This window comes from Hemitrygon akajei, unplaced genomic scaffold, assembly GCF_048418815.1.
Source record: "Hemitrygon akajei unplaced genomic scaffold, sHemAka1.3 Scf000136, whole genome shotgun sequence".
NCBI lineage: Eukaryota > Metazoa > Chordata > Chondrichthyes > Myliobatiformes > Dasyatidae > Hemitrygon > Hemitrygon akajei.
In genome coordinates, this window is record NW_027332022.1 from 659,600 (window position 1) to 803,778 (window position 144,179).

The following is a 144,179-nucleotide window of genomic DNA, read 5'->3' on the forward strand; positions in this document are numbered from 1 at the left end:
CATTTTTTAGTTAAAGTTAGGATTGTTTAAAATAAATTCGTTGTCTGTGATATATCGCGGCATGCGATGACGTCACACCCGGTTTCGCCGCGTATTGTGGGAAAATACCGGTTCGGAGACACGGGAAGGAGGGGGCTCACATGTGTAGGATCAGCGCAAGAAAAGTTGTCTTCTACGCATTAGAAACATAGTGAAGCAACGCCGTAATTTCATGAGATAATAGATATCTTGAATTAAAATGTTAACGCTGATCCTGTTAAAAAGTAATGACGGTTGATAAGGTTTATGTTTTCGTTAGCTAAAGAATTGCGGATAGTTTGTGTTGAAGTGTATTTAAAGCAGTCAATGGCGTAAGTAGATTCTGACTGTATGCTGCATTTTAATGTAATGTAGTTGTAGTTTACCTTTGCAAGTATTTACGATGTAAATGTGGTATCAAGAAGGAAACACATACTGTACAAATCTTGTATTGTTTTATCAACAGTTTTCACCATACGTTAATGCGGAAGAGTGAACAGTAAACGGTTAATCTTACTGCGATCCTGTTTTCATTTTACCTCGGTGTTTAGTTCAGCGTTCTCTTACACCTGAGCGAGAACACTACAATGAGGCATTATATAGTTAAGCCATTTTTCCCAGTATGAATCAAATTGTTCCAGCTTATGATTAACAGATGCTGTTCTCTTCTCCATTTTGTAAATGTCCATTGTAATTTCCATCCATGCATTTAAAGTTGGGCTCTCCTGTGATAACCATTTCCTAGCAAGAGTCTTTTTAACCAGTCACCAACATTATATTCATTAAATATTTATCTCTTTTCAACCATTCTTCCGCTATGTACAGAAAATATATGGTCTTACTCTCTAAGGGTATTTCACATTTAAAGATGTCTTGTAGGGCATCGTGTATCCCCCTTCAATAGTCTTTGATAACGGGGCAGTGCCAAAAAATATGATAATGATTTGCATTTTGATTTTCACAATTTCTCCAGCAAACAGGGAGGTAGATAGATAGATAGATAGATAGATAGATAGATAGATAGATAGATAGATAGATAGATAGATAGATACTTTATTCATCCCCATGGGGAAATTCAACTTTTTTTCCAATGTCCCATACACTTGCTGTTACTATCATAATGGTATTTCTGAGATGGTGTAATAAAATATCGTATCAAGTTTTTCCATCCGAACTCCCTCCATTTCTGTGAACTGGTACACTTCCATTGATACCTCCATATTGTTGTCCATTCTTCCTCAGATGTAATTATCCCTCCTTCCTTCTCCCATTTTGTTTTAACGTATGAAGTCAAATGTGTTTTGAGATTTAACAACCCCTTATACATGCTTGAAATGATTCTACTACCATTATCTGAATTATATGCTTTTCTAAAGAGTTCAATCAAGCATGGTTACATTTTTAAGCGTCTTATTAACATATTGTCGCATCTGTAAATACCGATAAAAATCTTGTTTTTCTAATGTATTTCTCATTAAGCATTTCAAAACTGAACAGTGTTCCTTCTTTCATTATGTTGCAAAGAACTGTTATTCCTTTAGCTGTCCAGTCCTTAAATCTAGCATTCAGTTTATTCGGTGTAAAATCCAAGTTATAGGCACACCAGTTAAGAATTGCAATATCTCCCTCTAGATTATATTCTTTTATAGCAGTTTTCCATATTTTAAGAGTCAATTTCACCCATGGGTTATCAATAGTATTTACGTACCTTTGCAGGTTGTTATCAACCAAAATTGCTTGTATGGGGACGGGAAGTACCCGCTCCTCCATGATTTTCCTCTGAGCGTCAGATGATGGGTTGCACCAACATATCACGGCTCTCAACTGTGCTGCAAAATAATAACCTCTAAGAGAAGGCAAGCCCCATCCCCCCTTTTCCTATGCTAATTGCAAAGTTTTGAGACGAGCTCTAGGCCGTTTACCCTGCCAAATATACCTTCATAGCGTCTTGTTCCATTCATTGAATTGATTTTGATTAATCTCTTTTTGTAGGGTCTGAAAGAGATATAACAGTCTGGGCAGTATATTCATTTTAATAGACTCAATCCTTGAACTGAGACTAAGAAAAAGAATCAGGCTGCATCTTGCCACATCTTCCTTATTTTTCTTTTTTATATAAAGGCTGATAGTTACATTGTGATCATTTTGCCAAATCATTTGGCATAATGATGCCCAAATATTTGAAAGACTTTGTGTGCCATGCCCAGGGGTATCGAATTTTACTTTCTCTTGGTGGGCTATAGCAATATGAAGGTAATTGGGTTTTATCTATGTTGATCTAACCCAGATAAATCGGCTCGAGAAGCAGTTTTAAGACACGTCCCGTAGAATGACCACGTGTTGATTTGCAGGTTTATTTTGTTGGATATTCGCATCCATCCCCTGGAGGACTGAAATATATCCTCGAGATAGTGGATGCGGTCATCAAGTGGAGAGAGGCTTCCACAACTAGACAATGAAAAGTGTTGACGTCACAGCCAAGATTTACCCGTCTTTACCCGTTGGGCATTGCCAAGGACTCTAGAATCAGATCACGGTCCCCGCTACACTGTACAGGTGATACAATATCTAATGAAACTGTTTGGGGGTAAAATAGAGGTTCCATATCCCCTATCGACCACAATGCAGTGCGATTGTTGAACGGATGAACTGGACTTTAACAACAATGTTGTCCAAAATGACTAAACGGCTCATGGGTCACTGTCTTACTCTATGTTCTTATGATAGTGTTCACCACAAAAGCATTCTCTCCTGCATTTATACGTTTTAAGTTGACAATTGGGAGAAAAAAAATGAAAGTGTTCGTATTCTTTCTTGGCTAGATTTACACAGGCCGAGTATGATGGCACTGAAAAGGACGAATGCAAGCAGCAATTAATTGATCCTATTAAGGAGGCCCATTATGATGCCGCCCATAGTACGTGACGTAAGAAACGGCAGAGCGAAGCTTGTTTCGAGGTTCGAGCAAAACCGCGGGCGTTTAAAATAGGACTGAAGGTTATGATGTCACTACATCAGCCGAGACCCTTTACACCTTCCAGATTTGTCGGCACAGAGTCAGTCCATCAGTATATCGAATTCAGAATGCTCCAAGCAAGTTGGGTTGGTATCATATCAATAAACTCAAACCTTTAGAGATAGTCATTGTCCTCTAGTAGCTTGAGTTCCAGAAAATATATTGCCAATGGGGTGCCCTGGACCGAGATAAGATGATCCTCTTAGATTTATGTTTCGACGATGACGTGGATGAAGGAGCAGTTGCTTCTTCAATGAGTTGGGGAACCACTTCCCGTTTGTACCCTGAGGATGAGGATAGGTCACATCTTTGCACTCGCCCGATTCAAAGTGGATAGAGGCTTTCCCAGATAGATAATGAAAACCGCTGACGTTTCAGCCAGGATTTTGTTTTTGAAAGAGTTTTTACCCGTTGGCGATTGACAAGCACTTTAGAATCAGTCATGGTCGCCGCTGCACCGCACATGTGATACAAAATGTAATGAAACTGTTTGGGATAAAACACAGTTGGTATCTCATATCGACCACAATACAGTGCAATTGCTAAATGGATGAGCACAACTTTAATGACAATGTTAGTTAGAATGAAAGGGTTAGAATCCTTGTTTAGGCTAGATTTATCATCAGCCGAGTGTGGTGGCATTGGGTAGAACAAATGCAAGCAGCAATTAATTGACTCTATTCAGGAGGCCCATTCTGCTGCCACCTATAACAGGAGACGGAAGAAACAGAAGAGCAAAGCTTATTTCGAGGTGCGAACAAAACCGCGGGTGTTGGAAATAGGACAGAAGGTTATCATGTTTCTAAATCAGCCAAGCCACTTTACAGCTTCGCGATTTGTAGGGACATATGATATCGCTGACAGAACCGGTAGATCAGTATATCGAATTCAGACTGCAACAAATAAGTTGGGTTGGTATCATGTTAACGACCTCAAACCCCTTGGAGATAGTCAAAGTCCTCTCGTAGCTGCGTTCCAGAAAACCTATTGCCAATGGGATGCTCTGGACCGAGATGAGTGATCCTCTTAGATTTATGTTTCAGGCAATCGACGGTGATGGGGATGAAGGAGCAGTTGCCCCCTCAGTGACTTGGGCACCTACTTCCAGTTTGCTCCCGTAGGATGAGGATAGGTCACATCTTTGCACTCGCCCGAGCTAAGGTGGAGTCAATGGAAGAGAGAAACAGATGGGAGAACGTGTTTGTTGTGTGGTCTTCTGGAAATAACGTGGGGGATAATTGATATGATATGAACGGATTTTAACAAGGCGTTAAGGTTAGTCATGGTAGGACCATCCATAACGTCAGAAGGTTTCGTATCCATGGAAAATTAGCTGCTAGATTCAGAAATGACGCCCACAGAAGGCAGAGGATAGTTGTAGATGGAGCGTTTTCTCTCTGGATGTTGGTGACAGGTGTCCTGAAGAGATCTGTCTGAGACCCAGGGTTTTTTTTGTGTTTTTATGTGGAAGGATGGTTTATTGTATTTCCAGTGATGTGAAAGTTGGTGGGATTATGGATAGTATAGAAGTTTGTCAGAGTTTACAACAGGACGGTGACAGGACGCAGAGCAGCGCTGAGAAGTTACAGATGGAGTTCAACCCGGAAGGTTACGGAGTGATCCATTTTGGGAGGACGAATTTGAAGGGAGAGGTGATATTTTCTTGAGTCAATCGAGGGCCACACATTAGTACGAGTTCAGCAATGGAAACGGAGTGATGAGACTCTCTCCAATAAGTCGAGGGCCGCTCATTGCTACGAGTATCACAACCGCCACGGAGCGGTGCACTGCAGAAGGAAGTGTGATTGACAGGTGAGCTTGAACACATCCGCTGTTCTGCACACACTCATAGTGATTCTCGAAAGGCAATATACCTGACAGTAAATCAGGAGGAAAAAATACAACTTCGTGGAAAATGACAGAACGGCCTGAAAACCTGCGGATTGTCCATAGATTTTACTTACTGTGTTTACTGAAACAGAGAATGGATGGAAAATTTGCGGTAGAATAGTGGCAGATTTGAGAATATCTCTTTAAGGTTAAATAGACTGCATGGCACGTCACGGGTGTGGGGTGGTCAGGCCATTCACTGGCAGAGGTCAGGTTCCTGCCAAACGGCCCATGTGAGCGCTGGAAAACATTGTTCTCAAATCTGTCCGCAGCCCTCGCTAATTTCCCGAGGACATGTTCCCGTTTTGCTCACAGATCTCTGGAATATCGCTGTGGATCTTTACAGTGTTTGCAGGAATACGTGCAGTGTATTTTATTTTATATCAGCTGTAACTGTGATTTCCAACACACAAACAGACCGAAATGACTGGAACGAACGAAAGAAAAGAACAAACGAATGTTCCCCTTTAATAAGGAAGTGTTGTTCATTTCACCCGCCAGAACAAACTTTCACTCAATTTCAGAAGCGAATGTGCACGGTCAAATATTACAAAATAAATCAACTTCAAGATGAATGCCTGTTTTAAAGCAATAATAATATAAAAAATGCCATTTAAATAGCTGAAGCCAGGTATCATGCAAAATAACATGGAAAAAGGCACATTCTATTTTGTTTTACAGTAATGGACTCTATTGAGGAGTCAAATTCATGACACCGGGACAGAGTGAGTATAAATAGTTTAAGATAAGTGTTTGTGCAGTTGGTTGTCACTAATGTCCCTGACGTATTAGCTACGCTAATTGCCTCAGTGGAATTGCTCTCATCTCAATAAAAGTCTGTTAACCGATCACCAGTCCATCTGAGCAGCTGAAACGCTCCGTACAACTGAACGCTGCTTCTGACGGAATATGGGATATCCGGCGATTTACTACATTGCGGCCATTTTCTATCCCACACTTGTAGCGGTTGGTGTCCCCGGTAAGATGCCGGAGCTGGTTACATTATGTATGGTGCCGTCGTTACTCTGCTGCGGTATCCGCACTGTTACTGAGCACAGATGCTACCCTCGGCTGAAAATGGAGGACTCAGGCATCTGATGGTTTTATTTCTATTTTCCATACTTTGATCGCAGCGTTTTCTTCTTTTCTCAATTAAGTTGGTCCCGATATTGTCACTGTTTCATAATTTCACCTCATTAGGCTTTCGGAAGTGATGCTGGTCACTGCTTTTCTAGGTCCGTGTCTCTATCAGTGCAGACACTTCGACTTATAACAACGTGACAGCTTATTTAAATGACGGTCCAGTCTATTTTCGACACGTAGGTCTGTTCTTGAAATGATAATTTGTGCTTTGTATCTTTTGATTCCACTTTGTCACGGCTGCAAACAATCCCTTCAGTTCTTTCACGACTAGTAATGGAAATGGTTTGCTAATAGGAGTGATCGAGTGCCCACCGGTACGTGAGTCCAGAAACTCGGATGCCTTGTTCAAAACTGTTGGAAGGTCGCCAATCCACTGACACTTACATCCGTCATTGTCCTCCAGCCGGAGTGCAGCGACGGAGACCGCACACACTGGATTTCCTCTTTCCACTTCCAAATAGACCATACCCTGCATAGCATCGGTAGAATGGGGGCATTCAGGGAGCTGACCATCTTTCTATTTTGTTTCCAAATTTCTTGCAGTTAACTTAATGGCGATTGTGATCCTCTCTCGGGGAAAATGCGGACTCTCCAAATGCATCACCCGTTACCTGGTTGGAATGGCAACAGCGGATCTGCTGGTTGTCATTGTTGCTGCTTTAGTGGAACAGACCAACAATATCTACATTTATTCCAGATCCCTGCTCATCACTCCTGTATGCGCTATGACACTTGTATTTCGGGTCGTGACGCAGGACTGTTCTGTTTGGTTCACGGTCAGTTTTACCTTCGATCGTTTCATCGCCATATGCTGCCGAAAGCTGCGGGAGCGATACTGCACCGAGAGAACAGCAACGGTGGTTATCGTGACGGTGGTTATAGTGGGCTGCGGGAGAGGTGTCCCGTTTTACTTTGCCCTTGAACCTTACGTCATCATTGACAACACGCCGTGGCGGTGCGCTGCCACATATGAATACATCACTTCACCCGTGTGGAGAGGGTACCAATTACTGAACAGTATTTTAACACCATTGCTACCAATCGGCTTAATCCTGGTGTTTAACGGGTTAACCGTAAGGCATATTGTTGTAGCAAATAGAGTCCGCAGAAAGCTTCGGTACAGCAGCGACAATCACAAAGATGCCGAGGTGGAAAAACGCAGAAAATCGATGATTTTGCTGTTTTCTATATCAGCTAATTTCATATTATTTTGGATGCCCTATGTAGCCCATTCCCTGAAATGGCAAATGCAAAACTATTATTACCAGGACAGATATTTGAGTTCCCCGGTATACATCCTACAACAATTTGGGTTCATGTTACAAATTCTCAGCATGTGCACCAATACTTGTATCTATACACTGACACAGAGGAAATTCAGAGAAGAGCTGAGGAATGGAATGAAGTATGTGTTGACATTAAATGGCCATCTGTGCAGATAACGCCCGTGTCCAATTGCAATTCTGCGGAGTTTTCAAATAAAGCCGATTTGCAATGAACAGGTTTGGCAAATATGTCATAAATTCGAACAATCATATGCCTGGCCATCCTGAAATTGTAAAATTGGCAGAAGATTGCTGACTTCATACAGTTCGGGTAGGTAGCAATACAAACGCTCAAAGTTGCGGGCGTGATTATTACACTGGTTGAAGTATGTTCCAAACTATCACAGACACTCGACTGTCAAAAGGGCAGGGATGCCTTCAGAACTTTCCGGAATTTAGCTGTTTCAAAATGGAGAGGGTCGGGTAACAGAGTTTAAAGGGGGCGCAATAGGAAACCAGGGATAGCATCGCAGCTGCAGAAAGGGAGGACAACGTGGAGCGTTTGCTTATTAATAGATAGCGCGACTAACACACAAACATGAAGCTGATCACTCCGTTTGGAGTATTCTATACAGCCGTCCACCAGATCAACCAAATAAGTGCTCCGGGAACGGTGTAGATCCGATCGGGAAGCCGATATTTGACATCGGCCAGTTATTGGCACGGATAACTGAAACATCCAGAATATTCTCTGGCACCTCCTCAGGGTAAAAGGTCTTGGCATGGCATAATTTCTCAGTCGTGTCGAGGAAGGATTCATCTGAATATATGAAGACAGGCGGACTGGCGAACAGTCCATACCGGATCTAATATTAGAAAAGGAAACGGGTCAGGTGACGGATCTCTCGGTGGGACAGCATTTCAGAACGACAGGGCAGATCTGCCCTCGATTTACCTTGCACATGGATAGGACCAGGGAGCATGGAATGTGCTTAATTGGGGGTTTGCGGTGTACGGTGCTACCTGTCAGGAACATGGGAACGTACATTAGGAAATGATGTACTCTGGGAAACGTGCAACAGATATGTGGAGATTGTTTAGGGAGCACTGACATGGGGTTCAGTTAGGGTTTGTCTCATTGACACAGGGCAAGGATGATAGCATAAAGTAACCCTAGGTGGCAATAAAGTTGGAACAACTCGTCAAGAGGAAGAAAGAAAGGTACTTAAGGTTTCGGGAAAAAAGGATCTGGCAGGGTTATGGAAGGTCACAATGCACACAGAAGAGAATTTAGTAATGGATTTAGAACATTTAGAAGGGGCTTTGAGAAAACCTTGGCGAGTTGCACTGTGAAGAACAGGAGGAGACTGGAGACAGTTTGGGCAGATCAGAGGCAAAAGAGGAAAACTTGTGTCTGGAGTCCAAGCTCCTCAATGAATACATTAATGAATGTGAACACAGCGTCAAAAGGCAGATATGCCAGAACATGCCGACGCTGAGAAAGAGGATGCGCTGGAAACTTGGAAAACATTATGATAGATGATTCCCCGGTGCCGTAATGGATATAGTTCAGCTGATTTGGGAAGGGAAACGAAGATATTGCTGATATTCCGGACAGGATATTTGTGTTTTCCTTGACCACGGTAGAAGAACTGGAAGATTAGAAGGTGGCAAATGTTATGCAAATCGCTACAATGCATTCATATCTTCAAAATATTTCAGAAAGTGACATGCTCTTATTTGTTCAATGGTTAACAAACATCTGTAATTGCAATCGTAAACAATTTAATGAAGCCTTTCGACTCCAAGACAAAGAGGTGCAGAAGGTAACGGATCATCCACGAGTTAATATACAACACAATTAAAACATGACGTCTCCAAACCTCCAACGACTTCCAGGATTACTGACCTCCAATGTCTGACCAAGGATAGGATTCGGATTAAATGACCCTTTGTTGTATAGTATCGAGGCTAATCATCCCTTTTACCTATTAGCACCTCTGTAGCAACAGATCTGTTCACCGTACTGAGACCACTGTCACATCCACCTCCAACCCGGAACTACAGTCTTCATTTGTTTTCTGTATTCTTTCAAACGTATTTACATCTTTCCTGCAGGTAGATGAGCCCAACAGCACACAATATTCCAAATTAGACAGCAATGATGTCTTAAACAACATCAACATAGCATCCTCACTCCTGTACTCAGTACATTGGCCTATGAAGTCAAATGAAGTCAAAAGCTTCTTTTTTTTTTACGACCCGGACCGTGGCCATCCACAACTTCCAAAGCAAAAGGCCTCAACACGCATTCTAAAGAACTTAGGAGAGTGAGATGTAGAGAGCTGAAGCTAGCATACATCAGCACTTCATAGAATTTCGGAAAGATATGCAGCGTTCGAATTTCGCATCAGTTCCGGGAAATCACTCTCATCCGTGTACTTCTCCAATCATCTCCTAAACGTTGACATCGTTATCTCAATTACCATTTGTGTTGTCAGCACTGTCTACACTCTGACCACCCTCTGGGTGAAGAAGTTTCCCCTCATGTTTCCCTTAAACTTTTCACATTTCACACTTCACCCAATATCTCCAGTTGTATTCTCGCCCAACATCAGTGGAGAAAGCCCGCTTGCATTTACGCTCTTCTATACGCCTCATAATGTTGTCTACCTCTGTCAAATCTCCCCTCAGTCTTCTACCCGCTCGGAAATAAAGGTCTGACAGATGTAATATTTCCTTTTAATTCGAAACATTCAGTCCCGGCAATAGCCGTGTTACTTCTTTTCCTGCATTCTTTCAATCTTATTTGCATCTTTCCTGCAGGTGGTTGAGACCAACCGCACACAATATTCCAAATTAAGCCCCAATAAAGGCTTAAACAACAGCAACGTAACATCCCAACTCCTGTACTCCGTACTTTGGTCTAGGAAGGCCAGTGTGCGGGAAGTTTGCGACCTTGTCTAACTGTGCCGCAAATTTCATTGAATTATGGACCTGCATTCCCAGATTCGTTTGTTCTATCGTACTCCTCAGTGCCCTATTTCTCTTTGTGTCAGACCAACCCTGGCTTGCCCTCCCAAAGGGCAACATCTGGCAGTTGTGTGTGTTAAATTCGATCTGACAGTTTTCAAACATTTTCCCTGATGGTCCAGATCCCGACTCATACTCTGGTACTCTGTCCGCTGTCGACTACACCCGTAATGTTCTTGTCATCGGCAAACTTGCTGATCCAGTTGATGACATGATTATCCTGATCGTTGATATAGATTACAAATAACAACGGACACAGCAAGGATCCCAATTTACTTCCTCATTGTGAAAGCCAAGCGACTGACCCATCCCAACCACGTGATCCCTTTTCTGGTCCCATGCTCCGATACTCTTCCTCGCTGTCAGCTACACAGGTAATGCTGCTGTCATCGGCAGTTTGCTGATCCAGTTAACGACATCATTATCCAGATCATTGATATAGATGACAAACAACGATGACAGCAACGATCCGTGCGGCACTCCACTCGTCACAGGTCCCCAAACAAAGAGACAACCATTTATTACCACACTCTAGTTTCCCGAATGTAGCCAGTGGCGAAGACAATTTAATAGTTCATCATGAAAGCCAAGCGACTGAACCTTCTCGAGCATCCTCCCCTACGGAAGCTTGAGAAATTCCTTGCTGAAGTCCCTGCAGACGGCATCCGCTGCCTTGCCGTCAACACCATTCCTGGTAACTACCTCGTAAAGCTTTGTACGCTTGATTAGACATGACCTACTACGCACTGGCCCATCCTGACAATCGCTAATGATCCTGGTTGTACAGATACTTCCCTTCATACGCCATGACCAGCGTAGATTTAACACCGAGGACAATTCCTCATTACGTAGAACTTGACGAGTCCCTTCCAGGCAAAACTATCATTATCATCCTGTGGCTGTCACAGATATTTATGGCCTATTGTTAAATGATCCTACAATATTATCACGTGCATTGAGAGTAGTCTGGAAACGAAGGTGTAGTTACTTTAAATAAATAATCGACTTAATTTAAATTGTGAGATGCGGTACAGTAGATAGAGCACAGAACATAGAATATTACAGTACAGTACAACCCTTCGTCTCACGAGGTTCTGACAGACTTTCAACTAATTCAAACTAACACATCCCCGCTGCAAGTGAATCAGAATTAGAAACAAATTTAATATCACAGGCATACGTCTTGAAATTTATTAACTTTACGGTAGCTGTACAATTAATCTCCCTCCTGATGGTAACACTGTGTAGAGGGCGTGTCCTGTTGGTGGGCAACTTTAATGATGGACGCCACTGTTACAAAAATCATCCCTCTAATAATGATAAGTGATGTACAGGAAATCTGCATTTATCAGCAAGTAAATGTTATTATTTCAACTATAAAACGCGAAGGTTCAGACGCCATCTTCACTCCACGACATTCCATGAGCAGTCAATGAACAGAAAAGACATTACCCGGGAACGGATTCGAGGCTGGCCAGAGAGAGGGACTCGGGAGAAAGAGACCGGGACAGAGACTGGTGAGGTAGCGAGAGAAAGAGGAGGGCAGGGAAAGACCCTGGGGAGGGAGGCCGGGGAGGTCGAGGTATCTGGTGTGGAGAGAGATCAGGGTTTCGAGAGTGACATTAGATGGGGAGTGAGATCGGTGTCGGGAGTTTGGTGTCGGTAGAAAGCGGGAGGGGAATAGCCGGAATAGAGAAACGCGACGGAGAGGGGGACGGAGCAGAGACCGGAGGGCGATAGAGTGACTGGATGAGAAACAGACTGGCGGAGTGAAAGTCCAGAGGAGGGCGAAGAGTTGGGGTAGGGAGAGAGAGGGAGAGAGAGAGAGAGAGAGAGAGAGAGAGAGAGAGAGAGAGAGAGAGAGAGAGAGAGAGAGAGAGAGAGAGAGAGAGAGAGAGAGAGAGAGAGAGAGAGAGAGAGAGAGAGAGAGAGAGAGAGAGAGAGAGAGAGAGAGAGAGAGAGAGAGAGAGAGAGAGAGAGAGAGAGAGAAGTGTGAGTCAGAGAATACTGTCCATAAATACACTGAGCGATTTTGACTTTCCTACCTGCGGGGCATTCTGGGATTACAACGCTTACATTCAACTTAAGGTAAAATTGGATAGGTATATGGACAGGAAAGGAGTGGAGGGTTATGGGCTGAGTGCGGGTAGGTGGGACTAGGTAAGATTAAGAGTTCGGCACGGACTAGGAGGGCCGGAATGGCCTGTTTCCGTGCTGTGATTGTTATATGGTTATATGGTTATTCGACAGTCCCTCTGAAACAAGCAACCCGTGCTATCTCTCTGACCTCTCCCACCCCGCCTGTTGGACCCGACTCCTTCCCACACCGTATCCGCGATCTCACTTTCTTCAACCGGTCTTCGCGATATTCATCCTCCCTCCCCGTATCTGTGACCACAAAACACTGCTGTTGTAACGAAAGCGCAGTGTGGTATGATGAAACTCTCATACAGAGTCATGTTAGTAACGGAACACTCTGGGCAATTTCTAGCGTTGGAGGCAGGAATCGAACCCACCCGAGAAGAAAAATACGGTGACTCGAAAGCCGGCGCGGAGACAGCGCCTAGTACGCGCAAGAGGTCCAATCGACAATGGCTGTTCAACTCCGTTTTGCTTCAGGATTTAAATTTTGTTAATTTCATTAAAGAACCGATTGTATTTTTCTTTTCAACTAACTCAACGGAAGGAATTTCCGGTGGAACATTATGGGATACCTTTAAACTGTATAGCCGTGGGCAATTTTTTTTTCATACTCTGCAGGAAGAAAGCAGAGGGTAGTAGTGGAAGGAAAGTATTCTGCCTGGAGGTCGGTGACTAGTGGAGTGCCGCAAGGATCTGTCTTGGGATTTCTGCTGTTCGTGATTTTTATAAATGACCTGGATGTAAAAGTGGAAGGATGGGTGAGTAAGTTTGCAGATAACACGAAGATTGCAGGAGTTGTGGGTGGAGCTGTAGGTTATCAAAGGTTACAGGATGCAGAATTGGTTGAAAAGCGGCAGATGGAGATCAATCCGGGGAAGTGTGAGGTGATGTATTTTGGAAGGACAAACCAGAAGGCTGAGTGCAGGGTTATTGGTCGGTTACTTAAAAGTGTGGATGAACAGAGGGACTTTGGGGTTGAAATCCATATATTCCTCAATGTCGCTGCACAGGTTGATAGGATAGATAAGAAGGCCTATGGGATAATAGGGGGATTGAGTTCAAAAGTAGTGAGGACATGTTGCAAATCTACAAACCTCTGGCGAGAGCACACTTGCAGTATTGTGTTCAGTTCTGGTCTCATCATTATAGGAATGATGTGGAAGCTATGGAGACAGTACAGAGAAGATTTCCCAGGACGTTGTCTGGATTTGAAATCAAGCCTTATGAGACAAGGTTAGCAGAGCTGGGACTTTTCACTTTGGTGCGTAGAAGAATGAGAGGAGTCTTGCTAGAGATCTACAAGACTATGAGAGGTATAGATCAGATGGATAGTCAGTACCTGTTCCCCAGGGCACGAATAGCAAACACCAGAGGTCATAGGTACAAGGTTAAGGGAGGGAAGCTTAGTGGAGACATCAGGGGTAAGTTTATTACACAGAGGTTTGTGAGTGCCTGGAATGACTTGCCAGGGATGTTGGCGAAGGCTAAAACATTAGGGGTATTTAAGAGCCCCTTGGACAGGCACATGGATGAAAGAAATATAGAAGGTTACGGGGTAGTGTGTGTTTAGTACATTTTTAAAGGAATATATGGGCCGGCACAACATCGAGGGCTGAAGGGCTTGTACTGTGCTGTAGTATTCGAGTGTCTAGTGTCTAGAAGTCCCACTCATAGCAGATAATTCAAAGGGTAATTTATTATCAAAGCATGTATCCATATACAACTCTGATTTTTTTCTCCACCAGACAGCCATGAAAAAAAAGAAAGAACATGAACGCCGTTCAGAGAGAAACATAAAATCCCCCACACACACACACACACACATAAACATAAATAGAATGGCAAGCCGATCGTCAACCTCAAAAAACTCCTCTCCCCGCACAAAACGCAACAAGAACATCAACATCCCCTCTCCCCCAAACTAAAACCTAACGCCGCACAAATGTGGAGGAGTTGGTGTCACTAGTGTAGAGGAGGCTGCATCGAATTAGGCGACCACAGGGGGATTCGCAACTGAATTGTTGCCTCATCTGGAAGGATGTTTGGACAATGGAGAGATTTCAGCCATCCGGCTCTTTCACTGTGACATCCCGAACACCAAACTAAATCCATCCAACCAAGTCTGGGCGAGGTTTTATGACGAATAAACTTAATTCCTTTCTGCGCTCAGCTGTCCAAAAGATTCACTGACTTTTAGAGGACGGGATATCTATGATGCACATGTTAAGGTTGTTGAGTTTACCAGGACACAAAGACTGCGGGGACGAGAGGTTTTCTGTTGACTTATACACTGTGTGTGGACCCCGCTGCCAATTCTGGTGTTGTGACCCGAATCACCCCGCTGCCAATTCTGGTGTTGTGACCCGAATCGAGACAAACACCACGCTGCCCACTCCACCAACAACACGGCACAGCCGGACACATAACAGGGGACTTTACATCCCACAACACTGGAATCAGTGATGAAATCCGTGATTAATGTCGTTGTCCCACTGAAATCATAAGAATGGTCCATTCAGGTGTTTTTAAAAATGAGCTCTCTCCCACAAGTGGCGTCACCCACACACTGCCGTCAACAGAGAATTCTAGAGCTGAGCTATCCCATTGGTGCGAAGTGATGTCAATCACTGGTTACACACAATAGAGGATGGAGAGCATCCAAGAGGGCAGTAACCCCGCTCCCTCAGCGAGCACCCCGTCAAAGCCGAGCCAACCCCATAGGAAATGACCCTCTTTTTGATTTATTTCCATTTCCCTCCGAGGGAATTTTCAGCGCTTGTGAAGTGTCTCCTGCGGCCGGAGTCTGATGTATCGCTGAGAGTTTGGAGGAAACCGCTCGGCCCATCGGCTTGAATCAGCTCCCGGGGGAGTTAGGGATCCCGGCAGAAGATGTAGGGGAGGGGGATTTTATTGAAAGGATACCGGTAGTGTGAGGAGGAGCAAACACGATATTTGTCCCGGTGGGTATAGGAGGGGTTCAGCTGTGGAAATGTCTGAGACCATGGTGGTGGTGAGCTGGGGAACAGACACCGAAAGACTGTTGACCTCCAAGTCGGGCCAATGGTCTGGGAAAAGTGGGGATAGGAGTGGTGTTGGGGGGCAATGATGGACTGGCCCGGGATCTTATTGAATGACAGTACAGGCTGGAAGTGCCGACTGGCTTGCTCCTGTTCCTGTTGTCTCTGTGCTTAAGGAGATGGAATAACCAAATCCTTCCTGGGTCTGCAAGATGTTTCAGTGTGTGTTGTAAGGACCGGTGGTTTTTCCCAAACTGTATCAGCAATCTGACCGATGGACCAAATCCAACATTTCTAAGTCTGTTGTAGAACGAAAGTATATTTATATACTGATAATGACACAAATGTATATTAAGATATTGTTAAGGACATAAAACTTATATCTCTACATTGTTAATGAGATTTCTAAGTCTGTTATTGATACATAATATATAATATATATATATATTATTGATACATAATATATATATATTATATCATTGCATACAACCTGTATTTAAAAAACATAAAACACATTTCGATATTGTTAATGCCAGAGAATCGTATTATTTGTGTTCCGTGTGTTAACTGAATGTACTTGCCTGTCATGCTGCCGCAAGTCAGTGTTTCTTTGTCCCGGTACCTTCCCGTACTTGTGCACTTGGTTATGAATTCCACAGGACCCCACAAAATTCAGTGAGATTTGATTATCATCTTCTCATCTGAGTGGGAGAAATGTAAAGAGACAGTACACTGTTAAATACAAGAACCTGAACAGTGTTGATGAGCAGAGGGATCCTGGAGTCCAAGTTCACTGCTGCCTGAGAGAGACTACTCAGATCGACAGAGTGGTTAAGAACGCAAATGGCATGCTTACCTTTACAATCAAGGCGTTGATTTCAAATATCAGGAAGTTATGTTAAAGATCGAGTTAGGCCACATCTGGAGTATTTCACACAGTTCTTGTAGCCTCAATCTGGGAAGAATGTCGAGGCTTTGGAGCGAGTGCAGACGAGCTTTACCAGGGAATTTCCTGGATTACAAGGCATGCATAATTTCAAAGGACATATGGAAAAGTTTACTTTGGTTCGTTCTAGTTTTTTCACTTTAGGATCATTTATATCATAGTATGCACTGTAAATTCAGTCTATTTCTGTAGGACCATCAGTGATTGTCCTTGATGTGTTCTTCCACCAAGTTCTATCTGCTCATTCCGTGCCATATTGTTCATTTTATACCTGTATCTTATCAATAATTATTTATCAGCAATCTTTCTCCTACTCTCACCACATTGCGAAGTATTCTGCCTCACTGAGTTAATTCCACGCTCAGTGTTTGTTACCTAGAACTAGAAGAAGATTTATTGAATGCAGCATGAGGTAGGGTAAAGGCAGCCATTTCAAATTTTAGTTTCAACGGTATGAATTGGCAGCTGTGCTAATTGTATATAAAGACACTTTACAGGGCAATGTCAGGGTATCAGTCTGTCACCTGAAGTTTAATTGAAGTTGGATAACGCAACAAGACAATGGTCCGAAAGACAAAGGTAAATAAATAAGACAATAATTTCAAAAGAAAATTTCGAGTTTTGGAATGGCCGAGCCAAAGCCCTAACGTTAATCCCATAGGAATGTTGCGGAATGGCCTGAAGCAGCAGTTCAGGCAAGGAATCCCACCAACATCCCAGAGCTGAAGAGTGTTGACTGTGTGTTCTGAATGAAAAGAAAACTAATGATGATCCCATTTCCATTCTGGTTCCATCTGCTCATTCCCCACACATCTTCGTTAAACTCTGTCCAGCCCGTAATCCACCATCCCAATGATATGCATCAACCATCTTGTTTAACCTCTGTCCAGTCTGTGTCCCACCATCTCAATGATATATATCAACCATCTTGTTCAACCTCTGTCCAGTCTGTATCCCACCACCTCAATGATATATATTAACCATCTTGTTCAACCCATGTCCAACCTGTATCCAACCACCTCAATATGTATCAACCATCTTGTTCAACCTCTGTCCAGCCTGTATCGCACCACCTCAGTGATATATATCAATCATTTTGTTCAACCTCTGTCCAGTCTGTATGCCCTCACTTCAATGATAGATATATATATCAAACTTCTTATCAATTTCTGATCAGTTTTTATCGCATCAATAATTACAATTTTAAGTTCAACGTTACAAAATGGCAAAGTGTTAATCTTGACAGCATTTAAAGTGAGTCTGTTATTGCATTTTTTTGTCGTTTTTGGAGAGCCACTTTCTCTGTTGCCAGGGCAACCGCCCATGTGACTTGCAGGGAGTGGTGCACATTTTTATCGCTCTCTGGTCACGGTCCCTCAATGAGAGACATGGGCCTCGGGAGCAGATGTAACAGACTGATAGTGGGGTGGGGAGGATTTTGTGAGCAGTGAATGTATCGACTGTATTAACTCTGTGTTGGAATGAAGACGAAACTAATGAATGTGGGCATTACATTTCTGCAACTTTGTTCAGGCCGTCACAAATATCCTGTAATCAGTCAATAAATGTGCATAATTTAAAGTGAAAGGAGAAAAAGCTGGAAACGTTCAGCAGATCGGGCAGCAACTTGGACAGTCTCAGTTCAGATACTGGGTCTTCCACAGTTTCTCTTTCGACAAATCTAATCTGATGAAACGAGTTTCCAGCACTATTATTTCAATTTTATATTAAAAACATTTTATTCCTGTTAGCCTGCAGGAAATGTGATGACCAGTTGTGCTGGGCAAGACCTGATTTAACAAAAAAATCGTGATAAATTGAATACGGTTTAGTTGCAGGGGACAATGTGAAACGTATCCCCGGTATCTGGTGACTCACGCCCAGGTTTTCCAGCCTGATCATTGGTCCAGTCAGATGACCATCAGGTTCCCATCCTGCCATAAGTTGACGCAGTGTTAGTTTTTGAAATCTGATTGGCCGAAACTCTGCATCATATTACCGGTAGCAACGAGTCCTTGGAGAGTTGCTGTTTGGACTGTAATCATTGAAACTACTACTGTCGCCTCATTGTGAATTATTTTGCCTGACTATCGGTGTTTATTAACTAGAAATAGCAGAGGATTTATTAACTGCAGCCTGAGGTAAGGTAAAGGCAAACATTACAATTTTAGTTTCAACGTTATAAAATAGCTGTGTGTTAATTTTATATCAAGTCATTTTACGGGAGAATGTCAGGGTAGCACTCTGTCAACTGAAGTTTAATTGAAGTTGGATAACGCAACAAGACAATGATCCAGAAGACAAGAGTAAATAATAGAATAATTACAAAAGAAAATTAGAATGGCCGAGTCAAAGTCCTAACGTTAATCCCATAGGAAAGTTGCGGAATGGGCTGAAGCAGCAGTTCCGTCGAGGAATCCTACCTCGAAGCAGCAGTTCCGTCGAAGCAGTTTTGTAAGGCGGAATGACATAAAATTCTTCCAGGCCGATGTGCAGGAAGATCAGCAGTTAACGGAAGCATTTGCTTGAAGTTATTGCTGTACGGAGGATTGGGGGCGCGGCGGGGGGGGGGGGGGGTCTTCACACCAATTATTGAAAGCCAAGGCTCACAGACTTATTTTGAACAAGTACATGCAATATTGAATGATGTTAATATTGTCATAACGAGACTCACAGCGTTTTAAATTGACTCTGTTGTTTACATTTTCGGTCACTTTTGGAGAGCCGCTTTCTGCATTGCCAGGATAACAGCCCATGTGACCGGTACGGAGTGGTAAACATTTTTATCGCGCTGTCGTCACCGTTGCTCAGTGAGAGTTAGTAGCGTCAGGAGCAGATGTAACAGACTGATAAAGGGGTGGGGATGATGCTGTGAGCATTGACTGTGTGTACTGAATAATTCCTGTGTTGGAATGAAGAGAAAACTAATGATGATCCCTTTTCCCATCTGGTTCCATCTGCTCATTCCCCGCGCATCTTGTTTAACCTCTCTCAGACCTGTAACCCATCACCTCAATGATATATATCAACCATCTTGTTCAACCTCTGTCCAGTCTGTATCCCACCACCTCAATGATATATATAAACCATCTTGTTCAACCTCTGTCCATTCTGTATCCCACCACCTCAGTGATATATATCAACCATCTTGTTCAACCTCTGTCCATTCTGTATCCCACCACCTCAGTGATATATATCAACCATCTTGTTCAGCCCCTGTCCATTCTGTAACCCACCACCTCAATGACAGTCTGTATCGCATCAATAATTACAATTTTATTTTCAACATTACAAAATGGTGAAGTGTTAATCTTGGCAACATTTAAAGTGAGTCTGTTATTTCATTTAATTTTTGTCATTTTTGGAGAGCCACTTTCTCTGTTGCCAGGGTAACAGCCCATGTGACTTGCAGGGTGTGGTGCTCATTTTTATCGCTCTCTGGTCACGGTCCCTCAATGAGAGACAGCGGCCTCGGGAGCAGATGTAACAGACTGATAGTGGGGTGGGGAGGATGTTATGAGCATTGACTTTATCGACGGATTTATCCCTGTGTTGGAATGAAGACAAAACTAATGAATGTGGGCATTGCATTTGTGCAACTTTGTTCAGGCCGTCGCAAAGATCTTGTAATCAGTCAATAGTTGTGCATCATTTAAAGTAAAAAGAGAAAATGCTGAGACCGTTCAGCAGATCGGGAAGTAACTTGGACAATCCCAATTCAGATACTGGCTCTTCCACAGTTTCTCTTTCCACACGTCCTATCTGATGAAACAAGTTTCCAGCAATACTATTTCAATTTTGTATCACAAGCATTTTATTCCTGTTAGCCTACACAATTGTGCTGGACAAGACCTCACTTAACAATAAGATAACGATAAATTGTGTTCAGTTTAGCTGCAGGAGACAATGTGAAACGTATCGCTTGTATCTGGTGACTCACGCCCAGGTTTTCCAGCCCGATCATTGGTCCAGTCAGATGATCATCAGCTTCCCGTTCTGCCATAGGTTGATTGAGTGTTAGTTTCTGAACTCTGATTGGCCGAAACACTGCATCATTTTATCGGTAGCAAGGAGTCCTAGAGTTGCGGTTTTGGCTGTAATCCTTAGTACTTATACAGATAGGACACGATGTTCCTCCTTCCAAATGAATCAGAAGTCTCGAGCATCCGGACATTGGTTGTGGGTATATCCCTGAATACACCACTTGCTGTGAGATGTGTGGACGATGTGCGAGGCTTCTGGCGTCGGTAAGGGACAGGTTCAGCTGTGTGACCCTGTGAGGATGGGTCATGGGATATCATAGTTTTAGATCAAGTAAAATGGACCCGGGGGTCAACTTGCCCAGGTTTATGAGGTGTTGAGCGAGTATTTCTGGTCTGTGGGTTCATTGTTCAAACCGTGTAAACAAACTACAACTTTTCGCACTAAATTGTTCTGGTGTCAATTAGCCTGTTGTTCCTGGGAATCTGTTCAGTTCAGTTGTTGCTAACAAGGTCCACATGAATAATCTCAAGAATAATCGGCTTTATGTATGAGGAGCATTTGATGGTTCTGGAACTGTGCTCAATGGAGTTCAGAGGAGCGGTGGGGGTGATGGGGGGATGTATGTTTAAGTAAACCTACCGAATGCTGAAAAGCCTGGATACAGTGGACATGGAGAGGATGTTTCCATTAGACAGGGAGTCTATGATCTGAGAGCACCGTCTCAGAATAAAGACGCCTACTTTTAAAATTATGATGACAGACAGGCAGACAGACATACTTTATTGATCCAGAGGGAAACTGGGTTTCGTTACAGCCGCACTAACCAAGAATAGAGTAGAAATACAGCAAAATAAAACCAGAAATAATTAAATAATAATAAGTAACTTATGCCAGGGGAAATAAGTCCAGGACCAGCCTATTGGCTCAGAGTGTCTGACACTCCGAGGGAGGAGTTGCAAAGTTTGATAGACACAGGCAGGAATGACTTCCTATGACGCTCAGTGTTACATCTCGGTGGAACGAGTCTCTGGCTGAATGTACTCCTGTACCTAACCAATACATTATGGAGTGGATGGGAGACATTGTCCAAGATGGTATGCAACTTGGACAGCATCCTCTTTTCAGACACCACCATCAGAGAGTCCCCACAACATCACTGGCCTTACGAATGAGTTTGTTAATTCTGTTAATGTCTGCTACCCTCAACCTGCTGTCCCAGCACACAACAGCAAATATGATAACACTGGCCACCACAGACTCGGAGAGCATCCTCAACATCGTCCGGCTGATGTTAAAGGACCTCAGACACCTCAGGAAGTAGAGACGGCTCTGACCCTTCTTGTAGACAGCCTCAGTGTTCTTTGACCCGTTCAGTTTATTGTCAATTCGTATCCCCAGGTACTTGTAATCCTCCACCATGTCCACACTGACCCTTTGAAGTGTGGGGGAGAGGGGTGAATGAAAGATATGTTTGTTGCTAGTATCCCGTTCGAGATGGCGAATGTTACGGAGAATTGTATGCTGGACGCAGAACCTGGTGGTGTGGTAGATGAGGACCAGAGGAAACCTCTCCCTTGTGGGGCCGCGGGTGGATGGGCTGAGGGCAGACGGAAGATGGGCGTAAGAAATGCGGATTAGGGCAGCATTGCTGGGGAAGAAAGGAAGAAGGAGGACATCTCATTAGTTATGGAATGAAAAGCCTCATCCTGAGAGCAGATGCGGCGGAGACAGAGGAACTGAGAGAAGGGATGGAATAGGTATAGTGCAGGTAGCTGTGAGAATCAATGGGTTTATACAAGATGTCAGTGGATATACGGCCTCCTGAGATGAAGAAAGATAGTTCGAGAAAAGGGTTCGACGAGTCAGTAAATGGACTAAGTAAACTTGACAGCAGGTGCAGGAAGAAGCACCAATGCATTCGGCAGTGTTGTGGCAGAGGAGTTGGGAAGCGAGACCGGTGCAGGCTTGGAACAAGGATTGTTCCACATTCCCGGCAGTGGGTAGGGGGTTAGGTCGAAGGTACATTGTGCTTATTGTAAATGTTATTGTGTAAAGGAGTGACATGACTTCACTTCTTTGGGCTTAGTTGAGATTGTACCTGTAATAAGGTGTAAAATCCCGCTCCCTATACTAACACGGGTTATACAGACCAAAGAACAAACTGCCGGAGGAACTCACTGGGTCGGGCAGCATCTGTGGAGGGAAATGGACCGTCAACATTTCGGGCCGAGACCTTCCCTCTGGACTGAGAGTGGACGGGAATTAGTCAGAGAAAAGAGGTGAGGGGTGGGTATAAGGGTGGGCTGGGGAGGGAGAGGTTGATCATGGTGTGGGGGAGGCCGTGGGGTAGAAGTGGCGACAGGGGTTGGGAACTGAGTGTTGGGGGCAGAACAGAGCTGTAAATGATGGTGCCAAGATGTGGCCACCCTCGCGGTGGACGGTCAGCTCGTTAACTTCCGGCTGGGAGCTCTCACCTCATGGTATGAATATCGATTTCTCAATTTGGTGATCAACATTTCCAATTTCCACACTTACCCTATTCCCCAGTCTGACCTTTTACTGCTTCTCACCTGCCCACTACTTCTTTGTGGAACCCCTCTTACTTATCTTCAGTCCAAAACGAGGGTCTTGGCCCGGAATGTCCACTGTTTGCACATTTCTATGAATGCTATCTGACCTGATGCCTGCCTCCTGCATGTTGAGAGAATTATTTTCATAGAGGATTAACAAAGAGGTTAGGGAGTGTTTGCAACAGAGAGTGCGATAAAAATTCAGCAGACTAATTCCGAGGCTGCTGGAATTCTTATATGAAGAGCGATCAAATTCGAAAACTCTTCCATTTGGGGAATCGAGGACTGACAAGTGAACACACTGAAATACCCAACATCCTTAACGAGTGAACTGAGGATCCGAGTCTCTGAGACAGGTGACGACTGTTCGAGACTGAGATGAGGAAATGTCTCCACTCCGAGGGCGGTAAATGTAAATCCCCAGCACAGAGGGCGGTGAAGACTCAGTGACCGTCTTTACATAAAACAGAGGCCGGCGGATGTGTGGAGACCGAAGGGATCGAGGAAATGAAGATCGGGCAGAAACTTGCGGCTGAGATGGGAGAGCAGCCGCCATTTGTTGATGGTTAGAGGGGCTGAATGGCCCCTCCTGGTGTTTCTGACTTGATGTTTCAGTGATCCTGTAAAGTAAGGCCGGAGGATTGTGAATAGAAATTAGTGTTTATAAACATAGACTGATTTACATCAAACCTGCACAGTTCCGTTCTGTGTATAAATTCTATGTCAGACCGGCATGGGGACTGAGCTCTTGACTCTCTGACCAAGGAGAGCAGAAAGGGGAAGTGTACAGAGCAAAGCGTTGAAATGTAGCTGCTGTCAATATGAAATACTGTGGAAAATACAGCATGTGGGTCGGGCAGTATGTGAGGGGCGAGCAGCGGAGTCACCGGTTCAGGAAGGAGAACCTCCACAAGTCACCTGATCCCGTTTCCCGCTCCCATTTTACCACAGATCTGCAGCATCTGCGGGGTTTTGTTCCCCCGTGTATGTGTTGATTCATTTTCCGTCCGTTCAGACAAGCCAGTGAGATCCAGATCTGTCACGTTCACTCACTGAAGGCTGTTTTTTTTTTCTTGACTCTACTCCACTGTTACGACCTGCAAAGCGTAGCCAATGTTTCCCAATGTACCATCGTATTTCTGAGAGAATTAAGCTTTTTCCAATCACCTGGGCTTCGGAAAAATTTGTAAACTTCCTGTTAAGCCTCCCTCTAGAAGTCCATGAAGGGGAGACTTGTTTCTCTGATCTGCTCAGCTGTGTCACAGTTCTCTGCTGTCTTCAGTCCGGCATGTATCTCATCAGCTCAGTGGTATACATATTTCAGCAACGGTTCTTACAACAGTTGTCTTCATTGTGAAGTATTTTCTTCCGCCTTGTACCTCATTGAGTTTTCCAGGAATTGTTTTTTGTTGGCTAGAACTACCAGAGGTTTAACTGAATCAACACGAGGCGGGGTAAATAGAGCCATTACAATTTCAGTTTTTCTGTTACAAAATGGCTGCTGTGTTAATCTTTGTCACAATGTCACTCATAGCGGATGATGTTGAGTTTGTTATTTCCTTTCTCAGTTATCTTTTGGCGAGTTACTTCCTCCGTTTCCTCGGTAACAACTGGCCAGAACTGCAGCAGGAGTTGCAAAACTTTATCGCTCATTGGTCACTGCCTCTCAGCATCCTGTCAGTGGCCTCGGGAGCAAATGCAACAGAGTGACAGTGGGAGGAAAGGAGGCTGTGAGCATTGACTGTGTGGAATGTGTTACACCAGGGTCAGAGTGGACTGAGAACTAACATATTTAATGGTTGTGGCGATGACATTTTCATCACACGGCCGAACACTTTGGGGTGACACAAACATTTCTACAATCAGATAATATCTGTGTGTTAAATAGAGAGGAAATACTATTGTAGGAAACTTAAAGCAAGAAGAAGAAAATGCAGGAAACGCCCAGCAGGTCGACAGCACCTTGAACAGCCCAATTGTGAAACTGGGTCTTCCACTATTTCTACTTTTACAGATGTAGCTGAGTTCGCAGCATTTTCTGTTGCATAATTTGACATTATGAACATTTTGTTCCTGCTACACTGTGGGAAACATGGCAGTCAACAGTGCAGGGCAAGATCCCACACAGCGATGACATAGGGATCAAATGTGCTCGGTTTAGCTGCTGGGGACAGGCTGAAGTGTATCCGCATCCTCTATACAGACGGGGGAACCAGCCTGAGCACCGGCCCGGGGCAGAGGGGCATTAGGTTCCAGTTCCACCTCAGTGTGTGAATCGGAAATGTCAGGAACACCACGGCAAATCGCCGGCACCAGACATCGCAGGGTTGTGTGTTATTATATTGGGACGGAGTCTTTGAGAAAATGGAATGGGCTGTTTGGGGCTTCCGTCCACTTGGTAACTACACAGCTGTTTATTGGAAACTTCTCAGTCTTCAGTGAAGCTGAGGATCCGGGCGATTGGACATTGGTTGTGCGGATATCACCGACTACAACACGTTTTATCTGTCAAGCGGGCTCGATGACAGGAAGTAGAGAGTGATGACTGAAGATTGATTTAGTGAATGGAGGTTTGTGACGAGTGGGATGTGAGTGTTAGCACTGAGACCTCTGTAATTCATTAGTCGGGACATTAACTTGAATATGAATGTGCATGGCATGGTCAGCAAGTTTGATATAAAATTCGGAAGTATGCTTGATATTACAACAGGATACAATGAATTTTAAAGAGATCTTGATCAGTTACAGAGTTGGGATGTGGAATGCCAATTGTTTTTCAAATTGGACGAGTGACTGATCGTGCATGATGGACAGTCAGACAATGGTGGGACTGAAATAGTGAATGGTGGGACACCGAGTGTGTGGAACAGAGAAACCGAGGAGTACAAGTGTACGTTTTCCTGAAAGTGGCCGTGCAAGTGTAAAGTTTAGCAAAGAAGGCTTTAACTATGCTGGCATTCATCAGTTGTGGCATTGAGTTTTGGGTTATGGGCATTATATTGTAGTTACATAAATTACTGGTGAGGCTATTACATGCCTATTCATAGGAAGAGGTTTGGCCAAGCTGGATCTTTATTCCGCTGAGCACAGGAGAATGAGGTGGTATTGTAGAAGTTTATAAAATCAGGAAGGTACATAGATAATGTGGTTGGTCGTGGTATATTCCCTAGGATTCAAGATCCAAGTTATTTAATGTCATTCCAGTACACAAGTGAAAAGGAGAATAAAATACTCTGGATCTGATGCAGAAACAAAAAAAACACAGAAAGATAAAGAGCACAATTATAAAAACACACAATACATGTGATAGCTTTAAACATTGACCGTATGTCCATGAAATGATATTAGGAAGAGGAGTGACTGGACATATGGTGACTGACAGGAAATTTTTAAAAAGTGGTGATGGGGGTATGGAGGGGTGAGTTAGTGGGTGGAAGCGTTGCTTTCCCTTACTGTTTGAGAAATTAACTATTTTTGAGTCTACTGGTCCTGGAGGTGATGCCACGTAGCCTTTCCTGATGGGAGTGGGTCAAAGAGTCCATGCACAAGTCTGGGTGGGAACCTTCATGCTGTTGCCGGCCTCTTTCCCTCATGCACTACACATAGTCCATTCTTTCCAGTCGAGATGTTGGGGAGCGAGCATTGTGGAATGTGTTCTGAGACCATGAGGGGTTGTATGCGATGTGCACGCCCAGGAGTTTGAAACTGCTTCCGGTTTCCACAGCTGCTGATGTAAAGACGCGTGTGAGTGGTGCAAGTTCTCCTGAAGTTGATAACTATCTCCTTTGTCTCGTTGACGTTGAAGAAGAGGCTAGCTCGTAGTCACTTGCTTCTGAATGTATAGATTTGAAGTCACACGAGTGAAGTGTTGACGATGGCCGTGAAGTCATCAGTGAGCTGGTGTCCACACTGACGGAGTATTTGGCCTGGGTTGTTTTCTGGCCCGGCTGCCTCACAGGGGTTGAATCTCTGCAGAGTCCTCTCGTCTGCTGTTGTTACATTGTGTGGCTGTTCTCCTCGGAGAGGGTAGCTTTCGTGACTTGCTCGAGTTGCGGGCCTCGAAGCATTGTTTAGAGCGCCCGGGAGGGGGACGTGACTGATGCAGTCAGCGCTATTTTTCCCAACGTAGTCTGTAATGCCGTTGATGCCCACTCACATATACCAAGGATTGTTCCCCAGGGTTGGGGAGTCCGAAGCCAAAGGCCACAGATACAATGGAGCGGAGAGACCAGAGACTCCGGAGAGGTCATCTCAATACACAGAGCGAGTGAGTATCTGCGCAGTGTTTGCATCGTTGGTTCTCTGCCTCTGGTTCAGTATTCTCACCATGTTTGGAAATTCCCACTCACTTTCAGCTGTCTGTGACTCAAGTTGTTGGAGACCTGAAATCAAGTCAGAAAATGTTTGAAGCCATACCGACACAGCGAGTTGCAACTGAAAGATTAACTTTGTTTCTCTTCACAGATATTCCTTATCTATTGACTGTTTCTTGCATTTGCATTTATTTTTAGAACATTACGTTGGAATGATTTAAGTCTCCTGGGAAATGGGCTTGTATAGGACACACAATGTAATTCATTCTCTTACAGAAACCGGGCTTTCAGACAATCTGGTCTGTGTCATTCTCTGCTCAGTCCCATCCACGTGCACCCAGACCACAGCCCTCAATACCTCCTTTATCCATGTACCCATAGAAAGTGCTCTTAAATTTTGCAATTGAACCTGAATCTGCATTCTTGCCAGCCGCTGAGTGAAGTAGTTCCTCCTTAGATTCCCCTTAAATATTTCACTTTTTGCCCTAAACACATGACCTCACCCAAACTGAGTGGCAAAAGCTTACATGAATTCACCCTATTTATACCATCGTAGTTTGTATACCTCTAGCAGGGGTATCCTTTGTAAGCCTCTGGCAGGGTTTCGCAGTCTGGGGGCCACGGACACCACGGTTAATGGTAGGTCTGTGGCATAAAAAAAGTTTGGGAACCTCTGCTAGCATCACAATCTCTTGTGCTTCACGGAATCAATTTCTAACTTGTTCAATCTACCCCTGTAACTCGGTTCCTTAAACGCCAGCAACATCCATGACTTCCAGGGCTCCTGCAGTCTCTCTGTACTAGACTGCCAAGAGCTATTTAGTGTAAGCTGGTCCATCTCTGAGACATCCGTGCCCTTTCCTGATCTCTCCATCTCTAGAGACAGGTTGTTAACCAACATCCTTTATAAACTTACTGATTCCCATGATAATCTCGACTCTACCTCTTCCCAGCCTATCACTTGTAAAATGCTCTACCCTTTTCTCAGTTTCATTGCTCCCCCTGCATCTGCTCCTTGGATGCGGCTGTTCTCCCTCCGCTATTGATGCTGTCCTCACTCACATTTACCATACTTCCGTGCTCACCCCATCTTCCTACCACCGTAATAGTGATATAGTTCCTCTTGTCCTTACCTACCACCCCTTCAGCCTCTGCAACTTCCACCATCTCCAAAGAGATCTTACAGCTAAACATATTTTTATCTTCCTCGCCCACCCCACCCTCTTCTTCAACAGGGATCACTCCCTCCATAATTCCCTTGTTCATTCATCCCTCCTCACTAAACTCCCTCCAGCCACTTATCCCTGCAAGCGGCCTAAGTGCTACAACTACCGGTACACCTCCTCCCTCATCTCCATTCAGACACAAAACAGTCCTTCCAGGTGAGGGAACACTTCACCTGCGAATCTGCTGGTGTCATCTATTTTGTCGTGTGCTCCCGATGCGGCCTTGTTTACATTGGTGAGACCAGCCATAAATCAGGAGACCATTTTGTCGAGCATCTCTGTATCATTTGCCACAAGGGAGACTTTGCAGCGGCCAAACATTTTAATTCTGATTCCCATTCCGACGTCTCGATCAATGGCCTCCTCTTGTGCCAAGATGAGACCGTCCTCAGGGTGGAGGAGCAACACCTTATATTCCATCTGGCTACCCTCCAACCTGATTGTATGAATATTGAATTCTCCTTCCAGTAAACAAATCCCACCCCTCCCCACCCCATTCTGAACTTTCATTTCTCCCTGGGTCCCCTCATTCCCTTTGTCCTATTGACAACGCTCTGATTCTTTCCTCTCCAGCCCTTGGACAGACCATCACTTGACTTCACCTATCACCTTCCAGCTCCCCACTTTATCCCCACCCCCGACCTTTGTATTCAGATCACTTCCCCCTCCTCCTTAGGAATGAAAAAGGCTCGTGGTCCAAAATGTGGACAGTTTACTCTTTTCCAAAGTCACTGCCTGCTGCGCTGAATTCCTCCAGAATTTTGTGTGCGTTGCTCTGGATTTCCAGCGTTTGCAAGCTTTCTCGTGTTTAAGTGTGGCAATTACTGTAACAATTATTTGTGCTTTGTTGCGATTGTACCTGGAATATGGTGTAAAATCCCGCTCCCCATACTAACACGGGTTATACAGATCAAAGAACAAACTGCCGGCGTAACTCATTGGGTCGGGCAGCATCTGTGGAGGGAAATGGACCGTCAACATTTCGGGCCGAGACCCTCCCTCTGGACTGAGAGTGGACGGGAAATAGTCAGAGAAAAGAATTGAGGAGTGGGGATGGAGCAAGAGCTGGGGAGTGAGAGGTGGATCCTGGTGAAGGGGGAGGTGGGAAGGTGGAAATAGTGACAGGCGTGGGAGGTGAGTAATTGGGACAACACGGGGCTGCAGAAATGGAATTAAATTCTATGGAGGATTATCTAACAAGTAAGAGAGAGTTTGTTTTAGAGATTCACCAGACTGATTCCTGGAGGACGATGAAGATCAGTGATCGTCTTCACATAAAACAGAGTCCGGCAGATGTGTGGAGACCGAAGGGATCGAGGATATGAGGATCGGGTATAAACATGTGGCTGAGATGGGAGAGCAGCCGCCATCTTGTTGATGGTTTGAGAAGCTGAATGGCCTCCTCCTGCTGTTTCTCACTTGATGTTTCAGTGTTCCTGTCCATTGAGGCTCCGGAGGAATGTGAATAGAAATTAGTGCTTATAAACGTAAAAGTGATTTCAATGAAACCTGCACAATTCTTCTTCGGGTGGGAATTCAGTGTCGGACCGGGATGAGAATTGATCCAGTAACTCTGAGAACCGGGTAATGGAGCGATGGGGACGGGGAAGATGCAGAGGGAGAGATTAAAAATGTAGCTGGACTAAATATGAAATAATATGTAAAATGCGGCAGGTAGGTCGGGCCGTGTGTGAGGAGCGAGGAGCAGAGTCAGCGGTTCAGGTGGGAAACCCTCCACCCGTCACGTGATCCGGGTTCTCACTCCCATTTCAAACGCAGATCTGCAGCATCTGAGGTTTTCGCTTCCGAGGCCCCGCGCCTGCTCTCACAGTCTCCGGATGGGCGGGGTTTTCTTTCCGTTCTCTGTAGAACTGGGTCGTCGGCGTGGAGCCGGTGGACCGATCGCTTTCTGTGGGAACAATTGATCAAGTTCTCATCGGTGAGTATTGATAACAGGTCACTAGGGGTGAACGCGACCGACATTTTCCCATCGGTGAGTACTGAAGCCGATCCCGGGCAAGAGAAGCACCTGATGATGTGCAGGGAGTCCCGTTAACATCCTTGAACCGGTGGTCTCGACCCGCTTCCTGGATACAACCTGTCGTGGTCGGTCCGGGTTATGGGACCTTCACACGGAACCGCCTGAGATGAGCCGCCGCTCAGCCCCTGGTGTTTGATCCCAGGAGCGGGATGAGATGGTGATGCCGAGACTGAACCCATCCATTAAGATGTACCTGGTGAACTTTACCTCCATCACCCGGCCCGGTATCGGATCTAAACTTCACCTGGATCGACGCCTGGGGTCGTTGATTGTTTTAAATATTTCCAGCACACTGGAAGCGGCCGTTCGGCCCGTTGTGTTCTTGCAGACTCGAGGGTTAAACAGAGTAATCGCACCCTCGGGACACTGCTCCACCTGCATGAGTAGTTTAATCTTTACCCGTTCAGACAGGACAGTGAGATCCAGATCTCTCACGTCCTCTCGGAGGACTGGGAAGTTTATTTCCATCTTCTTTCCATTACTACGACTTGCCGAAATGCTGAAAGTGTTTCCCGATATCTGGCCCTATTAATGCGAGAATTAAGTCTTGTTCATTTATCTGGGTTTCTCTGAATTGTGCACACTCCCTCCAGAATTTCCAAAGGAGCAACCCAGGCTGTCTAATATTTCCACACGATTGAAATGGGGAATCTTTATTTTGTTTTCCACGTACAGAGGTTGAGTGAAAATCGTGTCTCCGGTATTCTCCACAGAGATCAATACATTGCAGCAGTACATTGAGGTAAAACAAATCATTCTGGTTACAGAGAAAGTGCAGTGCAGGTAGATATGTGGTGCAAGGTCACATCGATTTAGACTGTGAGGTCAGGAGTCCACTCATCACGCTGTTCGCTTCTAACAGCAGAATCGACACCGTCCTTGAGCCCGGTGGCATGTTTCTGTTTTATTTTATCTTCACCCCTGTGGGAGGGTGAGAAGTGAGAATGTTTAGGATTGTGGGGAGCTTTCATTATGTTGGCTGTTTTACTGAGGCAGTGGGAAGAATAGACAGAGTCCATGGAGGGGAGGTTGGTTTCTATTACGTACTCAGCTCTATCACTGTTCTCCACTATTTCATTCAATTAAAGGAAGAGCAGTAGCTATATGAAGATGTGAAGTATCGGGATGGGATACTTTCTGCGGGGAATTGATAAAGCGTATCGAGTAGAAAATGACATATACCAAAATTCTTATTGTTTGTTCTGGTTTTGTTATATTGGAATCTGTTATCTACTCGTGCGTACTATTATTTCAGGGTCTGTGTATTGCAGGAGGAACATCAGAGATTGCCCTTGATCCCATTCTCCCATCTGGCTCCATCTGCTCATCCCCTGCCGATCTGGTTCAACCTCTGTCCAGCCTCTGTCCCACCACCTGAATGATATATATCAACCATCTTGTTCAACCTCTGCCCCGCCTGTATCCCACCACCTCAATGATATATATCAACCATCTTGTTCAACCTCTGCCCAGACTGTTCCCATTGGTGCAATGATATATTTCAGCAATCTCTCTTTCAAACATTGTCTTCATTGTGAAGTTTTGCCTTGCATCTTTTCCGGAATTGTTTTTTTGACAGTTAGGACTACCAGAGGTTTAATTGAACACAGCACGTGGCAGGGTAAAAGCAGCCATTTCAATTTTAGATTCACCGTTACAAAATGGCTACAGTGTTAACCTTTGCCATAATGGAACCCATAGCATGTGATGTTGAGTTTGTTATTTCATTTCTTGTTTATTTTCGGTGAGCCACTTCCTCTGTTTCCAGGGTAACGGCCCGTCAGAGCTGCAGCAAGTGTTGCAGTTTTTATCGCTCTGTGGTCACCGCCTCTCAGTGTAGAGACAGTGGCCTCGGGAGCAAATGTAACAGAGTGATAGCGGGAGGAAAGGATGCTGTGAGCATTGACTGTATGGGATGTATTACACCAGGGTCAGAATGAGCTGAGAACTAGCAAACTTGTTGAGGTGGGATGGTATTTACAGTTTAGGGTGGCAATCAGTTTACTATCTGTGCATTAAGATGAAGAGGGAGAAATACTACAGTTGCAGGAAATTTAAAGTGAAGAGCAGAAAAAACTGGAAGCGCTTAGCAGATCGGCAGCATCTTGGACAGTGTCAGTTCTGGAACTGGGTCTTCCACCATTTGTCCTTTCAGAGATGTAGTCTGATGTACTGAGTTCCCAGCATTTTCTACTTTATAATTTTACATTCTGTTCCTGCTACACTGCAGGAAACATGGCAGCCAGCTGTGCTGGGCAGGATCACACACAGCAGGAAGATTGTGATCAAATGTGCTCGGTTTGGCTGCTGGGGTCAGGCTGAAGTGTATCCGCATCCTCTATACAGACCGGGGAACCAGCCTGAGCACCGGCTCCGGTAGAGGCTCATTAGGTTCCAATTCTAACTCAGTTTGTGAATCGGAAATGGCAGGAACTCCACGGCAAATTGCCGGCACCAAAGCGTCTTTGTATGGGTGATGATATTGGGCCGGTGACTCTGAGAATATGGAACTGGAAGTATACGGGCTTCAGTCCAGGTTGGTAATTCGACAGCTGGGATCGGAATTTTCTCAGTCTGCAGTGAAGCTGAAATCCCGGGATGTTGGACATTGGTTATGGGGAAATCACCGTCAACACTGTCCAATAGGATATCATATCTGTCAAGTATTTAGGGGGTTATTTTCGAGGTAACTAGGGAGTTAGGTAAAGTTGGGCAGTGATGTTGTTCATCTGAACTTTGTTAAAGTCTGTATCAATATCCCGCATGGCTGCTGATCGGGAAGGTTCGGTCACGTGGGAGTCACTGGGAGCTGGCGAGGTGGATTCACACCGGGCTCCAGAACAAGAAGCAGAGGGAGATGATCGAAAATGGTTTTAGCGAATGGAGACCTGTGACGGGTGGGATGTGTGTGTCAGTGTTGAGACCTCTGTAATTTCACTATTCATGCCATTGATTTGTATATGAATGTACATGGCACGGTGAGCAAGTTTGAATTGAATTAAATTGAATTGATTTCTTAAATCCTTCACATTCATGTGGAGTAAAAATCTTTACGTTACGTCTCGGTCAAAATGTGCAATGCGCAATGAAAGTAATTTATAATAATTTATAATATATTGAACAGTCCATATAATATAGAGTACACTCAATTGAGCGTGAGTTAACTAGTCTGATGGCCTGGTGGAAGAAGCTGTCCCGGAGCCTGTTGGTCCTGGCTTTTATGCTGCGGTACCGTTTCCCGGATGGTACCAGCTGGAATGGATTGTGGTTGGGGTGACTCTGGTCCCCAATGATCCTTCGGGCCCTTTTTACACACCTGTCACGGTAAATGTCCTGAATCATGGGAAGTTCACAACTACAGATACGCCGGGCTGTCCGCACCACTCTCTGCAGAGTCCTGCGATTGAAGGAAGTAAAGTTCCCATACCAGATAGTGATGCAGCCAGTCAGGATGCTCTCAATTGTACCCCTGTAGAAAGTTCTTAGGATTTGGGGGCCGATACCGAACTTCCTCAACCGTCTGAGGTGAAAGACGTGTTTTTGTGCCATTTTCACCGCACAGCTGTTGTGAACAGACCACGTGAGATCCTCGGTGATGTGGATGCAGAGGAACTTAAAGCTGTTCACCCTCTCAACCCCAGATCCATTGATGTCAATAGGGATTAGCCCGTCTCCATTCCTCCTGTAATCCACAACCAGCTCCTTTGTTTTTGCGACATTGAGAGGAAGGTTGTTACTTTGCAATCACTGTGTCAGAGAGATGACCTCTTCCCTGTAGGCCACCTCATTATTGCTTGAGAGGAGGCCAATCTATGTAGTGTCGTCGACAAACTTAAATAGCAGATTCGAGCTGTGGGTGGCGACATAGTCATGTGCATACAGGGAGACTGAATCCGGGAGACTGGCTTATAAGGCAACAGGTGACAATGAATTTCAAAGACATCTTGGTCAGTTATGGAGATGGGCTGAGTAATGCCAAATGGTTTTCAACTTGGACAAGTGAGCGATGGTGCATTTTGGACAGTCAAACTAGGTGGGGCTGGTCTAGTGAATGGGAGGGCACCGAGTGTTGTGGAACAGAGCGACCTGGGAGTACAAGAGTACAGTCACTGAAAGTGGATGGGCAAGTATAGAGGGTGGAAAAGAAGGCTTTAATCATGGTGGCCGTCATCAGATAGGGCATTGAGTTCTGGATTATGGGCATTATATTGTTGGTGTGGCTACACAGAGTATTCTGTACAGTTGTGTTGACCCTGCTGTAGGAAAGATACTATCAAGTTGGATCGGGTGCAGACGAGATTGCTGAAGATGTTGCCTGGACTAGAGGGCTGAGTCATAGGAAGAGGTTGGCCGAGCTGGATTTTTACTCCAGAGGAGAATGAGGATGACATTGTAGGAGTTGATGAAATCAAGTGGGAGCATACATAATGTGGTTGGTCGTGGTATTATCCCCAGGGTTCAAGATTCAAGATTGTTTAGAAGTGTAAAGGAGAACAAAATAATTGTTATTCTGGATCCAAAGCAAGTCCTTGTAAATCTCCTCTGTGCTCCCTCTATAGCAGCCATATCGTTTCCTGTAGTGAGGTGACCAGTACTGAACACAGTACTCCCATGTGGGGTCTAATCAAGGTCTTGTATAGCTGTAACATTATCTCACGCTCTTGAACTCAATTCCATGGCTGATAAATGTCAACACACCATATGCTTTCTGAACAACACTGTGAACGTGGGCAGCAGCTTTGAGTGTTCTATCGACACTAACCCCAAGATCTCACTGATCCTCCAGATTGACAAGGGTATTACCATTAATATTATATTATCTTGAAATTTGACCGAAATGAACCGCTTCACACTTATCAGTATTGAACTCGAACTGCCACTTCTCTGCCCAGTTCTGCATCCTATCGATTTTGCACTGTAACATCTGACAACCCTGCAGACGATCCACAACATTCCCAACTTTTGTGTCTTCAGCAAACTTACTAACCCATCCTTCAACTTCCTCATCTGGGTCATTTGTAAAAATCACAAAGAGAAGGGGTCCCAGAACAGACCCAAAGGAACACTATCGGTCATCATCATCCATGCAGAATACGAAATATCGACAACCGCCCTTTGCCTTCTGTGGGCATGCCAATTCTGGATCCACAAAGCAAGGTCTCCTTGTATCCCATCCCTCATTATTTTCTGAATGAACTTTCCATGGGGAACCGTAGCTAACCTCTTACTGAAATCCATATACAGTACTTCCACTGCTCTACCTTCATCAATGTGTTTTGTTACATCCTCAAAGAATCAATTCAATCAGGTTCATAAGGCGTGACCTGCCTTCAGCAAAGCCATGCTGACTATCCCTAATCAGATTATGTCTCTTCAAATGCTTACTGGTCTATAATTTCCTCAGTTATCTACTCTCTTTCTTAAACAAGGGAACAACATTTGCAAACTTCCAATCCTCTGGTACTTCTCCCCACCTAATTGATGATGTAAAGATCATCGTCAGGGGATTAGCAATCTCCTCCCTCGATTCATACAGTAGCATGGGGTATATCTCGTTCAGTCCCGGCAACTTATCTAACTTAAAACCTCTCAAAAGATCCAGTGCATGCTCTTTCTTAAAGTCCATACATTCATGTGTATCAGTCTGCTGTAAGTCATCCCCACAATTGCCAAGGTCCTTTTCACTGGTGAAAACTGAAGCAAAATACTCAGCATCTCAGAATATTCAAATGATCAGCAGGTTGAGAAACATCTGTTGACAATGTAGCGGTGAAATGTAACCAAGTTAATTTGCCATTGCTGGCGACCCCCCCACAGGTTTGTTCTACTTGCACGACGTGCCCTCAAATCCAATAATGATTGTTACAAATGTCAGTGATAAGTATTCGATCCTTTATTGGCAAACAGTAATCATACAATCTTGAAGCGATGAAACTGATCTGTACCCAAGTTTAAGTTCAGCGTATCTGAGTGGATAATAACAAAATATATGACATCCGTCAGTCCCCAGCTGTGTAGTGTACTCGGCTTCCGTTAGTCTCGATAGACATGGATTTGCACCTTGGAAAGTTTCCAGGGCGCAAGCCTGGGCAAGGTATTTTTCTTATGGAAGATCGGCAGTAGCCCGAGCTGCAAGTCTCCCCTCTTCACGCCACCAATGTTGTCTGAAGGAAGGGCATTAGGGCTGTGTACTGCATGGAACAAAGCACAAATATATAACTGACTCCCTTTGCGTGTACCACACCCCCACTGATGCAACTAGTTACCATAAAAAACATCATAAATACACAACGCAGGATGCAATGCTGATAGAGAACAGATACATGGCTCCTACACACAGGCTCAGCTCTGATACAGGGTCTTCTACCCGAAATATTAACATACTCTCTGTCTTGTTGAATAACTCCAGCATCTTATTTTATTTATGTTAATGATTTTTCCCAACTTGTTGTTTTGGATGTATGGCATGTCGACATTGTGTTTAACAAGGTGTCATATAACTAACTATCTGATAATAGCCAGGTGATAGGCTCAAAGAAATCTTAACCGAGTTTTGATGCTAATAATGGTCTTAAAGTCCTACCGGAAAAACTATAGTGGTTCAGGACAAGATGTCACGATGCTATAGGTGATATTGCATTGTTCAGGATGTCAGAGTGTCTCTCTATAGACTCAAATCATATATTGCCGTAGGTGTCAAGGCCAGGCAATGATAACCTGAAAGGGGACGGTGAGAATCAGGTGTGACTGAGAAATCTGTATAATCCAGTGACGAGAGGAATAGAAGTCTCATCATCAGCAGAAATGATTCAGCCCACACTGCTGTAACACTTGTCCATTACTCACCACAGCGCCACCAGTGGTAGGAGGACCAAAGCAGTGGGCGCTGACTGCTCAATCTGCCTCGGCATTCTGTAGACGCAACATTCTTGGTCCAGGACACAAGATTGGTTCCTAAAAGGGAATTGCCTGCAATACAGAGAGTAGATACCCTGGAGAATTCTGGTCCAGTGCACAATCCATGGAGAGATCGGAAATGGACATTGTGTGACTGTGGGTGGATGGGCACAGGTGGATCAGGCCATGTCAAGGCTTCAGTGGATCGGCCCAAGATGTTTGGAAGTGTTTGCCTCCATTTAAAAACAAAACAGTATTCTCCTTTAATTAATGTCTGACCCTCCTGTTGTTGTTTTGTTTTGTTACAGAACAGTAAAAACTGATCACACCTGTCCCCAAAATGGGTCAAGGTTCGAGCAGTGGAGGAGCTCCAATGACGTCAACATCGGGAAAGGACACGGGTATGTTGGCGAATTATTTAAATTTATAAATACGCTGCGGATTCTGCGTCTGTGTTTAATTGAATATAGGCAATTCACAAAGTATTTTTGAAAACTGAGCAGAGAGATGAGAGAGAGAGAGTTGACATCTCTGGGGGAAACAGTCACACGTGGAAGGAGTACAATTACCGTCTGCTCCTGCTCCTCTAACAGATTGTGATGCACATTAAAATAGCGAGTTACTCCGGAAGACAAGACATTCTGCAGATGCTGCAAGTTCTGCGCAACACAAAGACACACAACAGATTGGCAGAACTCAGCAGATCAGGCAGCATCCATGGAGAGGAATAAACAGTCGACGTTTCAGATCAGGACAACAAGGAATAGAAAGTAATGTGGAAATATCTGGAATTTCTGTCCCCTCATTTCCAGTCCGATGAAGGGCCTTGGTCCGAAACGTTGATTGTTTATTCTCCTCCATAGATGCTGCCTGACCTGCTGAGCACCTCCAGCATTTTGTGAGAAACACCAGAGATTTGCTGAGGAAAGTGTTGACCAGGCAGGCTGACAGTAACGCAGAGCCAAGCGGTGGTGATGGGCAGTACCAGGAGAGTGATGGTGATGGCTACTATATTCTCAGCAATAAGCAGAGTCCTTTCCAAAACAGAGAGGTATATTCCCAGGGACAAAGCAGCCTTCAACAGATGGAGGTATACCCCTCCTACACCCCCGGCACCCCCAACCTTCAGTCCAAGCCCGTTCCTTCACACTCAACCCCACCCCATATATATATATTTCGGTCTGTGTTTGGGGATCTTTAGGTTCCAGAGAGAAAGTTACTGTCCAATATGGGTCAGTAATTTATTTCATTTTCACTGTTTTGCTTCACAGGTCCGAGCTCAGCGATCACCGCGCTCTTGGCAAGCTGGAATGATTTCCAGCTGCTGCAGTTAACAGACTTTTACCGGGACAGGCTGGAGCAGGCGATGGAAGGAGGGGTGCACGGAGTGAGCCTGGCGTTAACGGCCGAGTATCAGTTCAGCGGAGAGGAACATCGGGTGAGTGGGAGGGAGAATGGGTTTGAATTTTCACACATCACAGGACTGATGGGTGTCGGGACTCTCACTCATCGGATAATAAAGCATGAAAACAAATCAGAAATAAATATATATAATTCTTAAAACTGTGAATCTGAAGGAATGATTGAAAGAGGTGTAAACACTCCAATGGCGGCTCAATGCTCAGAGCGAGGGGAGCAGGTAACTATTGTATGAGGTTGCAATAAAGAAGTTTAAATGGAAATATGGTCGGAATTTTCATTTTGAAAAGACCGTGCAGCATGACGGCAGGATGTCAGTGAGAACCGGGGCATCATCAGTGGATGCCACAGGAGCTCGAGTGTGTTCTGTTCTGGATGGAGATGATTCCGTTAATATCTGTAATTGCAAACAGTGTGGATCGGGGAATACTGCCATGTTGAAATGTGTAATCACTGAATAAACCTCCACTGGAAAAGGCAAAGGAAAGGCATCAGGTGTCAGCCGGTAATCCACTGTCATGTTGGACACTGGCGGACTGAGGAGATGAATCACATTATCTTTTCTGCAACTTCTCCGAGACTGCTCACTCTGTTATAAAAACCCTCCTGACTGCACGAAGTGTCAGGAATAAGGCGGATGAGCTTGAAGCCCAGGTGCGAATGGGTAACTATGATGTTGTTGGGATAACGGAGACATGGCTACAGGGAGATCAGACCTGGGAAATGAATGTACAAGGGTATACGTGCTATCGTAGGGACAGAAATGTGGGCAGAGGGGGTGGGGTGGCCCTGTTGGTGAAAATGAGATTCAGTCCTTTGCAAGGGGGGGACATAGGGTCAGGAGAAGTAGAGTCTGTGTGGATAGAACTGAGGGACAGTAAGGGCAAATGGACCGAAATGGGTGTTGTCTACAGGCCACCAAACAGTAGCATGGATATTGGGTGCAAATTGAACAGGGAGTTAACATTGGCATGTGGCAAAGGTAATGTCGCTGTAGTTATGGGGGATTTCAACATGCAGGTGAACTGGGAGAATCAGGTTAGTGCTGGACCACAGGATAGGGAGTTTGTAGAGTGCCTACGGGATGCGTTCTTGGAACAGCTTGTACGGGAGTCGACCAGGGACAAGACTATTCTGGATTAGTGAGGTAGTGATCACAATATGATAAGCTTTTATCTGCAATTTGAGAAGGATAAGGGCAGCTCAGAGGTGTCAGTGTTGCAGATGAACAGGGGAAACTATGGAGCCATGAGGGAGGAGCTGGCCAAAGTTGACTGGACGGATAGCCTAGCAGAAAAGACAGTGGAACAGCAATGGCAGGTATTCTTGGGAATAATGCACAAGGTGCAAAATCAGTTCATCCCCCAGAGAAGGAAGGATTCAAAGAGGGGAAAGGGGACTCAGTGGTTGACAAAGGAAGTCAGAGACTGCATAGCATTAAAAAAAAAGGAAATATGACAGAGCTAAGGTGAGTGGGAGGACAGATGATTGGGAAGTTTTTAAGGAACAACAGAACTTAACTAAAAAAGACAATACGGGGAGAAAAATGAGGTACGAATGCAAGCTAGCCAGGAATATAAAGGAAGATAGCAAAAGCTTTCTTAGGTATGTGAAGAGAAAGAAGATAGTTAAGAACAATGTTGGGCCCTTGAAGAATGAATTCGGTGAAATTGTTATGGGAAACAGAGAAATGGCAGAAGAATTTAATGACTACTTTAGATCTGTTTTCACTAAGGAAGACACAAGCAATCTCCCAGATGTAGATAGTTAGATACTTTATTCATCCCCATGGGGAAATTCAACATTTTTTCCAATGTCCCATACACTTGTTGTAGCAAAACTAATTACATACAATACTTAACTCAGTAAAAATATGATATGCATCAAAATCACTCTCTCAAAAAGCATTAATAATAGCTTTTAAAAAGTTCTTAAGTAGTTTACTTAAATACATTAAATACAATCAACCCCGGCACTTTAACATATCTTACTCCTGGCAGTTGAATTGTAAAGCCTAATGGCATTGGGGAGTATTGACCTCTTCATCCTGTCTGAGGAGCATTGCATCGATAGCAACCTGTCGCTGAAACTGCTTCTCTGTCTCTGGATGGTGCTATGTAGAGGATGTTCAGGGTTTTCCATAATTGACTGTAGCCTACTCAGCGCCCTTCGCTCAGCTACCGATGTTAAACTCTCCAGTACTTTGCCCACGACAGATCCCGCCTTCCTTACCAGCTTATTAAGACGTGAGGCGTCCCTCTTCTTAATGCTGCCTCCCCAACACGCCACCACAAAGAAGAGGGCGCTCTCCACAACTGACCTATAGAACATCTTCAGCATCTCACTACAGACATTGAATGACGCCAACCTTCTAAGGAAGTACAGTCGACTCTGTGCCTTCCTGCACAAGGCATCTGTGTTGGCAGTCCAGTCTAGCTTCTCGTCTAACTGTACTCTCAGATACTTGTAGGTCTTAACCTGCTCCACACATTCTCCATTAATGATCACTGGCTCCATATGAGGCCTAGATCTCCTAAAGTCCACCACCATCTCCTATCATGTATGGATAGGCCAAGGACATAGGGTAACAGAGGAAATGAAACAGATTGACATTCGGAAGGAAACAGTAATGTGAAGACTGATGGGACTGAAGGCTGACAAATCCCCAGGTCCAGATGGTCTGCACCCTAGGGTACTAAAGGAGGTGGCCCTGGAAATTGCGGATGCATTGGTAATCATTTTCCAATGTTCCTTAGATTCAGGATCAGTTCCTGAGGATTGGAGAATGGATAATGTTATCCCATTTTTTAAGAAAGGAGGGAGGGAGAAAACAGAGAACTATCGACCTGTCAGCTTGACATCGGTGGTGGGAAAGATGCTAGAGTCCATTATTAAGGATGAAATAGTGGCATATCTAGATAGCAGTGATAGGATTGGGCCGAGCCAGCATGGATTTACCAAGCTTAAATCATGCTTGACTAATCTGTTGGAGTTTTTCGAGGATGTAACCAGGAAGTTAGACGGGGGAGATCCAGTGGATGTAATGCACCTCGATTTTCAGAAGGCATTTGTTAAGGTTCCACATAGAAGATTGGTGGGTAAAGCCAAAGCTCAGGGCATCGGGGGGAAGGCATTGACATGGATAGAAAACTGGTTGGCAGATAGAAAGCAAAGGGTAGCGGTGAATGGATGTTTCTCGGAATGGCAGGTGGTGACTAGTGGGGTGCCACACGGCTTGGTATTGGGACCACAGCTGTTTACCATTTACGTTAACGATTTGGATGAAGGCATAGAAAATAACATCAGCAAATTTGCTGATGATACTAAGCTGGGTGGCAGTGTGACATGTGATGAGGATGTTAGGAGAATTCAGGGTGACTTGGATAGGCTGGGTGAGTGGACAAATACTTGGGAGATGGTGTTTAATGTGAATAAGTGTGAGGTTATCCACTTTGGGAGTAAGAACAGGAAGGCAGATTATTATCTGAACGGTGTAGAGTTGGGTAAGGGAGTAATACAAAGAGATCTCGGAGTCCTTGTTCATCAGTCACTGAAGGTGAATGTGCAAGTGCAGCCTGCAGTGAAGAAGGCTAATGGAATGTTGGCCTTTATTACAAAGGGAATTGAGTACAAGAGCAAGGAAATCCTCTTGCATTTGTACAGAGCCCTGGTGAGACCACACCTGGAGTATTGTGTACAGTTTTGGTCTCCAGGGTTAAGGAAGGACATCCTGGCTGTAGAGGAAGTGCAGCGTAGATTCACGAGTTTAATTCCTGGGATGTCTGGACTGTCTTACGCAGAGAGGTTAGAGAGACTGGGCTTGAACACGCTGGAATTAAAGAGATTGAGAGGGGATCTGATTGAAACATATAAGATTATTAAGGGATTGGACAAGATAGAGGCAGGAAATATGTTCCAGATGCTAGGAGAGTCCAGTACCAGAGTGATGCACCATCACTAACTCACTCCGAGACGTAAGAAACGAGGTATCGGCTTTTATTGACTGGAAGAATGAACAACACTACATCCTGGAGAATGAGGCCGGGCATCAGGCTTCAATCGCCTTTATACAGGAGTCTGTGGGAGGAGCCACAGAAGCAGTCAGCAGGGGTCTGTGGGAGGAGCAACAGGAGCAGTCCAGACAGGTATATGTAGTTCACCACACAGAGGGCATGGTTTGAGAATAAGGGGTAGGTCATTTAGGACAGAGTTAAGGAAAAGCTTCTTCTCCCAGAGAGTTGTGGGGGTCTGGAATGCACTGCCTCGGAAGGTAGTGGAGGCCAATTCTCTGGATGCTTTCAAGAAGGAGCTAGATAGGTATCTTATGGATAGGTGAATCAAGGGATATGGGGACAAGGCAGGAACCGGGTATTGATAGGAATTGATCAGCCATGATCTCAAAATGGCGGTGCTGGCTCGAAGGGCCGAATGGTCTACTTCTGCACCTATTGTCTATTGTCTATTGTCTATTGACTTGTTTCTTCATCTGTGACCGCTATTTTCTGATTTTGTTTTACACGGTCAAATCCGGTGAGGGATTATTTATGGATTCAGAGCCACGTCAATGAAGCGGTCACAGACCAGCCAGGATCTCATTGACTGGTGGACCAGGTTCACGGTGAATGTCCCGCCGTGTACTCTGCCCTCAGAATGTACAGTCCATGTCCAGACAGGATCAGCACCCGTCTGGGTGACTGCTCAGTGTGATCCCGTTACAGAGCACATCATTTACTTCTCATTCTCTGTGTGAATCTGTCAGTCCCCAAAATGTTCACTGTTACTCTTCACAGAAAATCTCTGATCTCGCTGATAAGGGAGAGCGGGCGGACAGTTCTAAACTCCTCCTGAGCCTGGTGATGGAGAAAGGCTCCCGCGCACGGAGGGTGATGTGGGAAACCTTTGTGAACGTGCGGGATGGCGTCCCAAAGTTGGACAAACTACTAAATGAAATTCAGGAACATGGTGAGTTAATATCAGAGATTAATCTAATTTAGGATTCAAGCTCTACATATTTAATAATTTCATGCATTTCAATTCCCCAAATTGTTTTATTCCGAACAGGTTGTGTTCCGGTTCGTCGACCCGTACTGGAGATTCCCAGTGAGCTGAAAGGTAAGTGAAGAACCGCTGTTTCCACCAGAGGTTGATATTGTGTTGGTTCATCTCGTTGTTGAGCCAGGGGGATTTGACGAGGTAAATGTAGGCAACATGACAGAGTGAGACGCATGGAAAACGTTTGCGGAAGTTTGGTTTTCATAGGACAAGGAGGGTAGATCAATGTCCTCGACCTGATGGACTGCACCCTCCGTTCCTGAAGGAAGTAGCTGGAGATATTGTGGAGTCATTAAAGATGATCTTTCAAGAATCGATATATTCTGACATTGTACCGGATGACTGTAAAATTGCAAATGTTGCTCCACTATTTAAGAAGGGTGGGAGGCAGAAAAAAGGAAACAATAGACCTGTGATTGGGAAATTGTTGGAAAACATTATTGGGGATGAGATTACGGAGCACCTGGAGACAATTGGCAAGAAAGGCCAAAGCCAGCATGGTTTCCTGAAAGGAAAATGCTGCCTGATGAACCTACTGCAATTCCTCGGGGAAATTACAAGTAGGTTAGACAAAGGAGATGCAGTAGAAGTGGTGTACTTGGATTTTCAGAAGGCCTGTGACAAGCTGCCGCACATGAAGCTGTTTAGGAAGACGAGCCCATGCTGCACAAATCACTCTCTCACCTAGATGGGGTCAGTTGTGGTGTGAGGATTACATTCCTTGACTTCTCTAGTGCTTTTAACACCATCCAGCCCAAGATCTTAAGGCACGAACTAACGGAGATGGGAGTAGACTCTCACATGGTGGATTGGATAGTGGACTACTTGACAGATAGACCTCAGTATGTGCGGTTGGGAGACTGTAGGTCTGACACGGTGGTCAGCAGCACAGGAGCGCCGCAGGGAACCGTACTCTCTCCGGTCCTGTTCACCCTGTACACATCAGACTTCCAATATAACTCGGAGTCCTGCCATGTGCAGAAGTTTGCTGATACGGCCATAGTGGGGTGTGTCAGGAATGGACAGGAGGAGGAGTATAGGAAACTGATACAGGACTTTGTGATATGGTGCAACTCAAACTACCTGCGTCTCAATATCACCAAGACCAAGGAGATGGTGGTGGACTTTAGGAGATCTAGGCCTCATATGCAGCCAGTGATCATTAATGGAGAATGTGTGGAGCAGGTTAAGACCTACAAGTATCTGGGAGTACAGTTAGACGAGAAGCTAGACTGGACTGCCAACACAGATGCCTTGTGCAGGAAGGCACAGAGTCGACTATACTTCCTTAGAAGGTTGGCGTCATTCAATGTCTGTAGAGAGATGCTGAAGATGTTCTATAGGTCAGTTGTGGAGAGCGCCCTCTTCTTTGTGGTGGCGTGTTGGGGAGGAAGCATTAAGAAGACGGACACCTCACGTCTTAATAAGCTGGTGAGGAAGGCGGGCTCTGTCGTGGGCAAAGTACTAGAGAGTTTAACATCGGTAGCTGAGCGAAGGGCCCTGAGTAGGCTACGGTCAATTATGGAAAACCCTGAACATCCTCTACATAGCACCATCCAGAGACAGAGAAGCAGTTTCAGCGACAGGTTACTATCGATGCAATGCTCCTCAGACAGGATGAAGAGGTCAATACTCCCCAATGCCATTAGGCTTTACAATTCAACCGCCAGGACTTAATAACTTTTTTTAATAGCTATTATTAATGCTTTTTGAGTTAGTGATTTAGATGCATATCATATTTCTACTGAGTTAAGTATTGTATGTAATTAGTTTTTGCTACAACAAGTGTATGGGACATTGGAAAAAAGGTTGAATTTCCCCATGGGGATGAATAAAGTATCTATCTATCTATCTATCTATCTATCTATCTATCTATCTATCTATCTATCTATCTATCTATCTATCTATCTATCTATCTATCTATCTATCTATCTACTGGCTGGCTGCCCGTTCCCAGTGGAGTTCCACAGGGGTCAGTGTAGGGACTGTTGTTTCTTACGATGTATGTCTATGATTTGGACTACGGTATTCATGGATTTGTGGCTAAATTTGCCGATGATACAAAGATAGGTGGAGGAGCGTGTACTGCCGAGAAAACAGAGAGCCTGCAGAGAGACTTAGATAGTTCAGAGGAATGGGTAAAGACGTGGCAAATGAAATACAAAGTTGGAAACTGTATGGTCCTGCATTTTGATGGAAGAAATAAATGTCAGATTGTTGTTTAGATGGGGAGAGAATTCAAAATTCAGAGATGCAAATGGACTTGTGCAAGATACCTTAAAGGTTAACCTCCAAGTTGAGTCGGTTGTGAAGAAGACGAATGCAATATTTGCATTTATTTCTTGAGGTATAGAATATAAGAGCTGGGATGTGATGTTGAGGCTCTTAATGCACCAGTGAGATCACACTTGTATTGAGTATTGAGTATTGAGTATTGAGTGCAGTTTCAGGCTCCTTATTTTAGATAGATAGATAGATAGATAGATACTTTATTCATCCCCATGGGGAAATTCAACATTTTTTCCAATGTCCCATACACTTATTGTAGCAAAACTAATTACATACAATACTTAACTCAGTAAAATTATGATATGCATCTAAAATCACTCTCTCAAAAAGCATTAATAATAGTTTTCAAAAAGTTCTTAAGTAGTTTACTTAAATACATTGAGTCCTAACCCCGGCACTTTAGCATATCTTACTCCTGGCGGTTGAATTGTAAAGCCGAATGGCATTGGGGAGTATTGATCTCTTCATCCTGTCTGAGGAGCATTGCATCGATAGCAACCTGTCGCTGAAACTGCTTCTCTGTCTCTGGATGGTGCTATGTAGAGGATGTTCAGGATTTTCCATAATTGACCGTAGCCTACTCAGCGCCCTTCGCTCAGCTACCGATGTTATACTCTCCAGTACTTTGCCCACGACAGAGCCCGCCTTCCTTACCAGCTTATTAAGACGTGAGGCGTCCCTCTTCTTAATGCTGCCTCCCCAACACGCCACCACAAAGAAGAGGGCGCTCTCCACAACTGACCTATAGAAAATCTTCAGCGTCTCACTACAAACATTGAATGACGCCAACCTTCTAAGGAAGTACAGTCGACTCTGTGCCTTCCTGCACAAGGCATCTGTGTTGGCAGTCCAGTCTAGCTTCTCGTCTAACTGTACTCCCAGATACTTGTAGGTCTTAACCTGCTCCACATATTCTCCATTAATGATCACTGGCTCCATGTGAGGCCTAGATCTCCTAAAGTCCACCACCATCTCCTTGGTCTTGGTGATATTGAGACGCAGGTAGTTTGAGTTGCACCATATCACAAAGTCCTGTATCAGTTTCCTATACTTCTCCTCCTGTCCATTCCTGACACACCCCACTATGGCCGTGTCATCAGCGAACTTCTGCACATGGCAGGACTCCGAGTTATATTGGAAGTCTGATGTGTACAGGGTGAACAGGACCGGAGAGAGCACGGTCCCCTGCGGCGCTCCTGTGCTGCTGACCACCGTGTCAGACCTACAGTCTCCCAACCGCACATATTGAGGTCTATCTGTCAAGTAGTCCACTATCCAATCCACCATGTGAGAGTCTACTCCCATCTCCGTTAGTTTGTGCCTTAAGATCTTGGGCTGGATGGTGTTAAAGGCACTAGAGAAGTCCAGGAATGTAATCCTCACAGCACCACTGATCTCATCCAGGTGAGAGAGGGATTTGTGCAGCAAATACGTGATAGCATCCTCCACTCCCACCTTCTCCTTATACACAAACTGAAGAGGATCCCGGGCGTGCCTGGTTTGTGGCCTCAGATTCTGTATTATCAGCCGCTCCATGGTCTTCATCACGTGCGACGTCAAGGCAACAGGTCTGAAGTCATTCAACTCCTTTGGTTGTGGTTTCTTCGGTACCGGGACAATACAGGATGTTTTCCACTGTCTGGGTACTCTTCTCTGCTCTAGGCTCATGTTGAAGATGCGCTTTAGTGGTTCTCCCAGCTCAGTCGCACAGGCCCTCAGCAATCGTGGGGATACTCCATCCGGTCCAGCCGCCTTGCTGGTACAGATCTTCCTCAGTTGACCTTCCACCTGTGCAGCCGTAATCCTGGGCGTGGGCAAGGTCTCCTGTGAGTGGCTATATTCCTGTGAGGGAATTAAGAGGGAGGACGAGTAGAAAGACAAGCCTGGTGTGGAGTTCTGCGGTGAGGATGAGATTGTGCTGTCGAACCTATTGAAGAAGTTGTTCAGCTGGTTCGCTTTCTCCGCATCTCCACTTATGTTTGCCCCCCGCTTTGCACCGCATCCGGTGATGATCTTCATCCCATCCCACACCTCCTTCATGCTTTTTTTCTGCAGCTTTTGTTCTAGCTTCCTCCTATACTGCTCCTTTGCCCCACTTATCTGTACTCTGAGTTCCTTCTGAACTCTTTTAAGCTACAACCGATCAGCATCTTTAAAGGCCCTCTTCTTCTGATTTAGGAGGCCTTTGATGTGACTAGTGATCCAGGGCTTATTATTATTGGGATAGCAGCGAACAGTTCTAACAGGAACAACGACATCCACACAAAAGTTAATATAGTCCGTTGTGCATTCAGTGACCTCCCCAACGCCCCTACAAAGCCCCCCTTGCAGTTCATCCCAGTTAGTAGTACCGAAGCAGTCTCTCAGGGCCTGTTCAGCTTCAGGAGTCCACTTTCTAAAAGAGCGTGTGGTAGTGGGATGCCTCATCACAATTGATTTATATCTGGGCTGTAACAAAACCAGGTTGTGATCAGCTTTCCCCAATGCAGGCAGCGGGGATGCACTTATGCATCCTCTACGTTTGCATACAGTAGGACAATAGTCCTATTACCCCTGGTGTAACAATCCACATACTGGGAGAAAGCAGGTAGTGTCATGTCCAAAGTTACATGGTTGAAGTCCCCTGTAATTAACACCAGTGCCTCAGGGTGCTGTGTCTGAAGCCTAGCAACAGCGGAGTTGATGACGTCACACGCTACCGTTTCGTCGGCACGCGGCGGGACATACACATTCACCACAATGACGTTTGCGAATTCTCGCGGCAGATAATATGGCCTCATACTCACGGTGAACAGCTCAATATCTCTTTCACAAACGGAGATCAGGATATATTGATATTGGAGACGGTTCACAGAAGATTCACGATGATGATGCCAGGAATGAAAGGGTTACCTTATGAGGAGCGTCTGGCAGCTCTTGGGCTGTATTCCCTGGAGTTCAGGAGAATGAGGGGAGATCATATGCAGAACTCCAGTGCTCCCTGAAGATTTGCCGTGCATTTCCCTGAGAACATTTGCTCTCAATTTATGCTGTCAAGTTCCTACCTAATAGTACATAATCATATTTCCCCCTACCCCAATTAAATGTTTTCCAAATTGTCTGTTTCTATCCCTCTCCAGCGCTCTGGTGAAGGAGTTAGAGTTGTGGTCACTACATCGAAAATGCCCTTCCACCGAGAGATCTGACACCTGAGCGGGTTCATTTCCCGTTACCAGGTCAAGTACAGACTCTCCTGTATTTGGCTTATTTACATATTCTAACAGGAAACATTCCTGAACAAGCCTAACAAACTCCACCCCATCTAAACCTTTTGTGCTAAGGAGATGACAATCAATATTGGGAAAATTAAAATCTCTCATTGCAGCATCCATATTATTACTGCACCGTTCCAGAATCTGCCTACCTTTGTGCTTCCCGATATCCCTGTCACAATTGAAATAGTAGGTTTATTGGGACAGTAGAGTTATTGCCCCTTTCCTGTTTCTGACTTCCATCCATACTGACTCCGTAGACCAGCCCTCCATGACAAAAGCCTATCACTTCAACTCTATCTATTGACCTCATAATTTTAAATACCTGTATCAAGTCGCCCCTGAATGTTCTGCGCTCCAAAGAATAAAGACCTAACGTTCAACATTTCTCTGTAACTTAGGTGCTGAAACCCAGGTACTCTCTGTATTTTGTTGATATCTTTCCTATAATTTGGTGACCAGAACTGTACACAATATTCCAAATTTGGCCTTACCAATGCCTTGTACAGTTTTAACATTACATCCCAGCTCCTACACTCAATGTTCTGATTTATAAAGGCCAGCATACCAAAAGCTTTCTTCACCACCCTATCCACATGAGATTCCACCTTCAGAGAACTATGCACCATTATTCCTAGATCACTCTGTTCTACTGCATTCTTCAATGCCCTACCATTTACCATGCATGTCCTATTTTGATTAGTCCTACCAAAATGTAGAACCTCATAATTATCATCATTAAGCTCCAACTGCCATCGTTCTGCTCACTCTTCTAACTGGCCTAAATCTCTCTGCAAGCTTTGAAAACCGACTTCATTATCCACAACGACACCTATCTTAGCATCTTCTGCATACTACTAATCCAATTTACCACCCCACCATCCAGATCATTAATGTATATGACAAACAACATTGGACCCAGTACAGATCCCTGAGGCACACCACTAGTCACCGGCCTCCAGGCCTCCAACATGACAAACTGTTATCCACCACTACTCTCTGGCATCTCCCATCCAACCACTGTTGAATCCATTATACTACTTCAATATTAATACCTAACGATTGAACCTTCCTAACTAACCTTCCATGTGGAACCTTGTCAAAGGCCTCACTGAAGTCCATAGAGACAACATCCACTGATTTACCCCCGTCAACTTTCCTATTAACATCTTCAAAATATTCAATATTTGTCAAACATGACCTTCCACGCACAAATCCATGTTGACTGTTCCAAATCAAACCCTGTCTATCCAGATAATTATATATACCATCTCTAAGAATACGTTCCATTAATTTACCCACTACTGACTTCAAACCTACAGGCCTACAATTGCTAGGTTTACTCTTAGAACCTTTTTAAACAATGGAACAACATGAGCAATACGCCAATCTTCCGGTACCATCTACGTTTCTAATGACATTTGAAATATTTCTGTCAGAGCCCCTGCTATTTCTACACCAACTTCCCTCAAGGTCCTGTCAGGATATGGCGATTTATCCACTTTTATGTTCCTTAAAAGCGTCAGTACTTTCTCCTCTTTAATCATCATAGTTTCCATAACTTTCCTACTTGTTTCCCTTACCTTACACAATTCAATATCATAGAACCATAGAACATTACAACACAGTACAGGCCCTTCTGCCCTCTATGTTGCACCGACCCATATAATCCTTAAAAAACGTACTAAACCCACACTACCCCATAACCCTCCATTTTTCTTTCATCCATGTGCCTGTCCAAGAGGCTCTTAAATACCCCCAATGTTTTAGCCTCCACCACCATTCCTGGCAAGTCATTCCAGGCACTCACAACCCTCTGTGTAAAAAACTTACCCCTGATGTCTCCCCTGAACTTCCCTCACTTAATTTTGTACATACGCCCTCTGGTGTTTACTATTGGTGCCCTGGGAAAAAAGGTTCTGACTAGCTACCCTATCTATGCCTCTCATAATCTTGTAGACCTCTATCAAGTCCCCTCTCATTCTTCTAAGCTCCAAAGAGAAAAGTCCCAGCTCTGCTAACCTTGCTTCATATGTCTTGTTCTCCAAACCAGGCAACATCCTGGTAAATCTCCACTGCACCCTCTCCATAGCTTCCATATTCTTTCTGTAATGAGGTGAACTGAATTGAACAAAATACTCTAAGTGTGGACTCACCAGAGATTTGAAGAGTTGCATCATGACCTCTCTACTCTTGAACTCAATCCCCCTGTTCATGAAGCCTAGCATCCCATAGGCCTTCATAACTACCCTATCAACCTGTGCAGCGACCTTGAGGGATGTACCGATTTGAACCCCAAGGTCCCTTTGTTCATCCACACTCTTAAGTAACTGACCATTAATCCTGTACTCAGTCTTCTGGTTTGTCCTTCCAATATGCATCACCTCACATTTGTCCGGATTGAACTCCATCTGCCATTTTTCTGCTCAACTCTGCAGACGGTCTATATCCTCTTGTAACCTTCGACAACCTACAGCTCCATCGACAACTCCTCCAATCTTCGTGTCATCGGAAAACTTATTCACACATCCTTCCACCTCTGCGTCCAGGTCATTTATAAAAATCACAAATAGCGGGGTCCCAGGACAGATCCCGGCGGCACTCCACTAGTCACCGACCTCCAGGCAGAATACTTTCCTTCCACAACGACCCGCTGCTTTCTTCCTTTAAGCCAAATTTTTTATCCAGAGAGCCAAGTTTGCACTTATCCCATGCCTCATGACTTTCTGGATGAGTCTCTCGTGAGGGACCTTGTCAAGTGCTTTGCTAAAGTCCATGTAGACCACATCCACTGCCCCACCCTCATCAGTTTATTTTGTTACCTCTTCAAAAACCTCAATCAGGCTTGTGAGGCACGATCTTCCCTTCACAAAGCCATGTTGACTATCCATGGGTAGACTGTACTTCTCCAAATGCACTTAAATACTATCCTTAAAAATCTTTTCCAGTAATTTGCAGAGCACCGACGTAAGATTCACCGGTCTATAGTTCCCAGGTTTCTCCCTATTACCTTTTTTAAACAGGGGAACTACATTTGCCATTCTCCAGGCCTCCGACACTTCCCCTGTAGCCAAAGGATTCAAGGATTGTATCTAATGCTCCAGCGATCTCTTCTCTCAATTCCCACAACAACCTGGTGTGTATCATATCTGGCCTTGGGGTTTTTAAGAAGATTCACACTTCTTATTCCGTAATCACATTGTCTAGCACGCAGGCCTGCTCTATTTCGACTTCACCCTGATCAAGATCCTTTTCACTTGTGAATACTGAAGCAAAGTATTCATTTATGACGTCCCCAACCTCCTCCGCCTCCAGGCACATGTTGCCCTCTTTATCCTTTAGCAGTCCCACCTTCATTCTCGTCATCCTCCTGTTCTTCACATACGCAAAGAATGCCTTGAGGTTCTCCTTAATCCTACATGCGCAAGCCTTCTCATGCCCTCTTCGAGCTCTCCTAAGTCCTTTCTTTAGCTCCTTCCTGACTACCCTATATTTCTCATGAGGCCCTCCTACTTCCTGCTTCTTATATCTAACATATGCTTCTTTTTTTCTCTCTCTTGACGATTTGCCTCACGTGCTTCGTCAGCCTTTTCCTGCCATTTTTCCTTACCTCAGTGGGACAAACCTATCATGAGCGCAGCTCATGTGATCCCTAAACTTCTCCCACATTACTTCTGTGCTTTCCCCTTTGAACATCTGTTTCCAATTTACTCTCACTAGTCCCTGCCTCATCCCCTCAAAATTAGCCCTTTCCCAGTTAAGCACTTTACCATTTTGTCTGATGTTATCTCCTTCCATAGCTATGTTGAAGCTACGTTGGGCGTTGTGGTCACTCTCAACAAAATGCTCCTTCACCAAGAGGTCTGTCACCTGACCAGGTTCATTACCCAGAACTAGATTCAGTATAGCCTCTCCTCTCATCGGCCGGTCCACATACTGTCTCAGGAATCCTTCTTGAACAGGCCTGACAAATTCAGCCCCATCTATTCCACTTACACTCAGGAGGTGCTAGTCAATATGAGAGAAGTTGAAATCACCCATAACTACTACCCTGTCTTTTGTGCACCATTCTAAGATCTGCCTACTTATCGGCTCCTCGCTATCCTAAGGGCTATTTGGGGGCTATAGACTACTCCCAGCACAGTGATTGATCCCTTCCTAATTCTGACCTCCACCCAGACCGACTCAGTGGACACTCCCTCTGCAGCATCCTCCCTTTCTATAGCCGTGATACTACCTCTGATCAGCAAAGCTACCACCCCCCCCCCCCTTTCTACATTCCATTCTATTCCATTTAAAACACCTGAACCCTGGAACCTGCATCATCCAAACCTGCCATTCCTCCAACCAAGTAACCCTAATGTCCACAGCATCGTAGTTCCATGCTCTAAGTTCATCCTGATTGTTCCTAACCCTCCTAGCATTGAAATAGACACATTGCAACCCTTTTAACTGGCTACAATTGTTTCGTCCCCTGCCTGTCCTTCCTCATCAACTCAGAACTCTTAGCATCATGCCCTTGTCCTTCTATTTAATCCCTGCACTCACATTCTGATTCCCACCCCCCCGCCAAACTAGTTTAAACCCTCCCCAACAACTCTATCAAACCTTCCGGCCAGGATATTGGTCCCCCCGAGACTCAAGTGCAACCCGTCCTTTTTCTACCGGTCACACCCGCCCCAAAAGAGGTCCCAATGATCCAAAAATCTGAATCCCTGCCTCCTGCTCCAATCCCTCAGCCACGCATTTATCCTCCACCTCATCCTAATCTTATTCTCACTGTCACGTGGAACAGGCGGTAATCCCGAGATTACTACCTCTGAGGTCCTGCTTTTCAACTTCCTTCCTAACGCCCTGTAGTCTTCTTTCAGGACCTCTTCCCTTTTCCTACCTATGTCATTGGAAACAATATGTACCACGACCTCTGGCTGTTCTCCCTCCCACTGCAGGATATCTTGGACACCATCACAAACATCCCGGACCCTGGAAGGCAAACTACCATCTGAATTTCTTTCCTGCGTCCACAGAATTGCCTGTCTGACCCCAACCCCCCCCCCCCCCGACTACAGTCCCCTATCACTACTGCCTTCCTCTTCCTTTCCCTACCCTTCTGAGCCACAGGGCCAGACTTTCTGACAGAGGCACGGTCACTGTCGCTTCCCCCAGGTAGGCTGTCCCCCCCAATAGTACTCAAACAGGACTGCTTATTGTCCTGCAAGGGGTACAGCCACAGGTGTACTCTTTAGAATCTGACTCTTCCCCTTCCCTCTCCTGACTGTGACCCATTTCTCTGTCCCCCGTGGCCCCGGTGCGACCACCTGCCTGTAACTCCTCTCTATCACCTCCTCGCTCTCCCTGACCAGACGAAGGTCATCGAGCTGAATCTCCAGTGCTCTAACATGGTTCCTTTGGAGTTGCGTCTCGATGTACCGGGTGCAGATGTCCTTCTCCTTAGTGAATACCAAAGAAAAATAATTGTTCAAAATCGCCCCCATCTCTTTTGGCTCCACACATAGCTGTCCACTCTGATTTTCTAAGGGACCAATTTTATCCCTCAGTATCGTTTTGCTATTAATGCAACTGTAGAAACCCTTTGGATTTATTTTCACCTTACTTGCCAAAATAATCTCGTATCTTCTTTTAGCTTTTCTAACTTCTTCCTTAAGGTTCTTTTTACATTCTTTATATTCCTCGAGCACCTCATTTACTCCATGCTGCCTATATTTATTGTAGATATCTCTCTTTACCCGAACCAAGTTTCCAATATCCCTTGAAAACCATGGTTCTCTCAAATTTTTAACCTTTCCTTTCAACCTAAGAGGAACATAAAGATTCTGTACTCTCAAAATTTCACACTTAAATGACCACCATTTCATCATTACATCCTTCCCATAAAACACATTTTCCCAATCCACTCCTTCTAAATCATTTTGCATCTCCTCAAAGTTAGCCTTTCTCCAATCAAAAATCTCAACCCTGGGTCCAGTTCTATCCTTCTCCATAATTATATTGAAACCAATGACATTGTGATCCCTGGGCCGGAAGTGCCCCCCAACACATACCTCGGTCACCTGACCTATTTCATTCCGTAACAGGAGATATACAACTGCTCTTCTCTGGTTGGTATCTCCATGTATTGCTGCAAAAAGCTATCCTGCACACATTTTACAAACTCCAAACCATCCACCCCTTTTACCGTATGGGCTTCCCAAGTAATGTGTGGAAAATTAAAATTTCGCACAATCACAACCCTGTGCTTACTACAAATATCTGCTATCTCCTTACAAATTTGCTCCTCCAATGCTCACTAACCATTAGGTCTATAATACACCCCTATAAGTGTTACTACACCTTTCCCATTCCTTAATTCCACCCAAATAGTCTCCCAGGACGAGCCCTCTAATCTATCCTGCCAGAGTATCTCTGTAATATTTTCTCTGTCAAGCAATGCAACACCTCCCCCTCTTGTCCCTCCGATACTATCACACCTGAAGCAACAAAATCCAGGAATATTTAATTGCCAATCACACCCCTCCAGCAGCCATGTTTCACTGATAGCTACAACATCATATTTCCAGGTATCAATAGATGCTCTAAACTCATTCAACTTTCTTACAATGCTCCTAGCATTAAAATAAAAACATTTAAGAAATTCTCCACCTCTTACTCTCCGTTTAGCACTAAAAGTGCAAACAACTTCATTATCTTCTTTTTCTTCCTTCTCCCATACATCTGTTCCTGTACTCTGGTCCCCTCCCCCCTTGTATCTAGTTTAAATCCACTGGAGCCTCTCTAGCAAACCTACCTGCAAGAATATTTGTCCCCCTCCAGTTCAGATGTAAACCGTCCCGCCGGAACACGTCCCACCTTCCCTGGAAAACTGCCGAATTATCTATAAATCTGAAGCCCTCCCTCCTGCACGATGTCTTCAGCCACGTGTTGATCTGCACTATCTTACTATCTCTAAACCCACCTGCACGTGGCACTGATAGCAATCCTGAGATTGCTATCCTGGAGGTCTTGTCCTTTAACTTGGCACCTAGCTCCCTAAACTCACCTTTCAGGATAGCAGGATACCTCCTCACTCTTTCTACCCTCGTTATTCGAACCTACATGGACCACGACATCCGGCTGCTCACCCTCCCTCTTGAGAATACTGAGAACTCGATCAGAGATATTGCGGACCCTGACAGGATCCTGACAGACTGTGAGACCCCACACACCCCTGACAGGATCCTGACACACTGTGAGACCCCACACACCCCTGACAGGATTCTGACACACTGTCAGACTCCACACACCCCTGACAGGATCCTGACACACTGTGAGACCCCACACACCCCTGACAGGATCCTGACACACTGTGAGACTCCACACACGCCTGACAGGGTCCTGACAGACTGTGAGACACCACACACCCCTGACAGGGTACTGACACACTGTGAGACCCAACACACCTGACAGGATCCTGACACATTGTGAGACCCCACCCACCGCTGACAGGGTCCTGACAGACTGCGAGACCCCACACACTCCTGACAGGGTCCTGACACACTGTGAGACCCCACACACACCTGACAGGACCCTGTCACATTGCGAGACTCCACACACACCTGACAGGATCCTGTCACACTGTGAGACTCCACACACCCCTGACAGGATCCTGACACACTGAGAGACACCACAAACCCCTGACAGGGTCCTGACACACTGTGAGACCCCACACACCCCTGAGAGGATCCTGTCACACTGTGAGACTCCACACACCCCTGACAGGGTCCTGACACACTGTGAGATTCCACACACCCCTGACAGGGTCCTGACACACTGTGAGACCTCACACACCCCTGACAGGGTCCTGACACACTGTGAGACCTCACACACACCTGACAGGGTCCTGTCACACTGTGAGACACCACACACTCATGACAGGATCCTGTCACACTGTGAGACCCCACACACCCCTGACAGGATCCTGTCACACTGTGAGACCCCACACACCCCTGACAGGATGCTGTCACACTGTGAGACTCCACACTCCCCTGACAGGATCCTGTCACACTGTGAGACTCCACAAAACCCTGACAGGGTCCTGTCACACTGTGAGACCCCACACACCTTTGACAGGGTCCTGACACACTGTGAGACCCCACACACCCCTGACAGGGTCCAGACCCACTGTGAGACCCCACACACCCTTCACAGGTTCCTGACAGACTGTGAGACCCCACACACCCCTGACAGGATCCTGACACACTGTGAGACACCACACACCCCTGATAGGCTGCTGACACACTGTGAGACCCCACACACCCTTCACAGGTTCCTGACACACTGTGAGACCCCACACACACATGACAGGGATCTGACACATTGTGAGACCCCACACACACACGACAGGTTCCTGACACACTGTGAGACCTACACACCCCTGATAGAGTCCTGACACACTGTGAGACCATGCACACCCCTGACAGGGTCCTGACACACTGTCAGACCCCACACACCCCTGACAGGGTCCTGACACACTGTGAGACCTACACACCACTGATAGAGTCCTGAAACACTGTGAGACCCCACACACTCCTGACAGGGTCCTGACACATTGTGAGACCCCACACACCACTGACAGGATCCTGACACACACTGAGATCCCATAAAACCCTGGCAGGGTCGTGATACACTGTGAGACCCCACACACAATCGTGGCAGGGTCCTGACACAGTATGAGACCCCACATACCACTGACAGGGTCCTGTCACACTGTGAGACCCCACACACCGCTGACAGGATCCTGTCACACTGTGAGACACCACACACCCCTGACAGGATCCTGTCACACTGTGAGACTCCACACTCCCCTGACAGGATCCTGTCACACTGTGAGACTCCACAAAACCCTGACAGGGTCCTGTCACACTGTGAGACCCCACACACCCTTCACAGGGTCCTGACACACTGTGAGACCCCACACACACATGACAGGGATCTGACACATTGTGAGACCCCACACACACACGACAGGTTCCTGACACACTGTGAGACCTACACACCCCTGATAGAGTCCTGACACACTGTGAGACCATGCACACCTCTGACAGGGTCCTGACACACTGTCAGACCCCACAGACCCCTGACAGGGTCCTGACACACTGTGAGACCTAAACACCACTGATAGAGTCCTGATACACTGTGAGACCCCACACACTCCTGACAGGGTCCTGACACATTGTGAGACCCCACACACCACTGACAGGATCCTGACACACACTGAGATCCCATAAAACCCTGGCAGGGTCGTGATACACTGTGAGACCCCACACACAACCGTGGCAGGGTCCTGACACAGTATGAGACCCCACATACCACTGACAGGGTCCTGACACACTGTGAGACCCCACACACCCCTGACAGGGTCCAGACCCACTGTGAGACCCCACACACCCTTCACAGGTTCCTGACAGACTGTGAGACCCCACACACCCCTGACAGGATCCTGACACACTGTGAGACACCACACACCCCTGATAGGCTGCTGACACACTGTGAGACCCCACACACCCTTCACAGGTTCCTGACACACTGTGAGACCCCACACACACATGACAGGGATCTGACACATTGTGAGACCCCACACACACACGACAGGTTCCTGACACACTGTGAGACCTACACACCCCTGATAGAGTCCTGACACACTGTGAGACCATGCACACCCCTGACAGGGTCCTGACACACTGTCAGACCCCACACACCCCTGACAGGGTCCTGACACACTGTGAGACCTACACACCACTGATAGAGTCCTGAAACACTGTGAGACCCCACACACTCCTGACAGGGTCCTGACACATTGTGAGACCCCACACACCACTGACAGGATCCTGACACACACTGAGATCCCATAAAACCCTGGCAGGGTCGTGATACACTGTGAGACCCCACACACAATCGTGGCAGGGTCCTGACACAGTATGAGACCCCACATACCACTGACAGGGTCCTGTCACACTGTGAGACCCCACACACCGCTGACAGGATCCTGTCACACTGTGAGACACAACACACCCCTGACAGGATCCTGTCACACTGTGAGACTCCACACTCCCCTGACAGGATCCTGTCACACTGTGAGACTCCACAAAACCCTGACAGGGTCCTGTCACACTGTGAGACCCCACACACCCTTCACAGGGTCCTGACACACTGTGAGACCCCACACACACATGACAGGGATCTGACACATTGTGAGACCCCACACACACACGACAGGTTCCTGACACACTGTGAGACCTACACACCCCTGATAGAGTCCTGACACACTGTGAGACCATGCACACCTCTGACAGGGTCCTGACACACTGTCAGACCCCACAGACCCCTGACAGGGTCCTGACACACTGTGAGACCTACACACCACTGATAGAGTCCTGATACACTGTGAGACCCCACACACTCCTGACAGGGTCCTGACACATTGTGAGACCCCACACACCACTGACAGGATCCTGACACACACTGAGATCCCATAAAACCCTGGCAGGGTCGTGATACACTGTGAGACCCCACACACAACCGTGGCAGGGTCCTGACACAGTATGAGACCCCACATACCACTGACAGGGTCCTGACACACTGTGAGACCCCACACACCACTGGAATGTACCTGACATTTGTGTGACCCCACACCCCGCTGACAGGGTCTTGACACACTGAGAGACCCCACACACCCCTGACAACGTCCTGACACACTGTGAGACCCCACACACCCCTGACAGGGTCCTGACACACTGTGAGACACCACACACCACTGGCATGTACCTGACATTTGTGTGACCCCACAGCCCGCTGAAAGGGTCTTGACACACTGAGAGACTCCACACACCCCTTACAACGTCCTGACACACTGTGAGACCCCACACACCCCTGACGGGGTCCTGACACACAGTGAGACACCACACACGCCTGACAGGGTCCTGACACACTGTGAGACACCACACACACAACTGAGCGGGTCCTGACACAGTGCAAGATCCCACACACTCCTGACAATGTCCTGACACACTGTGAGAGCTACACACCACTGATAGAGTCCTGACACACTGTGAGACCCCACACACTCCTGACAGGGTCCTGACACACTGTGAGACCCCACACACCCCTGACAGGATCCTGTCACACTGTGAGACCCCACACAATGTGAGACCACACACACCCCTGACAGGATCCTGTCACACTGTGAGACTCCACACAACCCTGACAGGGTCCTGTCACACTGTGAGACCCCACACACCCCTGACAGGATCCTGTCACACTGTGAGACCCCACACAACCCTGACAGGATGCGGTCACACTGTGAGACCCCACACACGCCTGACAGTGTGCTGTCACACTGTGAGACTCCACACACCCCTGACAGGGTCCTGTCACACTGTGGGACTCCACACACCCCTGACAGGATCCTGACACGCTCTGAGACTCCACATACCCCTGACAGGATCCTGACACACTGTGAGACACCACAAACGCCTGACGGGGTCCTGACACACTGTGAGACCCCACACACACCCCTGACAGGGTCCTGACACACTGTGAGACCCCACACATCCCTGACAGGGTCCTGACACACTGTGAGACACCACACACCCCTGACAGGGTCCTGACACACTGTGAGACCACACACACCCCTGACAGGATCTTGTCACACTGTGAGACCCCACACACCCCTGACAGGATCCTGACACACTGTGAGACCCCACACACACCTGACAGGGTCCTGACACACTGTGAGACCCCACACACCCCTGACAGGGTCCTGACACACTGTGAGACCCCACACACCCCTGACAGGGACCTGACACACAGTGAGACCCCACACACCGCTGACAGGGTCCTGACACACTGTCAGACCACACACACCCCTGACAGGGTCCTGACACACTGTGAGACTCCACACACCCCTGACAGGGTCATGACACACTGTGAGACCTACATACCACTGATAGAGTCCTGACACACACTGAGATCCCATAAAACCCTGGCAGGGTCGTGATACACTGTGAGACCCCACACACCCGTTGCAGGGTCCTGACACACTGTGAGACCCCACACACCCCTGACAACGTCCTGACACACTGTGAGACCCCACACACCCCTGACAGGGTCCTGACACACTGTGAGATCCCACACACCACTGGCATGTACCTGACATTTGTGTGACCCCACACCCCGATGACAGGGTCTTGACACACTGAGAGACTCCACACACCCCTGACATCGTCCTGACACACTGTGAGACCCCACACACCCCTGACACGGTCCTGACACACTGTGAGACCCCACACACCCGTGACAGGGTCCTGAAACACTGTGAGACCCCACACACCCCTGACAGGGTCCTGATACACTGTGAGATCCCACACACCACTGGCATGTACCTGACATTTGTGTGACCCCACACCCCGCTGACAGGGTCCTGACACACTGAGAGACTCCACACACCCCTTACAACGTCCTGACACACTGTGAGACCCCACACACCCCTGACGGGGTCCTGACACACAGTGAGACACCACACACGCCTGACAGGATCCTGACACACACTGAGATCCCATAAAACCCTGGCAGGGTCCTGTCACACTGTGAGACCCCACACAACCCTGACAGGGTCCTGTCACACTGTGAGACCCCACACACCCCTGACAGAATCCTGTCACACTCTGAGACCACACACAACCCTGACAGGATCCGGTCACACTGTGAGACCCCACACAACCCTGACAGGGTCCTGTCACACTGTGAGACACCACACACGCCTGACAGGGTCCTGACACACTGTGAGAAACCACACACGCCTGACAGTGTGCTGTCACACTGTGAGACTCCACACACCCCTGACATGGTCCTGACACACTGTGAGACAACACACAAGCCTGACAGTGTGCTGACGCACAGTGAGACCGCACGCACCCCTGACAGGATCCTGTCACACTGTGAGACCCCACACAATGTGAGACCACACACACCCCTGACAGGATCTTGTCACACTGTGAGACCCCACACAATGTGAGACCACACACACCCCTGACAGGGTCCTGACACACTGTGAGACTCCACACACCCCTGACAGGGTCCTGACACACTGTGAGACCCCACACACCCCTGGCAGGGTCCTGACACACTGTGAGACATACACACCACTGATAGAGTCCTGACACACACTGAGATCCCATACAACCCTTGCAGGGTCGTGATACACTGTGAGACCCCACACACACCCGTGGCAGGGTCCTGACACAGTATGAGACCCCACACACCCCTGACAGGGTCCTGACACACTGTGAGACCCCACACACACCCGTGGCAGGGTCCTGACACAGTATGAGACCCCACACACCCCTGACAGGGTCCTGACACACTGTGAGACCCCACACACACCCGTGGCAGGGTCCTGACACAGTATGAGACCCCACACACCCCTGACAGGGTCCTGACACACTGTGAGACCCCACACACCCCTGACAACGTCCTGACACACTGTGAGACCCCACACACCCCTGACAGGGTCCTGACACACTGTGAGATCCCACACACCACTGGCATGTACCTGACATTTGTGTGACCCCACACCCCGCTGACAGGGTCTTGACACACTGAGAGACTCCACACACCCCTGACAACGTCCTGACACACTGTGAGACCCCACACACCCCAGACAGGGTCCTGACACACTGTGAGATCCCACACACCACTGGCATGTACCTGACATTTGTGTGACCCAACACCCCGCTGACAGGGTCTTGACACACTGAGAGACTCCACAAACCCCTTACAACGTCCTGACACACTGTGAGACCCCACACACCCCTGACGGGGTCCTGACACACAGTGAGACACCACACATGCCTGACAGGGTCCTGACACACTGTGAGACCCCACACACCCCTGACAGGATCCTGACACACTGTGAGACCCCACACAACCCTGACAGGGTCCTGTCACACTGTGAGACTCCACACACCCCTGACAGGATCCTGACACACTGTGAGACACCACACACGCCTGACAGGGTCCTGACACACTGTGAGAAACCACACACGCCAGACAGTGTGCTGCCACACTGTGAGACTCCACACACCCCTGACAGGGTCCTGACACACTGTGAGACACCACACAAGCCTGACAGTGTGCTGACGCACAGTGAGACCGCACGCACCCCTGACAGGATCCTGTCACACTGTGAGACCCCACACAATGTGAGACCACACACACCCCTGACAGGATCTTGTCACACTGTGAGACCCCACACAATGTGAGACCACACACACCCCTGACAGGATCCTGACACACTGTGAGACCCCACACACCCCTGACAGGGTCCTGACACACTGTGAGACCCCACACACCCCTGACAGGGACCTGACACACAGTGAGACCCAACACACCCCTGACAGGGTCCTGACACACTGTCAGACCACACACGTCCCTGACCGGGTCCTGACACACTGTGAGACCCCACACACCCCTGACAGGGTCCTGACACACTGTGAGACCCCACACACCCCTGACAGCGTCCTGACACACTGTGAGACCCCACACACCCCTGACAGCATCCTGACACACTGTGAGACGCCACAAACCCCTGACAGGATCCTGTCACACTGTGAGACCCCACACACCCCTGACAGGATCCTGACACACTGTGAGACCCTGCACACCCCTGACTGGGTCCTGTCACACTATGAGACCTTGCACACCCCGAATAGAGTCCTGACACAGCGTGAAACACCACACACCCCTGACAGGGTCCTGATACACTGTGAGACCACACACACGCCAGACAGGGTCCAGACACACTGTGAGACCTACACACCACTGATAGAGTCCTGACACACTGTGAGACCCCACACACTCCTGACAAGGTCCTGACACACTGTGAGACCCCACACACCCCTGACAGGATCCTGACACACACTGAGATCACATAAAACCCTGGCAGGGTCGTGATACACTGTGAGACCCCACACACACCCGTGGCAGGGTCCTGACACAGTATGAGACCCCACACACCCCTGACAGGGTCCTGAAACACTGTGAGACCCCACACACCCCTGACAGGGTCCTGACACACTGTGAGACCCAACACACCACTGGCATGTATCTGTCATTTGTGTGACCCCACACCCCACTGACAGGGTCTTGACACACTGAGAGACTCCACACACCACTGACAACGTCCTGACAGACTGTGAGACCCCACACACGCCTGACAGTGTGCTGACACACTGTGAGACCACACGCACCCCTGACAGGATCCTGGCACACTGTGAGACCCCACACAATGTGAGACCCCACACACCCCTGACAGGGTCCTGACACACTGTGAGACCCCACACACCACTGACAACGTCCTGACACACTGTGAGACACCACACACCCCTGACAGGGTCCTGAGACACTGTGAGATTTACATACCACTGACAGGTTCCTGACACACTGTGAGACCCCACACACCCCTGACAGGTTCCTGACACACTGTGAGACACCACACACCGCTGACAGGATCCTGACGCACTGTGAGACCCCACACATCGCTGACAGGGTCCTGACACACTGTGAGACCCCACACACCCCTGAAAGGATCCTGTCACACTGTGAGACCCCACACAATGTGAGACCACAGACACCCCTGACAGGGTCCTGACACACTGTGAGACCCCACACACCGCTGACAGGGTCCTAACAGACTGCGAGACCCCACACACTCCTGACAGGGTCCTGACACACTGTGTGACCCCACACACCCCTGACAGGACCCTGTCACACTGCGAGAACACACACACCCCTGACAGGATCTTGTCACACTGTGAGACCCCACACAATGTGAGACCACACACACCCCTGACAGGATCCTGTCACACTGTGAGACCCCACACACCCCTGACAGGGTCCTGACACACTGTGAGACCCCACACACCCCTGTCAGGGTCCTGACACACTGTGAGACCCCACACACCCCTGACAGGGACCTGACACACAGTGAGACCCCACACACCGCTGACAGGATCCTGACACACTGTCAGACCACACACACCCCTGACAGGGTCCTGACACACTGTCAGACTCCACACACCCCTGACAGGGTCCTGACACACTGTCAGACCCCACACACCCCTGACAGGGTCCTGACACACTGTGAGACCTACACACCACTGATAGAGTCCTGACACACACTGAGATCCCATAAAACCCTGGCAGGGTCCTGATACACTGTGAGACCCCACACACCCGTGGCAGGGTCCTGACACAGTATGAGACCCCACACACCCCTGACAGGGTCCTGACACACTGTGAGACCCCACACACCCCTGACAACGTCCTGACACACTGTGAGACCCCACACACCCCTGACAGGGTCCTGACACACTGTGAGATCCCACACACCACTGGCATGTACCTGACATTTGTGTGACCCCACACCCCGCTGACAGGGTCTTGACAAACTGAGAGACTCCACACACCCCTTACAACGTCCTGACACACTGTGAGACCCCACACACCCCTGACGGGGTCCTGACACACAGTGAGACACCACACACGCCTGACAGGGTCCTGACACACTGTGAGACACCACACACACAACTGAGCGGGTCCTGACACAGTGCAAGACCCCACACACTCCTGACAGGGTCCTGACACACTGTGAGACCCCACACACCCCTGACAGGATCCTGACACACACTGAGATCCCATAAAACCCTGGCAGGGTCCTGACACACTGTGAGACCCCACACACCCCTGACAGAATCCTGTCACACTCTGAGACCCCACACAACCCTGACAGGATCCGGTCACACTGTGAGACCCCACACAACCCTGACAGGGTCCTGTCACACTGTGAGACACCACACACCCCTGACAGGATCCTGACACACTGTGAGACACCACACACGCCTGACAGGGTCCTGACACACTGTGAGAAACCACACACGCCTGACAGTGTGCTGTCACACTGTGAGACTCCACACACCCCTGACAGGATCCTGACACACTGTGAGACCCCACACACACATGACAGGGTCCTGACACCCTGTGAGACCCCACACAAGCCTGACAGTGTGCTGACGCACAGTGAGACCGCACGCACCCCTGACAGGATCCTGTCACACTGTGAGACCCCACACAATGTGAGACCACACATACCCCTGACAGGATCTTGTCACACTGTGAGACCCCACACAATGTGAGACCACACACACCCCTGACAGGATCCTGTCACACTGCGAGACCCCACACACCCCTGACAGGGTCCTGACACACTGTGAGACCCCACACACCCCTGACAGGGTCCTGACACACTGTGAGACCCCACACACCCCTGACAGGGACCTGACACACAGTGAGACCCAACACACCGATGACAGGGTCCTGACACACTGTCAGACCACACACACCCCTGACAGGGTCCTGACACACTGTCAGACCACACACGTCCCTGACAGGGTCCTGACACACTGTGAGACCCCACACACCCCTGACAGGGTCCTGACACACTGTGAGTCCCCACACAACCCTGACAGGGTCCTGCCACACTGTGAGACCCCACACACCCCTGACAGCGTCCTGACACACTGTGAGACCCCACAAACCCCTGACAGGATCCTGTCACACTGTGAGACCCCACACACCCCTGACAGGGTCCTGATACACTGTGAGACCACACACACGCCTGACAGGGTCCAGACACACTGTGAGACCTACACACCACTGATAGAGTCCTGACACACTGTGAGACCCCACACACTCCTGACAGGGTCCTGACACACTGTGAGACCCCACACAACTCTGACAGGATCCTGACACACTGTGAGACCCCACACACCCCTGACAGGGTCCTGACACACTGTGAGACCCAACACACCACTGGCATGTATCTGACATTTGTGTGACCCCACACCCCGCTGACAGGGTCTTGACACACTGAGAGACTCCACACACCACTGACAACGTCCTGACAGACTGTGAGACCCCACACACGCCTGACAGTGTGCTGACACACTGTGAGACCACACGCACCCCTGACAGGATCCTGGCACACTGTGAGACCCCACACACCCCTGACAGGGTCCTGACACACTGTGAGACCCCACACACCACTGACAACGTCCTGACACACTGTGAGACACCACACACCCCTGACAGGGTCCTGAGACACTGTGAGATTTACACACCACTGACAGGTTCCTGACACACTGTGAGACCCCACACACTACTGACAGGGTCCTGACACACTGTGAGACCCCACACACCCCTGACAGGATCCTGACACACTGTGAGACACCACACACCGCTGACAGGATCCTGACACACTGTGGGACCCCACACATCCCTGACAGGGTCCTGACACACTGTGAGACACCACACACCCCTGACAGGATCCTGACACACTGTGAGACCCCACACACCCCTGACAGGGTCCTGACACACTGTGAGACCCCACACAATGTGAGACCACAGACACCCCTGACAGGGTCCTGACACACTGTGAGACCCCACACACCCCTGACAACGTCCTGACACACTGTGAGACCCCACACACCCCTGAAAGGGTCCTGACACACTGTGAGATCCTACACACCACTGGCATGTACCTGACATTTGTGTGACCCCACACCCCGCTGACAGGGTCTTGACACACTGAGAGACTCCACACACCCCTGACAACGTCCTGACACACTGTGAGACCCCACACACCCCTGACAGGGTCCTGACACACTGTGAGATCCCACACACCACTGGCATGTACCTGACATTTCTGTGACCCCACACCCCGCTGACAGGGTCTTGACACACTGAGAGACTCCACACACCCCTTACAACGTCCTGACACACTGTAAGACCCCACACACCCCTGACGGGGTCCTGACACACTGTGAGACCCCACACATCCCTGACAGGGTCCTGACACACAGTGAGACACCACACACACCTGACAGGGTCCTGACACACTGTGAGACACCACACACACAACTGAGCGGGTCCTGACACAGTGCAAGACCCCACACACTCCTGACAGGGTCCTGACACACTGTGAGCCCCACACACCCCTGACAGGGTCCTGACACACTGTGAGACACCACACACCCCTGACAGGATCCTGTCACACTGTGAGACCCCACACAATGTGAGACCACAGACACCCCTGACAGGGTCCTGACACACTGTGAGACCCCACACACCGCTGACAGGGTCCTGACAGACTGCGAGACCCCACACACTCCTGACAGGGTCCTGACACACTGTGAGACCCCACACACCCCTGACAGGACCTTGTCACACTGCGAGACTCCACGGGTCTCACAGTGTATCACGATCCTGCCAGGGTTATATGGGATCACAGTGTGTGTGAGACCACACACACCCCTGACAGGATCCTGACACACTGTGAGACCCCACACACCCCTGACAGGATCCTGACACACACTGAGATCCCATAAAACCCTGGCAGGGTCGTGATACACTGTGAGACCCCACGCACACCCGTGGCAGGGTCCTGACACAGTATGGGACCCCAAACACCCCTGACAGGGTCCTGAAACACTGTGAGACCCCACACACCCCTGACAGGGTCATGACACACTGTGAGACCCAACACACCACTGGCATGTACCTGACATTTGTGTGACCCCACACCCCGCTGACAGGGTCTTGACACACTGAGAGACTCCACACACCACTGACAACGTCCTGACAGACTGTGAGACCCCACACACGCCTGACAGTGTGCTGACACACTGTGAGACGACACGCACCCCTGACAGGATCCTGGCACACTGTGAGACCCCACACAATGTGAGACCCCACACACCCCTGACAGGGTCCTGACACACTGTGAGACCCCACACATCACTGACAACGTCCTGACACACTGTGAGACACCACACACCCCTGACAGGGTCCTAAGACACTGTGAGATTTACACACCACTGACAGGTTCCTGACACACTGTGAGACCCCACACACTACTGACAGGGTCCTTACACACTGTGAGACCCCACACACCCCTGACAGGATCCTGACACCCTGTGAGACCCCACACACCCCTGACAGGATCCTGACACACTGTGAGACACCACACATCCCTGACAGGGTCCTGACACACTGTGAGACACCACACACCCCTGACAGGATCCTGTCACACTGTGAGACCCCACACAATGTGAGACCACAGACACCCCTGACAGGGTCCTGACACACTGTGAGACCCCACACACCCCTGACAGGGTCCTGACACACTGTGAGACCCCACAAACCGCTGACAGGGTCCTGACACACTGTGAGACCCCACAAACCGCTGACAGGGTCCTGACAGACTGCGAGACCCCACACACTCCTGACAGGGTCCTGACACACTGTGAGACCCCACACACCCCTGACAGGACCTTGTCACACTGCGAGACTCCACGGGTCTCACAGTGTATCACGATCCTGCCAGAGTTTTATGGGATCTCAGTGTGTGTGAGACCACACACACCCCTGACAGGATCCTGTCACAATGTGAGACCCCACACACCCGTGGCAGGGTCCTGACACAGTATGAGACCCCACACACCCCTGACAGGGTCCTGACACACAGTGAGACCCCACACACCGCTGACATGGTCCTGACACACTGTGAGACCCCACACACCCCTGACAGGGTCCTGACACACTGTGAGACCCCACACACCCCTGACAGGGTCCTGTCACACTGTGAGACTCCACACACCCCTGACAGGGTCCTGACACACTGTGAGACACCAGAAACGCCTGACAGTGTGCTGTCACACTGTGAGACTCCACACACCCCTGACAGGGTCTTGACACACTGAGAGACTCCACGCACCACTGACAACGTCCTGACACACTGTGAGACCCCACACACCCCTGACAGGGTCCTGACACACTGTGAGACACCACACACGCCTGACAGTGTGCTGACACACTGTGAGACCACACGCACCCCTGACAGGATCCTGTCACACAGTGAGACCCCACACAATGTGAGACCCCACACACCCCTGACAGGGTCGTGACACACTGTGAGACCCCACACACCGCTGACAAGTTCCTGTCACACTGTGAGACCCCACACACCCCTGACAGGATCCTGTCACACTGTGAGACCCCACACACCCCTGACAGGATCCTGTCAGACTGTGAGACTCCACACACCCCTGACAGGGTCCTGATACACTGTGAGACCCCACACACTCCTGACAGGGTCCTGACACACTGTGAGTCCCCGCACACCCCTGACAGGGTCCTGACAGCCTGTGAGACCCCACACACAGAGGACAGGGTGATGACACACTGCGAGACCCCACACACAGAGGACAGGGTCCTGACAGACTGTGAGACTCCACACACCGCTGACAGGATCCTGTCACACTGTGGGACTCCACACACCGCTGACAGGGTCCTGACACACTGTGAGACCCCACACAATGTGAGACCACACACACCCCTCACAGGATCCTGTCACACTGTGAGACCCCACACAACCCTGACAGGGTCCTGTCACACTGTGAGACTCCACACACCGCTGACAGGGTCCTGACACACTGTGAGACCCCACACAATGTGAGACCACACACACCCCTGACAGGATCTTGTCACTCTCTGAGACCCCACACAATGTGAGACCACAAACACCCCTGATAGGATCCTGTCACACTGTGAGACCCCACACAACCCTGACAGGGTCCTGACACACTCTGAGACTCCACACACCTATGACAGGATCCTGACACAATGTGAGACCTACACACCACTGAGAGAGTCCTGACACACTGTGAGACCCCACGCACTCCTGACAGGGTCCTGACACACTGTGAGACCCCACACACCCTTGACAGGATCCTGACACACACTGAGATCCCATAAAACCCTGGCAGGATCGTGATAAACTGTGAGACCCCACACACACCCGTGGCAGGGTCCTGACACAGTATGAGACCCCACACACCCCTGACAGGGTCCTGACACACAGTGAGACCCCACACACCACTGACAGGGTCCTGACACACTGTGAGACCCCACACACCCCTGACAGGGTCCTGACACACTGTGAGACCACACACACCCCTGACAGGGTCCTGACACACTGTGAGACCCCACACACCGCTGACAGGGTCCTGACACACGGTGAGACCTTGCACACCCCGAATAGAGTCCTGACACACTGCGACACCCCACACACAGAGGACAGGGTCCTGACACACTGTGAGACTCCACACACCCCTGACAGGATCCTGTCACACTGTGAGACTCCACACACCGCAGACAGGATCCTGTCACACTGTGAGACCCCACACACCCCTGACAGGATGCTGTCACACTGTCAGACTCCACACTCCCCTGACAGGATCCTGTCACATTGTGAGACTCCACACACCGCTGAAAGGATCCTGTCACACTGTGAGACCCCACACACCCCTGACAGGATGCTGTCACACTGTGAGACTCCACACTCCCCTGACAGGATCCTGACACACTGTGATACCCCACACACGCCTGACAGGGTCCTGACACACTGTGAGACACCACACACCCCTGACAGGGTGATGACACACTGTGAGACACCACACACCCCTGATAGGGTGCTGACACACTGTGAGAATCCACATACCCCTGACAGGATCCTGTCACACTGTGAGACCCCACACACCCTTCACAGGTTCCTGACACATTGTGAGACCCCACACACACACGACAGGGTCCTGATACACTGTGAGACCTACACACCACTGATAGAGTCCTGACACACTGTGAGACCCCACACACCCCTGACAGGGTCCTGACACACTGTGAGACCTACACACCACTGATAGTGTCCTGAAACACTGTGAGACCCCACACACGCCTGACAGGGTCCTGACACATTGTGAGACCCCATAAAACCCTGGCAGGGTCGCGATACACTGTGAGACCCCACACACACCCGTGGCAGGGTACTGACACAGTATGAGACCCCACACACCCCTGACAGGGTGCTGACACACTGTGAGACCCCACACACCACTGGCATGTACCTGACATTTGTGTGACCACACACCCCGCTGACAAGGTCTTGACACACTGAGAGACTCCACACACCACTGACAACGTCCTGACACACTGTGAGACCCCACACACCCCTGACAGGGTCCTGACACACAGTGAGACCCCACACACCCCTGACAGGATCCTGGCACACACTGAGATCCCATAAAACCCTGGCAGGGTCGTGATACATTGTGAGACAGCACACACACCCGTGGCAGGGTCCTGACACAGTATGAGACCCCACACACCCCTGACAGGGTCCTGACACACAGTGAGACCCCACACACCCCTGACAGGATCCTGGCACACACTGAGATCCCATAAAACCCTGGCAGGGTCGTGATACATTGTGAGACAGCACACACACCCGTGGCAGGGTCCTGACACAGTATGAGACCCCACACACCCCTGACAGGGTCCTGACACACTGTGAGACACCACACACCCCTGACAGTGTGCTGACACACTGTGCGACCACAGGCACCACTGACAGGATCCTGTCACACTGTGAGACCCCACACACCCCGACAGGGTCCTGACACACTGTGAGACCCCACACACCACTGACAACGTCCTGACACACTGTGAGACCCCACACACCCCTGACAGGGTCCTGACACACTGTGAGACACCACACACGCCTGACAGTGTGCTGACACACTGTGAGACCCCACACAACCCTGACAGGGTCCTGACACACTGTGAGACCCCACACACCACTGACAACGTCCTGACACACTGTGAGACCCCACACACCCCGACAGGGTCCTGACACACTGTGAGACCCCACACACCACTGACAACGTCCTGACACACTGTGAGACCCCACACACCCCTGACAGGGTCCTGACACACTGTGAGACACCACACAACCCTGACAGGATCCTGTCACACTGTGAGACTCCACACACCCCTGACAGGATCCTGTCACACTGTGAGACTCCACACACCACTGACAACGTCCTGACACACTGTGAGACCCCACACACCCCAGACAGGGTCCTGACACACTGTGAGACCCCACACACGCCTGACAGGGTCCTGACACACTGTGAGACACCACACACCCCTGATAGGGTGCTGACACACTGTGAGACTCCACATACCCCTGACAGGATCCTGTCACACTGTGAGACCCCACACACTCCTGACAGGGTCCTGACACACTGTGAGACCCCACACACGCCTGACAGGGTCCTGACACACTGTGAGACACCACACACCCCTGATAGGGTGCTGACACACTGTGAGACTCCACATACCCCTGACAGGTTCCTGTCACACTGTGAGACCCCACACACCACTGGCAACATCCTGACACACTGTGAGACCCCACACACTCCTGACAGTGTCCTGACACACTGTGAGACCCCACACACGCCTGACAGAGTCCTGACTCACTGTGAGACACCACACACCCCTGATAGGGTGCTGACACACTCTGAGACTCCACACACCCCTGACAGGATCCTGTCACACTGTGAGACTCCACACACCTATGACAGGATCCTGACACAATGTGAGACCTACACACCACTGAGAGAGTCCTGACACACTGAGACCCCACACACTCCAGACAGGGTCCTGACACACTGTGAGACCCCACACACCCCTGACAGGATCCTGACACACACTGAGATCCCATAAAACCCTGGCAGGGTCGTGATACACTGTGAGACCCCACACACACCCGTGGCAGGGTCCTCACACAGTATTAGACCCCACACACCACTGACAACGTCCTGACACACTGTGAGACCCCACACACCCCTGACAGGGTCCTGACACACTGTGAGACACCACGCACGCCTGACAGTGTGCTGACACACTGTGAGACCACACGCACCCCTGACAGGATCCTGTCACACTGTGAGACCCCACACAATGTGAGACCCCACACACCGCTGACAGGGTCCTGACACACTGTGAGATCCCACACACCCCTGACAGGGTCCTGACACACTGTGAGACCCCACACACCCCTGACAGGGTCCTGACACACTGTGAGACCACACACACCCCTGACAGGATCCTGTCACACTGTGAGACCCCACACAATGTGAGACTACACACACCCCTCACAGGATCCTGTCACACCGTGTGACCCCACACAACCCTGACAGGGTCCTGTCACACTGTGAGACTCCACACACCGCTGACAGGGTCCTGACACACTGTGAGACCCCACACAATGTGAGACCACACACACCCCTGACAGGATCTTGTCACTCTGTGAGACCCCACACAAAGTGAGACCACAAACACCCCTGATAGTATCCTGTCACACTGTGAGACCCCACACAACCCTGACAGGGTCCTGACACACTCTGAGACTCCACACACCTATGACAGGATCCTGACACAATGTGAGACCTACACACCACTGAGAGAGTCCTGACACACTGAGACCCCACACACTCCAGACAGGGTCCTGACACACTGTGAGACCCCACACACCCCTGACAGGATCCTGACACACACTGACATCCCATAAAACCCTGGCAGGGTCGTGATACACTGTGAGACCCGACACACACCCGTGGCAGGGTCCTGACACAGTATTAGACCCCACACACCCCTGACAGGGTCCTGACACACAGTGAGACCCCACACACCACTGACAGGGTCCTGACGCACTGTGAGACCCCACACACCCCTGACAGGATCCTGACACACACTGAGATCCCATAAAACCCCGGCAGGGTCGTGATACACTGTGAGACCCGACACACACCCGTGGCAGGGTCCTGACACAGTATTAGACCCCACACACCCCTGACAGGGTCCTGACACACAGTGAGACCCCACACACCACTGACAGGGTCCTGACGCACTGTGAGACCCCACACACCCCTGACAGGGTCCTGACACACTGTGAGACCACACACACCCCTGACAGGGTCCTGACACACAGTGAGACCCCACACACCGCTGACAGGGTCCTGACACACTGTGAGACCCCACACACCCCTGACAGGGTCCTGACACACTGTGAGACCCCACACACGCCTGACAGGGTCCTGACACAGTGTGAGACACCACACACCCCTGATAGGGTGCTGACACACTGTGAGACTCCACATACCCCTGACAGGATCCTGTCACACTGTGAGACCCCACACACTCCTGACAGGGTCTTGACACACTGTGAGACCCCACACACGCCTGACAGGGTCCTGACACAGTGTGAGACACCACACACCCCTGATAGGGTGCTGACACACTGTGAGACTCCACATACCCCTGACAGGATCCTGACACAATGTGAGACCTACACACCACTGAGAGAGTCCTGACACACTGAGACCCCACACACTCCAGACAGGGTCCTGACACACTGTGAGACCCCACACACCCCTGACAGGATCCTGACACACACTGAGATCCCATAAAACCCTGGCAGGGTCGTGATACACTGTGAGACCCCACACACACCCGTGGCAGGGTCCTGACACAGTATTAGACCCAACACACCCCTGACAGGGTCCTGACACACAGTGAGACCCCACACACCACTGACAGGGTCCTGACGCACTGTGAGACCCCACACACCCCTGACAGGGTCCTGACACACTGTGAGACCACACACACCCCTGACAGGGTCCTGACACACAGTGAGACCCCACACACCGCTGACAGGGTCCTGACACACTGTGAGACCCCACACACCCCTGACAGGGTCCTGACAGCCTGTGAGTCCCCACACACAGAGGACAGGGTGATGACACACTGCGACACCCCACACACAGAGGACAGGGTCCTGACACACTGTGAGAGACCACACAACCCTGATAGGGTGCTGACACACTGTGAGAATCCACATACCCCTGACAGGATCCTGTCACACTGTGAGACCCCACACACCCTTCACAGGTTCCTGACACATTGGGAGACCCCACACACACACACGACAGGGTCCTGATACACTGTGAGACCTACACACCACTGATAGTGTCCTGACACACTGTGAGACCCAACACACCACTAGCATGTACCTGACATTTGTGTGACACCACACCCCGCTGACAGGGTCCTGATACACTGTGAGACACCACACACCCCTGATAGGGTGCTTACACACTGTGAGAATCCACATACCCCTGACAGGATCCTGTCACACTGTGAGACCCCACACACCCTTCACAGGTTCCGGATACACTGAGAGACTCCACACATCACTGACAACGTCCTGACACACTGTGAGACCCCACACACCCCTGACAGGGTCCTGACACACTGTGAGACACAACACACGCCTGACAGTGTGCTGACACACTGTGAGACCACACACACCCCTGACAGGATCCTGTCACACTGTGAGACCCCACACAATGTGAGACCACACACACCCCTGACAGGATCCTGTCACACTGTGAGACCCCACACAACCCTGACAGGGTCCTGTCACACTGTGAGACTCCACGCACGCCTGACAGGGTCCTGACACACTGTGAGACACCACACATGCCTGACAGGGTCCTGACACACTGTGAGACACCAGAAACGCCTGACAGTGTGCTGTCACACTGTAAGACTCCACACACCCCTGACAGGGTCTTGACACACTGAGAGACTCCACGCAACACTGACAACGTCCTGACACACTGTGAGACCCCACACACCCCTGACAGGGTCCTGACACACTGTGAGACACCACACACGCCTGACAGTGTGCTGACACACTGTGAGACCACACGCACCCCTGACAGGATCCTGTCACACAGTGAGACACCACACAATGTGAGACCCCACACACCCCTGACAGGGTCTTGACACACTGTGAGACCCCACACACCGCTGACAAGTTCCTGTCACACTGTGAGACCCCACACACCACTGACAGGATCCTGCCACACTGTGAGACCCCACACACCCCTGACAGGATCCTGTCAGACTGTGAGACTCCACACACCCCTGACAGGGTCCTGACACACTGTGAGACCCCACACACTCCTGACAGGGTCCTGACACACTGTGAGTCCCCACACACCCCTGACAGGGTCCTGACAGCCTGTGAGACCCCACACACAGAGGACAGGGTGATGACACACTGCGAGACCCCACACACAGAGGACAGGGTCCTGACACACTGTGAGACTCCACACACCGCTGACAGGATCCTGTCACACTGTGAGAGTCCACACACCGCTGACAGGGTCCTGACACACTGTGAGACCCCACACAATGTGAGACCACACACACCCCTCACAGGATCCTGTCACACTGTGAGACCCCACACAACCCTGACAGGGTCCTGTCACACTGTGAGACTCCACACACCGCTGACAGGGTCCTGACACACTGTGAGACCCCACACAATGTGAGACCACACACACCCCTGACAGGATCTTGTCACTCTGTGAGACCCCACACAATGTGAGACCACAAACACCGCTGATAGGATCCTGTCACACTGTGAGACCCCACACAACCCTGACAGGGTCCTGACACACTCTGAGACTCCACACACCTATGACAGGATCCTGACACAATGTGAGACCTACACACCACTGAGAGAGTCCTGACACACTGTGAGACCCCACACACTCCTGACAGGGTCCTGACACACTGTGAGACCCCACACACCCCTGACAGGATCCTGACACACACTGAGATCCCATAAAACCCTGGCAGGGTCGTGATACATTGTGAGACAGCACACACACCCGTGGCAGGGTCCTGACACACTGTGAGACCCAACACACCACTGACAGGGTCCTGACACACAGTGAGACCCCACACACCACTGACAGGGTCCTGACACACTGTGAGACCCCACACACACCTGACAGGGTCCTGACACACTGTGAGACCCCACACACCCCTGACAGGGTCCTGCCACACTGTGAGACCACACACACCCCTGACAGGGTCTTGACACACTGTGAGACCCCACACACCGCTGACAAGTTCCTGTCACACTGTGAGACCCCACACACCCCTGACAGGATCCTGTCACACTGTGAGACCCCACACACCCCTGACAGGGTCCTGACACACGGTGAGACCTTGCACACCCCAAATAGAGTCCTGACACACTGTGAGACCCCACACACCCCTGACAGGGTCCTGACAGCCTGTGAGACCCCACACACAGAGGACAGGGTGATGACACACTGCGACACCCCACACACAGAGGACAGGGTCCTGACAAACTGTGAGACTCCACACACCGCTGACAGGATCCTGTCACACTGTCAGACTCCACACTCCCCGGACAGGGTCCTGACACACTGTGAGACTCCACACACCGCTGACAGGATCCTGTCACACTGTGAGACCCCACACACCCCTGACAGGATGCTGTCACACTGTCAGACTCCACACTCCCCTGACAGGATCCTGTCACATTGTGAGACTCCACACACCGCTGACAGGATCCTGTCACACTGTGAGACCCCACACACCCCTGACAGGATGCTGTCACACTGTGAGACTCCACACTCCCCTGACAGGATCCTGTCACACTGTGAGACTCCACAAACCCCTGACAGGGTCCTGACACACTGTGATACCCCACACACGCCTGACAGGGTCCTGACACACTGTGAGACACCACACACCCCTGATAGGGTGCTGACACACTGTGAGAATCCACATACCCCTGACAGGATCCTGTCACACTGTTTAACCCCACACACCCTTCACAGGTTCCTGACACATTGTGAGACCCCTCACACACACGACAGGGTCCTGATACACTGTGAGACCTACACACCACTGATAGAGTCCTGACACACTGTGAGACCCCACACACCCCTGACAGGGTCCTGACACACTGTGAGACCTACACACCACTGATAGAGTCCTGAAACACTGTGAGACCCCACACACTCCTGACAGGGTCCTGACACATTGTGAGACCCCACACACCACTGACAGGATCCTGACACACACTGAGATCCCATAAAACCCTGGCAGGGTCGTGATACACTGTGAGACCCCACACACACACGTGGCAGGGTCCTGACACAGTATGAGACCCCACACACCCCTGACAGGGTGCTGACACACTGTGAGACCCCACACACCACGGGAATGTACCTGACATTTGTGTGACCACACACCCTGCTGACAAGGTCTTGACACACTGAGAGACTCCACACACCACTGACAACGTCCTGACACACTGTGAGACCCCACACACCCCTGACAGGATCCTGTCACACTGTGAGACTCCACACACCCCTGACAGGATCCTGACACACTGTGAGACCCCGCACACCCCTGACAGGGTCCTGACACACTGTGAGACCTACACACCACTGATAGAGTCCTGAAACACTGTGAGACCCCACACACTCCTGACAGGGTCCTGACACATTGTGAGACCCCACACACCACTGACAGGATCCTGACACACACTGAGATCCCATAAAACCCTGGCAGGGTCGTGATACACTGTGAGACCCCACACACACCCGTGGCAGGGTCCTGACACAGTATGAGACCCCACACACCCCTGACAGGGTGCTGACACACTGTGAGACCCCACACACCACGGGAATGTACCTGACATTTGTGTGACCACACACCCCGCTGACAAGGTCTTGACACACTGAGAGACTCCACACACCACTGACAACGTCCTGACACACTGTGAGACCCCACACACCCCTGACAGGGTCCTGACACACAGTGAGGCACCACACACGCCTGACAGGTTCCTGACACACAGTGTGATCCCACACACCCCTGACAGGGTCCTGACACACAGTGAGACGCCACACACCGCTGACAGTGTCCTGACACACTGTGAGACCCCACACACCCCTGACAGGGTCCTGACACACTGTGAGACCCCACACACGCCTGACAGGGTCCTGACACAGTGTGAGACACCACACACCCCTGATAGGGTGCTGACACACTGTGAGACTCCACATACCCCTGACAGGATCCTGTCACACTGTGAGACCCCACACACACCTGACAGGGTCCTGACACACTGTGAGACCCCACACACGCCTGACAGGGTCCTGACACACAGTGAGACCCCACACACCACTGACAGGGTCCTGACGCACTGTGAGACCCCACACACCCCTGACAGGGTCCTGACACACTGTGAGACCACACACACCCCTGACAGGGTCCTGACACACAGTGAGACCCCACACACCGCTGACAGGGTCCTGACACACTGTGAGACCCCACACACCCCTGACAGGGTCCTGACACACTGTGAGACCCCACACACGCCTGACAGGGTCCTGACACAGTGTGAGACACCACACACCCCTGATAGGGTGCTGACACACTGTGAGACTCCACATACCCCTGACAGGATCCTGTCACACTGTGAGACCCCTCACACTCCTGACAGGGTCCTGACACACTGTGAGACCCCACACACGCCTGACAGGGTCCTGACACAGTGTGAGACACCACACACGCCTGATAGGGTGCTGACACACTGTGAGACTCCACATACCCCTGACAGGATCCTGACACAATGTGAGACCTACACACCACTGAGAGAGTCCTGACACACTGAGACCCCACACACTCCAGACAGGGTCCTGACACACTGTGAGACCCCACACACCCCTGACAGGATCCTGACACACACTGAGATCCCATAAAACCCTGGCAGGGTCGTGATAAACTGTGAGACCCCACACACCCCTGACAGGGTCCTGACACACTGTGAGACCACACACACCCCTGACAGGGTCCTGACACACAGTGAGACCCCACACACCGCTGACAGGGTCCTGACACACTGTGAGACCCCACACACCCCTGACAGGGTCCTGACAGCCTGTGAGTCCCCACACACCCCTGACAGGGTCCTGACAGCCTGTGAGTCCCCACACACAGAGGACAGGGTGATGACACACTGCGACACCCCACACACAGAGGACAGGGTCCTGACACACTGTGAGACTCCACACACCGCTGACAGGATCCTGTCACACTGTCAGACTCCACACTCCCCTGACAGGATCCTGTCACATTGTGAGACTCCACACACCGCTGACAGGATCCTGTCACAATGTGAGACCCCACACACAGAGGACAGGGTCCTGACACACTGTGAGACCCCACACACCCCTGACAGGATGCTGTCACACTGTCAGACTCCACACTCCCCTGACAGGATCCTGTCACATTGTGAGACTCCACACACCGCTGACAGGATCCTGTCACACTGTGAGACCCCACACACCCCTGACAGGATGCTGTCACACTGTGAGACTCCACACTCCCCTGACAGGATCCTGTCACACTGTGAGACTCCACAAACCCCTGACAGGGTCCTGACAAACTGTGATACCCCACACACGCCTGACAGGGTCCTGACACACTGTGAGAGACCACACAACCCTGATAGGGTGCTGACACACTGTGAGAATCCACATACCCCTGACAGGATCCTGTCACACTGTGAGACCCCACACACCCTTCACAGGTTCCTGACACATTGGGAGACCCCACACACACACACGACAGGGTCCTGATACACTGTGAGACCTACACACCACTGATAGAGTCCTGACACACTGTGAGACCCAACACACCACTAGCATGTACCTGACATTTGTGTGACCCCACACCCCGCTGACAGGGTCCTGATACACTGTGAGACACCACACACCCCTGATAGGGTGCTTACACACTGTGAGAATCCACATACCCCTGACAGGATCCTGTCACACTGTGAGACCCCACACACCCTTCACAGGTTCCTGATACACTGAGAGACTCCACACATCACTGACAACGTCCTGACACACTGTGAGACCCCACACACCCCTGACAGGGTCCTGACACACTGTGAGACACAACACACGCCTGACAGGGTCCTGACACAGTGTGAGACACCACACACCCCTGATAGGGTGCTGACACACTGTGAGACTCCACATACCCCTGACAGGATCCTGACACAATGTGAGACCTACACACCACTGAGAGAGTCCTGACACACTGAGACCCCACACACTCCAGACAGGGTCCTGACACACTGTGAGACCCCACACACCCCTGACAGGATCCTGACACACACTGAGATCCCATAAAACCCTGGCAGGGTCGTGATACACTGTGAGACCCCACACACACCCGTGGCAGGGTCCTGACACAGTATTAGACCCCACACACCCCTGACAGGTTCCTGACACACAGTGAGACCCCACACACCACTGACAGGGTCCTGACGCACTGTGAGACCCCACACACCCCTGACAGGGTCCTGACACACTGTGAGACCACACACACCCCTGACAGGGTCCTGACACACAGTGAGACCCCACACACCGCTGACAGGGTCCTGACACACTGTGAGACCCCACACACCCCTGACAGGGTCCTGACAGCCTGTGAGTCCCCACACACAGAGGACAGGGTGATGACACACTGCGACACCCCACACACAGAGGACAGGGTCCTGACACACTGTGAGACTCCACACACCGCTGACAGGATCCTGTCACACTGTCAGACTCCACACTCCCCTGACAGGATCCTGTCACATTGTGAGACTCCACACACCGCTGACAGGATCCTGTCACACTGTGAGACCCCACACACCCCTGACAGGATGCTGTCACACTGTGAGACTCCACACTCCCCTGACAGGATCCTGTCACACTGTGAGACTCCACAAACCCCTGACAGGGTCCTGACACACTGTGATAACCCACACACGCCTGACAGGGTCCTGACACACTGTGAGAGACCACACAACCCTGATAGGGTGCTGACACACTGTGAGAATCCACATACCCCTGACAGGATCCTGTCACACTGTGAGACCCCACACACCCTTCACAGGTTCCTGACACATTGGGAGACCCCACACACACACACGACAGGGTCCTGATACACTGTGAGACCTACACACCACTGATAGAGTCCTGACACACTGTGAGACCCAACACACCACTAGCATGTACCTGACATTTGTGTGACACCACACCCCGCTGACAGGGTCCTGACACAGTGTGAGACACCACACACCCCTGATAGGGTGCTTACACACTGTGAGAATCCACATACCCCTGACAGGATCCTGACACACTGTGAGACCCCACACACCCTTCACAGGTTCCTGATACACTGAGAGACTCCACACATCACTGACAACGTCCTGACACACTGTGAGACCCCACACACCCCTGACAGGGTCCTGATACACTGTGAGACACAACACACGCCTGACAGTGTGCTGACACACTGTGAGACCACACACACCCCTGACAGGATCCTGTCACACTGTGAGACCCCACACAACCCTGACAGGGTCCTGTCACACTGTGAGACTCCACGCACGCCTGACAGGGTCCTGACACACTGTGAGACACCACACATGCCTGACAGGGTCCTGACACACTGTGAGACACCAGAAACGCCTGACAGTGTGCTGTCACACTGTAAGACTCCACACACCCCTGACAGGGTCTTGACACACTGAGAGACTCCACGCAACACTGACAACGTCCTGACACACTGTGAGACCCCACACACCCCTGACAGGGTCCTGACACACTGTGAGACACCACACACGCCTGACAGTGTGCTGACACACTGTGAGACCACACGCACCCCTGACAGGATCCTGTCACACAGTGAGACCCCACACAATCTGAGACCCCACACACCCCTGACAGGGTCTTGACACACTGTGAGACCCCACACACCGCTGACAAGTTCCTGTCACACTGTGAGACCCCACACACCCCTGACAGGATCCTGCCACACTGTGAGACCCCACACACCCCTGACAGGATCCTGTCAGACTGTGAGACTCCACACACCCCTGACAGGGTCCTGACACACTGTGAGACCCCACACACTCCTGACAGGGTCCTGACACACTGTGAGTCCCCACACACACCTGACAGGGTCCTGACAGCCTGTGAGACCCCACACACAGAGGACAGGGTGATGACACACTGCGAGACACCACACACAGAGGACAGGGTCCTGACACACTGTGAGACTCCACACACCGCTGACAGGATCCTGTCACACTGTGAGACTCCACACACCGCTGACAGGGTCCTGACACACTGTGAGACCCCACACAATGTGAGACCACACACACCCCTCACAGGATCCTGTCACACTGTGAGACCCCACACAACCCTGACAGGGTCCTGTCACACTGTGAGACTCCACACACCGCTGACAGGGTCCTGACACACTGTGAGACCCCACACAATGTGAGACCACACACACCCCTGACAGGATCTTGTCACTCTCTGAGACCCCACACAATGTGAGACCACAAACACCCCTGATAGGATCCTGTCACACTGTGAGACCCCACACAACCCTGACAGGGTCCTGACACACTCTGAGACTCCACACACCTATGACAGGATCCTGACACAATGTGAGACCTACACACCACTGAGAGAGTCCTGACACACTGTGAGACCCCACACACTCCTGACAGGGTCCTGACACACTGTGAGACCCCACACACCCCTGACAGGATCCTGACACACACTGAGATCACATAAAACCCTGGCAGGGTCGTGATACATTGTGAGACAGCACACACACCCGTGGCAGGGTCCTGACACACTGTGAGACCCAACACACCACTGACAGGGTCCTGACACACAGTGAGACCCCACACACCACTGACAGGGTCCTGACACACTGTGAGACCCCACACACACCTGACAGGGTCCTGACACACTGTGAGACCCCACACACCCCTGACAGGGTCCTGCCACACTGTGAGACCACACACACCCCTGACAGGGTCTTGACACACTGTGAGACCCCACACACCGCTGACAAGTTCCTGTCACACTGTGAGACCCCACACACCCCTGACAGGATCCTGTCACACTGTGAGACCCCACACACCCCTGACAGGGTCCTGACACACGGTGAGACCTTGCACACCCCAAATAGAGTCCTGACACACTGTGAGACCCCACACACCCCTGACAGGGTCCTGACAGCCTGTGAGACCCCACACACAGAGTACAGGGTGATGACACACTGCGACACCCCACACACAGAGGACAGGGTCCTGACACACTGTGAGACTCCACACACCGCTGACAGGATCCTGTCACACTGTCAGACCCCACACACCCCTGACAGGATGCTGTCACACTGTCAGACTCCACACTCCCCTGACAGGATCCTGTCACATTGTGAGACTCCACACACCGCTGACAGGATCCTGTCACACTGTGAGACCCCACACACCCCTGACAGGATGCTGTCACACTGTGAGACTCCACACTCCCCTGACAGGATCCTGTCACACTGTGAGACTCCACAAACCCCTGACAGGGTCCTGACACACTGTGATACCCCACACACGCCTGACAGGGTCCTGACACACTGTGAGACACCACACACCCCTGATAGGGTGCTGACACACTGTGAGAATCCACATACCCCTGACAGGATCCTGTCACACTGTTTGACCCCACACACCCTTCACAGGTTCCTGACACATTGTGAGACCCCACACACACACGACAGGGTCCTGATACACTGTGAGACCTACACACCACTGATAGAGTCCTGACACACTGTGAGACCCCACACACCCCTGACAGGGTCCTGACACACTGTGAGACCTACACACCACTGATAGAGTCCTGAAACACTGTGAGACCCCACACACTCCTGACAGGGTCCTGACACATTGTGAGACCCCACACACCACTGACAGGATCCTGACACACACTGAGATCCCATAAAACCCTGGCAGGGTCGTGATACACTGTGAGACCCCACACACACCCGTGGCAGGGTCCTGACACAGTATGAGACCCCACACACCCCTGACAGGGTGCTGACACACTGTGAGACCCCACACACCACGGGAATGTACCTGACATTTGTGTGACCACACACCCCGCTGACAAGGTCTTGACACACTGAGAGACTCCACACACCACTGACAACGTCCTGACACACTGTGAGACCCCACACACCCCTGACAGGATCCTGTCACACTGTGAGACTCCACACACCCCTGACAGGATCCTGACACACTGTGAGACCCCACACACCCCTGACAGGGTCCTGACACACTGTGAGACCTACACACCACTGATAGAGTCCTGAAACACTGTGAGACCCCACACACTCCTGACAGGGTCCTGACACATTGTGAGACCCCACACACCACTGACAGGATCCTGACACACACTGAGATCCCATAAAACCCTGGCAGGGTCGTGATACACTGTGAGACCCCACACACACCCGTGGCAGGGTCCTGACACAGTATGAGACCCCACACACCCCTGACAGGGTGCTGACACACTGTGAGACCCCACACACCACGGGAATGTACCTGACATTTGTGTGACCACACACCCCGCTGACAAGGTCTTGACACACTGAGAGACTCCACACACCACTGACAACGTCCTGACACACTGTGAGACCCCACACACCCCTGACAGGGTCCTGACACACAGTGAGGCACCACACACGCCTGACAGGGTCCTGACACACAGTGTGATCCCACACACCCCTGACAGGATCCTGACACACTGTGAGACCCCACACACCCCTGACAGGGTCCTGACACACTGTGAGACACCACACACGCCTGACAGTGTGCTGACACACTGTGCGAGCACAGGCACCCCTGACAGGATCCTGTCACACTGTGAGACCCCACACACCCCTGACAGGGTCCTGACACACTGTGAGACCCCACACACCACTGACAACGTCCTGACACACTGTGAGACCCCACACACCCCTGACAGGGTCCTGACACACTGTGGGACCCCACACACGCCTGACAGTGTGCTGACACACTGTGAGACACCACACAACCCTGACAGGATCCTGTCACACTGTGAGACTCCACACACCCCTGACAGGATCCTGTCACACTGTGAGACTCCACACACCACTGACAACGTCCTGACACACTGTGAGACCCCACACACCCCTGACAGGGTCCTGACACACTGTGAGACCCCACACACCCCTGACAGGGTCCTGTCACACTGTGAGACGCCACACACGCCTGACAGGGTCCTGACACACTGTGAGACCCCACACACCCCTGACAGAGTCCTGACACACTGTGAGACTCCACATACCCCTGACAGGATCCTGTCACACTGTGAGACCCCACAGACTCCTGACAGGGTCCTGACACACTGTGAGACCCCACACACGCCTGACAGGGTCCTGACACACTGTGAGACACCACACACCCCTGATAGGGTGCTGACACACTGTGAGACTCCACACACCCCTGACAGGATCCTGTCACACTGTGAGACCCCACACACCCCTGACAGGGTTCTGACACACTGTGAGACCCCACACACGCCTGACAGGGTCCTGACACACTGTGAGACACCACACACCCCTGACAGGGTCCTGACACACTGTGAGACCACACACACCCCTGACAGGATCCTGTCACATTGTGAGACTCCACACACCACTGACAACGTCCTGACACACTGTGAGACCCCACACACTCCTGACAGGGTCCTGACACACTGTGAGACCCCACACACGCCTGACAGGGTCCTGACACACTGTGAGACACCACACACCCCTGATAGGCTGCTGACACACTGTGAGACCCCACACACCCTTCACAGGTTCCTGACACACTGTGAGACCCCACACACACATGACAGGGATCTGACACATTGTGAGACCCCACACACACACGACAGGTTCCTGATACACTGTGAGACCTACACACCCCTGACAGGGTCCTGACACACTGTCAGACTCCACACACACTGACAGGGTCCTGACACACTGTGAGACGCCACACACTCCTGACAGGGTCCTGACACACTGTGAGACCCCACACACCCCTGACAGGATCCTGACACACACTGAGATCCCATAAAACCCTGGCAGGGTCGTGATACACTGTGAGACCCCACGCACACCCGTGGCAGGGTCCTGACACAGTATGAGACCCCACACACCCCTGACAGGGTCCTGACACACTGTGAGCCAACACACCACTGGCAGGTACCTGACATTTGTGTGACCCCACACCCCGCTGACAGGGTCTTGACACACTGAGAGACTCCACACACCACTGACAACGTCCTGACACACTGTGAGACCCCACACACCCCTGACAAGGTCCTGACACACTGTGAGACACCACACACGCCTGACAGTGTGCTGACACACTGTGAGACTCCACACACCCCTGACAGGATCCTGACACACTGTGAGACCCCACACACCCCTGACAGGGTCCTGACACCCTGTGAGACCTACACACCCCTGACAGGGTCCTGACACACTGTGAAACCCCACACCCCGCTGACATGGTCTTGACACACTGTGAGAGCCCAGACACCCCTGACAGGATCCTGACACATTGTGAGACCCCACACACCCCTGACAGGGTCTGACACACTGTGAGACCCCACACACCCCTGACAGAGTCCTGACACACTGTGAGCCCCCACACACCCCTGACAGTGTCCTGACACACAGTGAGACCCCACACACCCCAAAGAGGGTCCTGACACATTGTGAGACCTGAGACACCCATGAGAGGCTCCTGACACGCTTTGAAACCCAACACACCCCTGACAGGGTCCTGACGTCCGTGAGACCCGGCACACCGCTAACAGGATCCCGACACACTGAGATACCACACATCGCTGACAGGGTCCTGACACACTGTGAGAGCTCTCACACCTGACAGTGTCCTGACACACTGTGAGGCCCCACACAACCCCTGACAGGGTCCTGACACACTGTGAGATCCCACACACCCCTGACAGGGTCCTGACACACTGTGAGGCCCCACACAACCCCTGACAGGGTCCTGACACACTGTGAGGCCCCACACACCCCTGACAGCGTCCTGACACACAGTGAGACCCCACACACCCCAAAGAGGGTCCTGACACATTGTGAGACCTGAGACACCCATGAGAGGCTCCCGACATGCTTTGAAACCCAGCACACCCCTGACAGGGTCCTGACACACTGTGAGGCCCCACACAACCCTGATAGGGTCCTGACCCATTGTGAGACCCCACACACCCCTGGCAGGGTTGTGACACACTCTGAGACCCGACACACCCCCGTGGCAGGGTCCTGACAAACTATTAGACCCCACACAACCCTGGCAGGGTCCAGATAAACTCTGAGATCCCACCCAACACTGACAGGGTCCTGATAAAGTGTGAGACACCACACTCTCCTGACAGGTTCCTGACACACTATAAGACCCCACACACCTCTGCCAGGTTCCTGACAGATTGTGAGATGCCACACAGCCTTGAGGGCGTCCTAACACACATACTGAATGAACACCAAACCCTCCTAAGAGGATCCTAACAAACATTGAGACCCCACACGCTTCTGACAGGTTCCTGACACACTGTGAGACCCCACACATACCTGATAGGGTCCTGACACACTGCGAGACACCACACCCGCCTGACAGGGTCCTGACACACTGTGAGACGCCACACACCCCTGACAGGGTCCTGATACACTGTGAGACACCACACACCCCTGACAGGGTCCTGACACACTGTGAGACCCCACACACTCCTGACAGGGACCTGACACACTGTGAGACCCCACACACCCCTGACAGTGTCCTGACACACTGCGAGACACCACACACGCCTGACAGGGTCCTGACACACTGTGAGACGCCACACACCCGTGGCAGGTTCAAGACACACTGTAAGAAACCACACTACCCTGACTGGATCCTGACACAGTGTGAGACCCCACACACCCCTGACAGGGTTCAAAGACACTTTGAGATGTCACACACCCCAACCAGCCACCCACTTTGCACGTGCTGATGTGCAAAGTTACTTGTTCGTATTTTGAATCAGTGACGGTGGGTGGGAAGGGGAGCTGTGATTCCCCGACCTGTTACTTTGACAGAATGCCCACTACCTTCTTCTCTATCTCCATATGCCACATCAACACTGGGGATGAAAAGTTTCTTCCTCTGGAAAAAAATGACAGCTGTGACGGTAGTGGGAGATTGTCCGGTACAGGACAGTCGGGGGTCAGTAAACTACCAGGGAAATACTCACCTTCACAGCACAATTAATGTGGAAATGTGATAATCTGGTCTTATCTGGACCAGGCCTCTCTGTCCAGTCAGGGGTCTGTTAATTGAATTTACTTTACTGTACGAACATCCATTGATGAATCCAATCAATACAATAGATTTGAGCTAACTCTTGTGTGCTTAAATACTGAGTTCTGAGTTGAGGCATCTAACAGTTTGTCCACTGTCTGTTCCCATGGAAGATGTTCAACAGAAACACAAGGAGACTCTGCAGGCACAGACTGAAACACTGAGAGTGAACACAATCCTGATGAGGGAGAAGGTGAAGGTTTTCCAGCTGGTTGATCGATACGCTGAGCTCACGGTCATTTCTACTGTTCGAGATTGGACACTGGTGGAACATGAACTGCTGGCAAGAGGCAGAGACCACGAGGAGTGGAGAGAGAAACTTCTCCGTGGACTCCTGGAAAAACTCCAGACGGATCAGTTGTTCCAGAGCAGCTTTTCGCGAAGTAAATCCAAATCTGGGAGTTCGGCAGCAGTGGCCGGAGTCCCGGGGATCGGGAAAACAACAATGGTACAAAAGATTGTTTATGACTGGGCCACGGGGAAAATATACCAACAGTTCCAGTTTGTCTTCAGTTTCAAATTCCGTGATTTAAACAGTATTAACTGTCGAATAAACCTGAGGGAACTGATTCTGGATCAGTATCCCTACTTTGGGAATATCCTGAGAGAGGTCTGGAAGAACCCAGAGGGATTGCTGTTTATATTCGATGGTTTGGATGAATTCAATGACAAAATTGATTTTGCTGACAGTCGGAGAGATACAGAACCCAAGCACCAGTGCCCAGATCCTGAGTGGTGGTGTGAGGTGTCTGACATTGTGTACAGTTTAATCCAGGGCAAGCTGCTCCCAGGGTGTTCAGTGCTGGTGACCACCCGTCCCACTGCGTTACATTTATTAGAAAAGGCTGACATCAGTGTCTGGGCTGAAATCCTGGGATTTGTTGGTGAAGAACGGAAGGAATATTTCATGAGGTATTTTAAAGATCAGACGGTGGCGGAAGCTGTTTTCAAACATGTGAAGGAGAACGAGATCCTTTACACCATGAGCTACAACCCCTCCTACTGCTGGATCCTCGCTCTGACACTGGGCCCCTTCTTCACACAAAGAGTCAGGGACCCGCAGCGAGTTCCCAAGACCATCACCCAACTGTACTCCTACTATATTTACAACATCCTGAAAAACCACGGCCGTGAGATTGAGAACCCCCGTGATGTGTTACTCAGGGTTGGTCAGATGGCCTTCAGAGGAGTGTCCGATAAGAAGATTGTGTTTACAGATGGAGATTTGATCAAGTACAATCTGCAGCCTTCCCAGTTCCTGTCAGGGTTCCTGATGGAGCTTTTGGAGAGAGAGGATTCTGCCCGGAGCGTGGTGTACACATTCCCACACCTCACCATCCAAGAGTTTGTAGCTGCAGTCGCACAATTCCTGAATCCACATCCCGGGGATATCCTGATATTCCTCACTGAAGCCCACAACATAACAGATGGGCGATTTGAGGTATTTGTCCGTTTTGTTGCTGGTCTCTCCAACCCAATGACAGCTCGGGGCCTGGAGGAGTTTCTGGGTCCATTTCCTCTTGAAACGACCTGCCGGGTGATTGACTGGGTGAAGGAGGAGGTTAAACGCCAGAGTGGAAACACGGGGAGTGAAGCTGGTAAAAGGAGCCTCCTGAACACATTGCACTATCTGTTTGAGTCTCAGAATCGTGGACTGGCTCAGGCCTCACTGGGATCTGTGAAAACACTTTCATTCAGTGGAATGACACTGACCCCGATTGACTGCGCGGTCCTGTCTCATGTCATCGGACTCTGTGATACAATAAAACACCTCGACTTGGAGAACTGCCTCATTCAGTGTGAAGGAATCCAACGGCTGGGACCCGGGCTGCACAAGTGCCAGGAGTTGAGGTAACTTGATTTATCTCTCACTTTGAACTGTGAAACTGTCTCATTGTGTTGTTTCAATGTTTGGGTTAAACTGTAGTAAATCAGATTGTGAAGAATTGTGACAAATGCCCAGGGGATCGGTCAGTAATTCCCCAAGGACGGGAGGGTTCTGTGGTTTCTTGTGAAGCGATGTTGGAGACTTCATCAGATCAGTGAACAACGGCCATTGGTTTAATGACAGTAAATCACAGGAATGGCCGTGTTTCTCGCTGCCTGTGACACGTCCATTGACAATGTTCCTTCTCACTGTTACTGACACCCAGACCGACACTGACTGCAGCAGGTGGGTCAGAGATTCACACCCCCTTCCTGGTGAGGGACAAGAGACCGTCAGCAGACTGTCCCAGTGAGAGGGAGAGAAATACCGTTGTCAGATTGTCCTCACCTGCCCTTCCCCGTGTGTGACTATCACCATCAGTCCGCCTGTGTGACTGTGCTCACTACCAGATATGCAGAGAGAGAGGGCGCATCTCCTCTGGGCCTCTGTTCAGACCCAACACACACGTACAGAAATTTTCTGCATCCTCTCGTCTTGTAGGATTATCGTTTACCCTTGGAATCCTCCTGTAGGACCTCTCATCCCAATCCCCCTTCCATTCTTTGGGATCTCGTCCCCATCCCCATTCCGCCAGTGGGCTCTCTATTACCCTTTCCTCATTCTCCTGTGGGATGTTTTCCCCACCCCCCTTCCTCCTGTGGGATCTCTCTTCCCAATCCCGCTTTCTCCTGGGGGATCTCCCTTCTCCATGCCCTTTCCTCCTGTGGGATCTCTCCTCCCCATCTCCTTTCCTCCTGTGCGATCTCTTCCCCATCCACCTTCTGTCGTATCTTTCTTCCCCATCCCCCTTCTTCCTGCATGATCTCTCTTCCCCATTCCCTTCCTCCTGTGGGATCTCTCTTCCCCACCCCCATCATCCTGTGGGATCTCTCTTCCCCACCCCCATCATCCTGTGGGATCTCTCTTCCCAATCCCGCTTCCTCCTGTGGGTTCTCCCTTCCCAATCCCCTCCTTCCTCTGGGATCCCCTCCCCATCCCCTTTCCTCAGTGGTATCCTTTCCCATCCCCCTTCCTCCTGTGGGAACTCTCTTCCCCATCTCCCTTCCTCCTGTGGGATCTCAATTGCCCATCCCCTTTCCTCCTGTGGGATCTCTTCCCCATCCCCCTTCCTCCTGTGGGATCTCTCTTCCCCATTACCCTTCCTCCTGTGAGATCTTTCTTCCCAATCCCACATCCTCCTGTGTGACCTCTCTTCCTCCTGTGGGATCTCACCCATCATCTTCTTCCTGTGGGATACCCTCCCCACCCCCTTTCCTCCAGTGGTATCTCTTCCCATCCCCTTCCCTCTGTGAGTTCTCTCTTCCCCATCCCACTTTCTCCATTGGGATCTCTCTTCCCATCCCTCTTCCTCCTGTGGGATCTCTCTTCCACATCCCCCATCCTCCTGTGGGATCTCTCTTCCACATCCCCCATCCTCCTGTGGGATCTTTCTTCCTCTTCCCCATGCCCCTTCCTCTGTGGGAGCTCTCTTCACTTCCCCTTTCCGCCTGAGTGAACTCTCCTCCCCATCCCCCTTCATAGAATCATAAAATCATAAAACACCAGCGCACAGAAAACAAGCCATTCGGCCCTTCTGCTCTGTGCCGAAACTTTATTCCGCTTGTCCCATTGACCTGCACCCGGTCCATAACCTTCCAGACCGCCCCCATCCATGTATCTATCCAATTTATTCGTAAAGCTTAAGAGTGAGTCCGCATTTTCTACATCAGATGGCAGCTCGTTCCACACTCTCACCACTCTCTCAGTGAAGAATTTCCCCCTAAACCTTTCCCCTTTCACTCTGAAGCCAAGTCCTCTTGTAATTTATCTCTCCTAATCTATGTGGAAAGAGCCTATTCGCAATTACCCTGTCTATACCCCTCAGAGTTTTGTAAACTTCCATCAAATCTCCCCTCATTCTTCTGCGCTCCAAGGAATAAAGTCCTAACCTGTTCAACCTTTCCTTGTAGCTCAACTCCTGAAGACCAGGCATCATCCTAGTAAATCTTCTCTGCACTTTTTCAATCCCACTGATATCCTTCCTATAGTTCAGTGACCAGAACTGCACACAATACTCCAAATTTGGCCTCTCCAATGCCTTATACAACCTCATCATAATATTCCAACTCCTATACTCAGTACTTTGATTTATGAATGCCAGGATGCCAAAAGCCTTCTTTACAACCCTGTCTACCTGTAACGCCACTTTCAGGGACTTGTGTATCTGAACCCCCAGATCCTTTTGTTCCTCCGCACTTCTCAGTGCCCTACCATTTACTGTGTATGTCCTACCTTGATCAGTCGTTCCAAAATGCAACACCTCACACTTGTCTGCATTAAAGTGGTGACTAGTGGTGTGCCTCAGGGATCTGTACTGGGTCCAATGTTGTTTGTCGTATACATTAATGGTCTGGATGATGGAATGGTAAATTGGATTAGTAAGTGTGCAGATACTACTAAGATAGGTGGTGGTGTTGTGAATAATGAAGTTTTCAAAGTTTGTTGTTCAAAGATTTAGGCCAGTTAGAAGAGTGGGCTGAACGATGGCAGATGGAGTTTAATGCTGATAAGTGTAAGCTGCTACATTTTGGTAGGAATAATTCAAATAGGACATACATGGTAAATGATAGGGCATTGAGGAATGCAGTAGAACAGAGTGATCTCGGAATAATGGTGCATAGTTCCCTGAAGGTGGAATCTCATGTGGATAGGGTGGTGAAGAAAGCTTTTGGTATGCTGGCTTTATAATTCAGAGCATTGAGTATAGGAGTTAGGATGTAATGTTAAAATTGTACAAGGCATTGGTGAGGCCAAATTTAGAGTATTGTGTACAGTTCTGGTCACCGAATTATAGGAAAGATGTCAACAAAATAGAAAGAATACAGAGGAGATTTACTAGAATGTTACCTGGGTTTCTGCACCTAAGTTACAGGGAAAGGTTGAACAAGTTAGGTCTTTATTCTTTGGAGTGTAGAAGGTTGAGGGGGGACTTGATAGAGGTAGTCAAAATTATGAGGGGGATACTCAGAGTTGACGTGGATAGTTTTTTACAATTGCGAGTAAGGGAGGTTAGAACAAGAGGGAATGAGTTGATAGTGAAGGAGCAAAAGTTTAGGGTTAACACGAGGGGGAACTTCTTTATTCAGAGAATGGTAGCTCTGTGGAACGAGCTTCCAGTAGAAGTGGTAGAGGCAGTTTCAATTTTGTCATTTACAAAAAAATTGGATAGGTTTATGGACAGGAAAGGAATGGAATGGAGGGTTAAGGGCTGAGTGCAGGTAGATGGGACTAGGTGAGAGTAAGCATTCGGCATGGACTAGGGCCGAGATGGCCTGTTTCCGTGCTGTAATTGTTATATGGTTATATGTCATATGTTATAAATTCCATCTGCCATTTCCTGGCCCATTTTTCCAGTTGGTCCAGATCCCTCTGCAAGCTTTGAAAGCCTTCCTCGCTGTCCACAACGCCTCCATCTTAGTGTCATCAGCAAACTTGCTGATCCAATTTATCACATTATCATCTAGATCACTGATACAGACAACAAACAACAATGGCCCCAGCATAGATCCCTGAGGCACACCACTAGTCACAGGCCTCCAGTCTGAGAAGCAATCATCCACTACCACTCTCTGTCTTGTCCCACACAGCCAATTTCAAATCCAGTTTACAACCTCTCCATGGATACCTAGTGTCTGGACCTTTAGAACTAAACTCTTACGTGGGACCTTGTCAAAGCCCTTACAAAAGTCCATGTAGACAACATCCGCAGCCTTTCCTTCATATGCATTCTTGGTAACCTCCTTGGAAAACACTACAAGATTCATTAAACATGATCTACCACACACAAAGCCATGTTGACTATCTTTAATCAGCCCTTGGCTGTCCAAATCCTTGTATATCCGATCTCGCAGAACACTTTCCGCTAATTTACCTACTACTGATGTCAGGCTCACTGGCCTGTAATTACCTGGTGTACTTTTGGAGCCTTTTTCAAACAACGGAACTACATGAACTACCCTCCAATCCTCCGGCACCGCACCCGTGGCTGAGGACATTTTAAATATTTCTGCCAGGGCCCCTGCAATTTCCACACTAGTCTCTTTCAAGGTCCGAGAAAATATCATGTCAGGCCCGGGGGATTTAACTACCTGTATTTACTGTAAGGCAGCAAGCAGCTACTCCTCTTTAAAATCTATATGTTCCATGACACTACAGTTTGTTTGCCTTAATTCCATATCCGCTATGCCAGTTTCCTGAGTAAACACTGACACAAAAAAACTTTAAGATCTCCCCCATCTCGTGAGGCTCCACACATAGAAGACCACTCTGATCTTCAAGGGGAACAATTTTGTCCTTTACTATCCTTTTACTCTTAATATACTTGTAGAAACCCTTCGGGTTTAGCTTCACATTATCTGCCAAAGCAACCTCATGTCTTCTTTTTGCCTTCCTAATTTCCTTCTTTCGTAATCCCTTACATTTTCTGTACTCTTCAAGTACCTCATTTGTCCCTTGTTGCCTGTACCTGCTAAACACCTACTTAACCAGATCGCCAATATCCCTTGAAAACCAAGGTTCACTATCCCTGTTAACTTTGCCTTTAATCCTGGCAGGAACATGCAAACTCTGCACTCTCAAAATTTCACCCTTGAAAGCGTTCCACTTACTGAACACATCCTTGCCAGAAAAGAACTTATCCCAATCCACTCTTCCCAGATTCTCCCTCATTTCCACAAAATTGGCCCTTCTTCAATTCAGAACCTTAACTGGTGGACCAGTCCTATCCTTATCCATAATTATCTTGAAACTAATGACATTATGGTCACTGGACCCAAAATGTTCACCTACACATACTTCTGTCACCTGACCTGTCTGATTCCCTAATAGGGGATCAGGTACTGCACCCTCTCTCGTTGGTACCTCAATATATTGATTTAGAAAACTTTCCTGAACACATTTGACAAACTCCACGCCATCTAACCCTTTCTCAGACTGGGCGTCCCCGTCAATATGTGAAAAGTTAAAATCCCCTACGATTACAACTTTATGTTTCTTACATTGGTCTACAAACTCTCTACAGATTTGCTCCTCCAATTCTCTCTGACTATTGGGCGGTCTATAATACAACCCTATTAGTGTACTCACAACTTTTCTGTTCCTCAGCTCCACCTATATGGCCTCTGTAAACGAACCCTCCGGGCTGTCCCGTCTACGCACAGCTGTGATATTCTCCCTGACTGGTAATGCCACTTCTCCCCCTTTCATCCCTCCCCTCTATCACGTCTGAAACAGTGGAACCTCGGAACATGAAGCTGGAGCTTTTAAGGAATATCAAAGTGTATAAATCTCTGGATCCTGACAGGATATTCCCTAGGACCATGAGGGAGGTTAGTGTAGAAATAGCAGGGGCTCTGACAGAAATATTTGAAATGTCATTAGAAATGGGGATGGTGCTGGAGGATTGGCGTATTGTTTATATTGTTCCATTGTTTAAAAAGAGTTCTAAGATTAAACCTAGCAATTATAGGCCTGTCAGTTTGACGTCAGTGGTGGGTAAATTAATGGAAAGTATTCTTAGAGATGGTATATATAATTATCTGGATAGACAGGGTCTGATTAGGAACAGTCAACATGGATTTGTGCGTGGAAGGTCATGTTTGACAAATCTTATTGAATTTTTTGAAGAGGTTACGAGGGTAAAGCAGTGGATGTTGTCTATACGGACTTCAGTAAGGTCTTTGACAAGGTTCCACACAGAGAAGGTTCAGTCGTTAGGCATTAATATTGAAGTATTAAAATGGATTCAACAGTGGCTGGATGGGAGATGCTAAAGAGTAGTGGTGGATAACTGTCAGGTTGGAGGCCGGTGACTAGTGGTGTGCCTCAGGGATCTGTACTGGGTCCAATGTTGTTTGTCATATACATTAATGATCTGGATGATGGGGTGGTAAATTGGATTTGTAAGTATGCAGATGATACTAAGGTAGGTGGCGTTGTGGATAATGAAGTAGGTTTTAAAAGTTTGCAGAGAGATTTAGGCCAGTTAGAAGAGTGGGCTGAACGATGGCAGATGGAGTTTAATGCCGATAAGTGTGAGGTGCTACATTTTAGTAGGAATAATCCAAATAGGACATACATAGTAAATTGTAGGGCATTGAAGAATGCAGTAGAACAGAGTGATCTAGGAATAATGGTGCATAGTTCCCTGAAGGTGGAATCTCATGTGGATAGGGTGGTGAAGAAAGCTTTTGGTATGTTGGCCTTTATAAATCAGAGTATTGAGTATAGGAGTTGGGATGTAATGTTAAAATTGTACAAGGCATTGGCAAGGCTGAATTTAGAGTACTGTGTACAGTTCTGGTCAGCGAATTATAGGAAAGATGTCAACAAAATAGAGAGAGTACAGAGAAGATTTACTAGAATGTTACCTGGGTTTCAGCACCAAGTTACAGAGAAAGATTGAACAAGTTATCTCTTTATTCTTTAGAGCATAGCAGGTTGAGGGGGGACTTGATAGAGATATTTAAACTTATGAGGGGGAATAGATAAAGTTGATGTGGATAGGCTTTTTCCATTGAGAATAGGGGAGATTCAAACAAGAGGACATGAGTTGAGAGTTAGGAGGCAAAAGTTTAAGGGTAACACGAGGGCTGATTTCTTTACTCAGAGAGTGGTAGCTGTGTTGAACGAGCTTCCAGTATAAGTGGTAGAGGCAGGTTCGGTATTGTCATTTAAAGTAAAAGAGGATAGGTATCTGGACAGGAATAGAATGGAAGGTTATGGGCTGAGTGCGGGTCAGTGGGACTAGATGAGAGTAAGCGTTCGGCACGGACGAGAAGGGCCAAAATGGCCTGTTTCCATGCTGTAATTGTTATATGGTTATATAGTTATAAGTCCTGCCCCTCCTGCAACCAAGTGTTACTAATAACAATAACGTCAAAATCACCATGTGCCAATCCACGATGTAAACTGATCGGCCTTACGTACAATACTCGTTGCATTGAAATAGATGCACCTGAGAACATTTCTATCACGTTCAATCCTTTGATATCTGTCTATACAAGCAGTTCTCGCATGACCCTTATCCTCCTCCACCTCACTATCTGCTCTAACACTCTAGTTCCCCTCCCCCTGCAATCTAGTTCAAAACCCCCGGAGCAGAACTTGCCAACCTACCGGCAAGGATGTTAGTCCCCTCCAGTTCAGGTGCAAACTGTCCAATTCGAACTGGTCCCACCTACCCTGGAAGAAAGCCCAATTGTCCAGAAACATGAACACCACCCTCATGCACCATCCCCTCAGCCACGTATTTAGCTGCATTATCTTCCTATTTCTAGTCTCACTGGCACGTGGCATGGGTAGAAATCCAGCTGTGGGATCTCCCTTCCCCATCCCCCTCCTCCCTGTGCGATGTACCTTCCCCATCTGACATCCTCCTGTGGGATCTTGCTTCCCCAACCCCCTTCCTCCTGTATGATCACTCTTCCACGTCCCTCCTCTTCCTGTGGGATCTCTCGTCCCCATCCCCCTTCCTCCTGTGGGATCTCTCTTCCCCATCCCCCTTCCTCCTGTGGGATCTCTCGTCCCCATCCCCCTTCCTCCTGTGGGATCTCTCGTCCCCATCCCCCTTCCTCCTGTGGGATCTCTCTTCCCCATCCCCCTTCCTCCTGTGGGATCTCTCTTCCCCATTCCCCTTCCTCCTGTGGGAACTCTCTTCCCCATCCCCCTTCCTCCTGTGGGATTTCTCTTCCCCATCCCCCTTCCTCCTGTGGGATCTCTCTTCCCCATCCCCCTTCCTCCTGTGGGAACTCTCTTCCCCATCCCCCTTCCTCCTGTGGGATCTCTCTTCCCCATCCCCCTTCCTCCTGTGGGATCTGTCTTCCCCATCCCCCTTCCTGCCATGGGATCTCTCTTCCCCATCCCCCTTCCTCCTGTGCGATCTCTCTTCCCCATCCCCCTTCCTCCTGTGGGATCTCTCTTCCCCATTCCCCTTCCTCCTGTGGGATCTCTCTTCCCCATCCCCCTTCCTCCTGTGGGAACTCTCTTCCCCATCCCCCTTCCTCCTGTGGGATCTCTCTTCCACATCCCCCTTCCTCCTGTGGGATCTCTCTTCCCCATCCCCCTTCCTGCCCTGGGATCTCTCTTCCCTATCCCCCTTCCTCCTGTGGGATCTCTCTTCCCCATCCCCCTTCCTCCTGTGGGGTCTCTCTTCCCCATCCCCCTTCCTCCTGTGCGATCTCTCTTCCCCATCCCCCTTCCTCCTGTGCGATCTCTCTTCCCCATCCCCCTTCCTCCTGTGCGATCTCTCTTCCCCATCCCCCTTCCTCCTGTGGGATCTCTCTTCCCCATCCCCCTTCCTCCTGTGGGATCTCTCTTCCCCATCCCCCTTCCTCCTGTGGGATCTCTCTTCCCCATCCCCCTTCCTCCTGTGGGAACTCTCTTCCCCATCCCCCTTCCTCCTGTGGGATCTCTCTTCCCCATCCCCCTTCCTGCCATGGGATCTCTCTTCCCCATGACCCTTGCTCCTGTGCGATCTCTCTTCCCCATCCCCCTCCTCCAGTGGGATCTCTCTTCCCCATCCCCCTTCCTGCCATGGGATCTCTCTTCCCCATCCCCCTTCCTGCCCTGGGATCTCTCTCCCCCATCCCCCTTCCTCCTGTGGGATCTCTCTTCCCCATCCCCCTTCCTCCTGTGGGATCTCTCTCCCCCATCCCCCTTCCTCCTGTGGGATATCCCTTCCCCATCACCCTTCCTCCATTGGGATCACTCGTCCATATGACTTCCTCCTGTGGGATCTCTCTTCCCCACCCCCATCATCCTGTGGGATCTCTCTTCCCCATCCCCGTTCCTCCTGTGGGATCTCTCTTCCCCATCCCCCTTCCTCCTGTTGGATCTCTCTTCCCCATCCCCCTTCCTCCCTTGGGATCTCTCTTTCCCATTCCCCTTCCTCCCGTGGGATCTCTCTTTCCCATTCCCCTTCCTCCCGTGGGATCTCTCTTCCCCATCCCCCTAACTCCTGAGGGATTTCGCTTCTCCATTGGCATTTCTCCTTTGAGATCACTTATCCATCCGACTTCCTTCTGTGGAACCACTCTTCCATATCTCCGTACTCATGTGGGATTAATTTTCCCCATCCACTTTCTTCCTGTGGGATCACATGTCCCCATCCACCTGTGGGATCTCTGTTCCCCATCTTCCACCCTCCTGTGGGATCTCTCCCCCATCCCCCTTCCTCCTCTGGGCTCTCTCTTCACCATCCCCCTTCCTGCAGTTGGGCCTCTGTTCCCATTCCCCTCTTCCTGTGGCATCTGACTTTCTCAGCTCCCCTCCTCCCGTAGGATCGCTCTACCCCATCACACTTCCTCCTGCTGTTTCTCTCCTGATGCTCCTTCCTCCTGTGGAATTGCTCTTCCCCATCCCCCTTCCACCTGTGGAATCTCTCTTCCGCATCCCCCTTCCTCACGTTGGGTCTCTCTTATCCACCCCCTTCGCCTTCCTCCTGTGGGATCTCTCTTCCCTATCCCCCTTCCTCCTGTGGAATCTCTCTTCCATGTACCTCCTCTTCCTGTCGGATCCCTATTCCCCAACCCCCTTCCTCCTGTATGATCTCTCTTCCACATCCCCCTTCCTCCTGTGGGATCTCTCTTCCACATCCCCCTTCCTCTTGTGGTATCTCTCTTCCCCATCTCCTTTCCTCCGGTGGGATCTCTCATCCCCATCACCCTTCCTCCGATGGTATTTATCTTCCCCACCACCTTTCTTCCTGTGGGATCTCTCTTCTCCATCCCGGCTGTTGGTCTCCCGTCCCCTTCCCCCTTCATGCTGTGGGCTCTCTCGTTCCCAACCCCCTTCCTCCCGTGGGATCTCTCTTCCCCATCCCACTTCCACCTGTGGGATATCCCTTCCCCATCACCCTTCCTCCTTTGGGATCACTCGTCCATCTGACTTCCTCCTGTGGAATCTCTCTTCCCCATCCCCCATCCTCCTGTGGGAACTCTATTCAACATCACCATTTCTCGTGTGGGTACTCTATTCCCATCCCCCAATCTTCTTTTGGGATCTCTCTTCCACATCTTCCTTCCTGCTTTTGGATCGCTCATCCATCCGACCTCCACCTGTGAGATCTCTCTTCCCTATCCCCCTTTTGGATCTCTCTTCCCCATCCCTTTCCTCCTGTGGGATCTCTCTTACACATCCCCCCTCCTCCTGTGGGATCTCTATTCACCATCACCCTTTCTCGTCTGGGGCCTCTGTTCCCATCCGCCACTCTTCTTTTGGGATCTCTCTTCCACATCTTCATTCCTCTTGAGGGAACTATCCCTTCCCCAATCCCTTCCACATGTGGGATCTCTCTTCCACATCCCCATTCATCCTGTGGGATCTCTCTTCCACATCCCCCATTCTCCTGTGGGATCCCTCTTCCCCATCTCCCTTCCTCCTGTGGCATCTCATCCCCAGCCCCCTTCTTCCAATGGGAATTATCTTCCCCACCCGCTTTCTTCCTGTGGGATCTCTCTTCCCCTTCCCCCTTCATGCACTCTCCTTACCAACCCCCTTCCTCGTGTGGGATATCCCTTCCCCATCACCCTTCCTCCTTTGGGATCACTTGTCCATCTGACTTCCTCCTGTGGGATCTGTCTTCACCATCCCCCTTCCTCCTGTGGGATCTCTCTTCCCCATCCCCCTTCCTCCTGTGGGATCTCTCTCCCCCAACCCCCTTCCTCCTGTGGGATCTCTCTTCCTCATCCCCCTTCCTCCTGTGGGATCTCTCTCCCCCATCCCCCTTCCTCGTGTGGGATATCCCTTCCCCATCACCCTTCCTCCTTTGGGATCACTCGTCCATCTGACTTCCTCCTGTGGGATCTGTCTTCCCCATCCCCCTTCCTCCTGTGGGATCTCTCTCCCCCATGCCCCTTCCTCCTGTGGGATCTGGCTCCCCCAACCCCCTTCCTCCTGTGGGATCTCTCTCCCCCATCCCCCTTCCTCCTGTGGGATCTCTCTTCCCCATCCCCCTTCCTCCTGTGGGATCTCTCTCCCCCATCCCCCTTCCTCCTGTGGGATATCCCTTCCCCATCACCCTTCCTCCATTGGGATCACTCGTCCATATGACTTCCTCCTGTGGGATCTCTCTTCCCCACCCCCATCATCCTGTGGGATCTCTCTTCCCCATCCCCGTTCCTCCTGTGGGATCCCTCTTCCCCATCTCCCTTCCTCCTGTGGCATCTCATCCCCAGCCCCCTTCTTCCAATGGGAATTATCTTCCCCACCCGCTTTCTTCCTGTGGGATCTCTCTTCCCCTTCCCCCTTCATGCACTCTCCTTACCAACCCCCTTCCTCGTGTGGGATATCCCTTCCCCATCACCCTTCCTCCTTTGGGATCACTTGTCCATCTGACTTCCTCCTGTGGGATCTGTCTTCACCATCCCCCTTCCTCCTGTGGGATCTCTCTTCCCCATCCCCCTTCCTCCTGTGGGATCTCTCTCCCCCATCCCCCTTCCTCCTGTGGGATCTCTCTTCCTCATCCCCCTTCCTCCTGTGGGATCTCTCTCCCCCATCCCCCTTCCTCGTGTGGGATATCCCTTCCCCATCACCCTTCCTCCTTTGGGATCACTCGTCCATCTGACTTCCTCCTGTGGGATCTGTCTTCCCCATCCCCCTTCCTCCTGTGGGATCTCTCTCCCCCATGCCCCTTCCTCCTGTGGGATCTGGCTCCCCCAACTCCCTTCCTCCTGTGGGATCTCTCTCCCCCATCCCCCTTCCTCCTGTGGGATCTCTCTTCCCCATCCCCCTTCCTCCTGTGGGATCTCTCTCCCCCATCCCCCTTCCTCCTGTGGGATATCCCTTCCCCATCACCCTTCCTCCATTGGGATCACTCGTCCATATGACTTCCTCCTGTGGGATCTCTCTTCCCCACCCCCATCATCCTGTGGGATCTCTCTTCCCCATCCCCGTTCCTCCTGTGGGATCTCTCTTCCCCATCCCCCTTCCTCCTGTTGGATCTCTCTTCCCCATCCCCCTTCCTCCCTTGGGATCTCTCTTTCCCATTCCCCTTCCTCCCGTGGGATCTCTCTTTCCCATTCCCCTTCCTCCCGTGGGATCTCTCTTCCCCATCCCCCTAACTCCTGAGGGATTTCGCTTCTCCATTGGCATTTCTCCTTTGAGATCACTTATCCATCCGACTTCCTTCTGTGGAACCACTCTTCCATATCTCCGTACTCATGTGGGATTAATTTTCCCCATCCACTTTCTTCCTGTGGGATCACATGTCCCCATCCACCTGTGGGATCTCTGTTCCCCATCTTCCACCCTCCTGTGGGATCTCTCCCCCATCCCCCTTCCTCCTCTGGGCTCTCTCTTCACCATCCCCCTTCCTGCAGTTGGGCCTCTGTTCCCATTCCCCTCTTCCTGTGGCATCTGACTTTCTCAGCTCCCCTCCTCCCGTAGGATCGCTCTACCCCATCACACTTCCTCCTGCTGTTTCTCTCCTGATGCTCCTTCCTCCTGTGGAATTGCTCTTCCCCATCCCCCTTCCTCCTGTGGGATCTCTCTCCCCCATGCCCCTTCCTCCTGTGGGATCTGGCTCCCCCAACCCCCTTCCTCCTGTGGGATCTCTCTCCCCCATCCCCCTTCCTCCTGTGGGATCTCTCTTCCCCATCCCCCTTCCTCCTGTGGGATCTCTCTCCCCCATCCCCCTTCCTCCTGTGGGATATCCCTTCCCCATCACCCTTCCTCCATTGGGATCACTCGTCCATATGACTTCCTCCTGTGGGATCTCTCTTCCCCACCCCCATCATCCTGTGGGATCTCTCTTCCCCATCCCCGTTCCTCCTGTGGGATCCCTCTTCCCCATCTCCCTTCCTCCTGTGGCATCTCATCCCCAGCCCCCTTCTTCCAATGGGAATTATCTTCCCCACCCGCTTTCTTCCTGTGGGATCTCTCTTCCCCTTCCCCCTTCATGCACTCTCCTTACCAACCCCCTTCCTCGTGTGGGATATCCCTTCCCCATCACCCTTCCTCCTTTGGGATCACTTGTCCATCTGACTTCCTCCTGTGGGATCTGTCTTCACCATCCCCCTTCCTCCTGTGGGATCTCTCTTCCCCATCCCCCTTCCTCCTGTGGGATCTCTCTCCCCCATCCCCCTTCCTCCTGTGGGATCTCTCTTCCTCATCCCCCTTCCTCCTGTGGGATCTCTCTCCCCCATCCCCCTTCCTCGTGTGGGATATCCCTTCCCCATCACCCTTCCTCCTTTGGGATCACTCGTCCATCTGACTTCCTCCTGTGGGATCTGTCTTCCCCATCCCCCTTCCTCCTGTGGGATCTCTCTCCCCCATGCCCCTTCCTCCTGTGGGATCTGGCTCCCCCAACTCCCTTCCTCCTGTGGGATCTCTCTCCCCCATCCCCCTTCCTCCTGTGGGATCTCTCTTCCCCATCCCCCTTCCTCCTGTGGGATCTCTCTCCCCCATCCCCCTTCCTCCTGTGGGATATCCCTTCCCCATCACCCTTCCTCCATTGGGATCACTCGTCCATATGACTTCCTCCTGTGGGATCTCTCTTCCCCACCCCCATCATCCTGTGGGATCTCTCTTCCCCATCCCCGTTCCTCCTGTGGGATCTCTCTTCCCCATCCCCCTTCCTCCTGTTGGATCTCTCTTCCCCATCCCCCTTCCTCCCTTGGGATCTCTCTTTCCCATTCCCCTTCCTCCCGTGGGATCTCTCTTTCCCATTCCCCTTCCTCCCGTGGGATCTCTCTTCCCCATCCCCCTAACTCCTGAGGGATTTCGCTTCTCCATTGGCATTTCTCCTTTGAGATCACTTATCCATCCGACTTCCTTCTGTGGAACCACTCTTCCATATCTCCGTACTCATGTGGGATTAATTTTCCCCATCCACTTTCTTCCTGTGGGATCACATGTCCCCATCCACCTGTGGGATCTCTGTTCCCCATCTTCCACCCTCCTGTGGGATCTCTCCCCCATCCCCCTTCCTCCTCTGGGCTCTCTCTTCACCATCCCCCTTCCTGCAGTTGGGCCTCTGTTCCCATTCCCCTCTTCCTGTGGCATCTGACTTTCTCAGCTCCCCTCCTCCCGTAGGATCGCTCTACCCCATCACACTTCCTCCTGCTGTTTCTCTCCTGATGCTCCTTCCTCCTGTGGAATTGCTCTTCCCCATCCCCCTTCCTCACGTTGGGTCTCTCTTATCCACCCCCTTCGCCTTCCTCCTGTGGGATCTCTCTTCCCTATCCCCCTTCCTCCTCTGGAATCTCTCTTCCATGTACCTCCTCTTCCTGTCGGATTCCTATTGCCCATCCCCCTTCCTCCTGTGGGATCTCGCTTCCCCAGCCCCCTTCCTCCTGTATGATCTCTCTTCCACATCCCCCTTTCTCCTGTGGGATCCCTCTTCCCCATCTCCCTTCCTCCTGTGGCATCTCATCCCCATCCCCCTTCCTCCTGTGGGATCTGTCTTCCCCAGCCCCCTTCCTCCTGTATGATCTCGCTTCCACATCCCCCTTTCTCCTGTGGGATCCCTCTTCCCCATCTCCCTTCCTCCTGTGGCATCTCATCCCCATCCCCCTTCCTCCTGTGGGATCTGTCTTCCCCATCCACCTTCCTCCTGTATGATCTCTCTTCCACATCCCTCTTCTTCCTGTGGGATCTCTCTTCACCATCCCCCTTCCTCCTGTGCGATCTCTCTTCCCCATCCCCCTTCCTCCTGTGGGATCTCTCTCCCCCATCCCCGTTCCTCCTGTGGGATCTCTCTTCCCCATCCCCCTTCCTCCTGTGGGATCTCTCTCCCCCATCCCCCTTCCTCCTGTGGGATATCCCTTCCCCATCACCCTTCCTCCTTTGGGATCACACGTCCATATGACTTCCTCCTGTGGGATCTCTCTTCCCCACCCCCCTTCCTCGTGTGGGATATCCCTTCCCCATCACCCTTCCTCCTTTGGGATCACTCGTCCATCTGACTTCCTCCTGTGGGATCTGTCTTCCCCATCCCCCTTCCTCCTGTGGGATCTCTCTCCCCCATGCCCCTTCCTCCTGTGGGATCTTGCTCCCCCATCCTCCTTCCTCCTGTGGGATCTCGCTCCCCCATCCCCCTTCCTCCTGTGGGATCTCTCTTCCCCATCCCCCTTCCTCCTGTGGGATCTCTCTCCCCCATCCCCCTTCCTCCTGTGGGATCTCTCTCCCCCATCCCCCTTCCTCCTGTGGGATATCCCTTCCCCATCACCCTTCCTCCTTTGGGATCACTCGTCCATATGACTTCCTCCTGTGGGATCTCTCTTCCCCACCCCCATCCTCCTGTGGGATCTCTCTTCCCCATCCCCCTTCCTCCTGTGGGATCTGTCTTCCACATCCCCCTTCCTCCTGTGGGATCTCGCTCCCCCATCCCCCTTCCTCCTGTGGGATCTCGCTCCCCCATCCCCCTTCCTCCTGTGGGATCTCTCTTCCCCATCCCCCTTCCTCCTGTGGGATCTCTCTCCCCCATCCCCCTTCCTCCTGTGGGATCTCTCTCCCCCATCCCCCTTCCTCCTGTGGGATCTCTCTCCCCCATCCCCCTTCCTTCTGTGGGATATCCCTTCCCCATCCCCCTTCCTCCTTTGGGATCACTCGTCCATATGACTTCCTCCTGTGGGATCTCTCTTCCCCACCCCCATCCTCCTGTGGGATCTCTCTTCCCCATCCCCCTTCCTCCTGTGGGATCTCTCTTCCCCATCCCCCTTCCTCCTGTGGGATCTCTCTCCCCCATCCCCCTTCCTCCTGTGGGATCTCTCTCCCCCATCCCCCTTCCTCCTGTGGGATATCCCTTCCCCATCACACTTCCTCCTTTGGGATCACTCGTCCATATGACTTCCTCCTGTGGGATCTCTCTTCCCCACCCCCATCCTCCTGTGGGATCTCTCTTCCCCATCCCCCTTCCTCCTGTGGGATCTCTCTTCCACATCCCCCTTCCTCCTGTGGGATCTCTCTTCCCCATCCCCCTTCCTCCTGTGGGATCTCTCTACCCCATCCCCCATCCTCATGTGGGATCTCTCTTCCCCATCCCCCTTCCTCCTGTGTGATCTCTCTTCCCCACCCCCATCCTACTGTGGGATCTCTCTTCCCCATCCCCCTTCCTCCTGTGGGATCTCTCTTCCCCATCCCCCTTCCTCCTGTGGGATCTCTCTTCCCCATCCCCCTTCCTCCCTTGGGATCTCTCTTCCCCATCCCCCTTCCTCCCGTGGGATCTCTCTTTCCCATTCCCCTTCCTCCTGTGGGATCTCTCTTCCCCATCCCCCTAACTCATGAGGGATTTCGCTTCTCCATTGGCATTTCTCCTTTGAGATCACTCATCCATTCGACTTCCTTCTGTGGAACCACTCTTCCATATCTCCGTACTCCTGTGGGATTAATCTTCCCCATCCACTTTCTTCCTGTGGGGTCACACGACTCCATCCACCTGTGGGATCTCTGTTCCCCATCTTCCACCCTCCTGTGGGATCTCTCCCCCATCCCCCTTCCTCCTCTGGGCTCTCTCTTCACCATCCCCCTTCCTGCAGTTAGGCCTCTGTTCCCATTCCCCTCTTCCTGTGGCATCTGACTTTCTCAGCTCCCCTCCTCCCGTAGGATCGCTCTACCCCATCACACTTCCTCCTGCTGATTCTCTCCTGATGCTCCTTCCTCCTGTGGAATTGCTCTTCCCCATCCCCCTTCCTCACGTTGGGTCTCTCTTATCCACCCCCTTCACCTTCCTCCTGTGGGATCTCTCTTCCCTATCCCCCTTCCTCCTGTGGGATCTCTCTTCCATGTACCTCCTCTTCCTGTCGGATTCCTATTGCCCATCCCCCTTCTTCCTGTGGGATCTCTCTTCCCCATCCCCCTTCCTCCTGTGGGATCTCTCTTCCCCATCCCCCTTCCTCCTGTATGATCTCTCTTCCACATCCCCCTTCCTCCAGTGGGATCCCTCTTCCCCATCTCCCTTCCTCCTGTGGCATCTCATCCCCATCCCCCTTCCTCCTGTATGATCTCTTTTCCACATCCCCCTTCCTCCTGTGGGATCCCTCTTCCCCATCCTCCTTCCTCCTGTGGGATCTCTCTTCCCCATCCTCCTTCCTCCTGTGGGATCTCTCTTCCCCATCCTCCTTCCTCCTGTGGGATCCCTCTACCCCATCCCCCTTCCTCCTGTATGATCTCTTTTCCACATCCCCCTTCCTCCTGTGGGATCCCTCTTCCCCATCCTCCTTCCTCCTGTGGGATCTCTCTTCCCCATCCTCCTTCCTCCTGTGGGATCTCTCTTCCCCATCCTCCTTCCTCCTGTGGGATCTCTCTTCCCCATCCTCCTTCCTCCTGTGGGATCTCTCTTCCCCATCTCCCTTCCTCCTGTGGCATCTCATCCCCATCCCCATTCTTCCAATGGGATTTAACTTCCCCACCCCTTTTCTTCCTGTGGGATCTCTCCTCCCCTTCCCCCTTCATGCACTCTCCTTCCCAACCCCCTTCCTCGTGTGGGATATCCCTTCCCCATCACACTTCCACCTTTGGGATCACTCGTCCATCTGACTTCCTCCTGTGGAATCTCTCTTCCCCATCCCCCTTCCTCCTGTGGGATCTCTCTTCCCCACCCCCTTCCACCTGTGGTATCTCTCTTCCCCATCCCCCTTCCTCGGGGAATCTCTCTTCCCCACCCCTTCCACCTGTGGGATCTCTCTTCCCCACCCCCTTCCTCCTGTGGGATCTCTCTTCCCCATCCCCCTTCCTGCCATGGGATCTCTCCTCGCCATCCCCCTTCCTCCTGTGGGAACTCTCTTCCCCATCTCCCTTCCTCCTGTGGGATCTCTCTTCCCCATCCCCCTTCCTGCCATGGGATCTCTCTTCCCCATCCCCCTTCCTCCTGTGCGATCTCTCTTCCCCATCCCCCTCCTCCAGTGGGAACTCTCTTCCCCATCCCCCTTCCTCCTGTGCGATCTCTCTTCCCCATCCCCCTCCTCCAGTGGGATCTCTCTTCCCCATCCCCCTTCCTGCCATGGGATCTCTCTTCCCCATCCCCCTTCCTCCTGTGCGATCTCTCTTCCCCATCCCCCTTCCTCCTGTGCGATCTCTCTTCCCCATCCCTCTTCCTGCCCTGGGATCTCTCTTCCCTATCCCCCTTCCTCCTGTTGGATCTCTCTTCCCCATCCCTCTTCCTCCTGTGCGATCTCTCTTCCCCAACCCCCTTCCTCCTGTGGGATCTCTCTTCCCCATCCCCCTTCCTCCTGTGTGATCTCTCTTCCCCATCTCCCTTCCTCCTGTGGGATCTCTCTTTCCAATCCCCCTTCCTCCTGTGGGATCTCTCTTCCCCATCCCCCTTCCTGCCATGGGATCTCTCTTCCCCATCCTCATTCCTCCTGCGCGTTCTCTCTTCCCCATCCCCCTTCCTCCTGTGGGATCTCTCTTCCCCATCCCTTTAGCTCGGGTGGGTCTATTTCACTGTATCCCATTGACATTTCTGCTTTTCTGTTAGGAACATTTTGTTTAGCCATCTGGAAATGGGAGAGTTTACAGGGTCACACTGACAAACTAAATTACTGACATTTGGTGAATACATTGGAGCTGGTCAGTGAGGGATATTGACAGTGGTGCGAACTCCGATCAGTGATTTACTGAAGGGTTTAATGTTTACTGAAATATCCGAGTGAGAGAAGTTCCCCCCAGACCCACGGTTTGAATCACTTTGTTCATCAATTTGTCTGTTTGTGTTTAGGCTTGGGCAGAATGAACTGGGAGATTCAGGAGTGAAACTGGTCTCTGCGGCTCTGAGGAACCCGGAGTGTAAAATACAGAAACTGCGGTAAGTCTCAGACTGTGGGAGATTGTGTTTACAGTTACTGGGTGTCTGACCATGAACATTAAGAAACATAGAAAACCTACAATAGAGGCCCTTCGGCCCACAACGCTGTGCCGAATATGTCACTACCTTATAATTACCTCAGTTTTACCCATAGCCCACTATATTTCTAAGCTCCATGTAGCCATCCTGGAGTTTAAAGATCTGATCGTTTCCGCCTCCACTACCGCCGCCAGCAGCCCATTCCACGCACTCACCACTGTCTGTGTAAAAAAACTTACCCCTGACCTCTCCTCTGTACCTACTTCCAAGCACCTTAAAACTATGCCCTCTCGTGCTAGCCAGTTCAGCCCTGGGGAAAAGCCTCTGACTATCTACATGATCAATGCCTCTCATTATCGTGTACACCTCTACCAAGCCACCTCTCATCCTCCGTCACTCCAAGAGAAAAGGCTGAGTTCACTCAACTTATTCTCATAAGGCTTGGTCCCCTATCCAAACAACATCCCCGTAAATCTCCTCAGCACACTTTCGATGGTTTCCACGTCATTCCTATAGTGAGGCGACCAGAATTGAGCACGGTACTCCAAGTGGGGTCTGACCAGGGTCCTATATTGCTGCAACATATAACCATATAACAATTACAGCATGGAAACAGGACATCTCGGCCCTTGTAGTCCATGCCAAACGCTTACTCTCACCTACTCCCTCTGGCCCGCACTCAGCCCGTAACCCTCCATTCCTTTCCTGTCTATTTACCTATCCAATTTTACTTTAAATGACAATATCGAAACTGCCTCTACCACTTCTACCACACAGCCACCACTCTCTGAATAAAGAAATTCCCACTCGTGTTACCCTTAAACTTTTGCCCCCTAACTCTCAAATCACGTCCTCTTGTTTGAATCTCCCCTATGCTCAACGGAAAAAGCCTATCCACGTCAACTCGATCTATCCCCCTCATAACCTCTCAACTCTTAAACATTACCTCTCGACTCTTAAACTCAATCCCATGACTGATGAAGGCCAATACACCGTAGGCCTTCTTAACTACAGAGTCAACCTGTATAGCAGCTTTGAGTGTCCTATGTACTCAGACCCCAAGATCCCTCTGATCCTCCACACTGCCAAGACTTACCATTAATACTATATTCTGCCATCATATTTGACCTACCAAAGTGAACCACTTCACACTTATTTGGGTTGAACTCCATCTGCCACTTCTCAGCCCAGTTTTGCATCCTATCAATGTCCCGTTGTAACCTCTGACAGCCCCCCACACTATCCACAACACCCCCAACCTTTGTGTCATCATCAAATTTACTAACCCTACCCTCCACTTCCTCATCCAGGTCATTTATAAAAATCACAAAGACTTGGGGTCCCAGACCAGATCCCTGAGGCACTCCACTGGTCACCGGCCTCCATGCAGAATATGACCCATCTACAACCGCACTTTGCCTTCTGTAGGCAAGTCAGTTCCGGATCCACAAAGCGATGTCCCCTTGGATCCCATGCCTCCTTACTTTCTCAATAAGCCTTGCATGGGGTACCTTATCAAATGCCTTGCTGATATCCATATACACTATACTGCTCTACCTTCATCAATGTGTTTAGTCACATCCTCAAAAATATCATTCATGCTCGTAAGGCACAACCTGCCTTTGACAAAGTCATGCTGACTATTCCTAATCATATTTTGCCTCTCCAGATGTTCATAAATCCTACCTCTCAGGATCTTCTCCATCAACTTACCAACCACTGAAGTAAGACTCACTGGTCTATAATTTCCTGGGCTATCCCTACTCCCTTTCTTGAATAAGTGAACAACATTCGCAACCCTCCAATCCTCCGGAACCTCTCACGTCCTCATTGATGATGCAAAGATCATCGCCAGAGGCTCAGCAATCCCCTCCCTCGCTTCCAGCAGTCGCCTGGTGTACATCTCTTCCAGTCCCGGTGACTTATCCAACTTGATGCTTTCCAAAAACTCCACCACATCCTCTTTCTTAATATCTACATTCTCAAGCTTTTCAGTCCACTGCAAGTCATCCCTACAATTGCCATGATCCTTTTCCGTTATGAATGCTGAAGCAAATGATTCATTAAATACCTCCGCTATTTCCTCCGTTTCCATATGCACTTATCCATTGTCACACTTGTTTGGTCTTATTCTTTCACATCTTGTCCTCTTGCTCTTCACATACTTGCAGAATGCTTTGGGGTTTTCCTTAATCCTGTCCGCCAAGGCCTTCTCATGGCCCCTTCTAGCTCTCCTGATTTCATTCTTAAGCTCCTTCCTGCTAGCCTTATAATCTTCCAGATTCATATCATTACCTAATTTTTTGAACCTTTCATAAGCTCTTCTTTTCTTCTTGACTAGATTTACAACGGCCTTTCTGTGCCATGGATCTTGTACCCGACCATCCTTTCCATGTCTCATTGGAATGTACCTGCTCAGAACCCCACGCAAATATCCCCTGAACATTTTCTACATTTCATCGGTATGTTTCCCTGAGGACATCTGTTTCCAATTTATGCATACAAGTTCCAGCCTGATAGCCTCATAGTTCCCCTTACTCCAATTAAAGGTTTCCCTAACTTCCCTGTTCCTATCCCTCTTTAATGCTATGGTAAAAGAGATAGAATTGTGATCACTATCTTCAAAATGCTCTCCCACTGAGAGACCTGACACCTGACCAGGTTCATTTCCCAATAGCAGATCAAGTACAACCTCTCCTCTTGTAGGCTTATCTACATATTGTGTCAGAAAACCTTCCTGAACACACCTAACAAACTCCACCCCTTCTAAACCCCTCACTCTAGAGAGCTGTCAATCAATATTTGGGAAATTAAAATCTCACACCTCAACAACCCTGTTATTGTTACTCCTTTCCAGAATCTGTCTCCCTATCTGCTCCTCGATGTCCCTGTTACTGTTGGGTGGTCTATACAAAACACCCAGTAGAGTTATTGACCCCTTCCTGTTTCTAACTTCCACCCACAGAGACGCCGTAGACAACCTCTCCATGACATCCTCCTTTTCTGTAGCCGTGACACTATCTCTGATCAACAGTGCCAGGTCCCCACCTCTTTTGCCTCCCTCACTGTCCTTTCTGAAACAATTAAATCCTGACACTTGAAGTAGCCATTCCTGCCCCTGCACCATCCTAGCCTCTGTAATGGCCACAACATCATAGCTCCGAGAGCTGATCCACGCTCTAAGCTCATCCGTTTTATTCATCATACTCCTTGCATTAAAATAGACACATCTCAAACCATCGGACTGAGTGCCTCCCTTCTCTATCACCTGCGTATCCTCCCTTTCACACTGCCTCCAAATTCTCTCTATTTGTGAGCCAACCACCCTCTCCTCCGTCTCATCAATTTGGTTCCCACCCCCCAGCAATTCTAGTTTAAACTCTCCCCAGTAGCCTTAGCAAACCTTCCTGTCAGGATATTGGTCCCCCGGGAATTCAAGTGCAACCCGTCATTTTTGTACAGGTCACACCTGCTCCAAAAGAGGTCCCAATGATCCAGAAATCTGAATCTCTGCCTCCTGCTCCAATCCCTCAGCCACACGTTTATCCTCCACCTCATCCTAATCTTATTCTCCCTGTCACGTGGCACAGGCAGTAATTCCGAGATCACTGCCTTTGAGGTCCTGCTTCTCAAATTACTTCCTAACACCCTGTACTCTGTTTTCAGGATCTCTTCCCTTTTCCTACCTATGTCACTGGTACCAATATGTACCACGACCTCTGGCTGTTCTCCCTCCCACTGCACGATATCTTGGACGTGATCAGAAACATCCTGGACCCTGGAACCTGGGAGGAAAACTACCATCCGAGTTTCTTTCCTGTGTCCACAGAATCGTCTGTTTGACCCCCTAACTTTAGTCCCCTATCTCTGCTGCCATCCCCTTCCTTTCCCTCCCCTCCTGAGCCACAGGGCCAGACTCTGTGCCAGAGGTGTAGCTGTTGTTACTCCCTCTCCAGCAGTACTCGAACAGGGGTACTTATTGTCGAGGGGTACAGCCACAGGGGTACTCCCTAGTATCTGCTTCTTGCCCGTCCCTCTCCTGACTGTGACCCATTTCTTCAGTCTCCCGTGGCCCCGGTGTGACCACCTGCCTGTAACTCCTCTCTATCACCTCCTCGCTCTCCCTGACCAGACGAAGGTCATCGAGCTGCATCTCCAGTTCCCTAACTCGGTCCCTAAGGAGCTGCAGCTCGACACACCGGGTGCAGATGTTGCCGTCCAGGAGGCTGGGAGTCTCCAGGATCTCCCACATCTGACACCGAGCACAGAAAACCAGCCTCACACACATACTCTCTGTCTGTATTGTAAACAGATAACCTACCTCGCCTCGACCATTTATCGCCGAAGCCCCGTTGAGCCAAAGCCTTCCTACTCCGTCTCCCGCTCCTCTGACGCTCACTCTGTAAATCTGTCTTCCTTTTAAACTCTTCTCGCTGTTCTCTCTGGCCGACTTGCGCAGTCGTGCTGAGGAAAATAATCAGTAATTGTGTTACTGATAAACACTGGGGATTTGTACCGTCTCCTGTCTCTCTGTGTCCTTCACCCTCACTCTCTCTCATCTCCAGGCTGAGAAAGGTCGGTCTCACAGATTCTGGTGCCGAGGATCTCGCCTCCGCTCTCAGTACAAACCCATCACTGACGGATCTGTACCTGAGTTATAATGAACTGGGAGATTCAGGAGTGAAACTGCTGTCTGAGTCTCTGAGGAACCGGCAGTGTAAAATACAGAAACTGGAGTAAGTACCAGACTGTGGGAGATTGTGTTTACAGTCACTGGGTGTCTGACACTGAACATTAATGTGATCAGTAATTGTGTTACTGATAAACACTGGGGATTTGTACCGTCTCCTGTCTCTCTGTGTCCTTCACCCTCACTCTCTCTCATCTCCAGGCTGATGGGTGTCGGTCTCACAGATTCTGGTGCCGAGGATCTCGCCTCCGCTCTCAGTACAAACCCATCACTGACGGAGCTGGACCTGAATGATAATAAACTGGGAGATTCAGGAGTGAAACTGGTGTCTGCGGCTCTGAGGAACCCGGAGTGTAAAATACAGAAACTGTGGTAAGTACCAGACTGTGGGAGATTGTGTTTACAGTCACTGGGTGTCTGACACTGAACATTAATGTGATCAGTGATTGTGTTACTGATAAACACCGGGGATTTGTACCGTCTCCTGTCTCTCTGTGTCCTTCACCCTCACTCTCTCTCATCTCCAGGCTGAGAAAGGTCGGTCTCACAGATTCTGGTGCCGAGGATCTCGTCTCCGCTCTCAGTACAAACCCATCACTGACGAAGCTGAACCTGAGTGATAATAAACTGGGAGATTCAGGAGTGAAACTGGTGTCTGCGGCTCTGAGGAACCCGGAGTGTAAAATACAGAAACTGGGGTAAGTACCAGACTGTGGGAGATTGTGTTTACAGTCACTGGGTGTCTGACACTGAACATTAAGGTGATCAGTAATTGTGTTACTGATAAACACTGGGGATTTGTACCGTCTCCTGTCTCTCTGTGTCCTTCACCCTCACTCTCTCTCATCTCCAGGTTGTGGAGTGTCGGTCTCACAGATTCTGGTGCCGAGGATCTCGTCTCCGCTCTCAGTACAAACTCATCACTGACGGAGCTGGACCTGAGTTTGAATAAACTGGGAGATTCAGGAGTGAAACTGGTGTCTGCGGCTCTGAGGAACCCGGAGTGTAAAATACAGAAACTGGGGTAAGTACCAGACTGTGGGAGATTGTGTTTACAGTCACTGGGTGTCTGACACTGAACATTAAGGTGATCAGTAATTGTGTTACTGATAAACACTGGGGATTTGTACCGTCTCCTGTCTCTCTGTGTCCTTCACCCTCACTCTCTCTCATCTCCAGGCTCGGGAAAGTCGGTCTCACAGATTCTGGTGCCGAGGATCTCGTCTCCACTCTCAGTACAAACCCATCACTGACGGATCTGGACCTGAGATCAAACTCACTGACAGACCGATCTGTCCCCGCTCTCCGCCGCCTCATACTGACCCTCCCGAGTCTGGAGTGGATCCGGTGAGTGTTTGTGTTAATGTTCAATGTGATAAAATGTCAGCGGATCCGCGGGTTTTCTGGTGATATTTGTCTGTGAGTGTTGTTGAAGCATTAACCCCGGTCCCCTGTTACTGACACTGTTGTGTAATCTGTTTATTTCATCTTTATTCTCCCATCTGTTTCAGGCTGGAGGAGAATCAGTTCAGTGAGACCGGGAGGAAGGAACTGAGATCTCTGCGGGGAGTCAGACCCGGACTGACAGTGGATCTGTGAACATCCCCGCCCGCGGGATGGGGACATTTGGCCGACTCCCCGCCCTCCCCTTTAACTCCCGCCCTTACCTTTAACGGCCGCGCGCCGGGGCTGATTCCCAACGGTTTTAACGGAACCGGACTCGCGCTGTGTGCGTCGCTCGCAGCGGTCCCGCAGTGACGTGTTTCCGCCTGTTGTCCGGCGGGGCAGCTTCCGCCGGATGTGCCTGTTCGAGACTCCCCACGTGACACCCCGGGGATTTACCCAGACAGGAAGAGCCCGGGGGTCCGGGGCTCAGTCAGGGACACCGGTGTCCCGGGGTGGGGGGAATGATCCCGGGAGAGAATCCTTTTGCCCCCTTTGCTGAGGACGGTGCATTCGGCAGCCTGGCCGATATAATGATGTTAAATTGACAAATGCCTCGGCAGTGACCCTGGATCTGCAGCGATCCCGGACACGGCCCTGAAGTGTGATTTTATAATCATCGGTTCCCTGATGCAGAGTGACGGTGAGAAACGGGACTGATTATTCAACCGGTCACTCGTTGCTGCCAATCAGTTAATTGTGTGTGACTGTGAGAGAGTCGATTTACATTTGTCATGATTATATCAATAAACCGCTGTAACTTAGTGTCTTGGTGTCTGACTTTGGTCTCATTAGAGGAGAATCAGTGACATGGGGTTACTGCTGCCCCCAGCACCCGATGAACTGAAATGGTAGGGCACTGAGGAATGCAGTAGAACAGAGTGATCTCGGAATAATGGTGCATAGTTCCCTGAAGGTGGAATCTCATGTGAATAGGGTGCTGAAGAAACCTTTTGGTATGCTGGCCTTTATAAATCAGAGCATTCAGTCGAGGAGTTGGGATGTAATGTTACAATTGGAAAAGGCATTGATCAGGCCGAATTTGGAGTATTGTGTACAGTTCTGGTCACCGAATTATAGGAAAGATGTCACCAAAACAGAGAGAGTACAGAGAAGATTAACTAGAATGTTACCTGGGTTTCAGCACCTAAGTAACAGGGAAAGGTTGAACAAGTTAGGTCTTTATTCTTCGGAGCGTAGAAGGTTGAAGGGGGGGGGGGGGGTTAATAGACGTATTTAAAATTATGAGGGGGATAGATAGAGTTGATGTAGAAAAGATTTTTCCATTGAAAGTAGGGGAGATTCAAACAAGAGAACATGAGTTGAGAGTCAGGGGGCAAAAGTTTAGGGGTAACACGAGGGAGAACTTCTTTACTCAGAGAGTGGTAGCTGTATGGAACGAGCTTCCAGTAGAAGTGGCAGAGTCGGGTTTAATTTTGTCATTTAAAAAAAAATTGGATAGGTATATGGACAGGAGAGGAATGGATGGTTATGGGGTGAGTGCAGGTCAGTGGGACATGGTAGAGAGTGAGTGTTTAGCACGGAAGAGAAGGGCCAAGATGGCCTGTCCCATCACACACACCCGGGTTCAGACACAGACTGAATGTCCCTCCACACTGTCCCATCACACACTCCCAGGGTGAGACACAGAGTGAATCTCCATCTGCATCGTACCATCACATACTCCTGGTGTCGGACTCAGAGTGAAGCTCCCTCAAAGCCATCCCATCACAAACTCCCAGGGAAGACTCAGAGTGAATTTCCCTCCACACCGTCCCATCACACACTCCCGGGGTTAGACTCAGAGTGAATTTCCCTCCACACCGTCCCATCACACGCTCCTGGGGTCAGACACAGAGTGAAGCTCCCTCAGCGCCGTCCCATAACACACTCCCGGGGTCAGACAGAAAGTGAATCTCCCTCCGCACCGTCCCATCACACACTTCCGGGGTCAGACACAGAGTGAATCTCCCTCCACACTGTCCCATCACACACTCCCGGGGACAGACACAGAGTGAATCTCCCTCCACACCGTCCCATCACACACTCACAGGGTGAGACACAGAGTGAATCTCCCTCTGCATTGTACCAGCACACACTCCTGGGGTCAGACATAGAATGAAGCTCCCTCCTCACCGTCCATCAGACACTCCCCCGGCACAGTCACAGAGTGAAGCTACCCCCACATCGTCCCATCACACACACCCGGGTTCAGACACAGACTGAATCTCCCTCCACACCGTCCCATCACACACTCCCGGGGTCAGACACAGAGTGAATCTCCCACCACACCGTCCCATCACACAATCCCGGGGACAGAAACAGAGACAATCTCCCTCCACACCGTCCCATTACACACACGCGGGATCAGACACAGAGTGAATCTCCCTCCACACAGTCCCATCACACACTTCCGGGGTCAGACACAGAGTGAATCTCCCACCACACCGTCCCATCACACACTTCCGGGGTCAGACACAGAGTGAATCTCCCTCCACACCGTCCCATCACACACTTCCGGTGTCAGACAAAGAGTGAATCTCCCTCCACACCGTCCCATCACACACTCCCGGGGTCAGACGCAGAGTGAATCTCCCAACAGACCGTCCCATCACACACTCCCGGGTCAGACACAGAGAAAATCTCCCTCCACACCGTCCCTTCACACACTCGCGGGATCAGACAGAGTGAATCTCCCTCCACACCGTCCCATCACACACTCCCGGGGTCAGACACCGAGGCAATCTCCCTCCACACCGTCCCGTCACACACACACCCGGGGTCAGACACAGAGTGAATCTCCCACCACACCATCACGTCACACACTCCCAGGGTCAGACACAGAGTGACTCTCCCTCCACACTGTCCCATCACACATTTCCGGGGTCAGACACAGAGTGAATCTCCCTCCACACCGTCCCATCACACACTCCCGGGGTCAGACACAGAGTGAATCTCCCACCACACCGTCCCATCACACAATCCCGGGGACAGAAACAGAGACAATCTCCCTCCACACCGTCCCATTACACACACGCGGGATCAGACTGAGTGAATCTCCCTCCACACCGTCCCATCACACACTTCCGGGGTCAGACACAGAGTGAATCTCCCACCACACCGTCACATCACACACTTCCGGGGTCAGACACAGAGTGAATCTCCCTCCACACCGTCCCATCACACACTTCCGGTGTCAGACAAAGAGTGAATCTCCGTCCACACCGTCCCATCACACACTCCCGGGGTCAGACGCAGAGTGAATCTCCCAACACACCGTCCCATCACACACTCCCGGGTCAGACACAGAGAAAATCTCCCTCCACACCGTCCCATCACACACTCGCGGGATCAGACAGAGTGAATCTCCCTCCACACCGTTCCATCACACACTCCCGGGGTCAGACACCGAGGCAATCTCCCTCCACACCGTCCCGTCACACACACACCCGGGGTCAGGCACAGAGTGAATCTCCCTCCACACTGTCACGTCACACACACTCCCGGGGTCAGACACAGAGTGAATCTCCCTCCACACCATCACGTCACACACACTCCTGGGGTCAGCCACAGAGTGAATCTCCCTCAACACCGTCCCATCACACACTCCCGGGGTCAGACACAGAGACAATCTCCCTCCGCACCGTCCCATCACACTCTCCCGGGGTCAGACTCAGAGTGAATCTCCCTCCAGACCGTCACGTCACACACACTCCCGGGGTCAGACACAGAGTGAATCTCCCTCCGCACAGTCACGTCACACACACTCCCGGGGTCAGACACAGAGTGAATCTCCCTCCACACCGTCCCATCACACACTCCCGGGGTCAGACACAGAGACAATCTCCCTCCGCACCGTCCGATCACACTCTCCCGGGGTCAGACACAGAATGATTCTCCCTCCGCACCTTCCCATCACACACTCCCGGGGTCAGACACAGGGTGAAGCTCCTCAGCACCGTCCCATCACATTCTCCCGGGGTCAGACAGAAAGTGAATCTCCCTCCGCACCGTCCCATCACACACTTCCGGGGTCAGACACAGAGTGAATCTCCCTCCACACTGTCCCATCACACACTCCCGGGGACAGACACAGAGTGAATCTCACTCCACACCGTCCCATCACACAATCCCGGGGTCAGACACAGAGTGAATCTCCCTCCACACTGTCCCATCACACACTCCCGGGGTCAGACACAGAGTGAATCTCCCTCAACACCGTCCCATCACACACTCCCAGGGTGAGACACAGAGTGAATCTCCCTCTGCATTGTACCAGCACACACTCCTGGGTTCAGACATAGAATGAAGCTCCCTCCACACCGTCCATCAGCCACTCCCCCGGCACAGTCACAGAGTGAAGCTACCCCCACATCGTCCCATCACACACACCCGGGTTCAGACACAGACTGAATGTCCCTCCACACCGTCACGTCACACACTCCCAGGGTCAGACACAGAGTGACTCTCCCTCCACACTGTCCCATCACACATTTCCGGGGTCAGACACAGAGTGAATCTCCCTCCACACCGTCCGATCACACACTCCCGGGGTCAGACACAGAGTGAATCTCCCACCACACCGTCCCATCACACAATCCCGGGGACAGAAACAGAGACAACCTCCCTCCACACCGTCCCATTACACACACGCGGGATCAGACACAGAGTGAATCTCCCTCCACACTGTCCCATCACACACTTCCGGGGTCAGACACAGAGTGAATCTCCCACCACACCGTCACATCACACACTTCCGGGGTCAGACACAGAGTGAATCTCCCTCCACACTGTCCCATCACACACTTCCGGGGTCAGACACAGAGTGAATCTCCCACCACACCGTCCCATCACACACTTCCGGTGTCAGACAAAGAGTGAATCTCCCTCCACACCGTCCCATCACACACTCCCGGGGTCAGACGCAGAGTGAATCTCCCAACACACCGTCACATCACACACTTCCGGGGTCAGACAAAGAGTGAATCTCCCTCCACACCGTCCCATCACACACTCCCAGGGTCAGACACAGAGTGACTCTCCCTCCACACTGTCCCATCACACATTTCCGGGGTCATACACAGAGTGAATCTCCCTCCACACCGTCCCATCACGCACTTCCGGGGTCAGACACAGAGTGAATCTCCCACCACACCGTCCCATCACACACTTCCGGGGTCAGACACAGAGAGAATCTCCCTCCACACCGTCCCATCACACACTTCCGGTGTCAGACAAAGAGTGAATCTCCCTCCACACCGTCCCATCACACACTCCCGGGGTCAGAAGCACAGTGAATCTCCCAACAGACCGTCCCATCACACACTCCCGGGTCAGACACAGAGAAAATCTCCGTCCACACCGTCCCATCACACACTCGCGGGATCAGACATAGTGAATCTCCCTCCACACCGTCCCATCACACACTCCCGGGGTCAGACACCGAGGCAATCTCCCTCCACACCGTCCCGTCACACACACACCCGGGGTCAGGCACAGAGTGAATCTCCCTCCACACCATCACGTCACACACTCCCAGGGTCAGACACAGAGTGACTCTCCCTCCACACTGTCCCATCACACATTTCCGGGGTCAGACACAGAGTGAATCTCCCTCCACACCGTCCCATCACACACTCCCGGGGTAAGACACAGAGTGAATCTCCCACCACACCGTCCCATCACACAATCCCGGGGACAGAAACAGAGACAATCTCCCTCCACACCGTCCCATTACACACACGCGGGATCAGACACAGAGTGAATCTCCCTCCACACCGTCCCATCACACACTTCCGGGGTCAGACACAGAGTGAATCTCCCACCACACCGTCCCATCACACACTTCCGGGGTCAGACACAGAGTGAATCTCCCTCCACACCGTCCCATCAAACACTTCCGGTGTCAGACAAAGAGTGAATCTCCCTCCACACCGTCCCATCACACACTCCTGGGGTCAGACGCAGTGTGAATCTCCCAACACACCGTCCCATCACACACTCCCGGGTCAGACACAGAGAAAATCTCCCTCCACACTGTCCCATCACACACTCGTGGGATCAGACAGAGTGAATCTCCCTCCACACCGTCCCATCACACACTCCCGGGGTCAGACACAGAGTGAATCTCCCTCCACACCGTCCCATCACACTCTCCCGGGGTCAGACACAGAGGCAATCTCCCTCCACACCGTCCCGTCACACACACACCCGGGGTCAGGCACAGAGTGAATCTCCCTCCACACTGTCACGTCACACACACTCCCGGTGTCAGACACAGAGTGAATCTCCCTCCACACCGTCACGTCAGACACACTCCTGGGGTCAGCCACAGAGTGAATCTCCCTCAACACCGTCCCATCACACACTCCCGGGGTCAGACACAGAGTGAATCTCCCTCCACACCGTCCCATCACACACTCCCGGGTTCAGACACAGAGACAATCTCCCTCCGCACCGTCCCATCACACTCTCCCGGGGTCAGACTCAGAGTGAATCACCCTCCAGACCGTCACGTCACACACACTCCCGGGGTCAGACACAGAGTGAATCTCCCTCCGCACAGTCACGTCACACACACTCCCGGGGTCAGACAAAGAGTGAATCTCCCTCCGCACCGTCCCATCACACTCTCCCGGGGTCAGACAAAGAGTGAATCTCCCTACACACAGTCACGTTACACACACTCCCGGGGTTAGACCCAGAATGATTCTCCCTCCGCACCGTCCCATCACACACTCCCGGGGTCAGACACAGGGTGAAGCTCCCTCAGCACCGTCCCATCACACACTCCCGGGGTCAGACACAGAGTGAAGCTCCCTCAGCGCCGTCCCATGACACACTCCCGGGGTCAGACAGAAAGTGAATCTCCCTCCGCACCGTCCCATCACACACTCCCGGGGTCAGACAGAAAGTGAATCTCCCTCCGCACCGTCCCATCACACACTCCCGGGGTCAGACACAGAGTGAATCTCCCTCCGCACCGTCCCATCACACACTCCCCGGGTCAGACACAGAGTGAATCTACCTCCACACCGTCGCATCACACACTCCCCGGTCATGCACAGATTGAATCTCCGTCCGCACCGTCCCATCACACTCTCCCGGGGTCAGACACACAGTGAATCTCCCACCGCACCGTCCCATCACACGCTCCCGGGGTCAGACACAGAGACAATATCCCTCCACACCGTCAAGTCACACACACTCCCGGGGTCAGACACAGAGTGAATCTCCCTCCACACTGTCCCATCACACACTCCTGGTGTCAGACACAGTGTGAATCTCCCTCCACATCGTCCCATCACACACTCCCGGGGTCAGACACAGAGACAATCTCCCTCCACACCGTCCCATCACACACTCCCGGGGTCAGACACAGAGTGAATCTCCCTCCGCACAGTCACGTCACACACACTCCCGGGGTCAGACACAGAGTGAATCTCCCTCCACACCATCCCATCACACACTCCCGGAGTTAGACACAGAATGATTCTCCCTGCGCACCGTCCCATCACACACTCCCGGGGTCAGACACAGGGTGAAGCTCCCTCAGCACCGTCCCATCACACACTCCCGGGGTCAGACACAGAGTGAAGCTCCCTCAGCGCCGTCCCATCACACACTCCCGGGGTCAGACAGAAAGTGAATCTCCCACTCACCGTCCCATCACACACTCCCCGGGTCAGACACAGAGTGAATCTACCTCCACACCGTCGCATCAAACACCCCCCGGTCATGCACAGATTGAATCTCCGTCCGCACCGTCCCATCACACTCTCCCGGGGTCAGACACACAGTGAATCTCCCACCGCACCGTCCCATCACACTCTCCCGGGGTCAGACACAGAGACAATATCCCTCCACACCGTCAAGTCACACACACTCCCGGGGTCAGACACAGAGTGAATCTCCCTCCACACCGTCCCATCACACACTCCCGGGGTCAGACACAGAGTGAATCTCCCTCCGCACCGTCCCATCACACACTCCCGGGGTCAGACACAGGGTGAAGCTCCCTCCGCACCGTCACGTCACACACACTCCCGGGGTCAGACACAGAGTGACTCTCCCTCCACACTGTCCCATCACACATTTCCGGGGTCAGACACAGAATGAATCTCCCTCCACACCGTCCCATCACACACTCCCGGTGTCAGACACAGAGTGAATCTCCCACCACACCGTCCCATCACACACTCCCGGGGACAGAAAAAGAGACAATCTCCCTCCACACCGTCCCATTACACACACGCGGGATCAGACACAGAGTGAATCTCCCTCCACACCGTCCCAACACACACTTCCGGTGTCAGACAAAGAGTGAATCTCCCACCACACCGTCCCATCACACACTCCCGGGGTCAGACGCAGAGTGAATCTCCCAACACACCGTCCCACCACACACTCCCGGGTCAGACACAGAGACAATCTCCCTCCACACCGTCCCATCACACACTCCCGGGGTCAGACACAGAGTGAATCTCCCACCACACCGTCCCATCACACAGTCCCGGGATCAGACACAGAGTGAAGCTCCCTCAGCACCATCCCATCACACACTCCCGCGGTCAGACAGAAAGTGAATCTCCCACTCACCGTCCCATCATACTCTCACGGGGTCAGACTCAGAGTGAATCTCCCTCCACACCGTCACGTCACACACACTCCCGGGTTCAGACACAGAGTGAATCTCCCTCCACACCGTCAGGTCACACACACTCCCGGGGTCAGACACAGAATGAATCTCCCTCCACACCGTCCCATCACACACACCCGGGTTCAGACACAGACTGAATGTCCCTCCACACTGTCCCATCACACACTCCCAGGGTGAGACACAGAGTGAATCTCCATCTGCATCGTACCATCACATACTCCTGGTGTCGGACTCAGAGTGAAGCTCCCTCAAAGCCATCCCAGCACAAACTCCAGGGGAAGACTCAGAGTGAATTTCCCTCCACACCGTCCCATCACACACTCCCGCGGTCAGACAGAAAGTGAATCTCCCACTCACCGTCCCATCATACTCTCACGGGGTCAGACACGGAGTGAATCTCCCTCCACACCGTCACGTCACACACACTCCCGGGTTCAGACACAGAGTGAATCTACCTCCACACAGTCCCATCACACCCTCCCGGGGTCAGACACAGAGACAATCTCCCTCCACACCGTCCCATCACACACTCCCGTGGTCAGACACAGAGTGAATCTCCCTCCACACTGTCCCATCACACACTCCCGGGGTCAGACACAGAGACAATCTCCCTCCGCACCGTCCGATCACACTCTCCCGGGGTCAGACTCAGAGTGAATCTCCCTCCACACAGTCACGTTACACACACTCCAGGGGTCAGACACAGAGTGAATCTCCCTCCACACCGTCACGTCACACACACTCCCGGGGTCAGAGACAGAGTGAATCTCCCTCCACACTGTCCCATCACGCACTCCCGGGGTCAGACACAGAATGAAACTCCCTCCGCACCGTCCCATCACACACTCCCGGGGTCAGACACAGGGTGAATCTCCCTCCACACCGTCCCATCACACACTTCAGGGGTCAGACACAGAGTGAATCTCCCTCCACACAGTCCCTTAACACACTTCCGGGGTCAGACACAGACTGAATCTCCCACCACACTGTCCCATCAAACAATTCCGGGGTCAGACACAGACTGAATCCCCTCCACACCGTCCCAACACACACTTCCGGTGTCAGACAAAGAGTGAATCTCCCTCCACACCGTCCCATCACACACTCCCGGGATCAGACACAGAGTGAATCTTCCAACACACCGTCGCATCACACACTCCCGGGTCAGACACAGAGACAATCTCCCTCCACACCGTCCCATCACACACTCGCAGGATCAGACACAGAGTGAATCTCCCTCCACACCGTCCCATCAGACACTCCCGGGGTCAGACACAGAGGCAATCTCCCTCCACACCGTCCCGTCACACACACACCCGGGGTCAGACACAGAGTGAATCTCCCACCACACCATCACGTCACACACACTCGCGGGGTCAGACACAGAGTGAATCTCCCTCCACACTGTCCCATCACACACTCCCGGGGTCAGACACAGAGTGAATCTCCCTCAACACCGTCCCATCACACACTCCCGGGTTCAGACACAGAGAGAATCTCCCTCCGCACCGTCCCATCACACTCTCCCGGGGTCAGACTCAGAGTGAATCTCCCTCCACACCGTCCCATCACACACTTCCGGTGTCAGACAAAGAGTGAATCTCCCTCCACACCGTCCCATCACACACTCCCGGGGTCAGACACAGAGTGAATCTCCCTCCACACTGTCCCATCACACACTCCCGCGGTCAGACAGAAAGTGAATCTCCCACTCACCGTCCCATCATACTCTCACGGGGTCAGACACGGAGTGAATCTCCCACCGCACCGTCCCATCACACTCTCCCGGGGTCAGACACAGAGACAATATCCCTCCACACCGTCAAGTCACACACACTCCCGGGGTCAGACACAGAGTGAATCTCCCTCCACACTGTCCCATCACACACTCCTGGTGTCAGACACAGTGTGAATCTCCCTCCACATCGTCCCATCACACACTCCCGGGGTCAGACACAGAGACAATCTCCCTCCACACCGTCCCATCACACACTCCCGGGGTCAGACACAGAGTGAATCTCCCTCCGCACAGTCACGTCACACACACTCCCGGGGTCAGACACAGAGTGAATCTCCCTCCACACCATCCCATCACACACTCCCGGAGTTAGACACAGAATGATTCTCCCTGCGCACCGTCCCATCACACACTCTCGGGGTCAGACACAGGGTGAAGCTCCCTCAGCACCGTCCCATCACACACTCCCGGGGTCAGACACAGAGTGAAGCTCCCTCAGCGCCGTCCCATCACACACTCCCGGGGTCAGACAGAAAGTGAATCTCCCACTCACCGTCCCATCACACACTCCCCGGGTCAGACACAGAGTGAATCTACCTCCACACCGTCGCATCAAACACCCCCCGGTCATGCACAGATTGAATCTCCGTCCGCACCGTCCCATCACACTCTCCCGGGGTCAGACACACAGTGAATCTCCCACCGCACCGTCCCATCACACTCTCCCGGGGTCAGACACAGAGACAATATCCCTCCACACCGTCAAGTCACACACACTCCAGGGGTCAGACACAGAGTGAATCTCCCTCCACACCGTCCCATCACACACTCCCGGGGTCAGACACAGAGTGAATCTCCCTCCGCACCGTCCCATCACACACTCCCGGGGTCAGACACAGGGTGAAGCTCCCTCCGCACCGTCACGTCACACACACTCCCGGGGTCAGACACAGAGTGACTCTCCCTCCACACTGTCCCATCACACATTTCCGGGGTCAGACACAGAATGAATCTCCCTCCACACCGTCCCATCACACACTCCCGGTGTCAGACACAGAGTGAATCTCCCACCACACCGTCCCATCACACACTCCCGGGGACAGAAAAAGAGACAATCTCCCTCCACACCGTCCCATTACACACACGCGGGATCAGACACAGAGTGAATCTCCCTCCACACCGTCCCAACACACACTTCCGGGGTCAGACACAGAGTGAATCTCCCACCACACCGTCCCATCACACACTTCCGGGGTCAGACACAGAGTGAATCTCCCTCCACACCGTCCCATCACACACTTCCGGTGTCAGACAAAGAGTGAATCTCCCACCACACCGTCCCATCACACACTCCCGGGGTCAGACGCAGAGTGAATCTCCCAACACACCGTCCCACCACACACTCCCGGGTCAGACACAGAGACAATCTCCCTCCACACCGTCCCATCACACACTCCCGGGGTCAGACACAGAGTGAATCTCCCACCACACCGTCCCATCACACAGTCCCGGGATCAGACACAGAGTGAAGCTCCCTCAGCACCATCCCATCACACACTCCCGCGGTCAGACAGAAAGTGAATCTCCCACTCACCGTCCCATCATACTCTCACGGGGTCAGACTCAGAGTGAATCTCCCTCCACACCGTCACGTCACACACACTCCCGGGTTCAGACACAGAGTGAATCTCCCTCCACACCGTCAGGTCACACACACTCCCGGGGTCAGACACAGAATGAATCTCCCTCCACACCGTCCCATCACACACACCCGGGTTCAGACACAGACTGAATGTCCCTCCACACTGTCCCATCACACACTCCCAGGGTGAGACACAGAGTGAATCTCCATCTGCATCGTACCATCACATACTCCTGGTGTCGGACTCAGAGTGAAGCTCCCTCAAAGCCATCCCAGCACAAACTCCAGGGGAAGACTCAGAGTGAATTTCCCTCCACACCGTCCCATCACACACTCCCGCGGTCAGACAGAAAGTGAATCTCCCACTCACCGTCCCATCATACTCTCACGGGGTCAGACACGGAGTGAATCTCCCTCCACACCGTCACGTCACACACACTCCCGGGTTCAGACACAGAGTGAATCTCCCTCCACACAGTCCCATCACACCCTCCCGGGGTCAGACACAGAGACAATCTCCCTCCACACCGTCCCATCACACACTCCCGTGGTCAGACACAGAGTGAATCTCCCTCCACACTGTCCCATCACACACTCCCGGGGTCAGACACAGATTGAATCTCCCTCCACACCGTCCCATCACACACTCCCGGGGTCAGACACAGAGACAATCTCCCTCCGCACCGTCCGATCACACTCTCCCGGGGTCAGACTCAGAGTGAATCTCCCTCCACACAGTCACGTTACACACACTCCAGGGGTCAGACACAGAGTGAATCTCCCTCCACACCGTCACGTCACACACACTCCCGGGGTCAGAGACAGAGTGAATCTCCCTCCACACTGTCCCATCACGCACTCCCGGGGTCAGACACAGAATGAAACTCCCTCCGCACCGTCCCATCACACACTCCCGGGGTCAGACACAGGGTGAATCTCCCTCCACACCGTCCCATCACACACTTCAGGGGTCAGACACAGAGTGAATCTCCCTCCACACAGTCCCTTAACACACTTCCGGGGTCAGACACAGACTGAATCTCCCACCACACTGTCCCATCAAACAATTCCGGGGTCAGACACAGACTGAATCCCCTCCACACCGTCCCAACACACACTTCCGGTGTCAGACAAAGAGTGAATCTCCCTCCACACCGTCCCATCACACACTCCCGGGATCAGACACAGAGTGAATCTTCCAACACACCGTCGCATCACACACTCCCGGGTCAGACACAGAGACAATCTCCCTCCACACCGTCCCATCACACACTCGCAGGATCAGACACAGAGTGAATCTCCCTCCACACCGTCCCATCAGACACTCCCGGGGTCAGACACAGAGGCAATCTCCCTCCACACCGTCCCGTCACACACACACCCGGGGTCAGACACAGAGTGAATCTCCCACCACACCATCACGTCACACACACTCGCGGGGTCAGACACAGAGTGAATCTCCCTCCACACTGTCCCATCACACACTCCCGGGGTCAGACACAGAGTGAATCTCCCTCAACACCGTCCCATCACACACTCCCGGGTTCAGACACAGAGAGAATCTCCCTCCGCACCGTCCCATCACACTCTCCCGGGGTCAGACTCAGAGTGAATCTCCCTCCACACCGTCCCATCACACACTTCCGGTGTCAGACAAAGAGTGAATCTCCCTCCACACCGTCCCATCACACACTCCCGGGGTCAGACACAGAGTGAATCTCCCTCCACACTGTCCCATCACACACTCCCGCGGTCAGACAGAAAGTGAATCTCCCACTCACCGTCCCATCATACTCTCACGGGGTCAGACACGGAGTGAATCTCCCTCCACACCGTCACGTCACACAAACTCCCGGGTTCAGACACAGAGTGAAACTCCCTCCACACAGTCCCATCACACCCTCCCGGGGTCAGACACAGAGACAATCTCCCTCCACACCATCCCATCACACACTCCCGGGGTCAGACACAGAGTGAATCTCCCTCCACACTGTCCCATCACACACTCCCGGGGTCAGACACAGATTGATTCTCCCTCCACACCGTCCCATCACACACTCCCGGGGTCAGACACAGAGACAATCTCCCTCCGCACCGTCCGATCACACTCTCCCGGGGTCAGACTCAGAGTGAATCTCCCTCCACACAGTCACGTTACACACACTCCAGGGGTCAGACACAGAGTGAATCTCCCTCCACACCGTCACGTCACACACACTCCCGGGGTCAGAGACAGAGTGAATCTCCCTCCACACTGTCCCATCACGCACTCCCGGGGTCAGACACAGAATGAAACTCCCTCCGCACCGTCCCATCACACACTCCCGGGGTCAGACACAGGGTGAATCTCCCTCCACACCGTCCCATCACACACTTCAGGGGTCAGACACAGAGTGAATCTCCCTCCACACAGTCCCTTAACACACTTCCGGGGTCAGACACAGACTGAATCTCCCACCACACTGTCCCATCAAACAATTCCGGGGTCAGACACAGACTGAATCCCCTCCACACCGTCCCAACACACACTTCCGGTGTCAGACAAAGAGTGAATCTCCCTCCACACCGTCCCATCACACACTCCCGGGATCAGACACAGAGTGAATCTTCCAACACACCGTCGCATCACACACTCCCGGGTCAGACACAGAGACAATCTCCCTCCACACCGTCCCATCACACATTCGCAGGATCAGACACAGAGTGAATCTCCCTCCACACCGTCCCATCAGACACTCCCGGGGTCAGACACAGAGGCAATCTCCCTCCACACCGTCCCGTCACACACACACCCGGGGTCAGACACAGAGTGAATCTCCCACCACACCATCACGTCACACACACTCGCGGGGTCAGACACAGAGTGAATCTCCCTCCACACTGTCCCATCACACACTCCCGGGGTCAGACACAGAGTGAATCTCCCTCAACACCGTCCCATCACACACTCCCGGGTTCAGACACAGAGAGAATCTCCCTCCGCACCGTCCCATCACACTCTCCCGGGCTCAGACTCAGAGTGAATCTCCCTCCACACCGTCCCATCACACACTTCCGGTGTCAGACAAAGAGTGAATCTCCCTCCACACCGTCCCATCACACACTCCCGGGGTCAGACACAGAGTGAATCTCCCTCCACACTGTCCCATCACACACTCCCGCGGTCAGACAGAAAGTGAATCTCCCACTCACCGTCCCATCATACTCTCACGGGGTCAGACACGGAGTGAATATCCCTCCACACCGTCACGTCACACAAACTCCCGGGTTCAGACACAGAGTGAATCTCCCTCCACACAGTCCCATCACACCCTCCCGGGGTCAGACACAGAGACAATCTCCCTCCACACCGTCCCATCACACACTCCCGGGGTCAGACGCAGAGTGAATCTCCCTCCACACTGTCCCATCACACACTCCCGGGGTCAGACACAGATTGAATCTCCCTCCACACCGTCCCATCACACACTCCCGGGGTCAGACATAGAGACAATCTCCCTCCGCACCTTCCGATCACACTCTCCCGGGGTCAGACTCAGAGTGAATCTCCCTCCACACAGTCACGTTACACACACTCCAGGGGTCAGACACAGAGTGAATCTCCCTCCACACCGTCACGTCACACACACTCCCGGGGTCAGAGACAGAGTGAATCTCCCTCCACACTGTCCCATCACGCACTCCCGGAGTCAGACACAGAATGAAACTCCCTCCGCACCGTCCCATCACACACTCCCGGGGTCAGACACAGGGTGAATCTCCCTCCACACCGTCCCATCACACACTTCAGGGGTCAGACACAGAGTGAATCTCCCTCCACACAGTCCCTTAACACACTTCCGGGGTCAGACACAGACTGAATCTCCCTCCACACTGTCCCATCAAACAATTCCGGGGTCAGACACAGACTGAATCCCCTCCACACCGTCCCAACACACACTTCCGGTGTCAGACAAAGAGTGAATCTCCCTCCACACCGTCCCATCACACACTCGCAGGATCAGACACAGAGTGAATCTCCCTCCACACCGTCCCATCACACACTCCCGGGGTCAGACACAGAGTCAATCTCCCTCCACACCGTCCCGTCACACACACACCCGGGGTCAGAAACAGAGTGAATCTCCCTCCACACCATCACGTCACACACACTCCCGGGGTCAGACACAGAGGCAATCTCCCTCCACACCGTCCCGTCACACACACACCCGGGGTCAGACACAGAGTGAATCTCCCTCAACACCATCCCATCACACACTCCCGGGTTCAGACACAGAGAGAATCTCCCTCCGCACCGTCCCATCACACTCTCCCGGGGTCAGACTCAGAGTGAATCTCCCTCCACATCGTCCCATCACACACTTCCGGTGTCAGACAAAGAGTGAATCTCCCTCCACACCGTCCCATCACACACTCCCGGGGTCAGACACAGAGTGAATCTCCCTCCACACTGTCCCATCACACACTCCCGGGGTCAGACAGAAAGTGAATCTCCCACTCACCGTCCCATCATACTCTCACGGGGTCAGACACGGAGTGAATCTCCCTCCACACCGTCACGTCAGACACACTCCCGGGTTCAGACACAGAGTGAATCTCCCTCCACACAGTCCCATCACACCCTCCCGGGGTCAGACACAGAGACAATCTCCCTCCACACCGTCCCATCACACACTCCCGGGGTCAGACACAGAGTGAATCTCCCTCCACACTGTCCCATCACACACTCCCGGGGTCAGACACAGATTGAATCTCCCTCCACACCGTCCCATCACACACTCCCGGGGTCAGACACAGAGACAATCTCCCTCCGCACCGTCCGATCACACTCTCCCGGGGTCAGACTCAGAGTGAATCTCCCTCCACACAGTCACGTTACACACACTCCAGGGGTCAGACACAGAGTGAATCTCCCTCCACACCGTCACGTCACACACACTCCCGGGGTCAGAGACAGAGTGAATCTCCCTCCACACTGTCCCATCACGCACTCCCGGGGTCAGACACAGAATGAAACTCCCTCCGCACCGTCCCATCACACACTCCCGGGGTCAGACACAGGGTGAATCTCCCTCCACACCGTCCCATCACACACTTCAGGGGTCAGACACAGAGTGAATCTCCCTCCACACAGTCCCTTAACACACTTCCGGGGTCAGACACAGACTGAATCTCCCACCACACTGTCCCATCAAACAATTCCGGGGTCAGACACAGACTGAATCCCCTCCACACCGTCCCAACACACACTTCCGGTGTCAGACAAAGAGTGAATCTCCCTCCACACCGTCCCATCACACACTCCCGGGATCAGACACAGAGTGAATCTTCCAACACACCGTCGCATCACACACTCCCGGGTCAGACACAGAGACAATCTCCCTCCACACCGTCCCATCACACACTCTCAGGATCAGACACAGAGTGAATCTCCCTCCACACCGTCCCATCACACACTCCCGGGGTCAGACACAGAGGCAATCTCCCTCCACACCGTCCCGTCACACACACACCCGGGGTCAGGCACAGAGTGATTCTCCCTCCACACTGTCACGTCACACACACTCCCGGGGTCAGACACAGAGTGAATCTCCCTCCACACCGTCACGTCAGACACACTCCTGGGGTCAGCCACAGAGTGAATCTCCCTCAACACCGTCCCATCACACACTCCCGGGGTCAGACACAGAGACAATCTCCCTCCGCACCGTCCCATCACACTCTCCCGGGGTCAGACTCAGAGTGAATCACCCTCCAGACCGTCACGTCACACACACTCCCGGGGTCAGACACAGAGTGAATCTCCCTCCGCACAGTCACGTCACACACACTCCCGAGGTCAGACAAAGAGTGAATCTCCCTCCACACCATCCCATCACACACTCCCGGGGTTAGACACAGAATGATTCTCCCTCCGCACCGTCCCATCACACACTCCCGGGGTCAGACACAGGGTGAAGCTCCCTCAGCACCGTCCCATCACACACTCCCGGGGTCAGACACAGAGTGAAGCTCCCTCAGCGCCGTCCCATCACACATTTCCGGGGTCAGACAGAAAGTGAATCTCCCTCCGCACCGACCCATCACACACTCCCGGGGTCAGACACAGAGTGAATCTCCCTCCGCACCGTCCCATCACACACTCCCCGGGTCAGACACAGAGTGAATCTACCTCCACACCGTCGCATCACACACTCCCCGGTCATGCACAGATTGAATCTCCGTCCGCACCGTCCCATCACACTCTCCCGGGGTCAGACACACAGTGAATCTCCCACCGCACCGTCCCATCACACTCTCCCGAGGTCAGACACAGAGACAATATCCCTCCACACCGTCAAGTCACACACACTCCCGGGGTCAGACACAGAGTGAATCTCCCTCCACACTGTCCCATCACACACTCCCGGGGTCAGACACAGTGTGAATCTCCCTCCACATCGTCCCATCACACACTCCCGGGGTCAGACACAGAGACAATCTCCCTCCACACCGTCCCATCACACACTCCCGGGGTCAGACACAGAGTGAATCTCCCTCCGCACAGTCACGTCACACACACTCCCGGGGTCAGACACAGAGTGAATCTCCCTCCACACCATCCCATCACACACTCCCGGAGTCAGACACAGGGTGAAGCTCCCTCAGCACCGTCCCATCACACACTCCCGGGGTCAGACACAGAGTGAATCTCCCAACACACCGTCCCAACACACACTCCCGGGGTCAGACACAGAGTGAATCTCCCTCCACACCGTCCCAACACACACTCCCGGGGTCAGACACAGAGTGAATCTCCCTCCACACTGTCCCATCACACACTCCCGGAGTCAGACACAGGGTGAAGCTCCCTCAGCGCCGTCCCATGACACACTCCCGGGGTCAGACAGAAAGTGAATCTCCCTCCGCACCGTCCCATCACACACTCCCGGGGTCAGACACAGAGTGAATCTCCCTCCGCACCGTCCCATCACACACTCCCCGGGTCAGACACAGAGTGAATCTACCTCCACACCGTCGCATCAAACACCCCCCGGTCATGCACAGATTGAATCTCCGTCCGCACCGTCCCATCACACTCTCCCGGGGTCAGACACACAGTGAATCTCCCACCGCACCGTCCCATCACACTCTCCCGGGGTCAGACACAGAGACAATATCCCTCCACACCGTCAAGTCACACACACTCCCGGGGTCAGACACAGAGTGAATCTCCCTCCACACTGTCCCATCACACACTCCCGGGGTCAGACACAGTGTGAATCTCCCTCCACATCGTCCCATCACACACTCCCGGGGTCAGACACAGAGACAATCTCCCTCCACACCGTCCCATCACACACTCCCGGGGTCAGACACAGAGTGAATCTCCCTCCGCACCGTCCCATCACACACTCCCGGGGTCAGACACAGGGTGAAGCTCCCTCCACACCGTCACGTCACACACACTCCCGGGGTCAGACACAGAGTGACTCTCCCTCCACACTGTCCCATCACACATTTCCGGGGTCAGACACAGAATGAATCTCCCTCCACACCGTCCCATCACACACTCCCGGGGTCAGACACAGAGTGAATCTCCCACCACACCGTCCCATCACACACTCCCGGGGACAGAAAAAGAGACAATCTCCCTCCACACCGTCCCATTACACACACGCGGGATCAGACACAGAGTGAATCTCCCTCCACACCGTCCCAACACACACTTCCGGGGTCAGACACAGAGTGAATCTCCCACCACACCGTCCCATCACACACTTCCGGGGTCAGACACAGAGTGAATCTCCCTCCACACCGTCCCATCACACATTTCCGGTGTCAGACAAAGAGTGAATCTCCCACCACACCGTCCCATCACACACTCCCGGGGTCAGACGCAGAGTGAATCTCCCAACACACCGTCCCACCACACACTCCCGGGTCAGACACAGAGACAATCTCCCTCCACACCGTCCCATCACACACTCCCTGGGTCTGACACAGAGTGAATCTCCCACCACACCGTCCCATCACACAGTCCCGGGATCAGACACAGAGTGAAGCTCCCTCAGCACCATCCCATCACACACTCCCGCGGTCAGACAGAAAGTGAATCTCCCACTCTCCGTCCCATCATACTCTCACGGGGTCAGACTCAGAGTGAATCTCCCTCCACACCGTCACGTCACACACACTCCCGGGTTCAGACACAGAGTGAATCTCCCTCCACACCGTCAGGTCACACACACTCCCGGGGTCAGACACACAATGAATCTCCCTCCACACCGTCCCATCACACACACCCGGGTTCAGACACAGACTGAATGTCCCTCCACACTGTCCCATCACACACTCCCAGGGTGAGACACAGAGTGAATCTCCATCTGCATCGTACCATCACATACTCCTGGTGTCGGACTCAGAGTGAAGCTCCCTCAAAGCCATCCCAGCACAAACTCCAGGGGAAGACTCAGAGTGAATTTCCCTCCACACCGTCCCATCACACACTCCCGCGGTCAGACAGAAAGTGAATCTCCCACTCACCGTCCCATCATACTCTCACGGGGTCAGACACGGAGTGAATCTCCCTCCACACCGTCATGTCACACACACTCCCGGGTTCAGACACAGAGTGAATCTCCCTCCACACAGTCCCATCACACCCTCCCGGGGTCAGACACAGAGACAATCTCCCTCCACACCGTCCCATCACACACTCCCGGGGTCAGACACAGAGTGAATCTCCCTCCACACTGTCCCATCACACACTCCCGGGGTCAGACACAGATTGAATCTCCCTCCACACCGTCCCATCACACACTCCCGGGGTCAGACACAGAGACAATCTCCCTCCGCACCGTCCGATCACACTCTCCCGGGGTCAGACTCAGAGTGAATCTCCCTCCACACAGTCACGTTACACACACTCCAGGGGTCAGACACAGAGTGAATCTCCCTCCACACCGTCACGTCACACACACTCCCGGGGTCAGAGACAGAGTGAATCTCCCTCCACACTGTCCCATCACGCACTCCCGGGGTCAGACACAGAATGAAACTCCCTCCGCACCGTCCCATCACACACTCCCGGGGTCAGACACAGGGTGAATCTCCCTCCACACCGTCCCATCACACACTTCAGGGGTCAGACACAGAGTGAATGTCCCTCCACACAGTCCCTTAACACACTTCCGGGGTCAGACACAGACTGAATCTCCCACCACACTGTCCCATCAAACAATTCCGGGGTCAGACACAGACTGAATCCCCTCCACACCGTCCCAACACACACTTCCGGTGTCAGACAAAGAGTGAATCTCCCTCCACACGGTCCCATCACACACTCCCGGGATCAGACACAGAGTGAATCTTCCAACACACCGTCGCATCACACACTCCCGGGTCAGACACAGAGACAATCTCCCTCCACACCGTCCCATCACACACTCCCGGGTTCAGACACAGAGAGAATCTCCCTCCACACCGTCACGTCACACACACTCCCGGGGTCAGAGACAGAGTGAATCTCCCTCCACACTGTCCCATCACGCAATCCCGGGGTCAGACACAGAATGAAACTCCCTCCGCACCGTCCCATCACACACTCCCGGGGTCAGACACAGGGTGAATCTCCCTCCACACCGTCCCATCACACACTCCCGTGGTCAGACACAGATTGAATCTCCCTCAACACCGTCCCATCACACACTCCCGGGTTCAGACACAGAGTGAATCTCCCTCCACACCGTCCCATCACACACTCCCGGGGTCAGACACAGAGTGAATCTCCCTCCACACCGTCCCATCACACACTCCCGGGGTCAGACACAGAGACAATCTCCCTCCACACCGTCCCATCACACACTCCCGGGGTCAGACACAGAGTGAATCTCCCTCCACACTGTCCCATCACACACTCCCGGGGTCAGACACAGATTGAATCTCCCTCCACACCGTCCCATCACACACTCCCGGGGTCAGACACAGAGACAATCTCCCTCCGCACCTTCCGATCACACTCTCCCGGGGTCAGACTCAGAGTGAATCTCCCTCCACACAGTCACGTTACACACACTCCCGGGGTCAGACACAGAATGAAACTCCCTCCGCACCGTCCCATCACACACTCCCGGGGTCAGACACAGGGTGAATCTCCCTCCACACCGTCCCATCACACACTTCAGGGGTCAGACACAGAGTGAATCTCCCTCCACACTGTCCCATCAAACAATTCCGGGGTCAGACACAGACTGAATCCCCTCCACACCGTCCCAACACACACTTCCGGTGTCAGACAAAGAGTGAATCTCCCTCCACACCGTCCCATCACACACTCGCAGGATCAGACACAGAGTGAATCTCCCTCCACACCGTCCCATCACACACTCCCGGGGTCAGACACAGAGGCAATCTCCCTCCACACCGTCCCGTCACACACACACCCGGGGTCAGACACAGAGTGAATCTCCCTCCACACCATCACGTCACACACACTCCCGGGGTCAGACACAGAGGCAATCTCCCTCCACACCGTCCCGTCACACACACAGCCGGGGTCAGACACAGAGTGAATCTCCCTCAACACCGTCCCATCACACACTCCCGGGTTCAGACACAGAGAGAATCTCCCTCCGCACCGTCCCATCACACTCTCCCGGGGTCAGACTCAGAGTGAATCTCCCTCCACACCGTCCCATCACACACTTCCGGTGTCAGACAAAGAGTGAATCTCCCTCCACACCGTCCCATCACACACTCCCGGGGTCAGACACAGAGTGAATGTCCCTCCACACTGTCCCATCACACACTCCCGGGGTCAGACAGAAAGTGAATCTCCCACTCACCGTCCCATCATACTCTCACGGGGTCAGACACGGAGTGAATCTCCCTCCACACCGTCACGTCACACACACTCCCGGGTTCAGACACAGAGTGAATCTCCCTCCACACAGTCCCATCACACCCTCCCGGGGTCAGACACAGAGACAATCTCCCTCCACACCGTCCCATCACACACTCCCGGGGTCAGACACAGAGTGAATCTCCCTCCACACTGTCCCATCACACACTCCCGGGGTCAGACACAGATTGAATCTCCCTCCACACCGTCCCATCACACACTCCCGGGGTCAGACACAGAGACAATCTCCCTCCGCACCGTCCGATCACACTCTCCCGGGGTCAGACTCAGAGTGAATCTCCCTCCACACAGTCACGTTACACACACTCCAGGGGTCAGACACAGAGTGAATCTCCCTCCACACCGTCACGTCACACACACTCCCGGGGTCAGAGACTGAGTGAATCTCCCTCCACACTGTCCCATCACACACTCCCGGGGTCAGACACAGAATGAAACTCCCTCCGCACCGTCCCATCACACACTCCCGGGGTCAGACACAGGGTGAATCTCCCTCCACACCGTCCCATCACACACTCCCGTGGTCAGACACAGATTGAATCTCCCTCAACACCGTCCCATCACACACTCCCGGGTTCAGACATAGAGTGAATCTCCCTCCACACCGTCCCATCACACACTCCCGGGGTCAGACACAGAGTGAATCTCCCTCCACACCGTCCCATCACACACTCCCGGGGTCAGACACAGAGTGAATCTCCCACCACACCGTCCCATCACACACTCCCGGGGACAGAAAAAGAGACAATCTCCCTCCACACCGTCCCATTACACACACGCGGGATCAGACACAGAGTGAATCTCCCTCCACACCGTCCCAACACACACTTCCGGGGTCAGACACAGAGTGAATCTCCCACCACACCGTCCCATCACACACTTCCGGGGTCAGACACAGAGTGAATCTCCCTCCACACCGTCCCATCACACACTTCCGGTGTCAGACAAAGAGTGAATCTCCCACCACACCGTCCCATCACACACTCCCGGGGTCAGACGCAGAGTGAATCTCCCAACACTCCGTCCCACCACACACTCCCCAGTCAGACACAGAGACAATCTCTCTCCACACCGTCCCATCACACACTCCCGGGGTCAGACACAGAGTGAATCTCCCACCACACCGTCCCATCACACAGTCCCGGGATCAGACACAGAGTGAAGCTCCCTCAGCACCATCCCATCACACACTCCCGCGGTCAGACAGAAAGTGAATCTCCCACTCACCGTCCCATCATACTCTCACGGGGTCAGACTCAGAGTGATTCTCCCTCCACACCGTCACGTCACACACACTCCCGGGTTCAGACACAGAGTGAATCTCCCTCCACACCGTCAGGTCACACACACTCCCGGGGTCAGACACAGAATGAATCTCCCTCCACACCGTCCCATCACACACACCCGGGTTCAGACACAGACTGAATGTCCCTCCACACTGTTCCATCACACACTCCCAGGGTGAGACACAGAGTGAATCTCCATCTGCATCGTACCATCACATACTCCTGGTGTCGGACTCAGTGTGAAGCTCCCTCAAAGCCATCCCAGCACAAACTCCAGGGGAAGACTCAGAGTGAATCTCCCTCCACACCGTCCCATCACACACTTCAGGGGTCAGACACAGAGTGAATCTCCCTCCACACAGTCCCTTAACACACTTCCGGGGTCAGACACAGACTGAATCTCCCACCACACTGTCCCATCAAACAATTCCGGGGTCAGACACAGACTGAATCCCCTCCACACCGTCCCAACACACACTTCCGGTGTCAGACAAAGAGTGAATCTCCCTCCACACGGTCCCATCACACACTCCCGGGATCAGACACAGAGTGAATCTTCCAACACACCGTCGCATCACACACTCCCGGGTCAGACACAGAGACAATCTCCCTCCACACCGTCCCATCACACACTCGCAGGATCAGACACAGAGTGAATCTCCCTCCACACCGTCCCATCACACACTCCCGGGGTCAGACACAGAGGCAATCTCCCTCCACACCGTCCCGTCACACACACACCCGGGGTCAGACACAGAGTGAATCTCCCACCACACCATCACGTCACACACACTCGCGGGGTCAGACACAGAGTGAATCTCCCTCCACACTGTCCCATCACACACTCCCGGGGTAAGACACAGAGTGAATCTCCCTCAACACCGTCCCATCACACACTCCCGGGGTCAGACACAGAGACAATCTCCCTCCGCACCTTCCGATCACACTCTCCCGGGGTCAGACTCAGAGTGAATCTCCCTCCACACAGTCACGTTACACACACTCCAGGGGTCAGACACAGAGTGAATCTCCCTCCACACCGTCACGTCACACACACTCCCGGGGTCAGAGACAGAGTGAATCTCCCTCCACACTGTCCCATCACGCACTCCCGGGGTCAGACACAGAATGAAACTCCCTCCGCACCGTCCCATCACACACTCCCGGGGTCAGACACAGGGTGAATCTCCCTCCACACCGTCCCATCACACACTTCAGGGGTCAGACACAGAGGGAATCTCCCTCCACACAGTCCCTTAACACACTTCCGGGGTCAGACACAGACTGAATCCCCTCCACACCGTTCCAACACACACTTCCGGTGTCAGACAAAGAGTGAATCTCCCTCCACACCGTCCCATCACACACTCGCAGGATCAGACACAGAGTGAATCTCCCTCCACACCGTCCCATCACACACTCCCGGGGTCAGACACAGAGGCAATCTCCCTCCACACCGTCCCGTCACACACACACCCGGGGTCAGACACAGAGTGAATCTCCCTCCACACCGTCCCATCACACACTCCCGGGGTCAGACACAGAGGCAATCTCCCTCCACACCGTCCCGTCACACACACACCCGGGGTCAGACACAGAGTGAATCTCCCTCCACACCATCACGTCACACACACTCCCGGGTTCAGACACAGAGAGAATCTCCCTCCGCACCGTCCCATCACACTCTCCCGGGGTCAGACTCAGAGTGAATCTCCCTCCACACCGTCCCATCACACACTTCCGGTGTCAGACAAAGAGTGAATCTCCCTCCACACCGTCCCATCACACACTCCCGGGGTCAGACACAGAGTGAATCTCCCTCCACACTGTCCCATCATACACTCCCGCGGTCAGACAGAAAGTGAATCTCCTACTCACCGTCCCATCATACTCTCACGGGGTCAGACACGGAGTGAATCTCCCTCCACACCGTCACGTCACACACACTCCAGGGGTCAGACACAGAGTGAATCTCCCTCCACACAGTCCCATCACACCCTCCCGGGGTCAGACACAGAGACAATCTCCCTCCGCACCTTCCGATCACACTTTCCCGGGGTCAGACTCAGAGTGAATCTCCCTCCACACAGTCACGTTACACACACTCCAGGGGTCAGACACAGAGTGAATCTCCCTCCACACAGTCCCATCACACCCTCCCGGGGTCAGACACAGAGACAATCTCCCTCCACACCGTCCCATCACACACTCCCGGGGTCAGACACAGAGTGAATCTCCCTCCACACTGTCCCATCACACACTCCCGGGGTCAGACACAGATTGAATCTCCCTCCACACCGTCCCATCACACACTCCCGGGGTCAGACACAGAGAC

The 144,179-nt window shown here is 51.1% G+C and overlaps 1 protein-coding gene across 3 annotated transcripts; it reads left to right on the plus strand.

Annotated features, from left to right (window-relative positions):
- Positions 1-18,503: 18,503 nt before the first annotated feature.
- LOC140723800 (NACHT, LRR and PYD domains-containing protein 3-like) lies at positions 18,504-118,363 on the plus strand. Of its 3 annotated transcripts, XM_073038338.1 has the most exons (11): positions 18,504-18,611; positions 37,810-37,902; positions 38,773-38,939; positions 43,711-43,882; positions 43,982-44,032; positions 90,829-92,566; positions 111,358-111,444; positions 116,701-116,871; positions 117,027-117,197; positions 117,353-117,520; positions 117,685-118,363. In XM_073038338.1, the coding sequence occupies exons 2-11, from the start codon at positions 37,842-37,844 to the stop codon at positions 117,770-117,772; spliced, it is 2,874 nt and encodes a 957-aa protein (XP_072894439.1). In that variant the 5' UTR covers positions 18,504-18,611; positions 37,810-37,841; the 3' UTR covers positions 117,773-118,363. The 3 variants fall into 3 exon arrangements, with proteins under 3 accessions (XP_072894439.1, XP_072894437.1, XP_072894438.1); XM_073038336.1 differs by lacking the exons at positions 116,701-116,871; positions 117,027-117,197; positions 117,353-117,520; positions 117,685-118,363 and adding exons at positions 116,049-116,219; positions 116,375-116,556; XM_073038337.1 differs by lacking the exons at positions 116,701-116,871; positions 117,027-117,197; positions 117,353-117,520; positions 117,685-118,363 and adding exons at positions 116,049-116,219; positions 116,375-116,556 and having other exon boundaries at positions 18,506-18,616.
- The last annotated feature ends 25,816 nt before the right edge of the window (positions 118,364-144,179 follow it).

Excerpts from the sequence above, each read along its gene's own strand:
- LOC140723800 (XM_073038338.1), top strand. The coding sequence starts at position 37,842 with ATGGGTCAAGGTTCGAGCAGTGGAGGAGCTCCAATGACGTCAACATCG. Across the intron at positions 38,940-43,710 it reads TCAGCGGAGAGGAACATCGG|AAAATCTCTGATCTCGCTGA; the intron begins GTGAGTGGGAGG and ends TACTCTTCACAG. Across the intron at positions 116,872-117,026 it reads TGTAAAATACAGAAACTGGG|GTTGTGGAGTGTCGGTCTCA; the intron begins GTAAGTACCAGA and ends TCTCATCTCCAG.